General features: G+C 39.7%; 13 protein-coding genes and 4 non-coding genes across 26 annotated transcripts; 7 read left to right on the top strand and 10 right to left on the bottom strand.

The window, feature by feature from the left end:
- Positions 1-8,088: 8,088 nt before the first annotated feature.
- Positions 8,089-10,587, top strand: LOC108598527 (homeobox protein Nkx-6.1). Of its 2 annotated transcripts, none has more exons than XM_017985210.1 (3): positions 8,089-9,112; positions 9,583-9,850; positions 9,971-10,587. In XM_017985210.1, exons 1-3 carry the CDS (start codon positions 8,259-8,261, stop codon positions 10,355-10,357), a joined length of 1,509 nt encoding a protein of 502 aa, XP_017840699.1. In that variant the 5' UTR covers positions 8,089-8,258; the 3' UTR covers positions 10,358-10,587. The 2 variants fall into 2 exon arrangements, with proteins under 2 accessions (XP_017840699.1, XP_017840698.1); XM_017985209.1 differs by having other exon boundaries at positions 9,947-10,587.
- Positions 10,588-28,048: 17,461 nt separating this feature from the next.
- On the top strand, positions 28,049-29,579 carry LOC108599912 (ribonuclease Oy). The gene is made up of 2 exons (XM_017987110.2): positions 28,049-28,175; positions 28,377-29,579. The coding sequence occupies exons 1-2, from the start codon at positions 28,090-28,092 to the stop codon at positions 29,281-29,283; spliced, it is 993 nt and encodes a 330-aa protein (XP_017842599.1). The 5' UTR covers positions 28,049-28,089; the 3' UTR covers positions 29,284-29,579.
- A 199-nt stretch (positions 29,580-29,778) lies between these two features.
- LOC108599909 (UBX domain-containing protein 4) lies at positions 29,779-32,033 on the bottom strand. Its single transcript, XM_017987106.2, has 4 exons — positions 31,834-32,033; positions 31,637-31,771; positions 30,237-31,581; positions 29,779-30,183 (listed from the first exon to the last, which is right to left on the bottom strand). The coding sequence occupies exons 1-4, from the start codon at positions 31,913-31,915 to the stop codon at positions 29,898-29,900; spliced, it is 1,848 nt and encodes a 615-aa protein (XP_017842595.1). The 5' UTR covers positions 31,916-32,033; the 3' UTR covers positions 29,779-29,897.
- Positions 32,034-32,140: 107 nt separating this feature from the next.
- On the bottom strand, positions 32,141-32,667 carry LOC108599915. The gene is made up of 2 exons (XM_017987114.2): positions 32,313-32,667; positions 32,141-32,251 (listed from the first exon to the last, which is right to left on the bottom strand). The coding sequence occupies exons 1-2, from the start codon at positions 32,575-32,577 to the stop codon at positions 32,235-32,237; spliced, it is 282 nt and encodes a 93-aa protein (XP_017842603.1). The 5' UTR covers positions 32,578-32,667; the 3' UTR covers positions 32,141-32,234.
- A 67-nt stretch (positions 32,668-32,734) lies between these two features.
- LOC108599913 (UBX domain-containing protein 1) lies at positions 32,735-33,979 on the top strand. The gene is made up of 3 exons (XM_017987111.2): positions 32,735-32,868; positions 32,934-33,509; positions 33,568-33,979. The coding sequence occupies exons 1-3, from the start codon at positions 32,819-32,821 to the stop codon at positions 33,902-33,904; spliced, it is 963 nt and encodes a 320-aa protein (XP_017842600.1). The 5' UTR covers positions 32,735-32,818; the 3' UTR covers positions 33,905-33,979.
- On the bottom strand, positions 33,933-34,655 carry LOC108599914 (ribonuclease P protein subunit p29). Its single transcript, XM_017987112.2, has one exon. It carries the CDS (start codon positions 34,638-34,640, stop codon positions 34,011-34,013), a length of 630 nt encoding a protein of 209 aa, XP_017842601.1. The 5' UTR covers positions 34,641-34,655; the 3' UTR covers positions 33,933-34,010.
- Positions 34,656-35,254: 599 nt separating this feature from the next.
- LOC108599910 (serine/threonine-protein kinase NLK) lies at positions 35,255-83,894 on the top strand. 3 transcript variants are annotated; one of them, XM_017987108.2, is made up of 8 exons: positions 35,255-35,628; positions 36,285-36,892; positions 75,122-75,251; positions 79,015-79,070; positions 79,918-80,509; positions 80,562-80,763; positions 80,831-80,924; positions 81,498-81,583. In XM_017987108.2, exons 2-8 carry the CDS (start codon positions 36,426-36,428, stop codon positions 81,502-81,504), a joined length of 1,548 nt encoding a protein of 515 aa, XP_017842597.1. In that variant the 5' UTR covers positions 35,255-35,628; positions 36,285-36,425; the 3' UTR covers positions 81,505-81,583. The 3 variants fall into 3 exon arrangements, with proteins under 3 accessions (XP_017842597.1, XP_017842596.1, XP_017842598.1); XM_017987107.2 differs by lacking the exon at positions 81,498-81,583 and adding an exon at positions 83,301-83,894 and having other exon boundaries at positions 35,257-35,628; XM_017987109.2 differs by lacking the exons at positions 35,255-35,628; positions 36,285-36,892; positions 81,498-81,583 and adding exons at positions 57,489-57,761; positions 83,301-83,894.
- Trnaa-agc lies at positions 66,245-66,317 on the bottom strand. Its single transcript has one exon. It is a non-coding gene; the product is annotated as a tRNA-Ala (tRNA).
- A 3,952-nt stretch (positions 83,895-87,846) lies between the features above and the next one.
- LOC108598693 lies at positions 87,847-91,287 on the bottom strand. Of its 3 annotated transcripts, none has more exons than XM_017985415.2 (4): positions 91,215-91,287; positions 90,522-90,732; positions 88,954-89,224; positions 87,847-88,897 (listed from the first exon to the last, which is right to left on the bottom strand). In XM_017985415.2, the coding sequence occupies exons 2-4, from the start codon at positions 90,722-90,724 to the stop codon at positions 88,109-88,111; spliced, it is 1,263 nt and encodes a 420-aa protein (XP_017840904.2). In that variant the 5' UTR covers positions 90,725-90,732; positions 91,215-91,287; the 3' UTR covers positions 87,847-88,108. The 3 variants fall into 3 exon arrangements, with proteins under 3 accessions (XP_017840904.2, XP_017840903.2, XP_017840905.2); XM_017985414.2 differs by having other exon boundaries at positions 91,092-91,278; XM_017985416.2 differs by lacking the exons at positions 90,522-90,732; positions 91,215-91,287 and adding an exon at positions 89,480-89,847.
- A 1,103-nt stretch (positions 91,288-92,390) lies between these two features.
- On the bottom strand, positions 92,391-92,473 carry Trnal-cag. Its single transcript has one exon. It is a non-coding gene; the product is annotated as a tRNA-Leu (tRNA).
- A 3,342-nt stretch (positions 92,474-95,815) lies between these two features.
- On the bottom strand, positions 95,816-95,898 carry Trnal-cag. The gene has a single exon. It is a non-coding gene; the product is annotated as a tRNA-Leu (tRNA).
- A 2,103-nt stretch (positions 95,899-98,001) lies between these two features.
- Positions 98,002-98,084, bottom strand: Trnal-cag. The gene has a single exon. It is a non-coding gene; the product is annotated as a tRNA-Leu (tRNA).
- A 71-nt stretch (positions 98,085-98,155) lies between these two features.
- LOC108600789 lies at positions 98,156-99,202 on the bottom strand. Its single transcript, XM_017988564.2, has one exon. The coding sequence runs from the start codon at positions 99,101-99,103 to the stop codon at positions 98,237-98,239; it is 867 nt and encodes a 288-aa protein (XP_017844053.1). The 5' UTR covers positions 99,104-99,202; the 3' UTR covers positions 98,156-98,236.
- An 8,262-nt stretch (positions 99,203-107,464) lies between these two features.
- Positions 107,465-130,016, top strand: LOC108599775 (sterile alpha and TIR motif-containing protein 1). 4 transcript variants are annotated; one of them, XM_017986823.2, is made up of 10 exons: positions 107,465-107,593; positions 116,812-117,090; positions 120,750-121,036; positions 121,094-121,499; positions 124,121-126,055; positions 126,119-126,298; positions 126,362-126,525; positions 126,745-126,941; positions 127,505-128,444; positions 129,736-130,016. In XM_017986823.2, exons 1-10 carry the CDS (start codon positions 107,480-107,482, stop codon positions 129,740-129,742), a joined length of 4,509 nt encoding a protein of 1,502 aa, XP_017842312.2. In that variant the 5' UTR covers positions 107,465-107,479; the 3' UTR covers positions 129,743-130,016. The 4 variants fall into 4 exon arrangements, with proteins under 4 accessions (XP_017842312.2, XP_017842315.2, XP_017842316.2 ...); XM_017986826.2 differs by lacking the exons at positions 107,465-107,593; positions 116,812-117,090 and adding an exon at positions 119,658-119,679; XM_017986827.2 differs by lacking the exons at positions 107,465-107,593; positions 116,812-117,090 and adding an exon at positions 119,876-119,891.
- LOC108599776 (dyslexia-associated protein KIAA0319-like protein) lies at positions 111,965-115,928 on the bottom strand. The gene is given in 8 exon segments (XM_017986830.2): positions 111,965-112,412; positions 112,474-112,641; positions 112,706-113,225; positions 113,281-113,471; positions 113,534-113,642; positions 113,700-114,989; positions 114,991-115,131; positions 115,185-115,928. Coding segments are annotated over 8 exon segments (3,255 nt in total). The 5' UTR covers positions 115,827-115,928; the 3' UTR covers positions 111,965-112,218.
- A 134-nt stretch (positions 130,017-130,150) lies between the features above and the next one.
- On the top strand, positions 130,151-131,069 carry LOC108600964 (vesicle-associated membrane protein-associated protein A). The gene has a single exon (XM_017988819.2). It carries the CDS (start codon positions 130,253-130,255, stop codon positions 130,937-130,939), a length of 687 nt encoding a protein of 228 aa, XP_017844308.1. The 5' UTR covers positions 130,151-130,252; the 3' UTR covers positions 130,940-131,069.
- A 76-nt stretch (positions 131,070-131,145) lies between these two features.
- On the top strand, positions 131,146-133,981 carry LOC108600963 (centrobin). Of its 2 annotated transcripts, none has more exons than XM_033293672.1 (4): positions 131,146-132,756; positions 132,810-132,971; positions 133,030-133,352; positions 133,417-133,981. In XM_033293672.1, the coding sequence occupies exons 1-4, from the start codon at positions 131,647-131,649 to the stop codon at positions 133,829-133,831; spliced, it is 2,010 nt and encodes a 669-aa protein (XP_033149563.1). In that variant the 5' UTR covers positions 131,146-131,646; the 3' UTR covers positions 133,832-133,981. The 2 variants fall into 2 exon arrangements, with proteins under 2 accessions (XP_033149563.1, XP_017844306.2); XM_017988817.2 differs by having other exon boundaries at positions 133,030-133,368; positions 133,432-133,515.
- Positions 133,982-134,820: the final 839 nt, after the last annotated feature.

The raw sequence follows: 134,820 nt of genomic DNA, 5'->3' as shown, positions 1-134,820 counted from the left end.
CTATTTCCGGGCCAACAAGCTCATTTGGCTTCTGTTTGCTGTTACTCTCTGCTTCAAACCAATGTTTCTGTCTCTTTTTGTCACTGTCACTCCATCTCTATCGCACATATATACACACGATCGGATGTTTGTGTTTGCTGTTTTGTGCTTTTGAATATTTTGTTTACCGTGCATTCATTGCAATCGCAATCACAATCACTTTAAGCGCTTAACTTCAACACTCCTGCCCCGCCATGAGGCATGGGGCTGGGGCTGGGGCTGGGGCTACAAAAACTGCAGCCGCTGTTCGGGCTCATAAATTTGAAGTACAATTGCCTCGCGCGCATTGCTATCGCAATATAAAGAAATCAAATGACAACCAACAACAACAGCAACCATATTTTAAGTAAACATTCAATCTGTTATATATGACATGGCTGAATGCAAGCGAGAGAATCTACTGGGCTACTGGTATTTGTTATAATCATAAACGCAACATTCAACGATCGTTACAGGTCGATAAAGCTGCTCCCCCCACCATCACCAAAGCAACATACTACACTGAGCGAAAAGTTAGCAAATGCCAACGATTGAAATCCAGCAATAAAGTTTGTCTTGCTGCTCATACATACATGTCTTTTCTCTCAGTGCATGTCTGAGGGTTTAATTAGGCACAGTGGTTGGTTGGCTGACTGGCGGCGATAAACTTGACAAATAACATAAATGCTTTTTATTGCGGGTGGTGGACTGATTCACTTGGTTTGGTTTAGTTTTCGATACGCGCTATGCTTACCCCTTTGGCAACTTATGCGAGGGGTGTTTGGGGCGGGGAGGCGTGTGTGTTATTTTAAAGCCTTTATAGACTATATAGACTTACTACTAGTATTACGTTCGACGTTACGTTTCGTTTTATGACACCCACTGGCGTCAATTATAAATATATTTAAGTACAGTTAGCATGCAATTAACCAGTAGCAACGGTAAATGACACTTTAACTGCCAGGCCAGTCAGGGCCAGCAAATCCCCCCGTGATTTGATGACAATAACTAACAATAAGTCAAAACTAATATATATGGGAGGTGCTTTATATAAAAATTACGCCAATTGATAGCTGGTCATATGACAATTAGTTGTAAATTAAGACCCAACTTGGTCAAGTGCAAAAGGCTTTAAGCTAACCAGCCGCAAAAGTGAAACAGCTTTCGCCCCACCCTGTGGGCACTTCAGCTATGCAAATAAGCCAGCATTTAATGATGAGCATTAGCCACTGTTAAGCGGCTACCGTTTTAAGTTAATAAGCCGTACCTTTTGCTTTTTAAGGCGGCAACCAATTGAAATTCGCTTTAATGCGCCTAAATTGATCACTTAGGGCAATTTACGCAAGCTATTGACCGTATTCTGATTTATGAATAGTAAAAGCTAAATGGAATATTCGAATATATAATGAAGCAGCTTTAAATTGATTTTGAAGTCATAATAATCTTCAATTTACTATAAATATCTCATGAGCTATATTTTTGGTTAGCAATTTGATTGATTTATCAAACGCACCACTCATAGCTACTACTCATTGACCCAATCATATATTTACTTCCACTTTCTTATTCTTTATAGCATAATAAAGTCAATAAAAAAAAAGCTATGACCCACCCGGAAGAAAGGCTAAGCACTCTGGACATTGATTGACGTCAAGCTCTAATGAGTTGTTCCCCCCTTAGTAATACGAATAATACAAAGTTATCTTCTATCAGCAATCTATTTATCATTGTTTTTTTGTGCGGCTATAGTAACAACTATAAGTGTAATCAATGTCAAGCAGTGAGCAATGGTGACAACATGTCTATAAGGAAACATAAAATATATAATTTTCGTTATAATTGAATCATGAATGACGGAGCAACAAAAGTCTAAGAAAATGAAGATTACTCAGTCGAAATACAATATTCAATTATTTTCTAGTGACTTTATGTTAAGTCTGGAAAAACACGCTGATAATAATTTCTGGCTGCTAATAATACGTTTCGGCTACGTAATAATATTATTTATAACAGTAGGCAATGTCTTCTATTAAGGCAGCTGATAAATCAACGTTTATGATTGCGCGCGAGTCCTAATAAAAAGCTGTTGATAAATCAAATAATTTTACTTTAACTACTAACCATATACTCAACGCCAGGTATTACCAACAGTTGGCGTGGTTAATCTTGAGATTTGCGTAGCTTGAAGTGCGCATTTCCGTTGCGCTACGGTTTGCTGTGAATCCAAGTCCAAGTCTAGAGCTGGAGCTGCTACTGCTACTGCTGCTACTGCTTCTGTTGCTGCTGCTGCCGCTTGGATCTTTCACCGCAGCCGCGACTTTTGTTTACCCATTAGCGTGCCGGGGCGACTAAAATGTTTGCCGAGCTGTGGTGAGCGGGGCGGGGCGGGACTGGGGGCTGCGCGCTGACTGCTTGAGAGTGTGTACTCAAAATCATTTTCTCTAAGCATTTTTGGCATTTGTTTATCTTTGAATTATTGCAAATGTCGCGCGTAAGTGCGGGAGCCTGTCAACTTTTGGCTTTAAAGCAAATTTTTGGTAACTACGCTGGCGCCAATGCTGTTAGACACGTAAATTCATTGAAATTCCCTTTTAATGGAGATTAATGCGCACATTTTTTTATTTTTATTGTTGTTTTGCTTTCTTGTTGTTCAAGTGGCGCCGTACGCTATTTACTTTGCTAAATGTTTTTCAGCAAAAAGTCAATTGTGCTTATTTATTTAGACATATTTTGCATTGTTTTATAGCAGTGAGCAGCTAATTAGGAACGTGGGAAAATGCTACAAACTGTAGACTGCTGTGGCGTATACTTAATATTTGAGGTAACGATTAAACAAACTGCAGCTGGCATACAAATAATATGCGCAGTTTAATTTAATTTTATAAAACTTAAATTAAATCGTTTGACTTTAAAGCAAATAAAACGATTAAAAAACAAAGAGTTAACTTATGCTTTAGCTCACACATTTATGAGCCGCATCAATCAATTTCAATGCAATTTCAATTAAGAATGGTCTCTGCGATAACGAGCAGACCACAAACCAATCAAATTGACCAAAGGCTAGCCATAAAGCAAGAGACCCAAAGACCCCTTTATGCTGCTTTGCTGTTATCGGCGCCAACGACTACGTTATGTAGTCATAATAAACAATTTTAATATTTTTAATTATGAAAACAAGTTGATTATATAAATTAAATCGCAGGCGTGTGACGATTAGATTACTCGACACTCGAGTGACACTACGACGCTTAAAGTGCAATTTAAAACGGCTTTAAACAAATTCTCTCTAGCCCCTTGTGGCGTCTCTTATCGCCACCAAAAAAGGAAAATTAAATAATATAAAATGGTGGGTAGCACAGCTTGATATGCGCTTTGAATTAATTGAAAATTGATTATTAGCGATTGTCTAAAATAAGCTGATAAGTCCACCTCTCACCACACCAGGTGATTGAGATAAGAAGCTGCGCGCGTTGAGACACTGGACAACAAGACTGGGGAACTTCAAAGGTGACTTAATATCTCAATTAAATTATTATCTTCATGTTATGCTCATTCTATAAAATCTTAACTGAATTTTATATATATTTGTTAATGTTGTTAGGCTCACCTATTGTGTTTATGTTATGCCAAAGTTCATGACACTTCAACTGAAATTAAAGCTTTGATTTGAATTTTATACTTTAATGCTCTTGAGTCCGTTTAATAATTTATTATTAGCGTTCTAGTTTCAGTTCTGTAGCAGAGTGTAATTGTAATTTAATCCATTCATAGAGTACAGGAGTAAAACAGAGCTGAGAGCTCAAACACTAATTGATAAGTGCGCGCTGAGCGCAGATAATAAATTATGAACACACACGGCTTAAAAGACAAATAAAGCCGAAAAAAATGTGATAGCAACTGCTGAGGCGAGTAACCAGCAGAGTGTGTGAGAGAGAGGGAAGGAGCAGCCGAGCCAGGATGCATGGCAAATACGATAGCAAGCAGTCGTCGTTGTCGTCATCATTATCTGTCAATTGAATTTACAAAGTAAATAATTACAAAATGCAGCACAAATACGGGAAAATATATACATGTCTGTATATATAGCTGGCTGGCTGAGTAAGTCGTATCTTAACAAATACGGAATACAAATCAAAATGCGATTTTCAGGCAGCCCAAAAAACAGAGAGAGAGAGAGAGAGAGAGGCAGAGCTATCGCTTATCTGACGCAACGTTTACCTTTGAGCTCGTCTGCAAGTCTTGACGATATATATTTTGGGTTTATTTTTCCTCTTTTTATTATACGTATGTGTGTGTGTGTGTTGTGACTGGCGCTATAAGACACGCAAGAGGTTAAAAAACTTTGACGCAACCAGCAGCAAATGTATCTAAAGCAAATAAACTGCCGTGCAACTGCTACACACACACACACTGATACTCACACACCAGTGCATACATTGGCTTGTTGCATGGGGTACCAGAGACAGCGAATTTGTTTACGCTGCGCGCCTAATGAGGCAACTTTATTTGTGGAACGCAGCAAGACGCGACCACAGGCTCTTCAGTCGCTCTCAGTTGCAAATATAGATAATAGATTGTATATTGAATAGATAGCATATTGATAAAGTAAACATGAGCAGCACAATGCTTAAAGAGAATTACTACATAGAATTGCTATACAAAGTTTAAAAATAAATTTTAGTACATTTACATTAATATTTATATAGCTGAAGGCCTTGGCTATAACAATTTAAAAAAAAAATAAATAATATACTAGCAAACTCTTCAACTGATTTCAAATTAAGTTTATTATATTTTATTAACTGCACAAATCTGTAGATTAGCCTGGCCTGGCATAATTTGTAATCGTTTAGCAATCGCTTAGCTTAACCCTTACCGAACGATTTCCTGCTAGTTAGAGATTAAAGCTTAGCACGTGATGACTTAAGCATTATCTTTGATTTATTAAAGTAAAGCATACAACACAGTGTGTGCAATAAGTATACAACAACAAATACACTGCGCCTATATCTATAATAAACTCATTACTTATATTTTTAATGAATACTCATTTATCAGTTATTAAAAACAGCAACAACAACAACAATAATGCGCAATATGCGTACTTAATAAAAAATTAAAAAACAACAACACACACAACTTAATTATAAAGTTTTATCAATAAAAACGAAGCTGCCAAACAAATACACAAACGTTCAATGGTTCAATTAATGCAGCGTTGGCAAATGAATTAAAATTTTTATGTGTGTTTTGTAGCAATAAAAGAAATTTACGTAATTATCTGCAAAGGAATTAAATTGCTAATTAATCTAGCTTAATTTGTTCCCTAATTTTAGAGAATTGTTGCTCAACTTGAGCAATTGATTTAAACAGTTGATTATAAGCACATTTATCAATGCGACGCGCCTCGCTTGAAATGCAAAAAAGTTACAATTAAAAGGCAAATAAATAATAAATACCAACTGTGTGTGGCGCACAACATAATTAGCCAATATATATGTATAAGTGTATATATATATATATATGTGTATGTTGCAAGGAAATTATTTATTGATAACGTCATTTAATGCCAATTATTTGTACATAAATATTTATTTAATTATCAGTTGCATGTCGCGACTCAATTGTTGTGTGCGGGTGTGGCAGCCACAGCGCTTGGGATGGGGTTGGCTGCCAGGCATGATTAATGACAGTAAGAGAGCGAACTTAATGTTTGACTTTTTCGTTGGCTAAACAATTTAAAATATTCTCAGCCACCCTTAAACTTTAAGCACGGGGTGTCAAAATTTATTGCTTATTAGAGCAGGCGTGCCCCAACTTTGCAGCCACAAAAGCTAACAACATATGCTAAAAATTTTAGAACCCTTCGGGTAAGGGTTGAGCTCAGCTCTAATTGCATATTTACGCAACAATTTCCGCAAAATCAAAACAAAATCAGACAAAGCGCACACAGAGCAACGTAAACCCTTAACTAGCATTAGTTTTTGCCATTGGATTTACGGTCGCTCCATTGTTTGTTATATAATGTAAACTATTTTGCAACAATACTACAACCCATTGGGCTAACTGCACGTGGATGAGTAGATAAATATCGTTTAATGAAACACAAATGGGTATGAGAGCCAGCAGCAATAACAACAATAACAACAACAACAATCAGTTGCAGCTCTGTGCGCTTAATTTCAAACTGAAAATTTGTAGGTTTGGGTTTTTGTTTTTACTGCAACGTGTACGTGGGCCAACGAAAAAGAAAATATACTTTAGCACGTTTCTTGTTAGCCATTGCATAGGAGTTCTCTCTATTGGCCACACATATATGGCAGAGACTTTTGTTAAAGTTCAGTTCTTTTGCTTTGGCTTGTGCTTTGTTTACTTTGGCATAAGGTGAAGAGTTCAAATTAAGGCACAGACACAGCAGCAAACCAAACAACAAAAGCTGCAGCACTAAGAGAGAGAAAAGAAAAGCTAAACAGTTGTATAAGCGTTGTAGGAAATAATAGAAAATAATGTTAGGCAAAAAGTTTAAATACAGTTTAAGAAAAAGTTTGAAATGAAATGTTGAATTGGATTCAAGTAAAATATTTAGCAGTACGAACTAATATTAACACTAGTTAAAACAAATAATGATAAGCAAAACATCCTCACATTTCTAGCCGAAAGCTCCAGTAGCTAAGGCTGCCTCCCCTGAATCATAAGTTTTAACTTTAAACCTACAGTTATATAAATAAATAAAAAGAATCTATAACAAAAAAATATACTAATGACATTTTTATTATTCTTTTATGATTAGAGCTTATACTTTAATGCAGTTGAAGGCTAATAATTGTGATTTTTTTTTCAATATTTAATTTTTATTTCAATATACACTTTGATTTCATCAGCTGACAAATGATTTGTAAGCACATCAAATGACAACAATAAAACTCACATTTGATGGCAAGAGGTAATAAAATAAAACTCAGAGAGAGAGAGAGATATCGAGAGGTTGTATTATAAAAAATGCATTATATGTACATTAGCCATTGAGACAGTGAGAAAACGTTAGCAGAAAAGCAAGCAAGTTATAAAAATCCAATGACAATTTGTGGCAACAATTTGTGAAATCGAAATCGCTTATACGATTATCGCTTATATCATTTATATGACACACACACACAGACAGCGATTTGAGTGGTCATAACCATTGCATATCAATGAGCGTTAAGCTTAACGGTAGTAGTAGCAAGGACATTATCGATTTCGATGTCTGGCTTTTAAAGCGTTCCAAGGTATAGTCCAGCTGTCGCCTTAATTGCTGCACTAATGATGTGTCAAGCGGCTGCTCTTTTAGGCAGAGCACAGCCCAGACACAAGTTGATTATGAAGTTCGCTACTCCTAACGTCAAACAGCAGCTGCTGGCGCTTGCAACTGTCTCAACACTCCATAATGATGGCAATTATAGCTCGTTTTTCCAACAATTTATATGAAATTTTGCCAGGCAACTTGCCTTGACCACGCCCCGCTGCCTCCCACTACCACACACCACACAAATATTTTTATGCTGCTAATACGGACACGCCCCACAACTGTTGCCAGCTCGCTCTAGCAAGCTGCTGTGCCTCCATCTTGAAAGCGAACTGCTGAGCGATCAGCGTGTGTGCAAGCGAGAGAGCGAGAGAGCAAGCGAGCGAGCGAGAGCGCGCGCAAGAAAGAGAGCGTACACTAAAAGGTGCTAACGAGTCTTTGGTGGTGCACAATTAACGCATGCACTGTGAGAAATTGCGTGCAACAATATAATATAGTCATAAAATGTAAAAGCAGTAAATGAGAGTAAACAATAATTATTTAAAATTTAAAATTTAAATAATATAAATGCTAATACTTAAGCAACAAAGTCGCGCTAAGCGCGCAGTGCAGTTGGCCTGCTCTCACTGAGCGAAGCATTGACACACCCACCCCCGAAAACAGCAGCTCGCTTATCAGCGCAGCGAGAGAGAGAGAGCGAGCGAGCTCTTCGCTTTTGGTTGGCAGTGGTTGCAATGCGGCGCTCTCTAGTATATGACGGCGCTGCGCCTGAGCTCGACACACAGTCGTTGATTAGCGCTCGTCGCGTCGAGTTCGCAGTGAAAATTCGTAGACAAGACGTGCGTATGACGTGCCCGCAAACAAAAAATCAAATAAGCGTAAGCGCAGTGCTCAATAGAAAAACAAGTGCAAGTGTAAAACAATTTGTTATAAATAAATAAGCAGTAGACAAAGCATGTCCAGTGCACAGGTGTCGCAGCCACCGCCGCCAACAACGCAGCAGCAGCAGCAACAGCCACACATAGGTCAGCTGCTTATAAGTCACATAGTTAGTCAGCAGCAAAGACTAACGCCAACTGAGGATCAGTGCAGCAATAACTCCAATCAATCTTCCAATCTAACGCCCTCGCCACGCTCCAGCGGCAGTCGCAGTCCCGCCAAAAGTCCCACGCATTCCAACGCCACCACAAGTTCGCCGCAAAGCGTCTACGCGCCACATCACAGTCCAGCGGCAACTCTAGAGCAGCTGCAGCCGCCGCCAGCAGCAGCAGAGCAGCAACAACAACAATTGAACATGCCACTGCTAGTGGCTCCACTGCCTATGGCAGCCACACATCATACTCAACCCACACACATGCCACCGCGTCTCTATGTGGAAAGCAACTTTCCGCCGCATCACGTGCCACATGCAGTTTATCCGCTGCCGCGTCTGCCACTTGCCGCCGTCATGCTGCCCGCCAATGCGCCACCGCCGGCTGCAGCCGCCAATGCAGCAGCAGCACCACCCATCACCGTTGTCAGCTGCTCACCGCCTGCCACACAGCCCGCCCAGAGTCAGCCCAAGAAGTCCTTCTGCATCGATGCGCTGCTCGCCAAGTCGCAGCATCAAACACAAACTGAGCGCCAATCCAGCACGGACTTAATTGTCGATGATCATCGCTTAGCCGCGCTGCATTACGCGCGCGATCAGGCTGAGCTCAATCATGCCTTTGTGGCTGCCTCCAATGCTGCCGCAGCAGCCGCTGCCGCCGGCATGAGCGATCATGAGGCGCGCGAATACGATTCAAGCAGTCCCGACGGCATGTCCAGGTGCGTTTCATAAATTCTAAGCAACAAAGCAGCTGCCGACGGCTTTGACAATTTTTTAAACTAAACAATTATTTATTTTATTCGAAGACAGCTTAGGCCGCTAGAGTTTAAGGCAAATGATTATAGAAAAAAAAATGCACAATTAAACAACAACAGCAATAAATTGAATATATATATATGTATATAGCATAGACAAATAGGCCTTAAAGCAGCTTAGCGAGCCACTCGAACGAACATGGCCGAAAAGCCAAAGCGAAACTCGTTTAAACAGTTTGGTCATGTTGCCTGATTACGTATACGCAGCGTATACGCGGCTAATTTAGCTTGCGGCTCTCGAGTGTGTGAGTGAGCAAAAGCAAACAAATTAAGTTTTGTGCTGTTTTAATTGTTTTGCCAATTGCGCTAAACGTTAATTGCCTCGTATACAGTGTGTGTTGCCTAAAACGAAAACTGTGCGTATTTAATTGCAGATCTGAATCTCCCAGCTCATCGCATCGCTCCAGTCCACCCATAAGTCCTGGCTGCGAGGATCAGCTGCCACAATCTGCGCACCACACACAGCATCTGGGCATGCGCATGTCCGAGCTGCACGATGAGTTCAAGAAGCCCGTGCCGCCACACAGTCCCATACGGCCGCAGGACTTTCCACTCTATGCGGGCGGACATCCGTATCAGCTGCTGGCGCAAGGCGGCTCCGCATTCCACAGACCACTCGATCCCTCCGGCAAGCCCATACCGGTAAGCAATAGCTTAAAGCCAAGCGTAGCTCCTCCATTTATTTTGATATCCTTTTGAGTTGCTATTTTCTACCTCATGCAAATCTTTTATTTATAGAGCCTCCACGATTTTCATTTACAGCTGCCCATGGGTCACAACTTCATGCCCTCCCAGCTGCAGTTTGAGTTCCTGGCGCGCGCCGGCATGTTGCACCATCGCATACCCGAGCTGGCCGCCTATCCGCATCACGCCATTCTGGGCAAGACGCGACGCCCGCGCACCGCGTTCACCTCACAGCAGCTGCTCGAGCTGGAGAAGCAGTTCAAGCAGAACAAATATCTATCGCGTCCCAAGCGCTTCGAGGTCGCCAGCGGTCTCATGTTGTCCGAGACGCAGGTGAAGATTTGGTTTCAGAATCGACGCATGAAATGGAAGCGCTCCAAGAAGGCGCAACAGGAGGCCAAGGAGCGCGCCAAGGCACAACAGCAACAACAACAGACGAGCTCAGCAGCCAGCACAGCAAGTTAATGGCCACACTAAGGATTACAATTGATGTAATGTCAGCCATTTGCTCTAGTCATGCAACGAACAACCGTCCACCTGATGCGACACCCTGTAAGCAGCCACGCCCCCCGCCCTAACTGCGCCACATTCTTCAACCAAATTGCGCCCAATTAGTTTGAACGTTTTTTTCATTTGTTCATTGTTGTTTTAATTCGACAACAACAACAACAACAACACTGTGTGATATATGTAAACAACAAATATAAATTAGCAACAACTACTACAAAACATTTAAAGTATTTTTCAATGTACATATAAATTAAACTTAATATGATTATAAAACAAACATAAATAGTTTATGTTTTAGCTTTAGTTAAGTAATTTCTTATGCAATTTTTCGTGTAAATAATTTGTAACTGTAATTATGTAATTTTATAAATAACAATGTTAGTAAATTTTATGAAATTTCATTACGAAAAATCAATAAATAATAAAGCAAACAAAACTGGTGTGAAAATAAGTGCAAACGTTTTATTTAAAATAAATTTTTTATAGATTCTAATTTATATTACAAGAAGTTAAAGCCTTTATATGAGCAATATCTAATCACAACTAACTAATTTAAACGCGAGCTTATTTATAAGTCATAAAAAAAGTCACACACACCAAACAATCAACAACTTATATATATTTTTTAATTTTTTATTATACACTCAGCGCCATTTTGCTGATAAGCTCAATATCGCTGTAAATAAATCAAAATAGCTGCAGAGATAATCAAGTTAATTGTTTCAACAATAATTATGTCTAAATTTATAATGTCACTTCAGAATTTCAAAATTATTTCGCTAATTAAAATGTAGCAAATTAACAACAAACTGAAAGTTAAAACCCAAAAATCATGATGAGCACACAATTTTCTTTATAACAGGCGCAGCTTATCACAAAGTCTTCGTCTCTGTCTTCAGATAGGCCTAATCGCTCAGCTAAATGGCTAAATAAATGTGACAACATGAAGCGGGAATTATCATTGCCTGTTGTACTTTACTTAGTATAGTTATAACTTTTAAGTAGTAAATGACTTTGGTTAGCAATCAGCGTGAAGTGGCACACGAGTTTATTGTTTAGAGATATTATTTTTATTTTTAATATGCAGCAATTGAACAGATTGGCATAGCAGTTCATTGACTGAAATTCTTATATTAATTAAAATACAATCCAAACTCACACAAAGGATTATGTTGAATAAACTGTAATTAGAATTGCTGCCCTTTCCACTAACTGAAGTAACAAGTCCAGCCACTTTATCACGTAATTTTCAAGTATCTCACAGCGTTTACTCTGAGATAGAGAGCGAGAAACATTCAAGGAACTTTGGTTTTCTGCCACGTTATGCTGTAACTCACCTATTAAAATTCCATGCTGCTGTTGTTGTTGTTGTTTGCTTTTGTTGTTATTATTATTATGCAGCAGTTCTTGTGTTGATTATGCGCCTGATGGGCTAATAAAAATTCATTTGTTGCCTGTCAGACACGTAACGCACTGCGTCAATACCAACCAGACGAACAGACGCCTCAAACCCAACAAAATATTTCTATTTTCTTTGCTTTGCGCACAGTGGTGTGTGAGCGACGAAACAAGCTAAAAAGTTGATATATACTCAAAAGATTTCGCATGTACCATGCGAAAATAGCATTCAAACTAATTTAAATTTAAAAAACTATATTCAATTATAATTCGAATTCAAGAAATGCATTCAATTTAAATTAGAAATCAAAGAATGCATTCAATTCAATTAGTATTAAAATTCAAGTAATGCATTTATTTTAAATTATAAATCAAAGAATGAATTCAATTCAATTGAAATTAGAATTCAAGGAATGCATAAAATTTGTATTAGAAATCAAAGAATAAATTCTAGCATAATCAAAATAAAGCTGCAAATTGAATTGACTAATTTATAATTATTTATTTACAAACTAATATAATAACTAAGCTAGCTACTAAGAATTTATAATTAATATTTAAAATAAAGCTGTTAAGCAAACTGGCAATGAAACTTGCACCACTGTGCAATGACCTGAGTCTGTGTTAGATGCTGCTGCTGCTGATGCTGCGCAGTTTTGTGGCCATTGCCTTGAAGTGGCCCAAAGTGTTCTGAAGTTGAATTGGAACAAAAGGATATGCCTCTGCCTTAGCCTCTGCCGCTCTCTCTCTCTCTCGCTCTGCTTTGCCTCAATTGAATTCATGAGCTATTAGCGGGTAATTTGTAACAATTGCACAGCACATTTGCTATACAGTCAGGGGCGGCGACGCAGTTCTTCAGCAGCACAAAAGGGTGACAAAGTTCAAACCGAACGCCGGTTCGCTCTTATTGTGTTAATGTGTTGCCTGTTTAAATGAGTTCTATAGCGCATCTGTTGCAAATTAAATTTGAGTTATATTTTTCTATAAACAGACAAGCAGACAATCAGTATTACTGCATTTGTATGTGTGTGTGCAGACCCAGTAAATTGGCATTTGAATTGAGGGTCGCGATTTTCCCTTATGACTTGATTGTTGTTTGCTGCTGCTGCTGCTGGTGTTACAATTTGGTTATCCTACCCCTACCCCTACCCAAACTCGTCGTTGATCTTCATGTCAACACAGATGATCACATTTTATGCTTAATTTCTGTTTGCATTTGTGATTTGAGTTTGGCTGCAGCCAAAAATCTATGAAAATTTTCTACGCTTAATATTCTATGCAGCGCCCACACACACACACACACACACATAGCACTTTTGCTGATTTTATTTGTCATATGTTGCATTTTATTATTGTCAAATTTGCATGCTGCCTGCAATGGTGGCAATCGCAATGGCTCGTTAGTCAGTTTCAATTCGTTTCATCTAATGGCTGTTTGCTCAGCTTTTGTTAGCAGGGGGGTGGTGGGATGGGTGGCTGATAGGTATGATAAATTGTGCTATTGATATTGCAATTTATGTGCGCAATTGCAATTTTAATTGCCAAAAATTTGGCATAAACAGAGTCTTGTTTATGTGCTGTAAATTACATGTGATTGAGTCAGCAAGTGATTTAAAATTTATTTAAATATTATTTCACAAATAAGCATATTTATTAAATTTTGAGATAAAAACTCATAGCAAAAGCTATAGAAATAGCTAGTTTTTGATCTAGCTGACTATGGTCTATAATATTCTGATTTATCAAAATAGAAATTTGCTTCAGCTAACAATCAAATTAATTTTTAAACTAATTCAACCCCATGCTTATTGAACATTTATATTTATTTAAACATGATTTCAAATATGCATATTTAACAAATTTATAGCTTAAAACTCATAGCAAAGCCTATAGAAATAGCTAGATTTTGATCATAGCCTATAAAGTTCTGATTTATCAACGTAACAAAGAAATTTGTTTGTATGCTGCTGCAATTAACAATCAAATTAACTTTTAAACTAATTTAAATGAAATTATTCAACCCCATGCCCAGTTAACATTTATATAGCTCGCCAATTAGTGCATTGAGACCTACTATTAACAATAACAATAACACATATTGCTTGCTGGCTAAATGCCATAACAAATTTTCCACATTTGTTTACACAATCCATCTGCCTAAATTTTCCTTTGTCTCCAACACATGTTCGCAAGCGTCGCAATCAATCCATCAATAAAAGCAGCAAAGCCGTGCGTGCCAGCAAAGTAAACACAACACACAGAAAAATCTATAGAGAGACGCTTGAGCGAGCAAAAATTTGTCAAATGATTTCGATTTAATCGTCAGGAAATTTTGCAATCAAAATTCAGCATTTATGCCCAACGCTGCTAATTGCCAAGAGCGCTAAGCGCATTAGCCAAGGGGAGAGAGAGAGAGAGAGAGCGCACTGGCAAATTGTCACCATATGCGTCAACACGCAATAATTCACCAGAAAAAGTAATCCAAACAATTGACCAAACGACCAGAAAAGCGCTCTAATGTTGGGGGTGTGTCTAGAGTGAGTAGAGCAAGTGCCTAAAGTCAGTTGAAACCCCCTCGAGGCAATGCAACACCCTCAGCCCGCAGTCCTCAGCCCTCACCCTTAGCCTCACACTCAGAGCGCCCTCAGGCGCGGCTCGCACTGTGTGTGCTCTTTGCTGCTTTTGGTGCTAATTGAATTCATTGCCGTTGATCAAGTGCTGCCAAACAACAACAACAACAACAAATCATCCCCAGAGGCTAATGATACGCACCAGCGAGCTAACTGACTTCCAACTCCGACTACGACTCTTTTCCACTGACTTTGCTGCAAGAAGTGCATGGCCAAAAGGAATTGCCTGCAATTTGCCACTGGCTAATGTTGGGCTGTTCATCTTCCACTCTCTGTGCGCGTTAAATGAAATTAGGAAACCTTATGTTGAGTTAATTAGCAATTTTAACGACAATGCGCGTGTGAGGGTAAAACTGTTGGCAGTTAGTGTATTGCCAATTATTACAATAGCAGCAGCTTAAAGTAAAAGTGAAAAGATCATAAAGCAGCCTAAGATATTTATTTAATATCTACTATGCACAGTCGACGGTTTAGCAGTTTATATAATTATTTATTTACGATAAAAGAAAAGGATTACAACAAATATTTCAAATTAAATTTAAATAATTTTAAAATTATGCTTAGATTTGATAAACTTATATATAAAATTAATATTTAGCAACAGTTTATTCAAACTCTAAAAACAGCAGCGATCGATTTCTTCTACTGCAACTTCAGAGGTAATCAATCAACCTTAACAATCATTTGTCCTTCTACTCCTCATATAACCAACAAGTTAGCTTTATATTATAAACTAGCACTTCATCCTATACTATACAATCTGTGATGTCCGTAAACTACATATTCATGCCAAAAATCGTATAAATTTGCTGGCTTAAGTGATGGTTCTCAATTCATACTCTTGTCTTGTGACGTCATGGTATCTCAGATATTAGTCTGCCTTTGATCTTATATATTATTTTGAAGACTCTTATCGTGATAGTTGCTTTCACTTGAGATATAAGCCAAATATGCATTCAACACGATCTAACATCAGATTAGAACTATAATGACATATGTCGCTTGAATGAGTATGTATTTCTACATAGCTCATGGTTTTGTTTGGCTTTCACATCGTTACTTTACTATAGCGAAGTTGCAGCTTCCGGCTGATGCTAGATTTCAGTGCTCTATCGTTTATAGCATGTTAGCAGAACGAGGTATTTGGTCTTATCTTCATCTGTCATACAAATGTTTGAGTATCTATCTAATGCTCTTATAGTGGTGTAGGCACAGTATTATACGGATTATAACTCTTTGTATTGCGCAGTAAGAAATTCGTAGGAAAGATGTGATCCTAATATATGAGCGAGCAGCTGAGCATTTCTGATAGAGGGTAGATGCATAAATCACCTCTAAATCGCATACGTCTAGGGTACGGAGGCACAGTGTAAATACCCAAAATCCAAACAATAATATTTCCCATAGTGAGTGCCGCATATTTAGGCGTACAAGACATCTAAACGATATTTGATAATTGAATTAGAAGCTTAACCTATCGATAGCATCTTATATACATGAGCATGGAGCTTGTGCTCGTAGGCTAGATCTTGAACGAGTTTTGGAACGAGCTAAGGGTGAGCTGCGGTGCAGCAGTTTCACGCTTTGACATTATCATTTTAACAGTCGTCTTTAGCTGGGTAGGTGCTAAATGCATCGTATAGCGATCCAGAACGTGTATAGCGGACTAACTGACATCAAAAGTGTCGACAGAACGTATAACTAAAGCTATTATTACGCTGTTTGTGTGGCGCTATATGTAACCCCGACATCAACTCGCTGGCGTTAACGATTTGCGATGGTCAAGCGATATAGGTCAGCACTTCACAGACTATGCTCGTGGCGTACTGATATAGACTCATTTAATTTACCACCACACTTAGTCAGCTCAAATCTGCGCTCTACTGAGAACTTCCGCAAACACGCCATGCCTTAATTAAGCCAATATACCTAACTTGGGTACCTCAAAGCGCCAGCAAACTGGTTTTGGCCAAAAACCGCAGCAGCGTGTGCGTCAAATTGAATTTATTTTATTGCCACTAATTGGCTGAAATACCTGAGGGCGCTTTCGCTTACTTTAGCCTCACTCAGGCGTTTCGTAAGTGTGAATAAATTTGTATGTTGAGCAGCAGATTATGTTGTGGCTGGGCAGACTTTGTTACAGGCTAGCAAAAGTTTGCTTAAATAAATAAAACAAAACTACAAATAAAGCAGCGCTTTAAAAATAGCTCAAGCTGCATTCGTTTTAAAACCAAAATCTTATAAATAAATCTGCACATATTACAGCTCACATAAAAGAAAAATCACTTACAGTTTTTTATACACACTCAGTTCATATGATAATGTGCTATAAAAGATGATAATGTGTAAAATCCTTTGGCCAGATTTGCAAAAAATTTAGCAGCAAAAAACGGGCGAAAGTCAAATGTAAATGGAAATAGCAACAAACAGTAGAAGAACAGCCATTAACATATTAAAGCAATAAAAGAAATGGCAGCAGCAGACAAAAAGGGGCCAAGTCAAAAATGCCTCACTCCAGCGCTTTGTAGTCAATTGTATTGGTCTACACCCTGCCCATTGGCACACCCCAATGTTTAGCTGCAAAGTGGCATTTACCCTCGACTTGCCACGACTTGAACCTGCTTTTTGGTGGTGGCAAACAAACGCACTTGTCTCTCTGCCATCATCATCAGCAGCAGCAGCAGCAACATCAGCAGCGTCGCCATCAGCAGCAGCAGCAGCAGCCACAGCCGCAGCAGCAGACTTTGGCTCCATTTGCTGCTCAGTTACAGTTCACCCACCACCCACTCCATCACCCACGACAAGTCTCGAGCATCGTTTGCTGCTGCTGCTGCTGCTGTTGATGATAATCATACTAAATGCTGCCATTTGCCATTTGTGAGGTTTCGCCACTTGCCCTATAGCATTGTAGTCTCAATATATACATATATATGTGGCTGTCTGTCTGTCTGTCTGTGTGTGTGTGTGTGTGAAGGCGTGCTCGTGGTGGTTTTGGCAAGCAAATTGTGAAAAGTTCGCCTGGCAAGTACTTCTAAGCTTTGTGTAAACACCCACTAAAATCAATTTGCTGGATTTTCTACCACCAGAAAATTGGTATTTTACGGGTTGAGAGTCACAGTGGGTACTTTGGCTTCAATTGCAGTTGATATTAGACCAAGATGGTTATGAAATGGCAAATTAGTGAAACATTTATTGGAGCAAGAAGTGCTGATTATAATACTGAGAATAATAATAATTATATAGAGTATTTAGAATATATTTTAAAGGATTATTTAAGCATTTTGGAATGGAACTTGTCATTTTGATATTTGTATTGAGTATTTAAAATATATTTTATAGGATTATTTATACATTTTGGAATGGAACATGCCATTTTGATAATTGTATTGAGTACTTAGCACATATTTTAAGTAGCTAAGATTATTTATACATTTTCAGCAACTAAAGCTTAAACAGTTAGCTCACATAGCAAACTTATGATATGTGACTAAAACACTCTTAGCGCTTAACTTGCGCATTAAATAAAATACCAACTTCGAACTTTTATGGGGCAATAACTAATGCTGAACATACTTTAGCCCTACACCTACTCACTGCCCACCCTCTACGCTGTAGTTATATAATCTCACATAATGTTGCTGCAATTTGTATGGTGGCAGGCAGCAAACTTTTTATTTGAATTCCCAACAAAACCTTTTTTTGTGCTGCAAAACTTTCTTTGGCTCTTACTTTTTTACTATCTATGCTCTTCGTCGTCCTATGCTGTGCACATTCGTGTGTATGCTCTCTGCTCCCTTTACTTAATCTTGGTCTAATAAATGGCCTGCCTTGTCTCGTAAATCACTTAACAATTTGCAAAAATTTTCTAACGTTACGTATACGTAAAGTGCAAATCGTGCTAAGGTTGCTTGATTTTGGATTTTAACATGTGTACGCATAAGTGGCCCTAAATCGCATTCGTATGGTCTATGTACGTGGGGTGTTGCTGCCTGTTTTTTATGTGTGACCTGCTGTTTGATTTATTTATTGTTGGTTTATGCGTGATCTTGCCTCGAATTAGCATTTATCATTCCAAAACAGAAATCGCAGCACACAACAAAACAAACGAAACAAGTGCAATGTAATTTTTCAAACAGTTTACAATGTGATTGATGAGCAGTATGCAAATCAATTGGGGGACTTCAACTTTGGGCGCTACAATTAGCGCACAATAAATTTGATATAATTATGCGCAGTACAGATAAACAGCTAATCCAACAGACAGTAGCCTAATTAGCTGCCCCAAGCTGCTGCCTCAATTGGTGTTGCGTTAATTTGTGACACTAATCGCGTGCAAATGGCGTTGCCTATAGCATTTTGTAGGCTCTGCATATAAAATAGATAAACACAAGCATGGGCTACAAGCTATGAGCAGGGATAACAGTTAAAACCAAATAGCATATTAAAGAAAATTAAATTGAGTGCAATATTAAAAAGCTACTAATTAGCTTACCCCTGCCAAACGACGCCACTGGCGCATAGTTTTCATTAAGTATTTCCCACAAATTGATTAATGCATGCTTATAATAATATTAATACTTTGAGCACAATAATTTCATTTAATTTGTTTATTTATCTAGGCTAAAGTTTATGGCTTAGCCAATGCAATAAACACATTTGCTTGGGGGGCTAATGAAGCGGCGATAAGCGACTACCGAAACGCATCATAAAGATAGAAAGCATAGACGTGCTGTTAGTACTTGGGAGTTGGCAAGAGAGCGGTAGAGAGTTCAGTAGCTATTTGAAAAATAAAAATTGTTTTGGGAGTGCAAGATTTATGAGGGAATTGCGCATATCAGACAGCTTAATTGAAAGCAAAGCGTATAATTTTCAATCAACGTGAGTACAACAAAAATATATAGATAAGGCATATAAATGGCTGTATGTGTGTGTGGGTGTGTGGGTGTATGCATAACGGTAGTCAGTTGACTGTTGAAAACCATTGATTGCCATTTATTTGAATGTTTGCCAAGAGATGCCAGCCAGCCAGCCAACGATGATGATGATGATGATAACGTAGCCGAGGCAAGGCACGGCACGGATATATTTCTATTGATTTTAAAATTATGCGGCACAAACAAGCAACGTTGTTGTTGTTGTTGTTCATTTCGTTGTTGCTACTGTTTGGAGACTCTGACTCTGTTGCAAGAGAGGGACGTGACCGAGCGTTTGCGACTTGCCAACATGTTGACTCTGTTTAGATTTTCAATTAAATTTGTTGACAGTCACAGAGTCGCTCTCCCTCCCTCTCGATACGTATACGTAATATAAATTGATTATTTTCAATTTATTTAAGCGCAACGATAGCATTTAATTAAAAACTCATCTGTGCAATTGGGCGTCGCTTCTAGCATCAGTTGTCGCGCGTTTGCGTCTGCTGTTGTGTTGTTGTTGTTGTTGTTGTTGTTGTTGCCACAAACACGACTCATTACAGCTCAAGTACCAGCGCAACTGCAACGTTTAACGGCCAGGCACTGATAAGCTGGCCCCGGCATAGACTCACTGCCACGCCCACACGCCCACACGGGGCCCCACTAACACCTTACACTTATCAAGCATTTAACATCTGTTTCTAATTGAAAATGCAGCTACTGTCAGCCATTAGTGTCAATATTTGTAATAGACACAACGAGACAAAACTCGAGCCTAGCCCCAGCGTCCAGTTGTTTGCACTCCCGCTCTCTCTCTCTCTCTCTCTCTCTCTCCTATTCTCAGTCTCAGTTAAATGTGAGATAAAAAAAATCCACAGAGGCAACGCTGTCAAGCTATTGACTTTTTCATATTTCTTAATGATGACATTTTAATTATTAGTAAAGTGCTTTCAACTACTGATAAGATATCACAATTGGATATTTATGACTGCGTGTTCGAGTTTTGGTGCGAAGTTCAAGTTGCTGCCTGCCTATTTGTACTTGATTGATATATTGAGGGAAGTGCTTAGCTACAAATTATCGCAGCAGTTGCTGCTGCTTATAATCTGCATAAAGTTTAGAAAATAAAACAAATGGGATACTATCTAGCAAAATGAGACTGATTGACAACTAGCTACAGCCCAAAATGTATTTGTGGGCACTGATAACACAAGAAAATACTTGCGTTGTTTGAATATTTGTCAACTTGAGTATAGAACTCCTAAGCAAACGTCAAATTTGAAGATTTATTATTGCAACACTTGTGCAAACATGTGAAATACAAGCAACGTGTGTGTGTGTCAAGAGTGTTTATGCCCCAAGGAGCACATGACTCAAGCAAAGAAAAGAAAGACGCACCCTGCAGTCAAATTTTTCGTAACCACAACAAAAGACAAACAAATGCAAAAAACGCAAACGATTGTCATATTTCAGACAAGTTTGGGCTGAGATTATGATTTGTTTTACTTGGCGCTTAACGAGCGCATGATACAATGATGGGCAAGGCCTCTCCTAGTGTAAACACGCGCGCTCTTAAGTATGCTAAGCATGCAAGCTGCTTGTGTATGTGTGTGTGTGTTTGAGTCATTTGAGTGACGACAGACAACAAATTCTTAGAGATTTGTCAGCATTTGTTTGGTAAGAAAAAGTTGAGAGCAAATTATAAGCAAAGATTTTTCAGTTGCTTATGTTACGCATATGTGACAATTGCCGTTATATGCTTAAAAACTCAAGTTTTATTGACGAGCAAACAACTTGAAAAGAAGCTCAGCGCAGAGTGTGACATCATATAAACAAATTGCGTAAGTATTTGTAGCTAAAGCAGCGCTGACATTGATTTGACATGATGCTAAACACCCGTCCCTCCCCTACGCCACAGCCACTAGAAATTTAGGGCCCTTTTATGTGAGAAGCCCTTTTGGGCATAACAAATTTGTTTGTTTTGTTTCTGTCTCAATCAACCCTTAAGACAAATTTCTTAACCCTTTAGTAAATTGATATGACAAATCCGTAGCCAGAAAGCTAAGCCAAGCTAAGAAAAAACAAATTTTGTTTAATGAAGTGAAAAATTGCAAAATAACCAAAAATTAAATGTAAGCCTTAGCCTGCCTTAGTTGTTATTGTTGTTCGGGCTTGGGCCATTTGTTAGTCTGTTGCCATGCATAACCAATTTTTTGGCTACAAAATAAAAATTGTGTAAACAAAAATGGTCAATTTACAGTCGACTGGATTTTGTGGCTACACCAAAATTTTCTTTTGCCAGCAGCAGCAGCTCTAAGGCAAACTGCCCCCCCCTGAAGAACAAGTGGGTGTGGCAGCAGCAGCAGCAGCAAAACAACATTTTTGTGCAGTTTACGTAAATTGGGTGTGTCTTTTATTATTATTTTTAGTAATTTCAGTTGAGTGGGGGCAGGCTATAGAACAAAGATAAATGGCTGGCAAATAAAAAAGTAAACACACATACTATAACAACGCACAATAGTAGGCAATACTTTTTGTAGTAAATGCTTGACTAGCTAAATAAGACTCGAGTTACAAGCTTATAAATTAACTTTAGCCTTTTGTCATTTCAATTCTAAAACTATATATTGTAAGTTATGATTAGCAACTCATTGCATTATAAATCCAATTCCCCATTGCCTAATTAACTGCACTGCTAAGTGGTGAACTAACAAATATTTGCTTTTCATTTAAGCAACTGCAAGACATTGATAGCATGTGAAATTGATTTTGTGCATTTGCAATTTGTCAGCAGTCCTCTCAACAGGTTACTTAAGCGCAACTCAGACTACAGCCTAAATCGCCTGCAGTTGCAATTTATTGTTTACACAATAGACTCCACAGCCAGCCACAAAATACTCGAGGCTATGGTCACGTGCTTTAAGCAAATATGCAAGCAGACAGCAGCACTTGGAGCACTTGGCAATTAGAATTATGAAGTGCCCAAGCCCCAACTCTGCATTTTGGGTGATTAAAGGATAACAATTGCAGTGACGTTGACGGACTCACAAGTAAGCTGTGTGGGGCTCGTAGCAAGTGCGAAAAGTCAATGCTGACTTTGTTTAGCTAAGGCAAACAATTTGGGGCCGCATTGCTATGATCTTAGCATCCAAGAGTCGCAAATTCAAGTCGTGCATGCAACTTGAGAGAGCCCAAAACAAACTTTCAACTTTGCGTATATGCCATGCATATATATTGTATGATATTTGCCGAAAATTTTGCATTTCGACAACAATGCCAAATGATTTGCATATGAAGTTTAACGAAGCGAAGACTTTGCAACAATCAAATTGTTACACACTTGAGATTCTAATAACTTTAGGCACAACTAAAATTAAATCAAATACGTGCGGGCATTGAAAATTATACAAAGCTTGCAACTTACGGCTTGAATTATTAACAGAAAATTTCTAATTGAATTTTTTATAGTCAATTTAATATGTAATACATTACTACTCATCACATTTGTGCTACTGAAACATAAACTAAAATTTTGATATTTTTGCAAGCACGCAGTGCGCACATTTGTCTCATTGCTTGTATTTATTGATGTGTAATAAACCAATTGCATTTGTTTTGAATATATAAATAGTCATAAAAAACAACATAGACAGCAACAACAACAACAAGCGATAAAGCGAGCGCTTACGCCATTTTTTGCTAGCGCGTTCAGCTTTTGTTTGATTTTTTTTGTTTTTTTGGTTTAGGGATATATTTTTTTGCTACTATACGTGCGTAGCATACTAATTTGGACTAAATGGATACAAGTTATATATACGCAGTCATATATATGCACTAAATACATATGTATATATATGTTTGTGGTTGGGCAAAACGTTTGATTGCACAAACAAAAAGTGTTGAAAATGTTATTTTTCCACATGACGCATTTACGCACCAAAAAAAATGTTTTTATGTGCTACGCACACATACACGCGCTTATGTATAAAATAAGCCACAAATGTAGCTATAAACTTGCCTAGATAAACATTTACAAAAACATAAAAATCCGTGCAGAGTACAACAATAGTATAGGCTATAGGCATAGATAAAAGCAGAGACTGAACGCTTTGATTTTATTGTATTTTGTTGCTCTCGACGCTCTACGTTTTGTTTTTCGACTGTAAAATCAATCAGCAATAAAAATAGGCTGTAACTTTGCGCTAAAGTGTGACAACAATTGCCAGGATAATGGCAAGAGTGCCCCAAAATTAAGGCAATTAGTACAGCGTTACAATATAAACAAAGGAAAGGAAAGGAAGCAGGCAGCCCAAAATGCTTTTGAAATAAAGAATAAGACACAAGCAAAGCTTAGATACACTACAAATTTTAAGCAAACGCAGTTACACACAATTATATAAATTATATTATTAAGCCATACGCAGACTTATTAAATTTATATGTATTTTTAATGCCACATAAAGTCTGTTGACTCGTAGTGAGTGTATACGAAAATATTGCGCACGTAAATGAAAGAAAACGACAAAAAGCCGCTTCATTAATGTCCACAGCAGCAGCAAAAGTCGCTTTGGGGCCGAGTTGGTTTGTTGGTGTGAGGCGCAGCTTCATGGGAAAGGATCAGTACGTGCTATGGAGACAGGCACTTTGTCATTTAACATTTGGCAAACGTATTAAAACACCCCATCATTGCCTTAATTAAGAGCCATAAAAGCACATTTACTTATTGTAACGACACTAGAGTCGCTCCAACGAGCGAGAGCCGCATAAATGTTCAACTGTGTGTGTGTCTGTGTGTGTGTGTGCGCACATCTTTGTACTTATTTATGCCCGTAAGCAGCCAGTTGAGCTCTCAGGCGCTTCTACACTCTCCAATCGCACGTCGCCCTCTTGAAATAAACCATTTGTTCTGCTTAATTCATGGCTAAAGTTGGAATTAAGTGAATTTTGGCGTTCATAAACTGGTGCATTTTTCCCATAGTGCGGCCCCTCATTTGCTCTCTCTCTCTCTCTCTATATCTTTCTCGTTCGTTTGCGTTTGTGTGTGTTTTAGTAGTTAAGCTGCCCTAGACAGTGTGGATAATTGGCAGCGTCTACTAATGTTGCGCTAATAAGATACATTTGTGGCCAAATAAATACTAGACTCTATAAATTGAATTTATCGATTGTATCGATTGCACATTAAGCTTAAAAACTATCGCTATAAATGATGTATAGATATAAATGCATTAGCTTCATATCTTAAAGCTTATTCTATTTGACTTTCTTTAAATTTCACTACATTTGGCAACTTCTTGTTCTGCAAGTTGCCAACTAATTGCTCCCAACTAGTTTTAGTTGCACAAATAAACGTAAAAAAAAGAGTTTTCCAACGACCTTTTCACATTTGTAGTTGAGATTCAATGTTGTGTCTCTTTTGGCCACTTTACATGCCATCAGCCAAAAACTAAATGCCACCAAACTGTTGACCAACTCAAATGTACTAGATAGTTGTATATATATACGTATGTATGCCGAAGAGGGAGCTCGAGGAATTGCCTCTTAATTAGTTCCACTTAGAAAATAAACTGCAGTAATTAAAAGACAGCAACTACAGTTGCATGCTAAAAAACTTTTATACATAGCATATATACGTAACTGTAAATGTGTGTGTGTGTGTGTGCATGTGGAGTGAGCATTTTAATTTCAACGCTAGAATTCTAATTAACAAACAAATCCTGCAAAATACAGCAGCAGCTAATGCCCCTAGAGAGCGTTAGAAAGAGAAAGAGAGCAGCAGCGTTGACAGCAAAAAGTATGCTACATAAAAAGTTTAAGGGATGCGGCACAGGGAAGGGAGTCTAGCAAAAAGAGCGAAAAAGGCAAAATGCTGTGAGCCATGATCTCCCAATTTAATATTATAATTGCTACAATTATCATTCTCATGCCATTTACACAGCAATTGCACGAAAAGCGACGTCGACAAGAGCGACGTCGTTCAAGCCAAAGCGTAACATAAGAAAAAAATAAAGCACAACAACAACAACAAAGTACGCAGGCAGCACGTCAACTGACTGGCTGAGAAGTACTTTATTTTTTTTTCTTTGTTTTTTATACTGGAGAGAGCCAGCAGCTATGTAGCGTAAATTAAGGCAATTACCGGCTAGGCAGCTGCCTAGCTTGCAGTATTTGTATTTGTATCTGTGCTCTATATACTCATGTGAACTAATGCTGACTCCACCCACAGAGAGAAGAGCGCGCAAATGAATGAGAGAGCGCATACCAAGCAGCCGCACTTAGTGTAAGTGTGAGCGTGAGCGCGTGTCCTATATGTGCGGGTGTGTGTGTGTGTGTGTGAGTGCGAGAGCACATAACGCATGCGCTGCTTTGGCTGTCGACAGCGCTGCCGATGCTGCTGCTACTGAATCTACAGCATCATGGCGTCGCTCTGGGCTTTGTAGCTAAATGCTGATGGCGTTGATTATACGCTTAACGCGAAAGCGAAAATGGTCGCTTTTTTCTAGAATTAATGACTAAACTTTTCACTTTTTATGCTTTTCTTTTTCATGATTATATGCGTTAAATAATGATTATTTTTCTTAATTTGAGTAATAAAAAATGGCAGCTATATTAGCTTTATTACATATTTTTTATTAAAATTTATTGCACAGAAAGTCTCGCCTATGTTCTTTATTATAATATATATCCAAATAGTTCAAACTTTAACTAATTTCATGTTGCATAATGTTGCAGAATTATATTACATCTTAATTTAACGGATGGATTCGAATAAGACAACATTTTACCAGTTTGAAACCAGCAAAACTCTTATTAAGCTTTAAACTTTTAAAATAAACTTCAACACTCAATCTAAGCAAAGCCTGCATCTTAGAATGGGAACTACAAATCATGATTTGATGACAAAATGTTTGCAGCTGTTATTATGTTAAATTAATTTGTCATCAAACAAAACCGAAAGCCTAACAAATCTGCATAACTAAAAGCAACCCCCAGTTGTGAGCTTCTGCCCGCTGTTTCATTTGTTGTTGTATTTGTTGTCAAAAATCATGTATGTACTTTAGTTGGAAAGTCAGGCAAACATGACAAAATAATCACAAATGTTATGATAAAACCCTATGACACAATGGGATATGTGGTATGGGTATGGATCTGCGATAACGTATTGGTGCCATGTAAATGAGTTTTATCGGCTAATTGAATATGATAAAAAGGTGAAAATTGTTGGCACTAAGTGCGAAGCTAACAGGCGCAGCTGTTATGGATGTTAAAAAGCCCGAACAAGCTATTTCATCATTAATAATTTCTGTTTGGATCAACAGTATTAATAGTACAAAGTACAGTTAAGCGAAAATCAATTGGTGTTGTATTAATTTTCGGTAGCTAAAATATGTCGCTGTTCTTGTTAAGCGTCTTGTCAATAGTCATGTTGTTGTTATTGCTGGAACTTTCAACAGAAGTCGTTTAGTGTTTGGTTATATGTCATGTTTTTATTTCCACAGATAAAAATAGCGCAATTGTGACAGGGGCCCCAGGCAACAAAATGTGTGTAATTATCGTTGTCACTAATTAAAGTGCCACCGAGCGTGGGCGCGTTCTGAATTCTTGCTGACTAAACGATTGCATCGTATCTGTTGGCTGCAGCTAATATGGGATCATTGCCATTGGATTTTGTGCTGGCCAAAGTCGAGTCAGACTAGCTGGCTGTTATTTCACCAAAATCGGGTCTACGTGCAATCAGTAAAAAACAATTTGGTAGCAATCCAATTAGGCAGCCAGCTATTGCGATAATGCCGCATTATCAAAATCAAGCATTGGTTTATTTCTTTAAAGCCTCATAAAGTAGGTAATTGCTATTTTAAAAATATCTCAATCGGCTCAATTGCTCACTAGCTTGGTATTCGCAGCATGTCAGCTAAAATATTTTAAATATAGCGCCAAGCTATAATATTATACGATAGCTATCGATTGTTTCTGACATGCAGATAATAAAGGTCTATCGCCAAATGGCCCACTGGCCGCTGGCGTCAAATATAATATTTTTGTTATTAACGAAATTTGCGTTTTTTTTTAATGCTAGCTACGACATTTATGCAATGGAACAACAATATTGACCATTAATGTGCATATTTGCATTATATTTTATATAATTATTCTTGTTTAAGTGTAAAAAGACCACTTACCGTTACTTTTCATGCAATGGCTGCCGGCAAACACAAAACGAAACAAAACGCGGTTATTATAGAATCTACGCGTTATTTAACATTAGCATATACTACTTTTGTGCACTTTTATACACTTTTTGTAGCAAAACACTTACTGGAATTAAAAAATAATATTACTAATGCTCTAATTCGTAAAATTCTAATTTTCTCGCGCGCGCCACTCACAAGATCAGCTGTTGTCTTCGATACTATTATTACCGATGCTTGCAGCATCGATTATGCGCATATTGAGTACATTTGTCAATTTAAGCGATATTTTCATGTTGCATCGGCTAGTATCGATAACGCCATACAGCTGTTAAGATTTCTCAGCAGCGCAATAACAAATATATAAAAAGAAGTTTAGCAAAATAAATTTTACTCGCTTGGCAAACGCAGATAACGTAAAAGTATTAAAAAAATCTAAAACTGCTTATAAACAACGAATTTATTAAAAATGCGTCATACGCAGCAATTTTAAATCATTTTTTTTGCATACGCGACGTTATTTTTAAAGCAACAATAACAACAAAGCAACTTTTACTAACACTATGCAAAAACAACAACAATATAATTTTATTTGGACGCTATTGTTATGCTGTCTTGTGGCGATAAACGGCAGAGAATTAAGAGAAGGGTAAGTGGAATATTCGAGGTGCTTGCAATTTGCTGCGTAGGCGTATATGTGAGAGTGAGTGAGAAAGAAGGAGGGAGAAAGCGAGTGCAAGCAACAAATTTTGACTAAGCAAGGAATCGATAAGCCGCTATTGCAAGTTCAAGGTTGCATACGAGCCTTTTCAACGGAATTATTCACAGCTGATTTACTTTTTCTTTGCAGCGAAAATTATGCAGAACTAACGGATAACAACAACAATATATCGGCTGACTCAAACTCAGCGGAGCAGCCACTACGAAAACCCAGCGCTGCAGATTTTTCTGACGAAGATGAGGATGAGGACTATGGCTTAAACATGACTGTCTGGAACGACAACAGCTGGGATGTGCTGGTCTTCACACAACAATGGCCCGTGACCACCTGCTATCACTGGAGGGAGCAAGATCCAACACATGATTGCACGCTGCCACAGAAAAAGGAATTCTGGACTATACACGGTGTGTGGCCCACAAAAGTGGGACACTTTGGACCCAACTTTTGCAACAACTCGGCGAAGTTCGATGAGCACCAGCTGCAGACAATATTGGACAGCTTGAACACATACTGGCCGGATCTGGAGGGCGCCAGCTCACAGGATTGGCTGTGGAAACATGAATGGCTGAAGCATGGCACCTGCGCTTCGCTGCTGGATGCACTCAACGGTGAACTCAAGTATTTCGGGCAAGGTCTTAAGTGGCGCGAGGAATATACCATAGCTAATATACTGGATGCGGCTGGCATACATCCGGACTCCAATAATTCAGTTGTTACTATTAACCAGGCGCTGGTGCGTGGTCTTGGCAAAAATCCCTCCATACACTGTCTCTTCGATGGCAAGCATGATATTAGTTATCTCGCCGAGATTCGCCTGTGCTTCAACAAGTCGCTGGAACTCATCAATTGCGATGGCATCAATCGTGACGTTATGGCCGTTCATTTCCAAGACGGTACAGTCAATACCAATTGTCATATCAGCAGTCCGGTGCATTATCCCAGCGTCTTGCCGCCGCTGCTGCGCAAGCAACCTTGGAAGTTTCCCGTTGTGGATTTCTATAAGCTCCTGCAGTTTCTCATGTGGTTTACATTTTGAGCACACTTTCCAAGCTTATTTATATGATACTCTTATCAAATTAGACACACACACACGATTTGTTACAAAACTGTACTTTGCTTTGAGGCTACACATAATACTGCAAGCATATCAATTGTAATACGAGCAACGATTTACTGGATCACGCAACTATATATTATACATATATACACATCGTATATGTACAAACCTATACATACATATGGGGGCTCTCTTTGTCAACCTTTGTTATAATATAGCCTATTATATTACCTAAGAAATTAAACCCTTGTTTTTATTAAGTATTTTTGCAGCCTTTCAATAAATGGTATTATTTTCTATGATTAATAATTATTCACTCAGCTAGTGGAATGTAAAATTTAAATGATTAACAAGTTTTGACTCTGAGGATTTGATTCCAATGAAAAGTTGGAATAATTTGAAATGCCTGCTGCTTAACAAGCAATTTATACAACTCTTCAATGAAAATTCATTTATATATTGCTGAATTTTTAATTTTTTTCTTCTATATATATAGTTAATAATTTAAGGCTGTCCCATAATTCATAACGATTATTTTTATGTGTCTGTGCCTGTTTAAGGTTTAAGCAAAAGGAATTTTAACTAAAATATGATTATTGCTGCTGCGTAGAGTTGCCATTGTAAGTGGCTTTGTCGTCCTTTTTATCCGGCTGAGTGTCTGCCAGGCGGCGTATGTTTGACTCACCGAAGCGAAAGCGGGCCGAACGTGAAGTGCCCCGTTGTGACTGAGAGCTTGTCTCATTTTGTCCCTGCGCAGACTGATCCACAGGTGTACTGCTCTCTGCAGTGGGCGAAGCATCTGGTGCTTGCTGTTGCTGGGGTAAACCCGGAGCAGGAGCTGGTCGCAGAACGAACATGTCCATATTGCGACGAGCCGAACTATAAATGAAAATAGATTAAATTCTGTTCTGACTATCCGTAGAAAAACTTACGCATCCGTTTGCACTAGAACCGTGTCGCCACCGCCGTTAGCGCGTCCTCCGTTTCTATTCCAGCTAACGTTGTTGACCATTTGCGTGAAGCGCTCCCGCAGGCGCTGCAATCCCATCTTGTTCAGATAGTCAAAGGCCACAGCAACCGGTGTGAGCAGGGCCCAGAACATGCTGGTCAACATGGTCATCAAATTGCCTCCGGTGCGCACCACACGATTGATTTGCTCACGCTTCAATACCAATATAACAGCATTTGGCACCAATTGCAGTTCATTAAGAGACTTTTCCTCATCTTCGGTGCTAAACTCACGACGTGGATAACTTGTAGCCAGCGTAAACTCTCGAATGTTGCTGCCCGCCAATAGCTCCTGACGCACATAAACGCGCACGCTGGACAAGGCAGCGCTAGCAGCAAAAGCCTTAGTGCGATTAAGTCCACCAGGTAAACGTATCTGCAAGCGTGTCTCATCCGCCGAGCTGGATGTCGAATCTGTATCTGCTAAAGCCGCGGCGCCGCCGGCTGTGCTTGTGCTGCCCAGGGTATTAATGCTCTGTATCTCTGAGCTCAGCGAAATGCGGTTTGCATGCTCAGCGCGATCTGCAGCGATTTGTGCTCGTATGCGTTCACGTTCCTCCTGCTCCTGCTGACGCTCGCGTTTTATGCGGTCCTGCAGATTTTTAAGCTCCTGCTCTCTAGCCAGCGCTTGCTGGGTTTGGGCCTCACGTGCCTCGCGTCGGCGGCGCAACTCATTCTCCTGTTCACGTCGCTGCTCCTCTTCTTCGCGCTCCTTCTTTCGCTGTTCAATAAGCCGTTGTACCTCCTGCATTTGCTGGACTTCACTTTGTGGCTCTTGCGTCAAGCTTACAGGCGTAGGATTCTGCACCAAGTTTACAGCTGCGGGCAACAGCGTGGCTGTGGCATTCTGTAGTATGGTTGATGTTGCGGAACGTCGCTCAGCAGCAGCACCCGAGACAGCTGGGCTGATAGGCTCCACATGCTCAGGCTCTATCTCAATTGGGCCTAACTCTTGCTCTGGCGCTGTTTCAGCTGCTGGTTGCTGTTGCTCCTCTTGCTTTTTCTCAGGTTTTGGTATCTGCTGCTCTTGCTCCTGGTCACTATCCTCCGCACCGGCGCCTCCAATGCTGCGTGTCGTAGTCGCCAACTCCTCTCGATGCTCCACGCTAGTGCTAGCCTCTGAATCTTCGCTTCGCTTGCCGGCCAGCAGCAGCACCTTGTCAATTTTTGCTACCAGCTCATCCACGCAGGCTACTATACCCGTTGCTATTTCCAGCGGAGTGCCTGATTTGCCTATGAAGAATATTGATGGCACTGGCACTACCTTGTCTACAATAATAAACAATGAGACAGCTTTATTTTCCCTACGCTGCATTTTACCTACAGAGTGCTATGAACTGCGAGTATGTGGGACTGTCACCCTGTATTTTGACGGCCACAAAGTCCGTAGTGGATAATTTACTGTGCACACGTTCATCGCCCAGAAATCTACTTAGCTTGGTCGACATCTCGTCCTGACCTGAATGTGATGTGTAGTTTAGATATGTATGTAATTTAATTTTTCAATAAATTTTCTTTTACCTTCGATGTAGACCACGAAGATTGCATCTTTGGCTTTCGATTCGGCTACGGCTTCTGCTATGTTGCCTGCGTGCCAATTCATGTTTTGTAGCTGCCTGGAATGTTGTTATTAAGCGGAATTATTACGGTTAATTTTGGGTGAAAATTTATTAACACAAATATTTCGCTTTCTGTCAGCTCTAGCGATGGCAGCTTTTGTGTTGACAAATAAATCGGTGCTGTTATCGTTTGAACATGTTTTTACTAATCGGTTGAGCTTTCAAATTGACTTAAAAAAAAGCCAACAGTATTTTTATTTATATTAAATTAATACAATGCGTATATGTATATATGTGTATACATAAATGTTGTTTTTATATTTATAGATGGTTAGTGATGCTTATGATTTATTTTAGTGAGTGTTAGTCGGAAGATTCGCCTGCAATGATTCAAGTACACATTAAAAAATGATATAAGCATTTTATACTCCACAGACTTACCATCGCTGAAATCGGAGTAAACTACGGAGCTTGCTGGTGTTACGGACAACTCACTGCGTGCCACATTCGGCAAACGTGCAACACGCACACAGCAACGCTTCTGTTTGGAGTTGACTGAAAACTCTGGAAATTGTTGGCTCTTCATCCGTTCCAAATTCACACGACACTTGCGCATCGTCACACGCTCCAAATCAGCTTGTGGTCGTATATATGGGTGGCGTGGTATCTTTACCACTATCTTTTTAATCTTAACTGGTGTCGGCATCCTTTAAACTCCAGAAAACTATATTACGTTCAAAATGCAATGTGCGTTTGCTATGCAGCTGCTTAGTGATGTAAGAAAACAATATATAATCGGTGCAATTGACATACTGTCATCCAAGAAACTTATCGAAAGCGAAGCTATCGTGCTTTGTTTTTGTCTGTCATTAAGAAAAGTAAAAATATTTGCGAAAATTTTGGAAATTTTTAATTTTAACACTTAACGTAAGATATAAACAGTAGACATGAGCGATGTACAGACGCTAATGGACATGGGCTTCCCGCGGGAGCGCGTGTAAGTAATTTATTTATAAATACATGCGCCGGCTTTTTTAACCAAGTTCTTTCCTGCCATTGCAGTGAATATGCTTTGCAGATAACAAGCAATAATGGGGTTGAAATGGCCATGGAATGGCTGCTGGCCCATGTAGATGAAGAGATACCACCTGCAGCTGCTGCCGCGCCTGCTGCTGGTTCACCACCAGCTACAGCTGCCTCCACTGATGAACCAGCAACAAGCAGCAGTGACGCTGTCGTGGCCAAGTCTCTAAAATGCGATGAGTGCGGCAAGGTGCTCAAGGATCAAACAGAAGTCGAATACCATGCGGCCAAGACGGGTCACAGCAAGTTCTCCGAATCCACAGAGGAGAAGAAGCCACTTACTGAAGAGGAGAAGAAGGCACAGCTGGCGCTGATTGAGGAGAAGCTCAAGCAAAAGCGTATAGAGCGCGAAGAGCGTGAAAAAGTGGAATCTTTGGAACGTGAACGTAATCGCATACGCTCTGGCAAGGATATGACAGAGGCTCGGCGCCGCATGGAGGATGTTGAAATGAAAAAGATTCTAGATCAGCGGAAGCGTGAAAAGGATGAAGAGAAAGCGGCTCGAGATCGCGTGCGCGCTCAGATTGAGGCTGACAAAGCTGCCCGCAAAGCCAGGTAAGAATTGGAGTTTCTTAGCCAACTTCTTGAACCAATATTTTATTGAATGCCACAGGGAACAGCCGGCGGCTTCAGCAGAGCCAATGCCGTCAGTTAGCTCCACTACGGCTAGCTCACCTTCAGGTGTGAAGTCGCCGCCGCGGGATTATACAGAGACACGCATTCAGGTGCGCCTGCAGGATGGCTCTACGCTTGCTTCTGAATTTAATGTGAAGGAACCGCTTTCAGCTGTGCGTGTGTTCATACAAGTGAAGACCGGCATTGAGACACCTTTTGCCTTGATGACCACATTTCCACGCAAGCTCTTTGCCGATGAGGACTATGAGAAGCCGCTAGAGGTGCTAGGCCTAGTGCCCTCAGCTGTCATTATTATGACAAAGCCTACCGCATAAGCTTGCACACTAAAAACTCAAACATTTATATAACCTTCACTTATTTATAATAAACGTGGCCCTGCATAGGGGGCTTTAAATCTAAATTTACATATTCATTTTGAAACTACATAAAAGGCTCGACAAAGCTTTTAATTTTCTTCACACTTCGCTCTGCTGGACGCATGTTGAGATGCTGCCCGAATATTGTAAACTCCATGTTGCCAACGTGCATACTAAAGACACACTCACTCTTGGGCACTGTGCGTATGCGATGATCCTCGCCCAGCAGCTTCAGCACATTCTTTGTGTCCATGACGCAAATGCCAGCAAGTCCTATAAGTGTAGGGCACTTGGATTGCAGTACACGCAGCTTGGCACCATGTAAATCAATTTTGACCAGCTGACGACTAAATTCCTCATATCTTTGTTCATGCAACTGTGGCACTTGGTCTCCCGGCTGCAGCTCCAGGTGCTCACGTATATAGCCACGCCAGAGTTTATGCAAGGGCAGCGCCTGTTCGTAACGCATTTGGCGTGTGGGCAGCGTATTTAAACCCAGTGCGGCGTACTCCTTACGGGTTAATGTTGCGGATTTGTGGGCGCGCTTTTTGCGGCTAAGCTGCTTTTTGCTTTTGTTTCCATGTAGCATGGTTATGTGATCGCTTATGATGTTCACATTGCAGCGATGATGTGGCACCACCAGATCTGTGAGATATTCCTTTAAGGATTCTGTGGCACGATCACTGTTAGCCATGCTTTAATTTGTTTACAACGTAAAGAGTTGTAGCTTAATCGACAGATTCGGAATTTACCAACACCAATTGCATATATCGTTAGGCAATCATACTGAATGACAGCTAGTGGAGGAATTATCGATTGGCCAGCCCTGAAGGGATAAGAGTGCATTTGTCATCACTGGCTGCAGCTACACGTCTCTCTCGGATTCTTTAATTTCTCTCATTCTCTTGTTGTTTCCGTCATTCTCCGCTCATTCTTGTTTTTGTTGTCGAAGCGTGCGGACGTCGCGGCGGTTTGTCGCGGTCTCGTTTTTAATGTTGGCATAAAAATCGGCAAAACTGAATAAAACTTAACAGTAAAATTTGGTGTGCACAGTCTTTAAAATTCAACTGCAAGAGCTATTTTCGGTTCTCACTTACAATCGGCCAATAATACGGTAACTTAATTGTATGGCGCGTGTTTTAGCGTAGAAAGAGAAATATTTAATGCTTAATACATGTGTGTGTCTAAAGCTGTTTGTGGTGTGTGACAACAAGAAAATTGCAAAATAAATCAAAGCTTACTACACAAGCAGAGCAACAACAAATGCAACGAAAATATAGAAATAATAAATAAAATATTCAATTGATTGGCCGTTGCGTATGCCTTTTTGTCTATAAATCTTTAATAACTGTGTCTCGTTCGCTCGTTCTCTCTTTCTCTCTTACGAGTTGCTCTTTTGTAAATGTGTGCGTTTTAAATAAATGTGTGCGCTAATAAACCACAAAAAGCAACAAAAGCGACAACAAATTCATGAGACTTTGCTGCATTTTCAGTTGATGTCGCCGTTCACTGTTCTCGTCGCGTTTTTAGTTTAGCTGCCCAATTTTTATTTGTATTAGTGTGTGTGTCTTCTCCCACGCCGCCACACACACGCACACGCAACGGAACTCAAAACTACAAACACACACACACATAAATACTACATATGCTCTGTGCTCTTCATTTATAGTGCATTTGTTAAGGTAAGCCAATGCTGCACATTTTCTACATTTCAATGCGTTTCTCTTTTTCTTTTATTTATTACATTTTGTATGTGGCTTTGCATTGTTTGCTTTGGCGCCGACGTCGCCGACGACGCTGCCGCTAGCGCGCTTGCTGTAAAAAGTGTCAAGTGCGCGTCGTTGCTGTTAACGCTACAAAAACCAAGAGAGCGTAAGCGCTCGCGCTCTCTCTTAGCAAAGCATGTGCTGCTGCTGCTGGGCAACAAACAAGAAAAGACAGAAAATCTTACTTAACATTTTGCATGCTTTATTATAAAACTATAAACAAAGCATGTAAAACTGCATAGTATGGGCATAAATTTCCTCTTCTCTGTGCCCTGTGCTTTGTCTTTCTAACTCGCTCTCTCTGCAGGCACTAGCATTGACTCCCTCGCCAACTTACGCATACACATACATGCGCACTCTCTTACATTGCTTACACGGACGCGCCCCGGCCGCAGCTAACGGCACTATATTTCTTTTTATTTGCTTTTGCGCTTGTTAGACAACCAAAAAAAAAAAACTAAAAAAGAATTGCGCTTAAATTTTTGTCAATGCTTTTGGTTTCAATTTCGTCTAGCATTGTAATTTATTACTCATTTTAATTCTACGCTCTCTCTCTCTAACTCTCTTTGCAGTTGCAATACAACATGAACAGCAATTTAAAATAAATTTATATAAAATATAAAGTCAGTAATTAAAAAAAACACTGCTTAATGTGTAAAACATACACAACAACACGCAAATAAATAATAAATCAACAAATGGCTAACTATTGAATGGCGGCCATCATTGGCCCCAAGCGGCATCCATTGAGCAACCAGCACCACCATCTCTTCCATCCAACCACCAACAGCAACAAATCGACCACCACCACCACCAACACCAAGGCCAAGCAACAGCTTTGCAGCAATCAACAAACGCCAGCTAATTCCCAGCATCAGGATACAAAGGCAATCGACGCTGCTGCTGCTGCCTCAACCAACTGCAATTTAAAGCAAAAGCAAAATCATAGCAGTAGCTCTAGCTCTGGTGGCAGCTGCTGCACTCAAAATTCTTTAACTGCTGCAACGCGTAGTTCAATGAGCGTATCGATGTCACTGGTACAGGGTGGTGCTGCCGGTGGTGCGCCACAGGGCGCCAGCGCAATATTAGCCGCAGCGGCTCCATACTATCAGCCGCCAGCTGTTCCACAGGATGTGCAACCGGATCGTCCAATTGGCTATGGTGCATTCGGAGTTGTATGGTAAGTGCAAGACGTTTTTTTTATAAAGACCAATTCATCTAAGTTTTTATGAAACATGCAGTTATGATTATAACTAACATACACACATACATATACATACATACATGTATTTGTTTCGCTTGTAGTAGGCTTTCTATAGTTGAATGTAACGGTGGGGTTCAATGCCTTTGCCTGGCGGCGACCTTTTCGCTGTGTAAAGTACACACACACACACACATGCACACACACACAGAGGCAGCCAAGCATATGCATCGTCCAACTCCTGTTTTGGTTGCTTCTCTTTTACCCCCTTTTGTGTGGTCTGTCAACATTCAAACCCGTGGTGTTGTCGCCGTCGCCGTTGCCGTCAACGTCATCGTCCTTAGTTCACATTCGTCGTTCGCTTTGCCTTTTGCATTTTTTCTAATAATAACGGGGCAGGGTGGATTTAGCTCTATCAAAATTCCTCCCCTTGCCCCCCGCCAATTTGTTTTTGTTCTGTAAGTTTGATTTCGAAATTTATTTTTGAATTTTACAAAAAAATTTACATTAATTGTTGCTAAACGAGTTTTGCGAATTGCATGTAACGGTCGTCTAATGAAATTTGGCAACGTTGCCAGCAACGGGAAATATTTTCATTCACGTGTAAAACGGCATTTCCGGCGGCTAAAAAGTTGGGGCAAGGGCGGTATAAAATCCAGCCAAACCAAACAAAAAAATAAAAAAAACTGGCACACGCTATGTTGCCGACAAAAGCAGCGCAAGAAGTTGAAGTACGCACAAGGAAGTTGCAACGCCAACAAAAAGCCCTAGGAAAAACAAAAAAGAGAAACAAATAAACAGAAGATGCCGGTAAGCTTGGCTTACTGGCCATAGAGATGGTTTGATGGTTTCTATTGGCAGTCATCAAGTCTTATACTGCAAGTCTTATACTTGTTAATAAGCAAGTTGGTAGTATTTGTGCTTTTGGTGCTGGGAATGCAATCAAGCGTTAAATTTAAGTGCCAAATGTCGAACTAGTTCGGCTGACCAGCCACCAGTCCGCCGGCTTCTCTATCTCTAGGCCAGTTTTGTTTATGGCCCATGTGCTGTGCCGTTGCTTTCTGTAATTGGAGGCAGGTGAGTTTTTATTATTTATAATGTGGCAGGAAGTTAAGAGCCGTGGCTCGCTGGGCTCTTTGTTTTAACAATATGAAGTTTGGCAATTGCTATTGCAGCAGTTAAATTCACTTGAGCTGAAATTCGGCAACACTGCCCACACAACCTTGACGTAGGACTTTATGAAATATGTCAACAGCGCTTCAAAATCAAATCTTTAACAATAATTAACTAAACACATTTTCCACGAATTGGGAAAATCATTTTGGGCACCTCAGCAACAGATTAACCAATTAATTTAAAGCAAAATTTCTACGAATTTCTTTCACTGCATTTGGCCAAGACAAACAGAAGAAATAGGAAAAAACAGAAACAGACTCAAACTTAGAATAGGCAGCAGAGAAGTAAAGAAGGAGGAGTAGTGCATATTGGATACAGTTCGAGGTCCAGCAACAGCGCATCTAAAGAAACGTGAAACGACAAAGGAGCGAGAGAGAGAAAGAAACCTTAAGAGCCGCAACAGATGACCAAACATCTTGGTCTTACTTTTTTCGAAAAACTACCTGCAACTGGTTTTTGCTCAGACGGCGCAGAGACGACAAGTTCTCCACAGACAGGGACTGAGAGAAAGAGAAAGAGACAGAGACGCAGACGAAGGTGAGAGATGATGTTGAAACCTTTTGCCTGCCTGCCTGGCCTGCCTGCATATAAAACTCGCTTCCTGCTGCACGACTCTGTGGCCTGAACCCTGGAACTGAGACCGAGACTGAGACTGAGACAGCGACTGGAGTTGAAGTTGAAGCCTCGCAGCCTCTCTGGGCCTTGGGTACTGCAAGGTGTCGTCGAAGTCGTTCTGCTGCTTCTTCTTCTCTTATTGCTGTTGTTGTTGTTGTTGTTGCTGTTCTGTGGTTATCTTGACTCAGGCCTAGGCTATTGCTGTTATTTATTTAACTTCTTTTGCGCTAGGCTTTTTGATCTGGCGCAAATCCTTGGCTAATCTTACGAGTCCATTGGCCTGCACTGGGCTGGACTGGACTGCAGGCCTTTGTGGCAAGCCCGCATGACTATTGGCATTGAGCATTGGCTGACATGCAATGCGGATTTTGAATTTGAATACGCGTTCGCTCTCTCTCTGACTCTCTTGGGCTGCTGCATTACCAAAGCAAACAAAAAAGCAAATGCAGCAAAACACTCAACACACATTAGAAGAACTGCCGGGACTACAACATGTAGTTTTATTTTAACATCCACTAGTCGACTTTTGTTCCTGCTGCTGCTGTTGTTGTTGTGATTCGTTGTTGTTGCTACATTTTGGCAGACGAAACAGCTGCTGGTCTCGCTGCTGATGCTGGTGGTTGTTCAGCCTTCAAGCGAGCCTTTTTTTTTGAATGCTCCAGACGCAGACAGACAAGCGGTTCGCTTGCAGGATATTGCTACAGTGAAAGCTCGTTATAAAACGATAAACGCGTATAATTGAAAATAATTCTCGCCACAATTGCATTTGGGTTTGCATTTGGTGTAATATTTTAAAAATTATTATCATTGCTTTTCGTCACAATGAGTAACCACTGTGCTGACTTGAGTATGCCCGCATATGTTTTGGTCGCTTGCCCTTTTGCCCTACGCGTAAAGTAAAACTTCCCTGTATACAGAAAATATATGCACTCAAATTTTATATACCCTGCAGTCATCCCCTGACAAAAATTTCTGTTGAACTCTTCGCATCACTTCACTTTTCAATGTTTTTTTTTTCAGCATTTTCCGAATCTGTTTCTCTCTCCCTTCACACTCTGTCTGTCTCTGTGTGTGTGTGTGTATTGACTTTGAAAGTGTTTGAATAATTATCTTAGTTTTTCATTGCATTCCTTGCTTGCTCGTTCTCTCTGCTTCAATTTTATGCAATTCCTTTTTATTACAAGCATTGATTGCTTTACAGCAAGCGTCATAACTGCTTTATAAGTTTGAGTTTTTTCAATTTAAGCAATTTTCAAAAATTCAGCACATTGCAAAACCCTAAAAGGGTTGAAATTTGATTAGTTTTTATTGAATTTCTGCTGCTGCTCTTTGATAAATGTTAGCAAAGTTGCTAAGAATATGCTGCAGTTGATTAGTGAAGTGTGGCAACAGCGCACGTTTAAAAACTGCTTTTGGGCACTAGCGTTGCATAGCCAGCTCAAGTGTCTTTGCTTAGGTAACGCCCAAATGTCTCTGCATCGTTTACTATAAACATATACACATGTATATGGTCCTGATCCTAGTTGTGTAAGCCGCTGGTACCGAAACAATTTTTGCTTTGTTATTTTCTTTTGTTTTTTTGGTCAAACATTTTCGGAACATGTTGCCAAAGAATTACGCACGCAGTTTTATCTACAGCTTCATTGCGTTCTCGCAGCTCACACACACACACACATAGATATATGTGTGTGTGAGTCACTTGCTCTAGCTTAGTTCACTTGAATTGCGTTTGCGGGTTCAAGTGAAGCGCAAATGTATCTTTGAGGTTTATATTTTGTCTGTGTGTGTGTGTGTGTTGCCCCCTCGCTATGGCTTAAGGTATCATGTAACAGTCACAGTTGCTCTTCGTGTGTGTGTGTGTGTGTGTGTTTGTGTGCGTTGCGTGCCTGTGTGCAACATGAAATAATTTTCACTTGCGGCATGCCTTCCAAGTTAGCTCGCTCGCTCTCTCTCGCTCTCGCTCTGACTGAAAATGAAAAATAATAGTCAACAAAGTGGCAGCAGCAACGAAAAAGAGCTTTTGTTCACATGCCCCCGCTGCTGCTGCTGCTGCTGCTGCTGCTGCATGCCACGCTTGCCACACGCATTGCTCCCTTTGGCAGTAAAACCAATTCGACTACAGCCAAAATGCATTTACACCAACAGCAGGTAGCAGCGCATAGGTGTGCGTGCGTGTGTCTGTGTGTGTGTGCCAAATAAATCATCGTCTATGTTGCACATACAACGCAATGCAACGCTCTTTGCCACGACGGCTCGTAAACTACATTGGAAAATTCTAAAAACAAAAGCAACAAGCAGCAAAAGTAGCAGCAACTGCAGCAGTCGAGGAAAAACTGAAATAGACAATTTGTTAAAGGTGCTGGGCTTGGGCTGCGGGCGCGCGGTGCATGCAGCAACACTTACGACAGCTTGGACAGTTGAACTGGCAGCCAGCGGGCAACTAACTTGAACCCAGAAACTTAATGAAGCCACTGCCCCAACAAAAAAAACTTAACTAGCTAAACAACTGCTAGAGCGAGAGCAAGAGAGAGAGAGAGCTAAAAATTAATTAAGCTTGGCGTCAGGCACTAAAATATTGAAATAAATTTGTAGGCGACAAGCTGCAACGTTTTGTCAATATCGATTGCGGCATGCAGCATGTTGCACATCAATCCAAAGCGATTAACGTTTAGCAGTGAGAGGCCATCAAGACAATTGTTAATTAACACTAGCAGAGCTGCACAAATTGCGGTTGCAAATTGGTTGCCTCAAAATCAAAGCCCCACGTACCAAGCCGCATGCAAAATTTGTGGCAAAAGGGTGGCAATGTTGTCAAAACGCTGCGCCACAATAGATGCCAGATAGGGAGAGCCAAACCATTTACAGTTGCAGCAGCAGCAGATGAAGCTTGGCTCATTTGACGTTGCATTTTTAACCCTCATTTAGCATACAACACACTGAGGCTGTAGCTCAAGCCGCAGACAATGGTTGCTGCTGCTGCTGCTGCAGCTGCAACTTGAACATCAACTTCAAAAGCAGCAACAGCAGCAGCAGCAGCAACAACAACAACAATAAGTACAAGTATTAAACGCTCGCACGATTTTCTCGTTGCGGCTGACTGACTTGTGCCGCGTCGTGCCAGCGGCTTGCAACCAACAACAGCACCAACAACAACAACAACTTGTGCTAAATATAAGAAGAGTCGCTTGCTCTGTGAATGGAAAAGCCTTCAAGCAGTGTCTGCTGCAGCATCTGCTGACAGCTACAGCTGAAGCTGCTGCATGTCCCCAAAAAAGTTAAAAAAAAGAAGCAAGCAGCAACAGGATGATGAAGCTGCAACGCTTAATTAGCACGCTTCAAGCATATTTTTGTTGCCTATAAATAGCTGGTTGCTATGAAAGCCAGCGCAGTTTAGTCACTAGCGCACAGCAGACTGAAGTTTGGCAACAGCGCGCACACTCAAATGCACTTCAGACTGCTTTATAGACTGCAGCGCAACAATGCGACAATTGCACAGACATACGAACGCACACTTAACTCTAATGCTTAACATATTTTCTTTAGCCGCAATCAAATTGCCAAGCAGCGCAATCAAAATTTAGCCGCATTGCCCGATTAAAATGCCAGCTCCAGGTAGTTGAATGTCACAGCAACGTCTGAGCTAGAGTCAGTGTCTAGCTGCAGCATCATCATCATTATCATCATCATCATCATCATTGTCTGTGCTGCTAAACGCTTTTGACATTTCAATTAAAATTCTACAGTTGCTCACTCTCTTTCTCTTTCTCTTTCGCTTGCTCTTGCTATTTCATTGTTAAATGTTTGCCAAATGTTGCATTGGCGCCAGTTTGCTAATTAGACAGTTTGCTTAATTGTGGCGCGGCACTTGTCACTGCCTTTTTTAATTCAGTTGCAATTGCCAATTACGCAGATGCATGCGCCACGCCTCTAATATAGCATATATTAAGTATACGTATATGTTGCATGCAACAATTATGATTGCTGCTTATCTGTAGAACTGACTGCAGCAATGCTAATGTCTTTTGACAAATGAGCAGCAACATGCCACAAGCGCATGCACTGCAAGAAATAAGTAAGCAATAAATAATTAATTTGCATACGCTATAAATAACAAAATATTTAAATAAATCATTTAATTTATTATTTTATTGTCAAAAGACATGCCACAAGCGCATGCACTTCAAGAAATAGTCAAGCATATTTAAAAATTAATTGGCATAGGATATAAATAAGAAAAAATAAAATAAATAAAGAAAGAATTTCAAAATCACTAAATTCAAATCTTTTATATACAAATTTCTTGCAGTGCATTGCTGCCACAGTTGCAAGCCATTTGAGGTGTCGCTTGCATTTTAAGCCGCTGACATGCGTCTCTCTAGCCAGCGAGACAGAGCGACAGGCAGCTCAGTCTGCTTAATCACTCGCTGCTCTTCCGCTCTAGCATTTGGCCACACCCCAATATAACCAACTGACTACTACTGCCGCAGCTACTGCGCTCTATCTTTTGTATTTGACATGCTGCTGCATTTTTTTGCATGCACATGTTTAAAAATAATTTTGTGCATATTTCTTTTTTGCATTTGGAGACTGAGACTGAGTCAGGCAGGCAGCAACAGCTTCTCGCTGTCAATTGTCATTATTGATGCATGATCTTGATTTCCGCAGCAGCAGCAGCAGCATATATAACAAATATGACAAAAGGCTCATGTGTGTGTGGCACCTGCAGCCCACACAACGTGCCACCCCCACCCCTTGGCGCAGCTTGTAAGCCTTTGTACGTCTGCGTTGCCTTGACGCCAGCAACAAAATGCGTCAGAGCCGCAGATTTGCATTGAGTCACATGTGCGAGAGCATTGATGCTTGTATAACAATGTGTGTGTGCCTGTGCCTGTGCCTGTGTGTGTGTGTGTGTTGCACGTTGTTGCCAATTTCCAATAAACTTTTGACAACAATTGTTATGCTCCTCGTGCCTGCCTTGTAGCCAGTTCCTTACAAATAAGTTTACATATTGTTGCTGTCGCTGTCGACTCAGCGCTGTGTGATTTAATTAAAAGCCATATTGTAAGCTTTAAACGCTTAAAAATGTTGCATGTTTAATTAAAAATGTTTCTTTTTAAATGTAAGTCATCAGACAATAAAGAGTCATGAGCTAAGCGAATTGATTTAAACACAGCTGTTAAAACAGTTGCAAATGCAATTATGCAGCTTGTAGTAGTTGCTTAATATTGTTGAAAATCTGTAGAGCAGGTGCAAACTATTTTGCAGCAGGTAGTCAAAAGATAAGAGAGTTAAAAGAGAGAGAGCGAGCTCAAATTACAAGCAGCTCTCACAGTTAATAAGGGTAAGGATACCAATACAATGGCACTGAGATCAAGCTGATCCTTATAACAGGATACAGCACAAACTCAAGTGCACTTGCAGCTGCAGACTCTGCTGCTATTGATTTTGTCACAGATCGTAGCCTTATATAGAAAATAAACAGCGCTGTTCATTAGGCTGGGGCATGTTTTATTTTTTTTTGTTGTAGGCTGGGGCAGCTGCTTGTAGTGGGGGCCGTTGACCCTGTAGGGGTAACAAATATATGCGAAACAAGGATGCGCATGAATGTTAATATTGTTAGCAGGGCGTGCGGTGGGGGGGCGTGTCGAGCTGCGACGAGTCGAGTAGTCAATTTATTAACGAATTTTTCAACGCAGACGAACGCGCAGCGCAAAGCGCAGCTTAAGGCAAAAGACAAGCTACACATTGTTGTTGTTGTTGTTGTTCTTATTGTTGTTGTAGCTGGCACGCATGCGCAGCAGCAGCAGCAGCAACGTTCATTGCACCCAAAATGAAAAAAAATAAACAGCACAAAAAAGAAGAATGAAATTTTCGTTGAGTCTGTTGTTGTTGTTGTTTTTTTTACGATGCTCTGACGTCTCAGAACCGGATGGTCTGGGGCCTACAATGCTGCAATGGGGAAGTGGTGGGGCGGGGCGGCAGGTTGGCAGCATAGGGAGGTCGTCAAACGCTGACCGTTGCAGCTTATGGCCATTGCGAGGCGTTCGTTGTGCACATTTATTTATTTTCTTCTTTTTTTTTTTGTAAACAGCAACTTGTTGTTGTCGCAGTTGTTTTTTTGCTGTTGCCTTGCGGGAGCTCTCCAACCTATCCCAAGTTGAGTTTTGACACGCATCAGGCAATGCGCATATATATAGTTATATGTGTGTGTGTGTGTGTGTGTGCCCAACCCCAGGCGAGCGCAGTTTAAATATTTTTAATTGAACTTTTGCCTGCAGTTAGCAAAAGCAACAAGACAAAAACATTGTAGCAAATCGCAAGGTGTAACTGTATGTGTGTGTGTGTGTGTGTGTGGGTGGTATGCCTGCGTTTATTGATTAGATATTTATCACAATAAACACATGCCTCAAGTGTCTGTTGCACAAGCGCTCACTCCACCACCCCTCCCCCCAGCCTAAGCTTAACATACAAAATAATTAGCTTGTTAGATGAATCAGCAGACATTGCGCTAATTACGCGTGTCAAAGCTAATGCTGTCTATGTATGGCCCGATTATTAACGCTGCTTGGCTACATTATGCAAATTATGCCCAAAGGAGCGACACAATTGATATTAGCCAAGTATGTGGCCAAGTCAAGTTTGAGTGTAGCAACGAATTTGTACAAAAGAATTTCCCACACATAATTGTTTAACTACTTATATAATATATATTTTATTTAAGTCAAGTCACTAATAATTTTGTATTTTCTTTTCTATTTGCAGGTAAGTTGATTTTATTACGCCCACAATTCAAACGCAATGTTGTAATTAGGAACTAAGTAAGTTACGTTAATTATGCATGACTAATTAATGTGTGTGTGTGTGTGTGTGTGCGTCAATCAATGAAACAAACAAAACATGAGAGCGCAGTCTAAAAACAATAATAATGCACTAAGTTTTCAATAAAAAAAATGCGTCATAAAATAAATGTACACAGCCACATGTGTGTGTGTGTGTGTGTGTGTGTGTTGCAGCGGCGTGTTGTAAGTGACAAGCGAGGGCGCTTTTATTTTTTATATTATAGTTGAAAAGTTAATATACAACAACGAAATCCACACGTATGGAATGCATGTGCAGTAAAAATAGCAAACAATGAGAAGAGCAGAGCGTGAGAGAGAGAGAGGGATGAAGAGAGTGAGACACACGCTGCCAACGAGAAATCAATAAAGAAAGTAATTTGAAACGTGGCGGCAAACGACGACAACGTGCTCTCCCCTAGAATTCTTCGCTCTCTCTCTCTCTATCGCTGTCTCGCAGCTCGAGCGTCGTCCAGTTCATGTCCAGGCCAAAAGGCAATTTATCTAATGGTAATATTGTATGTGGGCTATAAAACAATATTGGCAAAAGGCGCGACTGCGAAGCGTGTGAGGGGGGGTAGAGGCGTGGCATAACTATTTTTAGGCGTGGCTAGCTTGGCTTGCAACGTCATCATGTCTGGAATTTTCACAGCTGTGGCAAGCACTTGGCGCTATCTCTTCCTCTCGCTTTGGGTGTTGCATGTAATTAAAAATATAAAATGCAAAAGCTGCGCTTACATCAGCCGCAAAATTGTGGGTCAACGCTGGGGTTTAACTATATTTTATTTTGTGTGTGTGTGTGTGAATTTTATGTTAAGTTTTATAGTTTTCGTTGCTCAATCTGTTTGCAGTTAATTCCAATAAAAAGTATATAACTAAAGCTATAAAACTTTCAGCAGCTAAGCTGCTTACGCCCCCCCTCTAACGTCGCCGCCTCTGTGTGTTCTTTGTTTTTATATTTGCTAAAATTAAAAGCAGCTTCGTCATTGATTTGTCAGCACGATCAGTGCCCTCCCCCCTACGTTTTTGCCCTCCCACATTTCTCTCTCGACATGCAAGCGGCTTTTAAAATCTTTGTTGCTTACTTTAGCGTTGACTTTTCTCATCTGTCTGTCTGTCTGTCTGATGCTTGGTATATTTATACAGCTGTTAATTGTATACCTCCCCTCACTCCTCTCTCTCTCTCTCTCTCTCTCTCTCTCACTCTGTCGCGCTCTTGCTGCCTTTGCTCCCTCTTTGTTTGCATTAGCCCTGACCTCCGCTACTTTTACTTGCGCCACGTTTTAAATATTTCCACACACACACACATACACATTTCTATATCTATATATCTATCAACTGAGCTGCCATATGTTTCCAGTTGGTTTCATATGCAAAGTTCTTTGACCTATAGTTGAAAATTATTAAAGTGTGTGCGCTGTTTGTTAATTTAATGCTCAGCTAATCGATATATGCTTATCGATATATAAAAAATTTAGCTTAACAATTTGTTATGCATAAATTGCTTAACAATTTAAAATTTATTTAAAGCTAAAGCATAAGCTCTAACGTTTGCTGCTTCTTTGCGCCTGAAATTTTCACAATTTTTCCGCAGCAATTTTCAACTTTGTTGTCTAGCGCGTGGGCGTGTCGACTGCAGTTGAAATCTTGCGCTGCTCTGTTTTTTATGCAGTCGTCGTCCTTTTATTGTCTTTGCCCATTGCTAAGAGACTTGAATGCTCTCTGGCCGCATAATGAAACTTTTCACCCAATTTGCAACGTCAGTGCCGCAGCTCATTTCGTTTTCAATTCCACAGCTGCAAATACCCAGTAAATGTTGTTGAAATGTAAATGGGATCGAATGGACAAGACAGCAAATCAAAATCAAATAACTGACTTAAGCAAAAATCGCTTGTGCAACATTTTAAGTGTAGAGATTTTAGTTTTGATATTTTTACAGCACATTTGTTAGTTGAGCTTGCGCATAAGTTTTGTTGGCTGCAGAACTTTTGACTTGGCCAAAAGTAAAATATAACAAAAAAATACTTTTGGCTGCGCTGCGCGCATTTCAATCAAGATTATATACTCGCTATATATACACATACACATATATATATATACAACTAGCTTGTTTTTGGCCTCGTTATCGACCATAAAGTAGGCGTTTGGGCGTGCCATTTTGTAAGCTATTGTTTGAAATATAAAAAAAAAAAAGAACTCTCATCATGAAAACTCATTAAACAAAGTACACACTTCAACACCAAAGCTGCAGCTAAAGCTAAAGGCAAACTTGCGCTTGTGAGCTCATACTTATGGCATATACTGTTAAAATAGCAGCAAGTATTTTTTCTAGCACTCGACTTTGGCATTGTTTTGCACTTGTGCGCAACACCTCTTGGAATTTTATATTATTCAGTTGTTGTTGTTATTATGACTAAGCGCATAAGTACTAAATGAAATTTCCATGCGTAGTATAATTAAACAATAAGCGCTGCACTTGCGCGGCTTTAATTGCAAAGCACACACACACACACACACGCACGCATAAAGTAGCAAAAAGTGTAGCATACTTTTCTGTGCGCGCACAGAAACTTTTTGCTGTAGCTGCTCCCTTCGCCAATTAGATGCCTCCGCATTTGCTAGACAACAAAAATAAAATACATTCTGTTTAAAGCAATGTTTTGTTTTGTTTTGTTTTGCTTGCCACCACGCCCACACATAAAAATTATGCACATAAATTTAGCTGGCAAAGTCGTAAAGTTCTCTGCTACTTATTTCTATTTTTTTTTTGCTTTGACTTTGTTGTGCTTTGTCTACAAATAAATTACTTAAACTTTGTGCCAAAATGTTAACTTTTGCTGCTGCTGTTTTTCATTTTAAAATTTATCAAATAGTAAAAGCAAATGTTGATCATATGTAAATTAGTTGAAAGAGTTGCTCAAATTTGCGGCAGATTGCAAGTTGAGCTTTTGATAAACTTTAGTTGCGCAATTTAAACGCAAACCAAAGCATTTGCATAAACTTTTAAATGCCCACTTGACTATAAATATTTGAATAGTAAATAAAGTGCGCATTTCTAACATTTTTCTAAAGGCTGCTGCTGCTTCAATTGCCACGCCCCTTGCCACAGGCGCAATCGCCTGTACCCCAGCAAGTTGATTAAGATCATAATCGTTAAAATTACTTGAGCGCAACTATTTTACGAGCAAATTACTATTTTTATTACTTATGCAGGCCAAGACGCCAAGTTCAGTGCCTTTCAAATTATGTATACATATACTTATGTATATAACTGTATATATATACATAGTTTGTATATAAGTTTAGTTGGCTCTGAGCTTTTATAGCGCTGCAGTTGTCTGAAATTTATGCTACTCAAGTAGTTTGCTAGCAGTGAGTGGGCGTGGCAGGTGGCGCAAAGCGGAAGCGGAGCTGATGACAAACAGCGACAGTTTCCTTATTGCCCGTTTTGCTTTTCATTTAATTTAAAGCGCACTGCTGAGCTGAGCAATGAAAATCGAGTTGAAAATTGAATTCACTAGAATTTATATAACTCTACAGCCAAATGAATAAAATTCAGACACTGGGGCATTGAAATATAAAATTATTATGCAAACAGCTTATGCATTGAAGGCTGCGCTGCTTGTTAACAATGACAGCTGTAGCTTGATTTTGTTTCAAAATTTAAACCGCTTATAAACTAGGCAACCGTCGCTTTTTATCTGTGAGCGTATCACATGGCGTATGCGTAACATAAAATTAGCTACAAACTAAAATGCGCGTCATTCAGCCAAAAGCACGTGTCTGTTGTCAACGGGTGGGGGCGTGGCAGGGGTCGCATAAAGGACAAGCGCTGCTTAGTTGTTGTTTGTACACACACACACACACACATGTATATACATAGGTGTAGCTATGCTTGGGCTTGGGTTTGGGTCCTTGAGGTAGGCGCAATCTTCTGCGCCCATGCACGAAAAATTTAACCGCTTATAACACCCTCGACTACGCTTACCAATTGCTACAGTAAACACACACACACACATACATAGCGAGTTTGAGTAGATTTTCATGTAACTGTGTGTGTGTGTGTTGGCTCAAATTCCCGGGCACAGACAGCCAAGCACAGCTTCATGGCTCCAGCTGCTACACCCCCACCCACCTCTCATTCTCTATCTCGCTCTCTCTTTCTCTCTCTCTCTCTCGCTAGCTCAATCACAACCTTGACTGTGTGCCCAGTTTAACGCCCAGCCACCCAACGATTTCCTTGCGGGCTTTCGCACAAAATTTTCCAAGTTTTCTGCTAACGCTTTTCCTTTTTTTTTTGTGCGCTCTGCGGCGATTTCTTTCGTTATTGTATTACTTTTTGTTCTGTGCTCTATTGTACGTGTCTTTGTTTTGCTTCGCTTTTGGCTTTGGCGTGGATTTTTCTTACGCATTTTTTGTATTTGCGTGATGAATTTTTTTTATTTTAATCTGGCGCAGCTGATCAGCGTTAAATTTGTGTATTACAATTTTTTATTTCTGTAATTTTATGAAATTAAAACGCCGCGCCGAGTTCATTTGCCTCATAAATTTTCATATAATTAACGCTGCATAACTATAATTAAAATAAATCAAATTAGTTTATCAACTTTCGCCTGCGTCGCTGGCAGTTCAATCAGCCAGTTCAAGCAACTTGGCCAGCAGCCTTGACAGCCACACCCACTTACCACACGCCCTCGCTGTTCTATGCAGGCTTTTAGCATATTTTGTAAACGCTGCTTGAAATTGAAACGGAATCCCACTGTGAGCAGTGGGAGAGAGAGAGAAAGGGCCATAGCTTGACTCTTCAAATAAAAATCAGTTATGTCAGTCTGGCAGTTCATCAGTTTGTCACTTTTGCTATGCAATGTTTACTCTTTTTATTTTCTGGTCTAGCAAGTAGAAAAAAAAATACCGCAGAGAGTTGGAAAAATATCATTGCAGCAACTCCCACTCCCACTGCCACCCCCTTTGTTGCTCTTGTTAGCAAAGTGTGTGCATAAATTTCAACACAAACCGCTCTCTCTTTCTCTCACTCCCTCTCGCTCTCTGCTTGACATTTGTTTGACAGTATCATTGTTGTTTTTGCTTTTTGACTTTGCCTGCCTTGGGAAAAATGCGTTTTTGTTCTTCTATTATTTTTGTTTGTTTGCTTCAGTTGCGTTTTTTATTGAATTGCGTTTTGGTTAGCATTTTTATTTTTTTTTTTGCACACTTGAGAGCATTTTAAGGTTTTGCAGTTGAGTTTAAAACTGTTTTAGAAGCCTGCAGAGATTTTTAAGCTTTTTTGGCTGTTAGGGGTTAAACTTGTTTGGCTCAAATACAGCTCAGCAACAGTTTATTAACATTTAATATAAAATACTAAACAATTCTCTATTTTTCTTTTATTTGCAGGTAAGTGTCTGCCCAACTACAAAAGTCGCGTTAGCATGGCAAAGTGCGTTGTACTAAGAACAAAGATAAAACTTAATGCTAGACAAAGAAATTTAAATAAAAACCGCACACAATGCGTCATGGATCGTTGCCGCGACGCAAAGATCGTAAGTTAAAGTTGAACAGACTCCCGAGTTTACTAAACTAACATTTTATTATAATTATACATAAAGTATAGAATAGTCAACTACCAAAAACAATTAATTGGTGCGGCATATTTTGCTGTCGTTGACTTTTACGCGCTGCTGGAGCCAACAGCAACAACAACAACAACAACTGGCAGCAACTTTAGCCTAGACGCAACTCGTTGGACTAAAGTTTTTATCTATGCAAAAATTGTATATGAAAATTCGCTTGTTCTTTTGCATCCGTTGTAAAATTTATATTTTGTAATTACAAATGCAAAATGTTAATGTGAACTTTTGCGCCACCACCCACCCACTGCCCCCCCTTTGAAGCTTAACGCTCTAATGCCTTGTGGCGATTGCAGTTTGGCTAGAGCTTTGCATTTGCACTTGAACTAACAGTAAAGCGAGTTGTATGTACTCTACGCTTACTGTATTATAATTAATAAAAATTGTTATTGTTATTATTATTGCAATAAGCTAAATTTAATTAGCGCGCACTGGTCATTTTAATTGCGCGCGTCTAGAGTCGCTGAGTTCAACTGTAGTTCAATGAACTTAACTGCTATTGTCTTGACTCTTAGACTGTTTACAAGTGTATGTATGTGTGTGTGTGTGTGTGTGTGTGCGTGTTAGGGCTAAGTTTGTTGTTGCCACTTGGCGTATACTTAACAATTGCGTATACGAAGGCTATAAAAAGTGTTGCCGCTAGCTCGATAAACTAATATAGTTAAAAAAAATGTTATATATTTTAAAATTTTACACAAGCATAAGCGTAGTTTTTTTTTGTGGATGCAATAAGCAGCGTTGCAAGCGTTGCATGTGTTGTGCAACGTTTTGTTGTTGCCTTTTGTTGTTGTTTTTTATAGCTTTTTGAAAGCGAAATTGCAGCACAAGTTTTGCAGCTGTTGACAACAAACGTGTGCAGGCAATAGAAAATTATGTTTATGTTAATAGGCAGCAGTTAGAGGGGGGAGAGGAGCTGCGGCGTGCTGATGATTCAGCGACCAAACAATGCGCACAAGTTTGATACTGACCCAAGCAGCTGTCATTAGATTTTCAATTTTTTATTTGGCATTGTTTGAGTTTTGTGGTTTTTTTTTTTCGAGGCTTGGCAAGTCAATAAATAAGCTTTCAATTGAGTTGTGGCGCAGCCCTGTGCTCTGAGCCCTTCAAATCAATCAACGCCTTTGGGGGCTACTAAGCCGCTAATTTGTTAACCCCCCCAACCCCTACCCGCTGCAGTTTGCCTGATTAATTGTATGGCTTTGCAGCCAAAAGAATTTGTTGCTGTTGTTGTTGTCAACGCTCAAGAGTTGGACAGCTTGGAGCAACAGCGATAGCTTTGCCAGTTGTCTTGAAGTGGGTTAGTGGCACAAGCAGCAGCAGCAGCAACGTGACTGCGACTGCGACGTCGACGTCAACGCTGCTGCATTTGTTGCATGTAATTTATTTACATTTGTGCGCTCGCTTTTTGTTGCTTTGTCTAACATTGCTGCAGCTGCAATGAGCTAAACAAAAAGTAAAAAAATAAATAACTGTAGGCAAATATATATTGTTGTTGAATTTGACATTTTGTCATTTTTGTTATTAGATACACTTAAGTAAAAAATAAAGCTATGAACTTTAGTTTTGTTCATTTTAAAGAGTATCTGCTAGTTTATAACACTTTGCTTTTAATTTGCTCAAGGCCATATTTGCTTTTGCTTTTGACGCGTTCTATGCTCAGTTTGTTGGCTTTATGCTTTGTTATAATTAGCTAATATTTATTGCATTTGTCATGTTCGACCAACTGCAATTTCCAAACATTTTCCATTCAGCGTTTGCCAATTCAGATTTTTAGTTTACTTGAAGGTGTTACCAACCTGTGCTTGTTCTTTTTGCTGCTATTTGTTGTTATTGTTGCTTAGGTGCGGCTTTTGCTTGTTTTTGTTTTTCCAATTTTTTGGGTGCGCGTTTGTCAAAAGACCTTGTGACTAAACTAAGTTTGCGTTAATTAATGCTGCAAAAAATACATTTACTGTTTATGCAATTTGTTCTTGCTGCGGATATGCATTAGCTTTTTTTTATTTATGGCCAAAATTTGCATAAAATTGTAGTTAACACCTCAAGAAAATGAATGGACATATTAGCGCCCAAAATGTTGTCATAGATTTTTAGTCTTCAATTTAATGCAAACTTTGAACTGCATATTTTGACTTTAAGCTGCAGCAACTTAAACAATTTTAAAGTTAGTTCTGCTTGTGTTTTGAGTCGTTTTGCTGCTTTTGTTTGTTTTATCTGCTTGCAATAAAAAGTAATACAAACAAACAGTAAATAAAAAGTACTAAGCAAAAACAAAACGCACTCAGCCAGCCCAGCGGGCGTAATGAGAAAAACAAAAACAAAGTGTAGAGCTAGCAAAGAAGAAGAACAACAAGAAAAAGCCGCTGAGCAGCCAAATACGCAAAGCAACTTAATTTTGAAGAAGAAAACAACAAAAAAAAAAGAAAAGATTGAATTGAATTGAATGCTTTGACTGTTTGTCTGTCTGCAAAATGCACTAACTGTATACAAATACATATATATGCATGTGTGTGTGTGTGTGTGTAAACAAGCGCCTCCATAGCTTGCTGGCTGCTATTTTTCTTATGCGCTTGCAAGTTTTCTACACTTTTCTTTATTTTTTTCTCTGCTGCTTTACTTATAATTTTTCCAACTTTTGACCCAGTTTCAGTGCCAGCCGCGCCAGCAGCTAGTTGAGAGTCTCTTGAGAGAGTTTATTGTTGCTCTTTTTGCAATACTATCAGCATAGAGGGCTTTTCTTAAAGCTAAAACAGCAGCAGATTCATATAGAAATTATTGCTTACTCTAAATATAATGAAAACTGCCATTAACAATTATAAATTGTTTCTTTTTTGGGATGAGTTCTGTTACTTTACATGCTGCACTTAACATAGCACTGTAGTTAACAGTCTGCTAAAGAGCAGCTAAAACAGCAGCAGATCCATATAGAAATTATTGCTTACTATAAACATAATGAAAACTGTTCTTCAATATATAAATTGTTAGGTTTTTATGCTGTATAATATAAAATAATAAAATCTCTATAGCTCTGCCAAAAGTTAAATAACAGCAGCAACAAAAAAATCAACTTTTAATTTAACTTGCTTGCTTTAAGTTCTTGTCATGTTAATTTACATGCTGCACTTAACATAGCACTGTTGTTAACAGTCTGCTAAAAGCATTTCCCTACTCTCGTTTATTTTATGACGTTCGTTGGCACGTGCCGCCAAACAAATCAAAGCAACAGCAACAGCAAAATATAATTTAAAGTAAAAAACTTGTCAAACAAAAGAGTTTTATTTATTTATTATTTTTTTCGCTCTCTCGCTGTTATCTGAGTGAGGACAGAAATCTATTTCAGCGACAGGCACGTCATAGCTCGTTGCATGCAGCAAAAAATAAACTAAACCCAAACTATTCAATGCGCACAAAAGACTCAGAGACTGAGCCATAATGGAACTGGCTTGAATAGAGCGCAGCTAGGCGGGCCAATAATGTAAAATCGCATAACACTTCAAAACTGTCAAATGCGAAGCAACAAATTCCCCAGACCACTAGTAGAGAAAAAAAAAAAACACAAGCTCTCCAAACCCTTGCAGACAAAAGAGAGCGAGAGCGAGTGAGACATTGTGAGAATGAGAATTGAATGCAGTGTGTGGCATTGGCAGTGGCAGCTTTGGGGCCAAATAGGAAAATCACTTGATATAATGACACTTGTCGTCATCCCGCCCCCTTTGCCGCCTGCCCGCTTCAGTTTGTCGTCATCAGCGACATGGCGATGGCGCATTGCGTGTAAAATAAAAACCGCAGACAACAGTTGAAGCTACACTGCAAGAAAAAAGCACAACAAATATTATTTAAAATATTTAAGCGAGCTTCATTTATTTCAACTCTTTCTCTTTAATTTATCGCAGTGTATTATTGTAACTAAATCTAAACAAAGCTAACGCTGATAATGAAATTCATTCCTCGGTCCAGCTTCGCTAGCAAATTAAATAAAAATTCCAAATGAAAATCATTTGCCTGCCGCTGGGGCAGCGCCATCAATTTTAACTGCTAATTGAAAGCGCAGACAGTCACAAAATATATATTATAATGATTATGCTTCATTTTATAAACATTGTTAGAATAACTAAAGTTAAGTCTGCTTAATATGCGACCTCTGACCCGCAGGGCAGCTATTAATGCTACAAGGATGCGCCCCCAAGCTCACTGAGTGTGCAAAACCAGTTTGTGTAAAAAATTATTAATTGCTAATTGATTTTTCTAAGTTATTTATGCTTTAATAAACTGTCAAAGGACAAACAGCCAAAGCAAAACGTTTTCATGGCTTTGTCTGAACTTTTGCTGCCCTTTAAGTTGCTTGAGTTCTACGGCAATATACAAAAGTTGTTTTTTACAAAGGGCCGCTATAATTAGCCCCCCCCTACAATAGCCATGATCAGTGCAATGTGAACTAAGCCAAGTTGAAAGCGCTGCAGGGCGCTAAAGCATAAAAAAAAATATGACAAGTTGTAGCTTAATGATGGCCAAATGGCAAAAAAATTAAGTGAGCGCTAAGGGTCTAATGGCTATAAGTTGTAGCTTTTATATACAGAAAAAAATAAAAGTAAGTGTATATATAAAATTTAAAAGTATATATACAAATTAGTTGAAATATGTATTGCAAAATTTAAAGTTACAACTTGCAGATTAAATTTAAGCTATGCGGTCTATTTATTTTAGCTAAAATATTAATGGCAAACTAAGTTTATTTGCTTATAGCTTAACAATAAGCAAATTATAAAGTTATGCATTGTTGTTGGTCCAGCGCTGATTCATTCATAACTAACAATTGCATTAGCCTTAGCCATTGCCCTCGCAGCATTGGCAGCTGATTAGAGTCGTTCAGGCAACGGGGCTCAAACTCAATTGCTGTTTGCAACATATTTATCAGCAATCTAGAGAGAGAGGGAGGCAGAGAGAGGCACAGAGCTAAGCAGTTGCTGCTTGGCTGCACAATTACCCTACAAACCTCAACAGCAACACACAGCTGATTGTCTTTCATAATCGCTGCGCTGGCTCTGACTCTGACGCTGGCTCTGACTCTGGGTGTGTCCTAAGTTGGTTGCAGCGCTGACTGTGCCAGCAACCAAAGTTGCTTGGCTTGGCTTGGCTTGGCTGACAGCAGCTGCGCTAAAGTTCAAGTGTTGTTTGCACTACGCAATTTATTTATATTTTTTTAGCTGTGCAGGTGTGCAATGCGTTTTGTTGTTGTTATTGTAGCTGCTTCCGTTTCGCTGCTTGTCATAATTATTTGCACTTTACATCAGCAGCAGCAGCAGCAGCTAACGTCTGCATGTGTCCACAATCTTGGTCTTGGTCTCCCTTTGGCTTGGTCCGAATGCGAGCTCATTATTATTGTCTGCCCAGCGTCTCTCTCTCTCTCTCGCTCTGTCGTTTTTTTTGTGGTCAGCTCCTGTTCAGAGTCTAAATTGTAAGAAACTTAAGAGTTTGCTCAAGCAAGTCTATTATATTGCCAATCATATTGTACATTCCGCAAAAATTAATGTTTAAGCATAAAATATTCATATTAAATTATGCTGCGGGTTTTATGTCTGCGGCTTTCACGGCACTCAAATTACGTTCTCACTCCCAACTGCTTGGGATTTATTTTTATTTTTTTGGTAGCTTAACATAGTTCCCAGCTTAAAGTTATTTTAATTGCTTCCTGCACTAGTTTTTATGCCTGCTAAGGATGTTTGCTTGGTTAAGCTTAAAGTCAAAATCAATTTTAATATTGCTTTAGTTTAAATAATGTGCGTTGCGCCCATTTAAATATATGTGCACTAACTTGGCTTGTAATCAATAAGAAAACTTGGCATTGCCTTTTTTAGTTTGCCCTTTGGTTTTGTAATGACAAATCGCTTAATTAAAATGCGCAAACGCCCCAATAAATACGCAAGTGAGTGTGGCATGCAACACAAGCAAGTTGCAAGTCATCGCTCAACGCTGCTCGCTAATAATTGTCTATAATTTTAGTTAATTTATTGCAAATGCTTTCAGCAACATTGCAGCATGTTGCTGCAACATATTGTTGTTGCTGCCTCGACTCTGTTGCCGTGCGTGTAATCGAAACCGAATTATTGATTTCCTGCGCATTTCATGAGCTTCAAAAGCGAAGAGCAACAGCAACATACAAACGTCTCCCCCCCCCTTGAGCTGCATTTAGTACATTTGCTGAACTGGTTCTCAGTTCTCAATACCAAGTTGTTGTTGCTGCTGCTGCTGCTTTTTTTTTACTTAGTGTTTAGTCTGGTTTTGTTTCACTTTTCTCAGTAGTTATTACTATTTCACATATGCTGGTTGCTGGTTGCTGGTTGCTGTTGCTGTTGTTGTTGTGTTGCCAGCGAAGACGCTCAGAGTAGCCTAAGCTGGCTGCTCTTTCATTTCGAGACATGGAAGTTTAAACTAAATTCATTGAACTTTCGCATGAAAATGCTCTCAAGGTTATCAACTTTGTCCGGTTGCTGCTGCTGCTGCTGCTGCTGATCGTGAGCAACAACAATTGACGACGTCTGACGCGTTCTCTATGGAGAGTCGCTATTGTGTGTTTATATATTATGTGTACATTCAACCTGTGTAAGAACATTACGCTTATGTCATTGTTTATTATGAAACTAAATAATAAAAGTAGTTTAAATTTATATAGAAATTGATTATTGAGCTGCTTTTGCACGCATATTGAGCATACGCCCCATAATTTTCAAAATTTGCTGGCAGTCTGTTGAAATTTATGGCGGTCTTGCAACATTTATCAAACTTTCTGTAGCCAAGACGTATAAATATTATTTATATATATTAAATGAACACAACTATTTGTCTAGTTTTGAATCAAAGTACAGTACAGACAGTAAAGACAACGTGTTGTATTTGTTAAGCAAACTTTTTGCTGTTAAACAGCATAATTACATGGCTCACACACACACGCACACACACAGCAGTAGTTGCAACTGCAGTAAGTTGAAAACAGGTAGACAGACGTACCCCGAGGGTCGTTGCAAGTCTATTGCGTGTCAGTTGCAGTTGCAACTTGAAATTGACTGACTGACTGACGCTCTACCTGAACTGCCCGACCGACTGTGTGTTAATTTTCCTCTCACTCTCTACTTCACATGCTAGACACGTTAAAAGAAAAGCAGCAATACACACACACACACACACACACACTCGTGTCGTCTTCCTGTGCACTCAACATATGTAAATTAGCTCAAGCCCAAAAGTTTTTAACACTTGCACAAGTCTCGGCACTTGACTGATATATCGTTGTTAACAAAAAACAAAACAAAACGAAGACACACACACACACACACATATAGAGATACAGCTACAGATTTTAGTTTGACTGTTGACATAGCACGTTTTGATTTTTAGTGCCCGATAAGATTCTCGAGAAAATTTAAGTTTATCAAAGCATTTAAACGAAATCAGAAATCAGTTTGTGCGCCTTTTGTTTTTGTTTATTGTTAAGCGCTGCTTATAAATTATGCATAGCTAAGCTATTAGGCTATGATTTATGTGAGAGTGAAAGTTGGTGGCGAGAACTGTAAACAAGTTTTGATTGGAGCTGCTAATTGGCTTGCAGACTTTGACTTTAGCTTATTGCAAATTGCGCAGCTTTCCTTCGTTTCCTGCAGCTGCAAGGCAAAAGGCAAGTTGTCAATTAAGTTGCAGCGCTTAAGGTTCTAATTGTGGCTTGTCACTGTCCTTGGCGGCGCAGCAGCCTCTAACTGTGTGTTGACTTCCGTTTCCGTTTTAGCAATTTTAATTTTATATTAAATTCAAGCTTAGCTAAGCGTAGCGACAAGTGCTGCAACGGAAATGCATATAATTATAGATATTACGCATACGTCTCGTTAGCCACAAGGCGCAGCCAGTGCCCTTGGCCACGCACAGCAACAACAACAACAACAACAAGCAAAAACAGGAAAAGGCGTCGTAAGCAAACTTACACATGCCAAGAGGCGTGTCTAGAAACCTTGCATAGAACAAAATACCAGTTTCCTACTCATTTATTTAACTATTTATTTATTTTTGCATTTCAACGTTTGTTGCTTAGATTCTCCGGCAGATTTAGCCCGCAGCGCTGCAGCTTGTTAGGCCGCGCTACACTTCATCTAACAATTTGGTTAGTGTCTGCTCTAACGGCAACAAAGATACGCGATTTTTACGTTTTGTTTGCCAACTGCAATTGCAAACAGTTATAATTACATGGCTCACTTGGGCTTAAGAGAAAGACAGAGAGCAAGAGACTCAGACTAGGCGCATAACCTCATCAAAACTAATCAGCAATCAGCGGAATTAACAACAGGCAGACAAACAAACAATCAAGCCAAGTTTTTGATGTTGCTGCTGCTGATGATGATGGGGGCAGTTCACCTTTGTAATGAATTTCAATTGAAAAGAAAATGTTGCTTGGGGGTCAAGAGTGCAATAAAAAAGAGTGACTATGTGCTGAAGAGAAAGAGAGTGGAACATAATTGAGCTTTAAAAGAAACTATTAACCAAAAAAAAGCTGTAAGCCGCACTATGAGCCACAATTTTAAATTGATTTAAGTTAAAACAGTTGACTAAATTTGCCCTTTTTCAATCAATTGCAAACTGTTTAAAAATCAGAAAATTTATTGCCAAGTTCATTTCGATAAGACTATGCAGTATATACTACATATATAGTGTATATAGGTCGACTTTTCGTAATGATGTTCGACAACAAAAAATTGATGACTAATTAGTTGGCCAATTGAAAATGCAGTTAAAAATGATGCGGGGCCGCTTTTTGGCTGTTTTGCTGGCCTCGATTGCAATTAATCATGACATGGCTGGGAGTCTGGGGGTCTCTGACTGTGGCTAGTAGAAAGACTCGCCCACAATTACAGCTACATATCGTAAAAGCAAAGAAGAAGCAGCAGCTAAAGAATCGCTTTTTATCGATTTCGATGACGACAAGCCGAAGAGAGACAGTGGAGGGGGCAACTGAAGTGAGGACATAAAAGTTGATTTGTAAATGCATTTTGTTTGTACGCTGCCACTTAGCCATGTTTAATTAATGAATGAAATACCATGTAGCTCCCTCTCTCTCACACACACACACATTTTTTTTGTTTCTTTCTGTCAATTGCGTGAAATTCCTCTCTTTGCAACTATTTTGAATTCTACACTAACGTTCACTTATTTTTGTTGTTACCGCTTTTCTTGTTTATCGACAACAGGTTTTGACGTTATTGAACAAATGTGGCATAAATATCTATAAAATACCATAAATTATGAGTACACTTGTCAGCCAAGTATAGTTTTGGCCAAAAACAAGCGCCGACATAAGATATAACAAGCAGTGATATGAGCCCCAACGTTGCACTCTAGTCATTTTAATAGTTATTTATGATACACGCTAGAGAGTTGGATTGGTGTACGTGTTTATATTTTAAAATACCCTGTAAATGAATTTGCATTGAGATCGGCCATAATTATAAATAAACCTTAGAGAAAACAGTTTTAAAATTGCTTAGGAAGCTTCTTGAGTCTGTAAACTCAACAGACTGCACTCAAAGCTTAACAGATTGCATCATAAACTTAACAGACTGTACCCTAAACTTAACAGACTTGTAGACTTATAAGACTGGACTTTAAAACTTAACAGACTGAAGTGTAAACTAAACAGACTGATCTCTAAACTTAACAGACTGCACTCTAAACTAAACAAAATGCACTCTAAACTAACAGACTGGACTCTAAACTTAACAGACTTGCCTCTAAACTGAACAGATTGGAGTTTAAACAGAATTAACCTTAAGCTTAACAGACTGGAATCTAAACTTAACAGACTACACTCTTATCTTAACAGACTGCACTCTAAACTTAACAGACTGGAGTCTACATTTAACTGATTGGAGTCTTAACTTAACATACATGACCCTTAGCTTAACAGACTGAACTCTAAGCTTAACATACTGCGCTCTAAGCTTAACAGACTGCACTCTAAACTTAACAGACTGCACTTTAAACTTAACAGATCGTCTGTAAATTATATTTACAAGCTTAAGGTATCTCTAACTCGATCATTTAACTTTCATTTGCCATCCTAGTTGCTTCACAATTATTGCCTAGTGTGCATGTTATAAAAACTTTAAGATTAATTAAAACTGAAAACTGATTTTTCATTATTCTTTTATTTTCTCTATTTGCAGGTAAGCGAATTACAAACTGATTTATTTATGGCCGCGCTATGCAGCTTAAAGCCGCAAAGCTTTCAACTGGTTAAGCCGATGGATATATGCATATAGTATTTCAACATACTGCAGGTTTGCTATGGCAGCCAATAATAATTTAATTTAATGGGTCGCCAAGCTAAACACTCTACAATTTTTTGTTTTGGGTAGCATTTTGTTTATCTTATCAACGTTTCGTTTATTTGTCCAACACAAACTCAAGTGACTAATTTTGGTTTAGTGTTCTCTCTCGCTCTCGCAGCCACTGTTAAGTGCAATGAACTTTGAATGTTTGTCGCCTTATCTATAAAAACAATAAACACTATATAGACAAAGCTGGAAATCTTGCAAGGGTCAACAGTCAAGCTTGAGCTTGAAACTCCCACAAATATAAAAATACAAACACATTGGGAAATGAAACGACTTTAAAGGCTTTAAAGATAGAGCGAGCGCGCAGTTAAGTGCATAAGGTTAATTAGTTAATAAAATTTCCTCAGCGCTAATTTAGTTTAAAAGTTTTTGTTGTTGCTTGAAATGTTTTTTATGTTAAGGTTCGAAACATTGTGCAACTTGACAATGAATTTATAATTAGCGTGCATCAAAATAGAAAATTAAAAAGAAAAACACGCATCAAAGGCACAGCGAGTGTGTAAGATACTTGCAACAAATGAATATGCAACCTTGACAAAGGCAAAGCAGCAAATAGAAAAAAATATCAAAGGCAAACTACAACAAAGCCTGAACATGTTGGGTGGGCTTTGATCTTATGCAAGCCAATGCTCTATGCAAACTTGCAACTGAGCGTAGCTTGAGCTCTAACACTGCGTATACTTAACGTATTTCGCTCAGTGCAACATCTTGTTGACAACGTGACATCAACAGCAACAATTGCTGCAGCTACAGCGCATCATAAGCTGCTGGCACAGCCATGACACGAAAGCGACTACAGTATGTGCCATAGTTGTTGTCATACCTACACAAGTATTTATGTAGTTGCTTCTTATACGTGCGCATGTATTTGTTTATTTTTTTTTTTGTATTTTTTTGGCTTGCTGCTTGACATAGACAAGCTGCAAGTGCAGGCAATTGGAACGCTGAGCTTGTGGCATGCCACAAACAGACGTTGACGACAACAGCAGACAGCTAGGGATAGAAATGAGCACGAGGCAATTGAAACTGGCACAATTATTTCAACTTTTTAATGAATTTTATATAACATAAATCTATACATAACCTCAACATAGCTGCATGTCATTGACTTTGCTCATAAATTATGGCCCACTGTGGCAATAAGGAAAAGTCGCCAGGCAGCGACTATTTTTAAGCATAAAACATAAAAACAAATTTATGTGTTCCCAACTCAGCATTGCTTATTGATAGAATTTATATGTTTGTCTTGTCTTGTCTTGGACTTTGATTTTCCGTTAAATTTCCTCACAGCTCGCTCAGTCTGCATTTTATGGCACTTGACGACGTTTTTTTGATTGTCAACTTTTATGTGATTTTTTATTTTTAATGCAGCGTAGCCAAACACACAAAATAAAAATAAAATTTCACATATATGTATGTAGGTTAGGGTCGATAGCAACGCCCACACGCAAAGATTTTGAACTTGCCACGCAATGTACAGTAAAAACTAAAAATAGTATACAACATTTAAAAAACATAAAGACAATAAATGTCTTTAGTGTATTTTGATTTAGTTCTTATTGTAACATTCTTACACTTGACACAATTTCACGAGCATATAGTAAAAATAATATAATTGATTGTCTGCGAGCAGCACTGATAGCAGTTGAATGATTGAGGGAGGGGACACTGAGAGGGGCAACGCTTTGTGAGGCGTGTGAAGCTCGCATAAAATTAAAATTAGGAACACGAACATTGACAGGGCGCTTCGTTGTTTCAATCGATGCGATCGACGAGCGACCACATGGCGCGACGACGACGACGTCGACGTCAACGTTAGGGAGCGCAAGCAAGAGAGCGAAGCAGCAGAGAACTTGGGCAAGGTCATTAAACCACACAAAAGCAACTACGAAAAAAAAAATGACGACAACGACGACCACGACGTTGACTGCGACTGCGACGCTGTAGCTTTAATCGTTTGCGTCGTCATCAGCAGCAGCAGCGCCTGGCTTTGCTTGCTCAGCTGTTTGACTGCGCTGCGCTGCTCTGCTCTGCCCATGACGTGCTTTAGTACATTTTATTAAAACTGCTGTTGTTGTTGTTGCATTTGTTTTGCTTTTGTATTTCCGCCTGCATTGCAATGCAACTGGAAATTATATAAAAAATCAGTGCATGTTTTTTTTTCCCACACACACACATGTGAAAAACCTCGAGCCACACGCCCACTAAATACAGCAGCCTTCCGCTTTAGTCACTGATTTGCATTTGATTTAGCTTAGCGGCGTTTAATTTATGCAAAGTTCAAAAACATGTTTTGTTTACTTAAATATATGCATATTGCTGTATATTGCGCTCTCTTTCGTTTATTTATTTGCTGTTGAAATTCCTTTATGGCTTCACTCTTGCTTTGGTCGCTTTTTGTTGTGACACTTCTTTGTGTGTGTGTGTGTGTGTGATGTTTTGGTTTCTATTGCTTTAAAAATGTTTATTAAGCTATTTAATATACATAATTTCTTATTAGATTTAATGAGCTTTAAGCCACAAGTATCCATAAGATACTTTTATATAGTCTGAACTCATATTGTGCACAGGTGTTGACTGCTATACAAAAATGTCAACAATTTTAGCGCTTAGCTGAGTTCTGCTAATTAATTAGGCAGCAGCTTGGGGCTTGGGGCAAGTCTTAGTGGTGTGGGCCAAAAGCCGCAGCTTGTGGCTAACAAACGCAGCTTAAGGCAAGCCCCAGAATGTGTGTTGCTTAGATAATATGACTCCAGCTAGAGAGAGAGAGAGGGAACTTGAGTTTGAATTTTGACAGCAGCCCACAAAAATGCGGTGAGCTCAACAATTTTGTAATATGAGCAAAACTGGGAGAGAGAAATGAGAGCAACACTTGTTTAAAGTTGCGCTACAGCTGTCAATTATTTATTGTCACATTTGTTAGCAAATTTATGTTATTAATGTAAATTCTATGCCCACTAACTTAAGTTTTACCCACGCTTAATTTAAACCAATTTGTTTACTGATTTTAAAGTCTTCATTAAATATTTAAATGCGAGCAAAACTGCTACGAGTTTCAAACCTAAATTATTTGATATTTTGATGAGACTTCAGCTGCTATGATAAAGACGCGCATAGGCTTAATGACAATGTCAAAAATTGACAATAAACTAAATGAAATCAAAGAACAGGCTTAAATAATATTTGTGCATAGTAATTAATGCCAACGATAAACGTCAAAAGATTATGGCAACAATAAAAATGCAACAGAGAGCAAGCAAATTAAAAGTTTGAAGTAGACAGACAAATACACTTACTCGAACTATAAACAGTTATTAATTTAATATTTATATAAATAATACTAACAGGAATATTTTATTTAGAACAAGTATAATTTGCTTTTCATTGAATGATATTGCCATGCGACTCTTACAGATAATGAGACAAAAAGGCAGATGCATGCAACGAGTCATGAATTGCATGTGTGCCTATGTATGTGTGTGTTGCCAAAAAAATAAAAAAACATAAACGTGGCGCCTGGCTGGCTATGAAAAAAAGCAAAACGCTTGCATAACAAACAATTTAAAGCTGCAAGCATTTTGTTGTGAGCATTAATTAAAGCAAGCAAAACGTAAAAAACATAAAAGCAGTGTACAGAAATAAATATAAAATACAACATAAAGCCCTGAGGCTCAGCAGGAAGTGGGGAATAGGAAGCGCCATGACATTGATTAAAAATAACTTGGCATAAAGTACGCAAAGACAGTAAACGAATTACGTTTGACGGACTTACCTGCTGCTGCTGTCATCAGCGAGGGAGACTTAAACAATTTAATTTGGTTAGAAAATTAAATCGCATGCCCCTTAGAATTCAATTAAATAACAAAATATAAACCTAAATTTAAAGTTATTTGCGTGTTTGGCTAAACTTATTGAGCGCCGCTCGCCAAGGCGTACAAACAATAAACACGCTTATAAAAATATTATTTTTACGCATGGCATTTTTTAAAATATTTGCTTGCCTTGCCCAGCAGGCAATTTTAGTCAAATAAAATATATAAACAATGAGCATGAGCATTCAAAACAAGCAGCCGCCAGCCAATATAAATTTATAATAATTTGCAGCATTAAATTGCAAATACACAAATTGAGCATGAAATTTGGTTTTTTGATGAAACTGAAAACTGGAAATTGCATATTTTCTGACTGTGGCAAGGTTTTTGTTGCTTAATGATTAAGCAGCTGTTGCTCATCATCAGTTTTAGTTGTTGTAACTGCTGCCGTTGCATTCAATCATCAATCAAAATTTTGTGCTGTGCGTGCGAAGGCAACCAAAGGCGCTTTAATGATGCAGCAACAACAACTGAAAAATAAAAGCAGCAAAAAGCAAACGAAATGTGCAACTGCAATTGCAAACTACAGCAAATTGCTTGGCCTAAGGCAGCCAAGGGGCAAATGCTGGGCAGGGGAGGCACTGACAATGTTGTCCCTGGCCCCAGCTATAGCCTTTTTTGCTTTTCTGTGGTCATTGCTGCTGCACTTTGACTAATCCATCAGCAAATGAGGCGAACGCATTGCCAACGGGGGCAAAAGCAAAAAAATCGAGCATGACCTCTGCAGCGTTTCAGCTTTTTGCTTGCTGCATTTTCAACTGCTGAAAGTTCTTTACAAAAGCAAAAATATTAATTAATATATTTTGCAAAAAAAGCAGCAAAAGATTATTTTACAAGTTGGAGATGCGGGGCATCGATCCCCGTACCTCTCACATGCTAAGCGAGCGCTCTACCATCTGAGCTACATCCCCTTGTGTGTGCAGCGCTGTTAAAAGTGAAAGACTTATGTTAAGCTCACATGTTATGTTAGTTGCGCGCTTAACAGCGATCAGTGCATAGAGTTAACATAAACTGTGAGCAGCTATAAATAAACGAAGAGCGCGCGTGGCAATGTAAACTTGACAGTGTGCGCGCTCTCACTCTCACTTCTATTAACTGTGTGTGTCACTTATAATTGGCGCATGTAATTTACACACACACAAGCATAATTTGATATGAGTGTGTATTGGTGTAGTGCGCTTGACAATTACAGCTAATTAGCAGCGCTGTTAGAGTTGATTAAATAGCGCAAGAGTTTCAAAGAGAGAGTGAGAGCACACACACACACACAAACATGCAGCTATTATAATATCAGTTGAGCTTGCAAATTAGGTCACAAAACTCTCGTAGTCGTCGGCAGCGTCGCTTGCCTCTCTGATAATTATGATGACATGCTGATGAACGTGTTTTGTTGCCTCTGCCTCTGCCTATGACAGCAGCTGGCATTTACTTTCAATATATAGCTATATACTATATGCATATGCGTGTGTGCCTGGCAATTGGGTCAGGCGGCAGCATCCTGTGACGTCAAGCTGTGGCCACAAAGTCCTTTGAGTCTGCAGCAGCAGCAGCAGCAGCTAATCAAGCTAAATTTCAAAAGCGTTAACCGCCAACAGCTGTTGATACCGCTTGGCAATCGATTGCAACAGCTGCTTATGCAGGCCACTGAAATATTTTCAGCTTCATTAGCAGCTTGCTTGCCCTTTTTCTTTTTCTTTCGGCCTTTGTGGCTAGCATAATTTATGGCTGGCTAACTTTTATGCCGAAAAACACTTTGGCCTACATACTTGGCGAATGCGTAATGTCATTAAATAATGCCCAGCCACATGCAGATATAAGTAGAAGTGGAGAGCGCGACAGCGTCACGTGATTAATCGGATTACTAATCAATACAAATGTCACTCACGCGTTTGACATTTGAGATTTGTGGCCCAGCTGCATATTACGCATACGCAGCGTAGCAGTAGCCGCCATTGTCAATTAACTGTACAAACGTTAAATAAGCAGCGCATTTAGTGAAGTGCTGTGGAATTTTGTACATTGTTAACTCAACATTTATATTTTTAGCTACACTTTTGTGTTGTGATTTCCTATTTGCATCTAACTTGTGGGCGTGTTAATTAACGTTGTGTGTGTGTGTTGCGTGTTGCCCCCAAAAAGTAAATAAGGTCGCAAAGGCTGCTAAATAGTCAGCGCCGCGGAAACGCGTTGCCATTTCCGTTTTGATTACAACAAAAAAAAATAAAAAGAAAAAGAAATTCGAACGTAGCTTGGTAATTTACATTTATTTAACTTCTGGCGGGAAATTGTTGAGCAGGCGTGAAAAGCACAGGCGAGGCAAATAAATTGAAAATGACTGCAGTTTGACTACGTCACGCGTAGCACAAATGGGCACAGGTCACAGGTCAAGGGATCAACACACACAAACTCACATGCGTTTTTGCAATTACAATTTGTTTTATTCTTGGCATTTTTATTTGAGGGGGCCGCACACGTTATCACTCGTTGTAAATCTGCATAATTGGCACTAAAAACAAGCTTAACAAAAGTCTAATATATGCACACACACACGCACACACACATGCACACATAAAAACCGCTAAAAATTGCTCATTATTCTCACAGCTGTTTGCTAATTTCTTTAGCACGACATACGCAAAATTTCGTAACAATTTGCATTGCGATCTATTAGCTTGCGAATTAGTGGCCAAGAGTTTTATATATTTTGGCTAATTTAAGATGGCTCATATAATATTTGATTTATGCAGCGCCTAACAACTTCAACCAGAAATTAACTTAACCAACTTTTAAGTGCTGCTAAGTCTTACAACTATATAAGCATTATTGTTGCCGCAAGTTTATTTTACAACTCTCTCAGCTGGAAATCTGAAATCAATGTTGAAAAACACACACACGCTGTCTTATTTTAAAATTCAACATGAAAAAACTTACACGAATCTATTTAAATCTGCGCATATTTTAAACAGCAAAAGCAACATGCGCTTGACTTTTATGCATTAGTTATAATGACATAAATGTCAGCAATAAAGAAAATTCGTATAAAGCAGTAGCTAAGTTTATAACTGTTTCAAAATGCAATAAAATTGTTTGTAATAGTTTAGACTTTGCTTTATGTACAAATATAAATATTTTGTTGCAGCTATAGCTTTGTATTTATATAAATTTCTTACATTTTGTTGATAAATTACGCACTTAGCATAAACTATTTGAAATGTTAGCCCAGTTAAAAGGTTAACGTGACTGCTGTAGCGGCCACAAGCGTTTGCCTGACATACATTTATCATGTCTTGGCCGCGAGGCTGTCATAAATAAGCAGCTACACTCATGGCCATATTAATAATTGAGGGCGTCTAAAGGATTGGCCTCCAGGCAACGCACACACAGCTGTGTGGCCCGTCTGCCTACGCATTTTGGGCGTGGCTGATTAACAAATGCAATTACTGTTGTGGCGAAAAGCAAATGTTATAAACAAAAGGCAGCTTAAAGCATTTGCAAATGATATTTAAGGCTAAGCGCTGTACAGCATTGCGTATGCGTATTATTCGATGTGATTTAGCTGCTCAAAAGTCGACTACGTATTTACTTTTTATTTAATTCAATTCCTGCCACGCGCGCGCTGCTTTGTCCTTGACTCGAGACTAAACGTTTAGTTATTGTCACTTGCGCGTTTGATAAATAACTTTGCATCTTTTACATTTAAATGCGTTAGCTGCTTTTTTATTTAATCAGTTTGTCGTTTAGCGCTTTTTCTTTACAACGCCAACGCGCTTTTCCTTTTTTCTTCACTCGCTTTTGACATTTTTAATGAGCGCACCTTGAACTTTGGCTTGCCAAAAGCTGAAGCTGCATAAAATATATAAACGCTTAAATGACTGTAGCATTTACCGTTATGTGACTGGCATTAACAAAAGAGTGCGCAGCCTATAGGCGCATCTTTATTTTATAAAATTTAATACAAACTGTAACTCAATATAAAGTTTGTGAAGCGCAACAATCAACAAATGAACAAAAGTTTAGCTGTATGCTTATAATAAATGTATAATTAAGGCATAATTAATTTAAAAAGCAACCCAAGTTACCTTTTCATACAGAGATTATTAAGCATCTAATACAAGTTGTTGCTTTGTTTGGGCCCCAATGTGCAAAATGTAAGCTGATGACGCTCTTAAGTGCGTGTGGGTGTGTGTGTGTGCGTGTGTGGGCATAGGCGTGGCTATTTTTGGCATCATTGTCGTAGTTGGCGCACGTTGGGCGCCAGCAGCTTGATTTTGACGCCCACTGCTCTTGCGGCGGCCGCGTTCAAGGCCAGCATCATTTATAACAGCAGCAACAGCAGCAGCAAGCAGCAAAAGTTTTTCATGTCAAATGCATGAATAGAGAGAGAGAAAGAAAGGGCAAGAGCAGCATAAAGAGAGCGAGAGATTGCCATGTGTAGCGTTGCTTTTTGTTGTCTGTTTCAGTAACTGATTTGCTTTTGAGGTTTTTTGTTTATTTTCGTTTGCTCTGGTAATTTTCCATTATATAACTTTTGCTGCTTGGCTGTTGCATTTGCGTCACACACACACAAGCTGCGCACACGTGTGTATATGTCACAATCAATCAGCTTAACACACTCACATAGCTGAAAATGATAAAGCCGCCACCCTGACGCCGCTTAAAATTATTATAATTGCTTATGAATTTGAAAATTAAAGCGGCGTATGAATTTTACAAACAAAATTAAACTTAGCTAGAACTCTTGACTAACTCTTTTTATTTTCCGCTCTCTTATTTGTAGGTAAGCCGCTTTTGAAAACTTGTTAATGCAGCAACAAGACTTATGGGCTAAGTACACTTGAGCAAAATTGTTTTATAATTTAAGAATTTATTTCGTATGCGTTGTGAATTGAATTTCTGCTTTTATTTGCTAAGAAATTTCTTTGTTCGAAAGCAAAGCAAACATTTGCATTGCCTACTTCTTGGAGCTTTTGAAGTATTTCAGGCTGCTGTCATTTATTATGCTTTCTTTTGTTGGTCGCTCCCTCTCTCTCTCTCTCTCTTGTATAAATTTATGTCAATTGCGCTTTAAACAATTAAAGTGTGTACACAAATAGGCAAATGCCGTCTCATTCATGCTGACACAGCACAAAAAGTAGCAACCACCGCTTTAAATATTTCATGTAATGCCTTTGCAATTTGCAGGCTCTTGTCATTTTTCATTTTGCATTTCGGCCCGCCGACGACGCCTGCTCTTGACGGCTAAAGTGAGAAATTAAAGTGAAATATTGTGGCACACAATGTCTTTATCGTTATTGTTATCAGGGCCAATGTTTATGCCATAATTTGCGCAAATTCGTTGAGATTTTAGCTATGGAACAAATTTGGAGAGCAGTTAAAAACATAAAATTAGTAATGTCTGTATAATGATGAATGTAGCTCAGTTCAACTAAGCGCATGTGTTGTCGTGGCGTCTTGTCTGTGTGAGTGCACTAGGCAGGCTTGGAAACGCTCGAACGTATGCAATCAAAATGTTTTAATGATTTTTAGTTTTTCTACTTTTCATTTTGGTCACGAAAGTCTAATGACTGCTTAACACACAACTAACACTATGCATATGCTGTACGTAATTGACAGCTGGTCCTTACTCAGAAAAAGCTATGAATGATGTAAAGGGGTATTTAATGTATATACCTTGCTAAAATTCTAAATTGCATAAATTTATTTCTTGCTCGTTTGTCGTCGCCCGCCCAACACATGCCACGCCCACGCCGCTCTCTGAGCTGCAGGCCATTTGTAAAATTGATTACGCGCATAAATTGAAGCAGACGAGAGCGACGAAGCAGCGCACGACATCAAAATTTAGCCACAGGCTAAATTTCGGACAGTGTGCGGGTTGGGGGGGGATATTTTTTCTACAGGCTTGATAAACAATATTTTTTTTAGCATGTTTTAAATTTACGTTACTAAATTGAATTGTATTTTAATTGTAACTTACTGCAGCCTCTAGCCCCAAGCCTGGTTGTTTGTCAATTAACAACAGCGAAATGTTGCAATTAATGTGGCGTATTGTGTGCGCGTGTGTGTGTGTGTGTGTGTGTGTAAATACACGCACATGTGGTGGCTGAAATGCGTGTTCGGTCTGGTCGAGCATATTAGAGAGCGAGCTCCCGCTGGTATTGCCATTGCCTTAATTATAACAGTTGGCAATGCTTGGAAAACATGCGAATTAGACGCCATTGCGAGCAACAAGCGCAGCACTAAATACCAAGAGTGGGAGTTGGCACATTAAAGTGAAGCAGCCAAGAATATTCAATGCACAACCCACGTGGGTCCAAGAAGAAGAGGCAATACCCACAAGACTAGTCAACTAGGTTATAAAACCTAGTTATTCTTATATACTAATATAGTATTATTTTATTATTAGTATTACTATAGTATAGTTTAGTAAAATATATTTTTAGGTAAAGTTGCCACATAGGTAAATTTAACAGCAACACACACATAAATAAATTGGTTTTTATAATTTAATAAAAAAAAAATAAATAAAGGCAATTACATTTCATTACTTTTAGTTGCCAGAAAAGAATTTTTAAATATTTTATTGATTTATTTTTTGCATGCTCTTTCATTTGAAATTTGTGTGCTTAGCTAACTTACTTTTTTACTTATTCCTTTAAGTTGATAGTTATAATTAAATGGCTATTTATTTATACTCGTTTTATCAACATATTTGTCTTGCAAAGGTTACTAACTATTATTCTTATAAATGTATTATTATTATAAATTGGAATTTTATAATTTTATATGCACAACTCTATTTTCATATTGATTTATTCACACTTGTTTTTTGCTGTGTATCAACGAACAAACTGCAATTCAAATTACAAACGCAGTCACTCTCCCCTCCTCTCGCTCTATGCACACTCATGTCATATGTACGCAATTTGATTTGCTGCGGCAATTGGCAATCAACAATCAACACATGTACTAAACTAAAATTACAACCAATAGTGCAATTAGCCAAACGTACGCGCTTAAACAGTTTGTTAAATTTTGTGAGCAGGCAGCATATTGTGTGTAAGAAATAACGCGTCAAAAGCGACAGCGAAAAGTTCAATGAACCAGGCCCAAGCAAGCAGGAGCTGCAGCTAAAAAGGAGCTAAAATATTTGGGCTGGCGCTGGGGCTGGGGCTGGTCGGAAATTAAGGCAGCAAAAGCAGACGAACAAGTTAAGGCCCGCAGGCCGCAAATGCTCACTCAGTCGCTTATTTTTTTCGTTAACTTTACTTTGCTTATTTTTGATGAAGCAGTTTCGAGTTTGAGTTGGAGTTGGAGTTTGAGGTGATGAGTTATGCGTAAAGCATGTGCAAAAATGTCAGAGGAAATCAAATGAGATTAACGCAGCAGCAACAGTTACAAGCCCTCACTCAAAAAAAGGTCGCTGCTTATAAAAAATATAAATGCCAGCTGGGACAGGCAGTTGCTCTTACTAACTGAAGTTGTCTGCGCTGTCTATCGCTCACTCTTCTTAGCAATTTAACTTTTCAATTCTTTTTGTCTCTTGTTATCACGTGCCAATGGCTTCCCAGCTGCAACAATTTTCGATTATGCAAGCGTAGTGAGTTTTACTTCGCTCTCGAATTTGTTACAATTTTCATTGCGCAAATTGTGGGCAAAGTATTGCTGCTAATTATCATTTAGTTATGGCACTTTTGTTACCCTCTACTCCCCCTCCACGCATTTCAAGCTGCGCTCTGCCGGCACGCACATGATAAATGATTTTCCATTAACTGCCATTGAAAACGAACTCTGAAAAAAGAAAAAAGCAAAACGCCAAAGGGAAACATCACAAGGATAGCGAGTGAGCTCGCTCACATGCTGTGCGTTGTATGTGAGTGCTGCTTGCATTTGTCATCCATCATCAACGATGGCGGCATCTTCTAGTCTCCCCTCCCCCCTACTACATTTTGTGCTCTTTGCTTTGATGCTATCAACAACGCAGTTGAATTATTTGTCCAAGTTTTTCTCGCTCAGTTTTCCGTTTTGCTTTAAACCAAATTTCAACTGAAATGCATTCAGTTAATAAAGCATATCAAATTCTTATACACTTTATTATAAATGTAAGGGTGTCAGCAAGTTGTGCAATTGAGTTTAAGTTCTTCATATTGTTTGCTGCGCTGCTCTTACACAAAAGTGTATCAATAAGTTGGTAGTTCTCTTGCTGCTTCTTCTTGTTTTGTGTGGTAATGTGATGCCCTAAAAAGAACACAAAGCACATTTAAGACGGCGACCAAATGACCCATGTTTGATTTTATTTTTTTCATCAATTTGATAGATGACCATAAAATATTAATGTGCATTGCATATGTGTGTGTGTGTGTGTGTGAGTTGACTTTGACATCAAGGTCTTATGTAGAAAGTTTTAAAGCTAAAGCTGATTTGTAATACGAGAAGCTTAGAGATAAATTAAGATGCTAGAACAAATAGTTATTCAGAAATTGTGTTAAGATTATTACAAAAAATAATTTAAAATTTTATACAAAAATTATTTAAGATTGTGTAGATTTGATAAACTTATAGATTGGGAGTGTTAAACATCAGAAATTGTGTTAAGATTATTAATAAGTAAACTAAACTGTTGGATTAATTTATTTATTTAGTTAATGTCAACTTATGGATTACAAAAAATAATTTAAAATTTTATACAAAAATTATTTAAAATTGTGTAGATTTGATAAACTTATAGATTGGGAGTGTTAAACAATTCATTGAACTATAGACAGATTAAAGTTCTTTTTGCAGACAGACAACACCCCACTGAGCATATTTACAGTTATGCACAGTTGGATTTGCTGCTGCTTTTAGCATAATCAACTCATTATCATTAACTGCGTTGTCGTCGTCGTCGCAGGCCGCCATTAGACATGCAAATCGCCTAGATGTATGCTACTAAAACTATATACACTTCATCAAGCGTACGCTGACTCATCTGGGCAGCAACAACAACAGATTTATATAGAAAATCTTGCAGTAATTTGCCATAATTTCGACGCTTTACTTTGTGCCTCGCAAGATTTACGACGAGCCAACAATTCAAAAACGATAGTAAAGCGTCTCTCTGGCAAAGGATGCTGCGTAATATTTTGTTTTTCTTTTACTTGGATTAAAAGCAAGCATAAACAAAATATGTACAAAAACACAAAGAGAGACTCGAGAGTAAGAGAAAATGTCTTGAGTGAGAGAATGAGTCAGACAGACGGCGACAAAGACGTCGTCGCCCTGTTTTTGTGCTTTATATTATTTTGCGCTGTTGTTGTTGTTGTTGTTTTTCTTTTTGGCTTGTTAGCCAGACATTTGCACTTTTTGGGGAGCCAACCCCCATGGCCCAGCGCCGAGGGCATCATAAAAATCTAGAGCTAGAGCTAAGAGCAGCGCTCACATTTTGTTGTAGTTGCTGCTCAGCACGAAGTGACGCCACGCACTTTGTGGCTTTGTTGTGTGTCCTCGACTCCAGTTTGACCTTTTGAGCAAAGCAGAGAAACAGCAAGAGAACTTGCAATGTTTATCAATTGACAATGGGGCTGAGACAATGCGCTGTAGCCTCAACTCATGTTGCTATTAGTTAGGCCTAAGTCTGTGCTGCGGTTCATTGAACTTGCGCCAGACTTTTGTTTGCAACCCTGCGTCTGTTTATATTTGTTACTAAAATCTACTATTACTGCTTATTTATTTACAGGGCTGTTACAGATCCGCGCGACGGGCGGCGTGTGGCATTAAAAAAGCTGCCAAATGTGTTCCAATCTTTGGTCTCATCGAAGCGCGTCTTTCGCGAACTCAAAATGTTGTGCTTCTTCAAGCATGAAAACGTAAGTAGAATGCACTTTAAATAGCAATAAAGTAAGTTAAACAAATTAAATTAAATTACAATTCGATTAAGAGCGCAAGAGCGAGACAGAGAGCTGCAGCACTTGCGCCTTTGGCTATGCAAATATTACGCATACGCAGCCTGCGCTGAGCTGTGCTGTATAACTTATATTAAAATAAATTTATTATTTTATGCATATTTGCCTTTTAAAGCGGCAAGTATTACACATACATTTTTTATTTTAATTATTTTTGCATTGCTGTCGCTTTTTTATGCTCAAGAGCTGCTGCTGCTGCTGTGTAAATATTTTTACATGGATTATTGCCTTACGGGCTCAATTGCACAGCACTTCAATGCTTGAGTGTCAATTTATAAGTATGCTGTTGAATTACGGCATTTAATTAAATGTAAAATTTATTTGCATGCAAATTTATTTCAAAACTGTAACTGACTCATTGTCTTTGAGTTTTGGCTGTAGCTGCAATCAGTCAAAAGTGTAATTAACTCATTCATATGCAAGCGAGTTGCACAGATTTGTGATATATATATATATATTTATACAAATATATGCTTAGCTACACCCACAGCGAGTGCTGTCAGTTAAGTTGTCAGTCGCCCAGTGCACTCCCCGCGCTCCTTGTCATGCTAAATTTATGACAAACAAATTTTATGCACATAAAAAAAACTAACAGCAACTGTGTTCAGCAGTTTGTTGCATGCAAATTTGTTAGCAACACAAAAAAAAAGACACTTGAGCAACAAAAGGCCAATGGACAGGCCACAAAAGGCCACAAAGAGTAAATAAAATAAATTATTAATAAAAACGCTACGCAGCGCTCAGCAGCTGCATTGTTGCTTATTATTTTTATGGCATATCAATTTATTCACGTGCAATAGCAAAACTGTTGACTATATGTTTGACATTTAGCAAAAGTTTAAGTGCAAAATGTCAACGTTGTTACAATTATTAAAGCCAAATATTTTTGTTACTCACATGTGACTTAAATGTCAGCCAAGATCTGCTACGTGGGTTTAGCTTCCTTATGTTAGGCTTGCCCATATGACAATAGACGCAATCATCATTGCAGCCCTCGCCTAATATGCAAATCTTTATTAAATATGCAAAATGCTTTATGGAAATGGAAAAAGAGGCGCAACTTTATATGTTTCAATTCCTTTTTCATTTCCGACCAGCCGCAAAGCTGCAAACAAGTGCAATCAAGCCCAAAATGTGGCGCTTTAGTCTAGCAGAGTGAGACAGACAGACGCGCAGACAGACCGAGAGAGAGAGAGAGAGAGCGAGTTGGAGGTGTGAGCCACAGCTGTGGGTATTAAGCTCATGTGGGTGTAAGCGCTGCTGCTGCTTTTATTAGCTCAATGTGTACGTGTTTATCTTTAAAGCGAAGCTATATATAATAATTTTCAATAATGCGCGCGACTCAACTTTAAAGCGTGCGTTTAGTCTAAAAATAAATGCGCTCACTTACATCATTTTATTTAATACAGCCAGCAAAATAGCAGCTAGCTTTATTTTTTTTTTTTTTATTATTTTTGTTTTATTTTTTTTTTATTATTTTTTTATTTATTTTTTTTTTATTATTACTTAATTAATGCTTTAATTATAGCAGAAAGCATTAAAAAGTGCAGTTTTTGTTTAGTTTAAAGCATTTGCTGTAGCAAGCAGCTTTTGTGCTTCAAATTTGTTGTAGCAAGCAGCTTTTGTCTTTAGGCTTAGACTGCGCGCAGCAGCTTTAAAATCATTGCCAGACAGCCTGTCAGCGTTTAGCTGCTTAACAATGCATAGCCCAAAGCACACACACACACACATGTACGCACACACACACACACACACACGCACACATACAATGTAAACACTCCTTGGCAATCGTTTCAATTGCTTTTACATTATTTGGCGCAAAGCATACGAAAAAATATTCAACTGTAGACATTTTAACAAATCGCTGCAAAATGCTTTGCGCTATTATATGTATGATTATTGTTGTTGTTGTTGTTGTTGTTATTGCTGCTCTTTATTGTTGCTTATTTCAATTGCGAAGCTGCGCGCAGCATTTTGCTTGCAACACGTACGTGGCGCACATATCAAAAGCATTGCTCACATGCAGCCAACTCACTGCACTCCACACACCGCTCCGCTCTCCCTCTCGCTTTGAATTTGGGCGCATCTCAAGTAAATGATTGAGTTTTGAAAAGTTGGCATGCAAATTTCGTTGCAATTGAAATGTCAATTTCATTTTGCATATGCTGCGTGTAAATCAAATCGATTTCAAAGAAATTGACAGACAGACAGACAGTTGAAACAGTTGACAAATTATTATCAAGCAGATCCCACGGCCGTGTTTAGCTTGAAAAGTTTTACAAACACAACTTGTTGTTGTTCTTAAGCAGCTGTTACAATTATTTAGCAAGAATTTGATGTTTTATCTTGAAACACTTTTGCTTTGCTCTACAAATTGAAATTCACTTGAACAAGTTACAAACCACAAATGCTGCTGCCCCACTCAACATGTTGCTGTTGCTGTTGTGGCAAGCTCTTGTTGTTAGCTAAATAAAATTAAGCTTAACTTTAGCACTTTTGTATTATCTGAAGCCAAAGTGCTAAGCTTCAAGGACTGCATAAATTATAATTTTATGAGCAAAATGTTAATTAGCAGCAGCACGTGTGAGTTGCTTGCTACATATATAAGCAACTAAGCTATGCGCTGCCAGTTTGTGCAACGAGTTGCGGCAAACGTCGCTGAAATATTCACAGAACTCTGGAAGTCAAAGCTGCTGCTGCAACAAAAAACCTTCAAGCGACTTGCGCAGACTTTGCGAAAAGAAAAAAAAACAAAACAAAGCTGAAATACCTTTAGCCACTTAAGCGAGTCAGCTTAGCGGCTTGGCGGCACTTTTGCCACAATGTGTGTTGCACAAAGGCAGACGCAGTTCCAAGACAATAATCCAATGCAACAGCAACAGCAGCAACATTGTTGTCGTCACAGATTGTGCAACAATTTTGGTAGCAGCTACTGTTGCCGCACGCATTGCCACATAACAAACACAACAAACAATATGCAGCTTGTATAATTTTGTTGTTTATGTAGTGTAGTGTGTGTTTTTATATAAAGATTTGTCTTGTTTTTAAATATGATTGCAGACTGCGCTTCTTTGTTTGTCTGTCTACAGCAGTTTTGACCGCAAGCTATAAAAAATATATGTGTATATATATAAATCAGTGCTTGTCTGCAGCTTTTGAGATTTTTCAACGGCTTAGACTGTTGTTGTTGCTGTTGTTGTTGCCTTCTGTCTGCTGCTGTCCATCAACTGGACTGGACTGCATAGCATTTAAGTTCGTTCTTTCGCTGCAGCAAACAGTGGCGTGTTTTGTATCTGGCTGCCAGCATCAGCTCAACAATTGCTCTGGCTCTGACTCTGGCTCTGGCTCTAAAACTTTGTGGCATTTGTAGTTTGAGTTTGCGGCAAGAACGACACTTAACATGCAACCTAAATGGCAGCCACATTTTGATGCGCTGGCTGCTGCTGCTGCTGCTGCTTGATTTTTATTTCGATTTTTATTGCAAGTGCATAATTTATGTACTTTACAGCTTTAAATTGCAATTGTTGTTGTTGCTATTTGTTGTAGGTGGTGCGTTGCAGATTTATGCGCATGCTGAAAAATTGCTTTAGAGCTACTCTCGACACTTGTCTCGACATTTCTTTATTAACTGTTTTCTAAATTTCCTTTTTTGCTTCTTTACTTGCAGGTGCTGTCGGCTTTGGATATACTGCAGCCACCACACTTGGACTTCTTTCAAGAAATGTAAGTAACTCAAGTAACAGTCTTAGAGACGTTAAAGATTTAAAGGTTGATTTGCTATAAGATGCAGCCTTAGCAGATTCAAGAATGGAATAGAAATTTTCATAGTTTGAGTATCTTAAATTGCAACTAAACAATTTTATATTGAAGTCAAGTTTCAGCGCAAGCTTAGCCAAGATTTCTTCTTCTTTTCTTTTGCTCTGCGTAATTCCATCTCGATAAGTTTTCAACTTATCGCTTTTCTTCATGTGTGTTCATACATTATTTCGATATATGTTGCATTACAATAATTTTGAGCACATCTCTGATGTAAAAGATTCAAATCATTAATGAATTTAATTCATCTTGCATTAAAATATTTTTGAATGCATTAATTCTTTCGCAATCTGAATTAAAATTACGCGCAGCATCATTCCTTAAAGAAATTAATTTCGAAAATTGAAATTATTTCTTTTTTTAAATTTTAATTGAATATTTTTTTATGTTTCCTGCTTATTTTACTTGTTACTCTATTCCTTGGAATTTTAATTCCCAATGGCTCAATGCCGCATAAACAAACATTTATGCAATTTACTAAATTCAATTAAAAACTAAGCGAAATTACAAACTTTTTTTCGTCGCATTTGAGCAAAACAATAATTATAATTTTAGTCTGGCCGCCTCTTAGCGCCAAAAATCTATTTGCAGTCGCTGCAAAAGTTATGCCCCCAAGGCAAAAAGTGTGTGTAACAAGTTAATTAAAAAAGTTGCAAACCAATTGAAAAGTTTACACCAGCATATACATATAGCTACCATATAGATGCTCGATTTGTTTAACCGCTCTAACTTTCTTTTGTACCCACTAATTTAGCTATGTGATAACGGAGCTGCTGCAATCGGATCTGCATAAGATTATCGTCTCGCCACAACATTTGTCGGCAGATCACATCAAAGTATTTCTATATCAGATACTGCGCGGCTTGAAGTATCTGCATTCGGCCAGGATATTGCATCGGGACATAAAGCCGGGCAATCTGCTGGTCAACTCCAATTGCGTGCTCAAGATATGCGATTTTGGACTGGCACGCGTCGAGGAGCCCGATCAGGCCAAGCACATGACCCAGGAGGTCGTCACCCAGTACTATCGTGCACCGGAGATTCTGATGGGCGCACGCCACTATTCATCCGCCGTGGATGTGTGGTCGGTGGGCTGCATCTTTGGCGAGCTGCTGGGACGTCGCATACTGTTCCAGGCGCAGAATCCGGTGCAGCAGCTGGAGCTGATCACCGAGCTGCTGGGCACACCCACCATGGAGGACATGCGTCATGCCTGCGAAGGCGCGCGCACTCACATGCTGAGGCGTGCACCCAAGCCGCCCTCGTTCTCGGTTCTCTACACGCTCAGCTCGCATGCCACACACGAGGCAGTGCATCTGCTTTGCCAGATGCTGGTCTTCGATCCAGTAAGTCGACAAATCGATCGATTGTTATAGATGCTAATTTGCTTCTGTTTAGGACAAGCGCATTTCGGTTACAGATGCTTTGGCGCATCCTTATCTGGACGAGGGACGTCTGCGCTATCACTCATGCATGTGCAAATGCTGCTTCACTACCTCGGCCGGCATGCGCCAGTATACGGCGGACTTTGAGCCCTCCGCCGGGCAGCCCTTCGATGATCTCTGGGAGCGCAAGCTGACCTCAGTGCAACAAGTCAAGGGTTAGTAGCACCACATTCAATTTAAAATCTCCCGAATCTCCCCTTTAAACTCCCATTTGTTCCACAGAGGAAATGCACAAGTTTATTGCCGAGCAGCTGCAGACGGGCCGCGTGCCGCTTTGCATTAATCCACAGAGTGCGGCATTCAAAAGCTTTGCCAGGTGAGTTTGTTTGTTTGCATCAAGATTTCCATCAAGAGCGCTGCACGTTGCGAAGCTGAAAGCGAATTTCTATACAGAGCGAATTCTCGAAACTATTCAAACAATTCTGTTAACTTGTTTTCATTTTCGAATTTTACTAAAACTTCCAAGTAGCGTCTCTGCAAAATGTTCTTGAGTAGCAGGCTAATGGAGCTTCCAGCTGAAAAGTCTCTGCAGAGCTAACTATATAATTTGTAGATCGGTACAGCTTTTCTATATATTCTTTTGAATTGAGAATGCAAGACTTACATTAGACTCGATCTCTGTGCAGTCCCAACACCAAACACATTCTATATCTATGAAACTCTAAACACACATGTATCTGTATCTTTCTGTTATTGTATCTGTTAAAAAAACTTCACTCTGTCTACCTATGCAACAAAACTCTATAAGATTTGTTTGAAAATTATTACAATTTGTTAATTTGTTTTGTTTTCATTTTATTATAATTATATTATTTCTGTTGGATATATCCAATGTATTAATCTTGAATATATATAAATTTAATTATTATATATTTATTGCGTTGTTAAGCCAATGAGAATGAGAATATCTACTACTACTACCACTACTACTACTACCACAACTTGCACTGCTGCTCCTGTCGCTGCTGCTGCTGCTGCTGCTACTGCTGCTGCTGCTGCTCTGCCGCCGCCTCTGCTGCTGCTGCTGCTGCGCCGCCGTCGTTGCTGCATTAAACTAGGCGCGTTATAAAAACGATAAACTGTTAAGAACACACTGTAAAAGGCAGAGAGAGAAAGAGAGAGAGAGAGAGTGTGAGAGAGAGAAGCCTCTAACGATATATATCGATAGTATCGATCTCTTTGTGGGGGCCTCGGCAGCAGCAATTACTCTTCTCTTGAACTTAGGTCTGTTGATAAAGCTAAAGACAAAATATTTATTTGCTACAAATAAAAACAAAAACTATAATTTAATCAATTTAGTTTATGATTTAACACTTATGTTTTTCATCACAATGCAAATGTGTATAAAACTTAAAAATAATAAGAAAACTTACTTAATTATGAATATATTTTTAACTCATTCCATATATACTTACATATATATATATATAAACTTTTGTTAACTCTCTTTGTTTACTTAATTAATTTGTTTAATGTAATGGGTACTTGTGTGTACATAAATGTTTCTAAAAAAAAGTAAAACCCAAAAGTTGCAAAATGTCAGGCGAACTGGTCGTCGAACTCGAAATTAAGCAAAGCTAAACAAAGCAACAAACAAATGTTTAAACAATTGAATGACAACAACTACAGCCATTTTCATTGACATTTAAAGCAAATCATAATCATGCATTTCAATTTTATAATAATTAATACCACCTGCTATGTTTATATGTTTTGCAACCTCATATTCATATTCATATTCATATGTATATTATATTCATTGTGAAATGCACACAAACATATGTCATATATACAGACCCTAATCATAGTAGACATAACCTCATTTATGTTCTTGACAAGCTGAGAGTTCGCATTTGAAATGAGTTGCAATTTTCGAGTGAAAGCTGAGCTTAGGCTATTCACTCAGCTTGTCAATATTTTTGCCATTAGGACTTCACCTGAATATTGTAAGCCCCTCATTAAGCAGCGCACTCCTCGACACCCCCGAATACACCCCATGTACATATCAAAGCATTAATGTTAAGTCCGTAACCCCAACTGGTATAAATGACAAACTCCATGCCAGCCTCCACTTTATTCATGCCACACACACACACACACACACAAGAAAAAAAATATATGTATAAATAAATCAATAATAATCTTGCTACCCATAGCTTGTACCACCCTACTGATAAAAGCAACAACAACACTGCCAGCAACAACAACAACAACAAACAGCAAAATTTAAAAACCAAAAATAAATTTACAAATTTATCAAAAATTCAGTGCAGTTGAGCAGCAGTGACAATGTCAAAAGTAGTTAAAAATTATGAATTAATAATTAATTAATTAATTTCTATATATGTAACTCATTAATATGTCTATATAATTTTTTTGTTTGTTGTCTAACCAACAACTACATGCAACTGAGACTAAAGTGTAGTTCTTATAATTTTGTATTTCGATTCTTAATTTACACATATACACACACATACATATAAACAGTAATAATTTTGTTTGTTTTTTGTTGTGCTTAAAATGCTTCTTCTTCCACTTGACTATGGTTAAGGCTGAACTTTGTACATACGAGTTATACTATATAAATTTAGTTTAGTTTATTAGCTGGCATGTGCGCTTACCGATATCGAGATAATTTAATGTGCAACAAATGTTAACTAATTGTGTAAACTCTTTTTTTTCGGCCACACAGCTCGACTGTGGCGCATCCCTCGGAGCTGCCACCATCGCCTCATCAGTGGGAATGACGGCAAAATGAGGCGATTGCTGCCTAAAATATAAAAAAGCAAAACACAAGTGAGCAGAAAGAAAAGCAAGTGGAACTTTAATGTTTGATTTGAGTTCTAAGCAAACTTGAACTTGAACAACTGACAACGGCCACACACCAAACAGCAGCAGCAACTGCGACAACTACAACTACAACCAGCCAGCAGCAACAACAACGGACAACAACAAAAACATAAACAAAAGCCTAGTTTAAGTTAAAGCGCATAAACATTTGGGCGCCCCAAATTTGTTGCAAAGTTCAAGCATTCCACCACCGATAACAAAACAACTTTTAAACATAACATTAATAATTAAATAGACACACACACACACACATACACAAACTGTAACGTAACTCAATTGAAACTAGTCTAAACAACAATTAAAGTTTAAACAAATACACAGACGGTACGGCAAATGGAAAATACGCATCAAATTTTGTAAGCGTAAATTTAAACTTGGCAACTAAATATTTGTTAGTATAAAACAAAAACAAAAAAAAAACAATTTTCGTGTAGCATGACAAAATTTATGTTTAAGCTTAACCAACAAAAACAAAAAACAAATACTAAAACTTTATATTAAATAAATATATGTAACTAAATATTTAAACATGTAAATGAAATGCAAACTACATAAGCGCATTCAATATGGCCACAGAAAAACAAAACTCACTAATAATATATTTATAAAATTTATGTCAAAATTACACACACACACACATACACGAATGTAAATTAATTTTGCAAACTCTAGCTAAAGCTTTTATTTCTAAAAACGAAAAATGTAATTTCACAAACATTTTTGCGCTTCAATTTTGAAACTGGTTTCCAATACTAAATATAAACTATATATATACTATATAAACACGCTTGTGTGTGTAACTATTATAAACAATAGAAATCTATTTCAAAATTAGTTAAAAAAAAACATTGTTTAAACGTGGACTGATTAATAATCATATATAAACTAAATAATTTTCGTATGTGTTCGTTTAGTTAGCACACAGACACACACACACACACATACATAGTGTATTAGCAAAGTAACTGTAAATTGCATATATAAGTTGCTTTAAGAGTGGACGACGCACTGCCCTAACCCAGTGAATTGTGCACAGGTGCTGCCACATGTGGCATGCCACACACACACACCACAACATTTAGAAATCTTTATAGCAACCCATAATGCGAAAATGTCGCTTCATGCATAGAAGATTATCCAGAACTGTCTTAGCTTACATCTTAATATGTAATATAGTTTAATTAATTTGACTAAAGGAAATTTCATTGATTTACTTAGCGACAAAATGCTCATGCCAACTAAATGCTATAAACACACACACACACACACACACAAAATTATAGCACTTTCGATATATATACCGTACTATATATATATATATGTTTAAGACTGAGTTTTCTGCTTTCATTTCCTTAGCGAAAAAATATAAATATTTGCAATAATTTGTAAAAAGCAAAACAATTCAATTTCGATTAATTTTTAAAGCTTAACTGATGTGCAAGTGCATTAATCGATACACACATGTGCTGTAAATCGAAAATGCTTGTATTTATCGACTCGAAATTTGTTGTAGGCATTTTATGTTTAAGCTTTAAACTTTGCTGCTTCTTCTTTTTATGCATGTAGTTTTTAATTAATACACTTAACTTACATATATATAAAAATATATATAGAAGCATAAACTTATCGAAAAAAACACAAAACACAAATATGAATGCAAACTTTCACGGAGATCTCATAGCGAAAACAACAAAATATATGCGAAAATATATATAAAATTTTATATAAAGTTTGACAAGTAACTATAACTATTTTGCAAATCTTTAAGTTAGCATTTTTTCATTTGTTAAGAAACATACGCATATACTGTAGTCTACAGTCTTTGTGCAAGTCTCTTATATATTTCCAATAAATTCGCAATAATATAACATGCAAACCACATGTACATACACACACACACACACACAATTTCATACATATATATATACATACATACCCCACCAATACATACATGCATAAGATATTATGTGTGTGCATAGTAAACACTTGTAACTCATAATTAGCGCTTAGAAATTTCATTTTAGTTTACTCTCGATTAATGCAAATAATATACAACAAAATATTATGCTGAAGTATACGCAACTTCTGTAAATTTTATGCACAACATAACGCTGCAAAGTTCCCTCAATTTTAAGATGGGCTTGATAAAAAAATCTTTATAAGTTCAACGACAACAAAAATTATTGTAATTGTTTTATGTTAAGTTAAATGTAAAAGCTGCATTAGTATTTTTGCTTAAAATCCCCAAATGTATGTGGAGCAGTACTCTATAAACAATATATACTGTAGTTATATATACATTTAATATGTGTGCTAATTGTAGTAGCAACTTATTATGCATAAATTTAATCGTAAACATATTTTCAATACGGCTGCAGCGAAGTGAAAAAAGCAACAACAACAACAACCAACATAAGAATTTGTGTAAAACTGTTTGTATAGAAAAACAAAAAAAAGAACAAAAAAAAAACAAAGCATAAACGCCAATTTATTGTTTTATTTCCATTTTGATTTAACAACTATTATAAACTATATACGAATATACTATATAGAAATGGGCCCGTCAAGTGAACCACAAAACCCAATGCATTTGCTAATTAGAATTTAATAGCTATAAATGTTCAATATGCATTTTGATTTACGATTTGAATTGTGTGTCAAGTAACTAAAATCTTAACCAATATTAAGCACTATATAATGAATATAAATCTATATATGGTATACAGTTGCGAAATATGAATGTATGGACAATAGGCGGCAGCTTAGAAATTAAACATAAACAAAAAGGTAAAAATTCTTAACACTATACCTACATATATGTGTGTGTACTTGAATATAAATATATGTGAAGCATTTTGTAGGCAGCTGTTAAAAATTTCTTCGATATGTAAGCAAACAGAAGAAATTGAAATGAGAACAGAAAATATTAAAGACGTTTTCTTCATAGAAAGAAAAAATTGCGCTCAGGTTATAAAAAATTCTAATGATAAATGATAAAACTTAATTCAATAACATACATAAATGTTTAACAAAAAGGCTGTTTGTAGAAATTGTAACACAGTTTTTTAAATCCCCCTCCAAACGAAAAGACAAAAAAAATATGATAAAACGTATAGAATACAGACAAACAAACAAACAACAAGAACAACACACACACATACAGTACTCAAAGCTTTCTCTTGTTGTTGTAAATGTTCGTAGAGTAACACGCTATAAAAGCTTTTGAAAGCACAACCCTAAGTTAAGGTATTGCGATCCTCAGATTCATGCATTGTATGTAGTGTGTAGTATGCTTAACCCAATTAACTAGCAAGGTGTAAATAAATATACAATTATACTGAATACTATAAAATATATACACACAACTATATTATATATATGTATTAATAGTTTAAAAGAAAACAGAAAACTTTGTGATTGCTTCTCATTGATGATATTTAAAGTCAAATGTAAGCCAATGTCTGTATTTTTCTTGTCGATGAACCTAATCCTAAAGCCTAAAATGTAGACACAACTTATACTTAGAATGCTGTCTTGATTCGGAAATAATTGAAGTAAAGCGAAAAAACGTTGCATACTTGCAGGCTGTTGCATGCAGCAGCAAATGCGCGCAAATGTATGCTACGCAAATGTTAAAACATGCGAACTCTCATAAATATATAAAATGGCCAAAATAAGTGAAATCTTTTCTATGTAGCGCCCCCTCTCTGCCTCCAATATTATGTATGTATATCTAAATGTAACCCCACGTAGTTGAGTCGCGAGTCAATGTTGTAAAAAGTTTACACGTTTAGTGTACAAAGCACACACACACAAGCTATAGAAACCATATAAGAATCTTTCCATTCTCATGTAGCAGCTCCTCTCACCGATCTAGCACCGGCCACAGAGCTAACTAAATGTAATTCCTTAAACAAATATATTATTTTTTTTTTGTAAATTAAACAGCCAACTGTTTAATTGTATATATGTAATTATAATATAACTAAAGATACTCACCCCACATTTGAATGTTAACAATGAATTCAGCTGAAGCAAAGGAAGATTGTATTATAAAAGATTTAAAAATGAGAACAACACTTTTCCAGCAATTACCACATAAACTTAGAATACCCGTATTACCATATAATACACACTAATACCTATTGTATTAACTAAACAAACCCATTAGACTTACTAACTATGATTATAACGTGAAAATGAAAACAAAACAAAACAACAATGATAATGAACATGAAAATGATAAAACAGTAAGAATTGCTTTCAAACTAAATAAAAGTTCTTTGGAATTACAATGCAAAAACAAAAGATATACGCAACAAGTTTTGATTTCTATAAAAGGAGATTCGAAGTTTCCCTAAGAAGAAGTACACATGCTTATTCAGTTCTTGGCTTAGCAGCTCATGTATTCAGTGCTTATAATAATTCCATTTCAGTTTGCAATGCATTTATGGCTACAAAATATATATAAAAGTGAGACTCAAAGATCAACTTTTATCAAATTTTGTCTTACATAGCTAAATTGTAAGTTTAAATTGTTCTTGGCACCAGCTCAGCGGTGTTTACTACAAAAATATTTGTTTTGTATGCGTTTTTGTGTTCTCAGTCTTAAACAACGAATTTGAAATGTTTGTGTGTGTTTGTTAATGTTTAGTCCTTATTGCCATAAATGCTGTAGCTCTTCTCCACGAATATTTGTATGGAACGCTTGACGTTCTGCTTGTGCGGCTCGGGCAGCTGCTCCAGCTTGGGCAGTATCTTCATGAGAAAGCGAAAATCAGGCGACAAATTAATGTTGGTCTCAGTCTCCAGTGTGGGGGGCGTCACTGACTCCTTGACGCCGCCAAGTTGGTGCTGCTGCTCCACGGGCATAACCGATACGCTGGCGGGGAGCGTAAAGTTCGTGCTCTGCTCCAGTTTGATAAAGTTTGTGGGATTCTTCTTGGGCGGCAGCGTTATGGGCGTTTTCTGCAGCGCAGTGGGCGTGGGTGTGGGCTTAGGCGGAATTTGCTTGGACTCTTGTTTGGCCTTGGCCAGTTCCTTGTCCTGTATGCAGCTAAGCAGCTCGGGCAGAAACTTCTCCAAATGCTGCGTTAGATTCGCCTGCGGCTTGTCTGTCACAATCATCAGCTTCTTGGTGGCCACCTTGTCCTGCTCCTGCTCGACCACAACAATCATTTTGCGTTTCTTTTGTGCAGTCTGTTTCTCATCCGATTTTTCGGTTATTAAATATAGTTTGCGCTTCTTGGCCAGACCATTGCTGGCGTTGTTGTGGCCATCCACCAACGTGGCCAGTGGCAAGCTTGCCTCATAGTCCGAGCTAATGGACTGCACATCGCTCGATGAGCCAGAGGAGCAAATTGAGTGGGAACGTTGTGGCACTGGCGCTAAGCTCGTTAGCAACTTTTCGCGCTTGCCCAGCTGCTGGCCCGTGGAGCTCTGAGGAAAGTACTTTGTTTATTATTTATACATTGCATTATTTAGTGCTTACCTACCTCAACCAACTCTATGGTGGTGGTGCTGTCTGCCATGGGCTTGATTGTGGCTGCAACTGTTGCTGTTGTTGTTGCTGCTGCTGCTGCGCCTGGTGTTGTGGTTGTTGCTATGTTGACCTTGGCTGCACGCAGTGGTGTGGTCTTGAAACGCGTCTTGGCCATTTCCTTGCGCTGGCTAAAATGCCTGAAGCAGATGCGCAGCTTTTTTACACCGCCCAGTTGCTGCACACGTTGCTCGCTTACGCCAAAATGTTGCAGCCAATAGTTGCAGCTGTCAAGTTAAAAAAAAAAATGCACATAATAAGCAAGTGTAGTATGCACTTATGTATGCATGTGTGTGTTTCTGTCTGCGTCTGTGTCTGTGTGACAAGCTTAGCTTGTATGTATTGTAACGAAAGCTCGCTGCTCTGTTGTTGCGCTGAGGGCAAGAACAAATTACAACAATAACAGTTACGCTCTCACAGCAGCATGCTGCACATTTTGTTTTTTTTTTTCATTTCTATTTTGTTTTGTATTTTGTACGCACCAAGAATTATTTTATTCGCGTGCTTGCTCTCTACGTTGCGATCAGCTCGAAAGTTCTTTGTTTACTGTTGCATTACAAGTTTTATTCTTTAGCTACAACACTGACACATCAACACACACACACACACACACACACACACAAACGAATGCACGCTGGCCGCCAAAACATTGTCTCTGTAGCTTTTATGCTTGCCTCTTTCAGTGCGCGCGCCTCTCTCTTGCTCTCGCTCTCGCTCTCTCCATGGTGCTTTCGCTCTCGGAGAGCGGAAGTGCTGTGCCGGCCGCCCACTCCACTCATGCAGTACCATTTATAGAAGTTGTTGTCTTTTCAATTCAGACGCAGACAACGCAATGCAATTGAGCTGCATACAAAATTTATAAAGCTATGCCAAAAATATGAAATAATATTTGACTATATAAATGCAGTTCTTTAGTGGAAGCCAAACAATAATTAAAATAGTTGACTCTGCGCATATTTTGCTAATAAACTTCACTCTTACCGCTGCTGATTTAAAACATTTTTGCAACAAAAAACTTCACGGCCAACAGAGCGCGCATCGTAAGAGCAACAGCAAAAAGAGAGTTAAAAATAAACTCATTGGGGGGAAAATGCGCTCTCTGCGTGTCTGTGTGTGTTTGTGTGTGTGCGCTGCAGCTTCTTTGCTCATAAATTGCATAGAAGCGCATTTGCTGTTGTTGTTTTGGTTCGTTTTTGTTTTTGCCCTGGCATTGAAATTTTTCTATGAAGTTCTGATGCGGGCGCGTACTGAGAGTTCAACAACCTTTGACTTGACAAGAGGAGTCAAAGCGCAAAAGCTTTGACTAGCTTGAAAAATAAAGCTACATATGTATGTGTGTGTGTGTGCGAATATATCATGTGAATATGTTTGTACATATGTATGCAAAAGAGAATTTCTGATGCGCAGCAAGCTTTTGGAAAAGAAGGCTTGTGCTGCTAAACTGGTTTTCATATAAAATATGTATGTATTTATGTATTGCATGCAATTGTATATATAGATCGTTAATATAGAAATTAGACCTACCGATTGATATCGTGTATGGGAAAGCGACGCAACTCCTCAGCGCTTGCCTCACAGCCCATGAGGCAAATGCGCTTTGATGTGCTGCTGCTGCTTGGCTGTTGTTCTTCCTCCTCCTCCTCCTCATCCTCTGCTTCTTCTTTAAGACTTCTGATATTAGCAGCGGGGTGCAGCGACATGGCTTTGCAAATGCGTAGACTGCTCATTTTGATAGCTAGCGCCGGAAAATGAGTGTGCGAATTAATTTGTGTAAATTATAAAGTTTGCTTTTGTATTTGAACTATTTACACAACTATTTAGCGCTGGAGCATGAACCCGCAGGCATATCACAACGGAACGTAATACAAGTTAAAAGCTTTTTTATATTCTTGCGCTCTTTCTCTTTAGCTTTGCAGCTTTGGCTGCATTTGCTTGTTGAAATGAGCAGAGCTTTTGTCCCATTGTACAATTAAAAGACGCACATATGTACATAAGTGTATATAAGAAGAAAAAGCTATTTTGCACTGTTTTTTGCAAAAACTAATGCTGCCTTTATCTAAATTTAATAAAATTACAAATGAGAAGTCTACAAACCTTTTGTGGCATCTGCTTGGGTTGAATAACCTTTTCAACTAGTGAGTTTTAGCCTGGCACGATTGGCCTGCTCTTTAATTTTTCTACTCGTTTAGTCTCTTGCACACTTTGTAATCTGCTTACGTTGTTTTCTTTTCTAATTAACTGTACTTGTTGACGTTGTTGTTTACGTTCTGTCCAAGCTACGTCATGGTATCTCAAAGACTGCCAAAAGTTTCGCCTGCTAACGCTTTTAATGCTCTTTGCAAAGCTCTTCGCAACGCTTGTTGCTTGTAAGCTTGGATTCGCTTTCTCGCTCACCATATTCGCGGAGCTTTCTTCTCATAACTCTCTGGCGTTGAGAGAGAGAGAGAGAGAGCGAGCGCGCGCAAATTTTTATACGAATATTGAGGGTGGTCTATTAAAAGTCGCGAGATCGTAATTCGACTTGTTTGAAAGCTGCTGCCTGAGCTTTTAAAAAGCTTTCGTTGACATTTTGCGTATAAGTAACAACATGACTTATCATAAATTGTGCGTGCATTTGTCAAATAAATTTTAGTATTAGGATTTAATTAAAAGTGCTAAAAGCATTGCATAAATAATATTTTAAGCAACGCAGGTGCAGCAACAACTACAACAGTCGCTTAAGTAAATTTGTTGTAAGCACATTTAATTTGCTTTTTAAGAGCCAATCAATTGCCAACAGTTGAATGCCATAAATTTCAATAGTTGACAATGTGCTGTGCACTGTAAAAAAAGGCGTCAACTTGTCACATAATTCATATTTTTTCATCAGCAAGTTGTCAATTTAAATTTAAATTGTGTAAACAAATACGTTCTAAACAGTCAGTCAGTCAATTGTTACAAGCCTGCCCATAACCCGCCTTAATGTTTTATGCCTTGGCTTGAATTGTTTAAAATCGCTTAAGTTTTTATTAGCACTAATTGTTGTTTTATACTCCCAAAGCAGTAGAAATTGAGCCACACAACATTTTGTTTGAATGAATTGCAATCTATAGCTGCGACTGTTCGACTGTCTGCTCTGTTCTGTCCGTCTGTCTGTCTGTGCGCCATTGACGGCGTCGATGGCGATGCCAGGCCAATGATAATAGTCATCAGTTGTCTGCAGTATTGGCTTGTGGGTGTGTGTGTGGTCTCTCTCGTTTATTATTAACTGAATGAAGGCAATACAGTTGCTAGATTATGACAGATTAGAATATTGACAATTAGGCGCTCATAAAATTGATTTACATGTAATTTAAAGTGTGTTTGCTCTGCAATTAAAATGATAATCGCATAAAAAAAATTAAAAAAAGTTCTTGTCAGAAGTGGGATTCGAACCCACGCCTACAGAGTAGACTGCGACCTGAACGCAGCGCCTTAGACCACTCGGCCATCCTGACTGTTGAGCAGCGGCGGTCAAAGCACCGAAAGCAAACAAATCGAATCAACTGAAAGCTAAAAGTTGATCGTGTTGTTGTTTTTGATTTGTTGTTGATACTAATTACATATGTTACGTATGCCTGTAATTGTTATTGGCCAATCATATAGTTAACGTTAACACTTTGAACTTGCTGTGCTGCCTACGCGCTGCTGTTGATGAAAAATGAACTGTGTAGCGCCTAAAGGCAAAGACAAATTGCAGTCGTCGCGTCACGCCAAAAGGTGTGCGCCACCAACAACAGCAACAGCAACAACATCAGCAGCAGCAATTGCTAATAACAATTGCATTTGCAATGAAAATTGAAAAACAAAAAGTTTAAAATGAAATGAGGTCAACGTCATATATCAAATGGTTTGGTAAATGTCACTTTTTATATATTTAAATATATTTATTATGCAAACAACAAACGCCACCCACTGTAAGCACTTGTTGCTGTTGTTGTTGTTGTTGCTGTTGTTGTTGCATTTATGCAAAATAATTAAGTTATAGCCAGAGCTTTAACTGGACAGCGGCCAAGCTCTTTAACTGGGGGCCAATGCAATGGCTGTTGACATTTCACACGCAGCAGCAACAGCTGCAAGCAACAGTTGTTGATGTTGTTGCTGTTGTTGCTGTTAGGCAGCAGCAATAGTTGCTGGTTGCCGTTGGTCGCACGCACTTTCAATGCATTTCAATTAGCTTAACTCTGCTCCACTTTGGCCTCGCCGCAGTTTCAAGTTGTGCGCTTGCAATTTTTATAGCTTGATTGTAGACATTTGATAGGCATTTATATATGTTAATCAGCTGGCTGACCTGACAGCTATAGTTAATTAAACTTTACACATAATTCACATGTTCGATTTGCCTGCCGACAGCTCAGCTGGTTGCCCTCTCTCTCGCCCTCTCTCGCTCTTGAACGCTCTCTCACTTGGCAACGTTTTAGATTCATTGTGATTAATGATTGGTCTGCCGTAGTACGTAGGTTCGAAGACAACTGACCCATTTTCACATGCATTTGTCTCATTGTCTAATAAAAAGGCACTCGAAATAAAATTAGCAAATTGCCACGTATGTCAATCAAAAGTCATCAATCAAAATTTATGCTACTGTCAGCTTGGCGCAATTTCAAAATAAATAAAAAAAAGCATAAACATAAATCGTTTGTTTGGCTGCAGTTTTTGTGTGACTCCAATTGATACAAAACTGTGCTGTCACAGTGGGTGCAGCCAACGCCGGGGGGCGGCTTGTATATTAACATAACAATGGCTATGTGGGTTAAATGACAATAGTTAAAGTTAACATAACTCATTTCTCAATAAATTTTCCACAACTCGACAGACTTTCATGCAGCTTAACACTTTTACAACATCTTATGTAGTTTTGACAAGCATTGTGCCTAGTGCTTGGCGCTTCTGTGCAGTTTGACAGCCATTGTGCTGCGCTTAAGCGCGAGTTTCTAAGCACAGCAGTCAATGCACTCTTTCAAGTTCGCATATTATTTTCAAATCAAGACAATTGAAATATATTTGGCTCTCAATTTGCTTGGCCATTATGTTGTTTTGTTGATTTGTTGTTCTGAGCAGAAATGTCGCGACATTTTATGCCAAATTTGTACAAAGTTAATTAACAGGTTTCTTTACGCGTTGCCTTCTTGCTTTGGCTCAAGACACACACACACACACACAGATATATGTATGTATATGATTATGGGGGCGTATATGTACATACGTAATGTCTCAGCAAAGAGCTCGCCAAAACACAAAGAAAGCGCACCGAAATGAATTTCAAAACATGTTTAAGCGCTTGTTTTTACAGCTTGCTTAATAGAAATTTAATTAGCCATGCAGTTTTAAATACACACACACACACACCAATACGCATGCATAAAGATTATTTTTTCGCTGCTCTTGGCAGCAGTTGTTATTGTTGCTGTACTTGATTTGTCGCTGCACGTGCAGCGCGGAGCTTGACAATACGAGAGCGCACACTCAGCTGTAACTGTGAGAGCGAGAGCGCGAGAGTGCCGCTGCCCACGCAAAATATAACAACAAAGCTGTTTTGGCGCTCACGCTCACTTGCGCACGTTTGACTTGTTGCTCTCACTCAGTTGTGCGCTTGTCTGATCTTCATGCAATGCTCTGACGTCACAAACTGCTTGCGTATATAAATGTTAGCTGCTGCTACGTCATGCGCTAAACGAAAAGAGCAGCGGAGCGCGTAGTTACCTTCTCTTTGTGATTTGAGCATGTCGGAGACCAAACGAAAAGAAGAAAACGAAATGAGCATTTACCGTTTAGCTGCAGTCAATAACAAAAGTTTCAGCGCGTCGGTTTGGAAAATTACAGCGGCCGCGAGATACTTCTAGTGTAAATTAATATTTAAGTTAAGTGTTTCGTTCGTCCTTATCGTGTTGTTGTTAATAATAATCCCGCAATATATGTGTGTCATATGCGTGTAGTGCAATTAAAAAAATATAAAAGTGTTTACTGCTGGGCCTATGCAGTTGTTGCCTCTTGGCTTGCTATGCAATTACGAAATCTTGCGTTCAAAATTTTATGTGTATGTTCCATGTATCTATAAATACAATAAACGCCAAAAAAGAACAACAAAAATTGTTGTATCGCGTACGCGCTGCGGTCAAAAGGAAAGAAAAAACATCAACAGCCAAAAAACAAGCAAAGTGAACTGACGAACTGAGTGACGGGTTGATTGACTCGCAGGAATTTGAAACCAAAAGACGTCAGCAAAGATCTTTACAAGCAAAGCAAACCATATGCGCCGCATCTTTCCACATCTCTCCAGCATTCCAGCCGCCTGCGCCTCCGCCTCCACCATCGCTTCCGTTTGGCCTTATCTGCCGCAAATGATGCTGAGAGAACCGGACAGTGCTAGGCCCTGCGTCGCGCATGAGTTGCGCTTTCTGTAAGTTGCATGTGCCCCAAAGTCATTAAATAATCACGAATATAACCAAATGAAAAGCAAAGTGAATAATGGGATTGCCTCTCCGATAAGTTAAGCCATTTCAGCTAAATCAAAGACGCAATTGAGGCAAATTATCAATTAATTATTGGCAGCAGCTTGCCCAGCGACTGCTGTTTACCATCAGTCCAGCAATCAGATCAGAGCAGACTCCCACACAAAAGGCAGATAGCTGTTTTGAAAACATAATAAACCGGAAAAGCAGATGTTCGATGTTCATTTTATTTTATACAAAAACAAATTAGTATTTGTTTATACTTGCTTTGTCTGCGCGACTTGATTTAGTTAATGTTTTACTTTCAAATGAAACAAAAGTATAGGGGAAAGTATAAAAAAAAAGTCTTGTCAGAAGTGGGATTCGAACCCACGCCTACAGAGTAGACTGCGACCTGAACGCAGCGCCTTAGACCACTCGGCCATCCTGACTTGGTGGTGCCGCTGAATCAAAGTATATTAGGAACTTAGCATAGGTGCTGTTAACACACTGTTAAATTTAACAGCAAATGTTAGGTTGCCTACGTTTGAAATACCATTTAGAATTAATGCATTTTTATGAGTAAAAACAATGTGTTTTTTCATTATTAGTTGTATGACATTTAGTTATACACGGAACGGACAATTAAATAAATAAAAATTGCTTGCAGTTCGCTAACATTGTTGAGCAAATAATTTAAATGCAATTATTAGAACAAATTAAACTGATTCGATCTGCTGTTTGCGGCAGCACAAACAATGCCGACAATCTGAAAAGTACAGACTTATATATATATATATATATATGTATGCAAGTCTGTAGATAAATCTTATCGGCGCTGTTATGGGCTGGGCACAACAACAAGCCCCAGAGCACAGATTAGTCATAAATGAGCTTCAAGCTGATTTAGGCGTAAAGAAAAAAGCTTGTGATTTCCCCTTCCCTTCATCGGCACCGCGGCGGCGCTTACAACCTGTAAACAAAATATCTAAAGAGGTCAGCCCGCATTCTTGAACCCCAGCGAGTGAGTGAGAAGAAAACACGCTTAATAATGCGGCCAATGGGCGTGGCCAAAGCTCTCACAATCCTCGCTCATTAAAGAGTGGGGGGCGGCTGCCCTTTGTTGTTGTTAAATAAGTTTGTGAATTTATGTGGGACTTGCATTCAAAATCTTAATGAGTTTCTCAACACTCGCGGACATTTTCAAATTTGATTTATGAGCAAAAAACTTAACTTTTCATCTTTTGTGCTGCTTGTCTTTAAATTTTCTGTCACATTTGCATAAATGAAAATTGGAACGCTTTCAGTTTCGTTTCGCTTGTAGACAATCAATGCACTTGTAGTTGTTACTTAAGAATAGAAGCTCTTTGTTTCCGAATAAACTCAATAGGCAACGCGTTTTGACTTTACGCCGACAACTATTTTATTTGCAAACTATTTATAAACACATATATATATTCCGCATTTTCCGTTTGAGTTTTTGCATGCGCATTTTGGTTTTAATTATTTGTTTATCTAAGAGGAAAAAACCAAATGGCCCGAAATGTTTTGACATGCCGCAAAAATGTTTTCCACCCATTGCCATTGAACTTTTGCATCCCCAGCGTTTGTTATCAATCTAATACATACTACTACTCACCCATGTATATGTGTGGTTTCAAGTGGAGTCAGTTCATGTCTCACCACTTAGTTGTAACGACACTCGCTACTCGAATAAATATATTTTAATTTTTTCAATGTTACACAAAGTTGCAAGCACTAGAAAATATTAATCGCTTGTCTTTATTTGTTTACTTAACAAAATGTTAAAGTTCACAGCTGACACAATTATTATTATTAAATTAATGAAAATTACAAATGTACGCTTTAATTTTTGTGCTTTGCTTTGTTTATAATTAAAAGCAAAAGCAATTGCAACTGATCGGTTGACACAATTGAATTTCGAATTCCAGGGCAGGGGCTCAATGTCACTACTGTTAGGTCAGTAACGTTTTTTTTTTTTGATAACTGCATAAACAACTGATTCAACATAATTCTAAATCAAAGCATTTGTCGTACAAGGTCTGTGCACTTTGTTATTATAACTTATTTATTTATTGTTTATCAGCAAATGTTTTCCATTTATCAACAAAAAAAAAAAAAAGAAAACAAAAGTAATGCGCGATAAATATAGCAACAGGTTAGAGCTCGTGCCTTTTATGCTACGTAAAGTTAAAAGATTGCAGTTCTCAAAGTATCTTATGTCTTTATACAAAATATTTTTAACGATAAATCACTTAAAACATAAGCTTTGCTGTAACACTAAAAGTAATTCCCTTTTGTGGCATATTTAATGCATTTTAATGCCACACACACACACACACACACGAGCATATAAAGATAAGATTTGTGTGTTGTTTATTATTTATTTAATGGCAAATATTTGTCAGACGACGCTGTAATATTGCAAAAATTAACAAGCTGGGCGTTTGGCAATTTGATTTTTTATTACAGTCATATATATGAAGCAGGCTAATTAACTTTTATGACTAGAAAAAAAATAAAAAAAAAAGTCTTGTCAGAAGTGGGATTCGAACCCACGCCTACAGAGTAGACTGCGACCTGAACGCAGCGCCTTAGACCACTCGGCCATCCTGACTGTAGTGTGAGTGCTGTCTAAACAGCTAAAAACTGAAAGATCGCTACGCTGCTTTGTTTACACATTTACCAAAAAACTATAAATAGTTTCACATAAAATTTTATTTAGCCATACGCCTGCGCACTCATTGTTCTGGGCTTAAAATCTCCGAGTTAATAAGCATAAATAATGATGAGTGCGCGCAGTAGATTGAAGAGAAACATGCGTGAGAGATCGCGATTTTCGTAGGATTTCATGTGGCTAAGCACAATGTGCTCAAAGTTGAGCACACGCTCCATGGTGCAGAGCCTTAGATTGATCTCGAAGCGCACATCCAGCAGATCTCTGGCAATGACATAGAAATCATCGATAAACTGCTTCAGGACTGCATGCTCCTTCTCCTTGGCCAGCGCGCGATGCTTGCTGAACATAGGGCGAATGATGGAGAGGCCAATGTTTTCCAGCATTATGTCCGACCAGGCCTGCTGCACGTACGGATTGTGCAGGTTGGAGTCGCGCAGCTTTAGCGGATCGCGTATGATGTGGAAAGCATTGAACAGACTAATATTCTTGCCCGCGTCGGAGATCATGGCCATGACTTTATTGGTGACATCGTTGTCGCGGCAGAGCACGAATCTAACGGTATATTTGGTCAACTGCGGTATTTCGTATATCAATATGTTGGCCAATATCTCAAGTATAAACGCCTCCACGCTCTCCATTCTGGCATCCTCATGTATGCTCAGATAGAGAACGTAATGAAACGGATGCGAGATACCGCATAGACAAAATATCAGCGCGCTATATTTGTCATTCATTTTGAACTCATCGAAGGTCAAGAAGCATTCATTCTCCAGCGGCTCCTCGCTGGCGCGATCCTCCAGCGACGACGTGCGCTTCAGATACTTGTGCAGCAAATGTTTCTCCGCCAGCGGCTCCTCCAGATAATGTTGAAAGCAGCGCGTCTGATCCGCCTCGGTTAGCTCCTCGAAGCTCCTAAGCAGGCTTATCTGCAGATTAGTTTCCTGCTCCGTGCTCATGACTCCAACCAGTGCTCGCTCTCGCAATGTCGTCCTAACGAATAAAACTAAATTAACTTTATAGAATTTTAAAAATAAAACAGCGCATTATAAGCAGCGCCTGCTAGTCGATTCAATTTTAATAATATTATGGCTGGCTGTTCACGTAATGAACTTGACCCAAACCAAAAATCAAATTTCATGCGACGTTCAATCATTTATCAACTGGCCAATTGATACGCCCCGTCAATAACCATAATTGCTAAATTGTGCCCAAGTAATCTCAGTGATTAATGTTGCGCGTTTATTTATTTATTTTCTGTATTTACTTTTGCATTTTGCATTTGCATAATTGCAATTTATTGTAAATCCGTGTGCAAATATGCTAGAAATTTAAGTAAAGCGCATTTGCCGCCTGCCACTTGCCACTTGCCACTGGAGGTCAACGGCTTTTCACAAATCTCAGTTGCTGTGGCTTTGGCTGTGGCTTTATGCAAAGTTTTTCAAAAGGAATTGCCAACTCATTAAAAAACATACGCAGCTGAGCTGGGAAATTGTTGCTGCCATGTCAGTGTCAGAAGTGACAATTGCATTTGACACTTGACCCATCAGCTGTGCATTGCTTGACATTCAATCATTCAATCAATCAGTGCACTGAATGCTGCGCTAATTGATTGTCAGGCAGTAGATGTTGTATTGTAATTGAATGCAGAGCTGCACGTAAAGTTTAATAACTAAATCAAGCTGCTAATTTGTAATTTCCAACTGGTTCAGTCTGCAGTGTCAATCTATAGCGCGTGCTCCTCCTTAGCAGTTCAAGGTTAAGCGAACTAGAATTCTAAGTAAAGCCGTAAGCTTTATTAGCTGTAATTAAAACTAAAATGGTTTTATATTTATTTGATTGTCTCCGCCGCTCGCTATAGTATGTGTTTATATATATATTGCAGATAAAACACGACATTTAATGGCAGCCTGAACTGGACTATTATGGCAGCTCCCACGCAAGTCACGAAAATTGAGCAACCGAAGCTACGTAATTTCTCAGTGCCACAAATTGAGACGCGGTCAGCAGCCGACCACGTAAAGCTCTCAAGTTCAAAGCGTAGACGGTAATCAAAACAATAAAAACGCAACAGCAACAATAAGCAACAATAAAAACAAAAAAAGTGTAAGAAATAAACATAAATTAAAACGTGCTAAGCAACAGAAAAAAAAGAGCAAGCGAGGCTTAAAAGGTGTTGGCTGCAACGAGTGCGTTGGTTGCTGCCACTGCAACAGTGAAGCAGCAGCAGCAAAGAGTCACGAGAAAAGTGGGTCAGGGTACGACGCTGCAGCAAACACGTAGCACATTGAGCACAAAAAAGTGGAAATTTCTGCCCGTCTGCTGTTTTTTTTATAAACGTTTTTTATTGTGTATTTTTATACTTGTTTTGTTTATGCAATTATGCAACGTTGCGCTGCTGCTGAATGAAAAATAAGTTTAAACAAAAGCGAGCACGCTTTCATTGATAAATACAAAAGAAAATACGCATACGCCGCATGCGCCAGCGCAACTCAAACAAAACATGAACTCACCACAGCTGGTGAATACAGCGCAGCACAACAAAAGCAACAACAACACAACTATGAGTGGTGAGAAATTAAACGCAAATAAATTTGCGCCTGCACGTAGGCTAGCCGCAAGGCAAACGCTGCGTCTGGCCATACCCAAGCCGCAGTCGCAGTCGCAGCCACAGGCTGAGTCGCCGCAGCAGCAGCAACAACAACAACTCTATCGTCATTCGCCATCGCAGCTACCGCCAGCGCCGCTGCTGAAGCGCAGCTCAGTCGCTGCTGCGTCGCCTTCGACGCTAAAGTCTGCTTCGCCTTTGGACTCACACAAGCTGCCAAATGTTACGCCCAGCAGCAATGCAGCGCCGCTCTTATACAACGGCTCTGCCGGCAGCGGCAGCGGCGCCAGCTTTCTAGCCGTACGCAAGCCAAGCCTAACGCTCAACTCTTCGGACATACGCAACAACAACGATTTGTTTGCCTTTGCCAAGGACATGTCGCCTGCATTGGATCTCAACGGTGAGTGCGCAACATTTACTCTTACGCTCTCTCTCTTACTTACTCTCTTAAACAGATCATGCAGCTTACACTCACTCGCCCATATTTTCGGATATTTCGCCAGCCAACAGCAATGGCTCGCCCACGCATCATCAGCAGCTGGGCAGACTCTTCAGCCTCAGTCCCTCCAATATGCGAAGTTACAACAATGTAAGTAAACAATATATAAATTATTAATTATAAATGCTATTTTTAAACTCTGTCGCAATGCCAATTGTAGTTTATGCAAATTCTATTACACTTAAAGTTCTGCGCTCACTTGGCTTAACACGCGACTGTGATAAGCTCAAGCAGCAAAGAGAGCGAGAGCGAGAGTGAGAGTGAGAGCGCGGCAGAGAGAGTAATTATGACTGTGTTAGAAAGGCAAGCGTAGCCGTCAGCCTAATTAATAAATTATATTTAAGAGCGAGGGAGCGCGCGCAAGAGAGAAGCTTAAGGGGAGCGTCGCATAAAAAACGAGTCGTCAAATAAATTTCAAACACAGACACACACGCATAACTTTGCATAACGTATATTTAGAAAGATGTTATAGCCATATTGTATATGAATAATCGGCACTGTGATTGCGATTGCCTCGTCATAAGAATTCTCATTTGTTTGCTTGGCGCTCTACACTTTAGTCTGATTGATTTTGTAAACACAAGAGAGATCAACAATGATTTGAAGATTCAACTGATTAAATGCTGTCTGTCAATGGCTTCGACACTTGACTATGAATCAGTTATATATAATTTATAGTACATAATTTATAGATTAAACACGCGTCTGAGATGCATTGAGATAATGCAAGACAACGCGTCGTTTCAATTAAATGAAAACATGACCTATTTCATAGAAAGTCTGTGGGGGGAACTTTGAGCTTTTACTTATAAAGATCTGACACTTGTTTATATTTTTATGTGTGGAATGGAATTTTTAGGCAGAAACTCAAATGACTTAAATTTAGTTTAGCTGATAAAACAAAAAATGCAATTTTATACGCGTGTACTAATTTATAGATAAATTTATTTAAAGAACGTGATGTAGCGTAGCCAAAAGTCCCCAATGCCGAAGCTAATTAGATACCTTACACATTTTTTCGTGTTTTGTTTTTGTTTTCTGTTTTTTTTTTTGTGTTTACTATTTGACAAGCTCTTCAAAGCAAAGAAGGTGAGCGTGTCCGTGTTCGTGGAGGATTTGTGTATTGTGGTGTGTGTGTGTGTGTGTGTGTGGTTGTAGCTGTGTAGCTGTCAGCTTGTATGTGTAGCAAGAGCCGTTTTTATATTAATTTGCTTGCTGGCTAGCTTTAGCTATGTCTCTATATAGCTTTAACGTTAGCTTTAGGTGTTGAGATATGACTTTTGAGGTAGACGAATGGCAAGTGGCAGAGAAAATCGATTAGTACGCCGAACAAATGTGCGAGGTGGCCCAAAGGAACTGACGAAATACAGACGACGACGACGACGACGCCAAAGGTTTTGTTTTGTTTTTTACATTTATTTTGGACACCGCAAAGCAAACACACAAATAAACAAACCACATAGTTAGTTGAGCTATAGAGAGAGAGAGAGGGCGAGAGAGAGAACACACACACACTTATGTATGAAAGCTACTTTATAAACTCGCAAGCGTTTTTTTTTTCAAAAGAATTCCGTTTTCAGTATTTGCTGAATTGAGATGCGCGCCGGTTGTTGCTCGAGAGCTTTCGTTTCAATTAACAGTTTTGTTTAATTATTAATTTTTATAACAACATTTGCATACTAAAGTCGAAGTACAAGTGAATTGTGTTTTGTATTGTGGCCGAGCATGTGGTTAAGACTCTGAATAATATGGGCAATCGTTTGAGTAGTTTATGGTGCAAAAAGACAACAGCAAACAATCCAAATCAGGACAAGACACAGCGGCGAAAGTCAGCTGCGAATTCAGCTGCCACTGGTGGTGGCTTCGGTGGCAGTTCACGCTTTGGCAGCGCGCGTCGTTTATCTTTAACGAGCTGTGTCTCCAAAGATAAGAAGGCGGCAGCAACTAAAGCACTCAATAAGGATAAGGATACGAGTGTCGCAACTATAGAGCAGCAGTATCAGCAGTTGACACGCCCACAAACTTTGCCACGCACCAAGGCAGAGACTGATATGAAGCTAAACGCTCAAGCGCCCATTGTCAAGGTGAGTGGGGGGCAGGGGTGGGAGTTAAGTTGCTGCTATGCTGTTTTATTTCAATCTTGATTCGCTATGCGCAACTTGAATTCAATTAAGCTGCTAGCACGACTAGCGAATACACTTTGAAATTATAGCAAACGCTTTAAAATTAGTAAAAGTTAAAGCTTCAAGAGTAAAATAGTTTATGTTTGATTTGCTCATACCCTAGCTAATGCCCACAGCGCATCATAATAACAATAACAATTATGTCATTTGCATTTGTTTGTAGTTTTTTGTTGTTTTTACTTTGTTATGCTTTTTTCTGATTTCATTTGTTTGGCTGAATCGCAGTCGCATGCTTGACTTGTGACGTAGTACTATAGCTTAGGTTCAGGGACAGTTATTTTTGTTGATAAGGTCGCTCAGTTTCGGTTACCAGTTGGGCTTGCGCTTTGAAATTGAAATTGAGCAGGTGTTTAGTGTAAAAAGATTGAAATGATTGATAAAGTAACGCCATTGAAATGGGATTAAACAAAAAGCAGTTAAGCTGTATGTTAACAACTAAAAGCTGAATGCTATTGTAATAGATTGTTATGCAGAATAGTCTCGCTGGAAATTTCCATAAGCTGCTAGCGCAGAATTCTTCTCTCATATTATTAATCCCAGGCACTCGCCTAGTCGATTAATCAAACAGAGAGTGCAACATTCTTATCGAGAAATAACTACGCGTAACATTTATGGTATTTTCTATGACCCAAATTACAATAAACATAAATAAATCAAGCGCCGAGCTGCATGGAAATCAATTACGCATGAAAATTCAATTGAATTTATTCTTGCTTTGGGGCAGGGCCTTTAAAGCCAGACTCTGAAAATTGACGCCCAGTCGACTGGAGCTGTTAGACACATGTGTGTGTGTGTGTGGCAAGTATCTTTAGGATGAGTCAGCGCAGCAAATACCTTGCGATCGGCTCCCCAGGCCTTGATTTGTGACTTGATATAGAGCCCCGACTCGCTCAAGATGACTCAGCCACAATAATTTAATGCATGAGCTGAAGTTAGGCGAAAGTCCCAGCCATAGATTCGCCGGGAAAGTGCATGAATCATCCAAGGAGTTGCCTGGGCATGTGCTGCAGATCATTGATTGACCCTCACAAATTGGGCACTTAAAGCTCTGAGCATTCCCATTGAAGACTGCAATTGGTCTTAGGGTATGAACTTGTTCTATTACGCACGCCCACAGTTTTGGCCCACTTGTCTTGATTTGTCTTAAATGCTGCTAATCACTTAACGAAATATTTTCTTGTGCTGACACATTTGTGAGTAAGTCGACCCAATTTGCAGTTCGAGGAAGCAACGAGAGCGAAAGTAGCAGAATATGATAAATTGACTTGTTGGCTGATGGATTTATATATGGATTTATATTAAGTATACGTATATTTCAAACAAGCTTCCTATAAGTTAATTAAACGCATTCGCTATGCTTTTAATTGACCTTCTGCTAGTCTTTGGCTGCTGCTTGCAGTTCAACCAACTTCTGTAGCTTACAGATACATTTGTATCTGTAGCTGCGTGTGTGTCTGTCTGTCTGTGTGTGTGGGTGGCGCCAACAGCTGCGGTTGGTTCATGGCAGCGCTCTGCTTATATTTTGTTGTAATTAGCGCGCAGCAGACGCATAAACAATTTTGTATTTTGTATTTTTCGTAAACTTTGCCGTTTGCCTACTTTAGAATTTCCTGGAAGCATTAAAAGAATTTTCAGACAACAATTTTGCGCACATGGTTGTTTAGTAAACATTAAAATAAAAGCACAAAAACACAAGGAAAATGTTAAAGAAAGCAATTAAGAAATAAAATGGAAAATGCTTTGCACGTGTCAATTTTCCATTTGTTTTGATCAATCGCAAATCATTCGCCAGATTTGCCAGTCAGCAGCATTATCGCTATTTTTTCGTTTGTTTATTTACACAACGTAAATAAAAACACAATGGCAAAAAACACGGTGTAAAATCAAAGTTTAAATAATAAAACAAATGCAGTTAATTCTGCTGAATTTGATGAGTATATATTTTGATAGCATCGAATTACATTTCGATTTATTTATATCAAAAAGTTTGCTAACTCTAAAAATAGCACAAATCTTAATTTTTAATGTACTTTGCCTTAGACTTAAGCAACTTTAGCTTGTTTACTTAATAATATAGAAAATTGCAGTGCAAATCATAACTACATCATTATGGAATGACGAGTAAAAAATTATATAAAACAGTCAAGTCGAACTTTCAAGCACACTTTGAATTAGAAAATATTTATTTATATTAATATTTATTTAATTAATATGATAGCCAACGTTGTCTGTTTTTAAACTATGACATTAAATTGCTTAATCAAAGTTAGTTTGTCTAATTATCAAGCACTCAATTGTTCTCTTAAGTGCGAAGTACCCTTTAGTAGAGTAAAAACAACAAAACGCTGATCATGTTTACATTCGTATGTGTGTATGAGTCTGTGTGCTTGCAAGTGCGTATGTGTGCGTCTGTTTTTCCCCCAAGTCCAATTGCATTGAAGCAAAAATAAAAGCGCCAAAAAAGTCAAGCAAGCAAACAAAAACAACAACGCAAGCAACAGAGCCAAGAGAGAGAGAGAAAAAGAGAGTGGGAGCATGTTACAATAGTATAAGGTAGCGGTTTGCGCTCTTGGGTTCCTACTTGCTGCTTGCTCGCTCGCGCTGTTTTCGTTTGGTATACGGTGCGAGCGAGAGCGAACGAAACACTTAAAACGAAGAGCGGCAGCATGCGAACGAATCTGGGCTGGGGAGCGCGCAATCAATCGTACCTAAGATCAGTGCGTGTAGTTGTAGGCGTCTTCTTCGCTGCGCTCTCGCTCTCGTTCTCTCGTTGTCGCTCGCGCGCAGCTTGAGCTCAGCAAGTTGACTTTGATTTTTTTACGCTTGACTGTTACAGTCTTGTGTCGAACACTCAACGGTCAAGTACAGCGAGCGCTTCGAAGACAAAACGGCAACGCGTTTAGATCAAGATCAAAGTATTAAATATATTATTATATGTATGTGTTGTTTTGCATGTGCGCGTGTGTCTATTGATATACGTATAAAATCAAATCAGCAGCGTTTAAATAATATTGTGCAACTCGAAATAAATCACAAAGAAATTTGTGTGTGTGTGTGTGTGTGCGTTTCAAGTGCGTAAAGCATCGGCAAATTCCTCAATGAAAATGTGCCGCATAAATTAAATCAAATAAATAACGAAATAAAAGCACACACAAACATATACAAATATAAATATAAATATATACAAAGCGTGCTAGACGTTGCGGCTGTGACGTGCCGATCTAGCAAATATATAACAATTATATTTATACTTTTATTGTATTTCTAAAATATTGCGTGCTGTTGTTGGTTGTGCGTCACAATTTGCTAGAAATTTAGAAAGGCTAAAAGCTTGAGCAAATATATTTACATAATATTTATTTGTTTAAACCAGTTCAAGAGCTGAGCAGACAATGTGGACAGTGACTAACCCAAAGACACAGATGAGAAGCGCATATAGAGGCGTTTTAGCCAACGGTTAACGCCTTTTCAAGCAGCGGAAATTCATTAGCCAACTTAAAAAAACAACAACAAATTTAAGTTGCAAGCAGCGACAAATGCAAACGGAAGTTAGCAACAAAACGCAACACGTGGGCCGCACACAAACGTGGGCTCAACCTGTTGAACTTGTCAGCAAAAGAGAGAGAGAGAGAGGGAGAGAATTGTATCTTTTATGCATTTGTTGCTGCGTATCTTCTAGATACATTTTTGTCAAACGAAAGAAAAACAAAACCAGTTGGACGGCTTACGCATTGGGCCAACACTGAAACTTGTCATTGTTTCGCTGCTGGCTCTTTGCAGCCTTTCATACACTCGCTGCCTTAACGGTTATTGCTTTCTTAATTATACAATATATATTTGTTTACAATATGCAGCTATGTTTTGTTATTTCAACAGCGCACAATAACAATTTCAACAAAAACACAATGTTAACGAATAAATGCACATTGCCAAAACAAAGTGAATGAGCAACAATTAAAGTATTTGCATACAAAAACACAAAAGTTTTAAAACCCATATAAACAGACAGTGGTGTAGTGTAGTGTAGTGTCCAATATATTGTAGCATGGTGGTAACAACAACACGCAGTCCACTGCTGACGCAGCCAAAGAGTGCAACAAGTGGCAGCAACACGGCGGCAATGCGCTCACGTTTAATATTTCCACGCCAGCATTATCAGGTAAATTCTTTATAACTTTCTAGCTCAGCAAACAATCAATCTATGTACTTACAACTAAATTGAGTTACGTAGCGTTCGTTAACCCTACAAATGACCAAGAGACTGAGACCAGACGACGCCGAGACTCGAAACGAAACGACCTGACGCCTGCTTATCCCTTAAAACAATTTACAGTCTTCAGCTGAGACACACTTGAAATTATACAATACACTGTTGTTTATAGCTTGTTCTCTTGTTTTATTGTAAGCCTCGCTATGAGTTGACCTTTGGCCCAAGCAGCAGACGCTATAAGTCATAATTTATTGCTTTGCTAATGTGCAAGACATTCTGCCTATATCCTGTTGTTCAGTTACAAATAATGGCAAACATTGCTAAAGATTCAGCTGTTCGCAAATTTCTTTATAAAATCTATATAAATCGACAAACTTATTTGTTTATAATCAATTTGCTAGCATCAGATATGTACATATGTTGTTTACGCTGAAGAAATGCGTCAACTGCAACCACAATGCTTGAGATACTTTTTAGCTGCTGCTATATATACATATGTATATAGTATGTGTATTTATAAGTACTTCCCTCTTCAAAGCAGCCCAAATTGAGATATAGAACTGCGCGCGTTGTCTGATTTAAGCAGCTGCCAATTTGCACTCTCGACCTGACCCAAGACTAAGAGCGAGAGCGATAGAGAGCGCGCCAGAGAGCCACTTAGGGGGCTTGCGAATCGATCGTAATTTTTGTTTTCCCACTTTGAACGACTGCGACGCCTTTGTCTATATAAATCCACATACTGGGTACATAATTTGATTTCCAGAACGTGCCCGGCGCCGTTTGCGTCAATTGGAGAAATCTACACACATACATATGCATGTTTATATACACATATATGTGTGTATATTTATTGCTGCGAACTGTTTGTAGACAATGCAAAACTTTCGTCAGCATCCAGCCCAAGTTACAGAAAATTAAAGATTAGGCATGTGGCGCTATCATTAACCTGTCGTTTAGCTATAATTTATGAATGAATTCAATTATGATAAAGCCCAAACTGGCCTGCAATGTAAAAACCGGCCCAAGCCACATATTTAAGACTCGTTCCAGCCAAATGCAATTTAAAATTGCATTTAAACTGCAACGGTTGGCTGACAAGCTCAAAATTTCATAATACAAACTAAAGAGCGCGCCAGAGCGAGAGCGAGTTTGCAAAGAGAGTGCGCAACAAGTTGAGCATTTACTAGTGTTGGAAAATCGCCTGCACACAGCGCAACAGCTGTTAGCTGACTGTTAATGTGCTGTTGTCAGGACTGCTGTTATTAAAAACGCGCGCGACCGTCTAACTAAACGCACGCGTTTTCAAATTTCTTAAACATAAATATAAATTTATGTCTAAATGTGTGTGTGATTGATTTTAGCTGTGCATGCCAAACTGTAGTGTAATTGTTTGTGTTTGTTATTGTTGTGAAATGTGCGCACTGTCTTAACACAAAGACTATAAATAATTGGCAAAAAGGTAAATACAATAAACTGCGCGCGGCTTCTAGAAAGAAACCAAAGCCAAAACAAAAAGCAATTTAAAATGAAAAATGAAATGAAAGAAAAGTCATAAAAAGCCTGTTGTTGTTTATGTTAGGCGTTGTTTTTATTTGCTGCGCTACAGGATTTAGTATTTAAAGTTTAGTTCTATTGAACTTTGAAATGATTTTCATGCACAATTGGCATTAAATTTATTTACTATTTGCCACTTTTACCTTTTGCTCTCGCAAATTAGTTGCTCTTTGTGTTCCTGCCTCTCTCTCTATTCGCCACTCTTCCTCCCTTCCGCTATGGGCAGCCAGCTGGCAGTGCGCCCAGTCAATGAATAAACCGGTTTTTATTGTAATTTCGAATGAAACAAAAAAGTATTTAGTTTTTTGTTGTGCAAAAATCACACGCATAGCAACTGTGTTTAATGTTTGTTGGTTTTGGCCAGGGAAGAAGTGAAAAGCATGGTGGGGGGTAAGAGCAGTGCTAGTTATTTATGGCTTATCTATTCACTACGCTTATCAGCAGCACCTTGTCAAAAGCTAGAAACAACACAAATAGTTTGCATTTGTTGCTGCACCCTTTAAGGTTGTTAACAACAAATTGAAGCCAATTGGTCTAAAGAGCAAAGCAAAAGGGTTTGTAAGTGTTTTGTCACTTGACTTTTGAGCGCTACTGTTACTATTATTTACAAATAATGTTAGTTATGACATCGCACTAGCTAGTATTTCCGCTCTATCTTCCAAGCCAATAATTTAACTGGCGTTAGACATTTTTCAAATGCAAATTATCGCTTTAATTGCATATTAGACAGTAGCAAGCATCGTAGATTGCTCATACGACCCGTTGCACAGTTGGTCCAAGGTCAATGCCATTGTCGACTTCGAGCAAACACACAGCTGGCAATCGTCTTGGCCAATTAGAGAAAGCCAAGAGCCCCATGTGTCTCATTAGCCAGAGATTAATATTAAATGCACTCGCAAATTTGACGTTGCAAACTATAAAATGTTGCCAAATTAATTACAATATATATTAAATTGTGCAGCTAGCGTTACAATTGTATTGTTTGTGTACCACTGTACCCTTTACCTGTGGCAACCCACACACACTCATATGTGGTGAATCTCTCGAATATTCCGATTCCCAAGCGCAGCCTACGCAGGTGACGTAAATATCACCAGCAGCTCAATAGAACAATTAACTAGCTCTGTGTCTAAACGGAATAACCGCATTATTTGTTATACGCTGCGAGGGAGTGTGAGATCTATAGATCACACACACACACACACACACTGTGCACTTTACAATCCCTAATTAAACAATAATAAAACGCAAATAAAACATTCGAAAACATTTTATGGCTCGGTCGCTATCACTAAAACAAAATTTATTGTCACGAATACATTAAAAATCACTCAAGCGTTCTTCTTGTCTCGTGTGCCATTTTCTTCTGTTTTGAATAAATGTTTTTATTGCTGTTGTTGTCGTTTCTAATTATTTATATTTGTTGAGCTTTTGTGCAAAAATGCCAACCCGCTTGCCCCCTCCCGTTACCGCTGGCTACAGCATTCTTTAAACTCTCATAAAAAAGCATATACAATTTAATTTATGCATTACGTTGTCTGTTTTGTTTTTGGGCGCACGTTTTTTGATATTTTTAAATTATATAATATCATTCACAATGGCCACGATAAGTGCAGATTGTAGAACAAAAGCCTTGAACTACTTATTATAATTTCTAAATTGAATTCAAATAATTTTAATTTATGAAGTTTTTATACAGAAATTTAGTGTGCACTTAAGCTTGGCTTTTATCATAATCATTAATTTTCCCATAAGCTTTATAAAGATACAAAATTTATGCAAATGAGCTTAACTTCAAGCGACAGCAAATTAGTCAGACTCTTAGCTGATTTGTTAAACAACAAATGAGACCAGTAGCTTTAAAAGCTGTAAACTGTCAACAGAGCTGAGCATACAAATTAGTCAAATATACATATATATATATAAGATCATAAGATGCGCAAGGCAAACAAACAATTCTTGGAAATTGTGCACAGAAATTCTTTATTTATAAGTCGCACGAATTAATTGAGGAGAGAGCAGAGGAAGGTAGAGCAGCAGCTACGCCTGGCAGTCAAAACAAACAATTAAATATACAAAGAAGAGCGAAAAATCTATAAGAATATATTAAGTTTAAACAAAGAATGTCACGTGTGCTTGTGTGAGGGGTGAAAAGTTCAAGAAACTTTTCATTAGCCCCGAGCGACGAAATGGTCGCGCCCAGGTTAAAGTTAAACAGGTGGGTGTTTTTTTTTTATGGACGCGACGAGGATGAGCAAATCGCGTGTCGACTCATAAAAATCAAGCCACGCCCCTTAGCAGCTGTGTGTGTGTATTGTTCCTTTTTTGAAAATGGAGCACACGTGGCAAATACAAGTTAAGCTACCGTTGGCTACTACGAAATTTTGGCTAAAATCAATAAAGCGAGAGCGAACAATATGAATCACGACCAGAGCTTGGCTTACAAGGCAAAAATTCATTTGCAAAGATTTTTAGCAGGAATTGCTCTTGACACCAAAAACGTTGCAAGAGCCAGCGTAGGCGCCAAGCAGTTTGTCCACAAATCCGCCTACGCGTGCATTCAAGTTGTCCAGTAAATGTCAAACCTGCAGCTTGCAGTTCTACAAGCATTGCGACAGTTTGAGCGGCATTAACGCTAAATTCGAAACGTTGTTTTGTGTTGTTTAAGCAATTACAATTGTAATTTATTACATTGATTGTGAACATTATACTATATACAGTTATAAAAATAACACAAAGTTAATAATACTTAAACATAACGTTTGCATAAAAACATAGAATTAAAAAATCAAAGTTTTTGTTGTGTGCGCGCGTATCACAATAAAAGGAACATACATGCTATATAAAATATATATCGCTTAAAAATAATAAACATAGGGGCGCGGCAAGTATAAAATTTGCAAAGTTTAGTTTAGTTTGTATACATAAATAGACAATACACAAATGCATGTATATATATCACACAGACACACACATGCACACAGACTAATTGTAAGTTCGACTTGGGGGTTATTCTTTATTTAGGCTTTGATCTTGCGTCCCAGCTTAGTCACAGCATACTTATGGCCATCACGCATCGAGGACGATGATGAGCCAGCTCCAGTGCCAGCGCCAGTACGGGACTTGTGCTTGCCTATGCCGTTGCTCTTCGAGCGCGTTTCGAAGAGAACATCCGAATCCGTTTCCGATTCGGTAAGCGAGGTATTGCGCGAATCTAGACAAAGAGTGAGAGAGCATAAGTGAGTTGTTTATAGTACAGAGTGCTAGCGACTTACAGTTGGCAGCTTCTTCATCTTGCGCGCCTATGAGCGCATACTTTTGCACCTTCTGTCGCAGTCGCGGCTTTTTGCTTTGACGACAGGCGCAGGCAATGCCCCAAAATAGACCCGAGAGCATCAGACAGCCAGCGATGACAAATACAAATACATAGAGTATGGACCAGTCTGCATAGAGAGAGTGCAAATAGCATTACAAATTATTTGGGAGTTAGTTTATGTTGCTGCCTACCACAATTGGCTTCATCGCTGCCCCAAAAATAACCCAACGAGGGCATCCAGAACGCCTCGCAAATGCAGGCTCTGCTCGCCGGGTTACAGTTGCCATGTCCCGAGCAATTGTTTTGGCAAACTGTTGTGCGAATGTCCACAAAGAGTGCGCCCAGTATGGAGGCATCCTTTTGCTGCTTGCTGCGCAGCAAGCGCTCCACATGCAAACCGTTCACTGGCTTTGATTGTCCGCTCGCCTGCACATAGAACACCAGCACAGGTGCCGCTGTATGCAGCTCGTACTTGAGCTCACGTATCTGTATCTTGTTCTCATCGCCCAGCAGCAGCTGCAGCTTCTGCACTATAGAGTCCACTTCGCTTTGCGTCAGCACTGAGATGCCCATGGGCAGCGTCACTTGCAGCAGATACGGCAGCAAAGGATCAGCATGCACATTGATGCTCACCGTATCCGTGCTGCTGAGTCCCTGCTCATCGCTGACCGTCAGCTTAAAGACATAACGTCCCTGCACCACATTGCTTAGCTGGAAAATGAGAACAAAGTGAGAGATGAGCATGCTGAGCTAATGTTTCACTTACAATCATTATGGGCTGCTTGTCTGTATGGCCAATAACGCTGCCTGCTGCCAAACTGCTCTCCTCACGCGTCCACGAGTAGTTGACCACAGCAAGATCATCCCAGGACTGCGAACCATTCAGATATATAGCCGTGACTGGCAACGTGATGGTGCGATCTCCACCAGCGTTAGCTATAGGCGCTGCATTGCGTTCTGAGGAAAGGGCAACAACTACAGTTGTAAAAAGATTCTACTACAATTGCTGCTCTTCTCACCTTGCACAATCTTCACCCAAGTGCTGTCCACTGCAGTGTTGTTGTTCTCATCGGCCACGGTTAGTTGAAACTCGTACAGACCCAAGGTGAGACTTGTAGCATTTGCCAGCTGTAAAATAAGATGCATTTTAATATTCAATTCTATGGTTGAGTGTGGCAAACTAACCGAACTGTTTGCCTTCAGTATAACCGCCTGATTGGGTCCAGCCAGCTGCTTCCATAGATAGCTCTTTATGCCAATATCATCCTTCGACTCGGAGCCGTTGAGCAGCGCCCAATTGAGCGGCAAGCTGCTTGTTGCATTGGCGCCCGCCTTGGCCACGGGCGGCGAGTTGCTCGGCGGCTTGACAAACACATGCACCTTGGCCGTGCTGGACTGGCCGCTGCCATCGGTTACCTTCAGCACAAACGTGTACATGCCCTCCTCCAAATTGGACAGCTGCACATAGGGCGTGCGCGTATTTTGCATATCCACTGCTTTGGCCTCGTCGCTAGCGTCTTTGGTCCACTCCCAAGCAACGATCTCATGATCGTCCGAGCTGGCAGTGCCATTGAGCGTGACATTGTTGTTGGGCAAATAGAGTATGACAGCATCTCCCGCATTAGCCACTGGCGCATAGTCCGTTTCCTTTAGCACACTGATCATGGCCGTGGTGGAGTTGGTCACATTGTTGGAGTCGGTTACGGTTAGCTTGAAGGTGTAGTTGCCTGGTGAGGTGAGATCGAGCTGCAGTGTGTTCACCTCCGGCAGCTGCGGCTGATAGCCAATGGGTCCGGAGATAACTTCCCAGTGCCAGTTAATGATCTTGTCATCATCCGTGCTAGTGCTGCCATCCAGCACCGCATTCGATGTGGGCTGTCGTATAATTTGTTCCCGTGGCGTGATGATCACCTGCGGCGACTGATTGATGCGTCTTTCTGGCAGCACCGTCACATTGGCCGTTGCCTCACCAAAGGTGCCATTATCACCTGTCACTGTGACTTTAAATGTGTACAGACCCTCGGACAGATTGGATAGCTTCACTTTGGATTTGCTTTGATCGGATATGGTGCCATTCATGGGTCCCTTGGGCTGCGATATAAGCGTCCACAGATACTTGTACTTGGTGTTGCTTGTCTGCTCATCGGGCACTGTGAAAGCGGCGAGCGTAACCTCCTGCTCTGGCAACTGCACATCTTTGGACATTACCGACACCACAATCTCCTTGCGTGCTTCGCTTTTTGCCGCTGTTACTGCACTTGACAGCAGTTGCTCCGTTATATGCTCACTGGCGGCGGCCACTTGGCTATCTCCTGGTACGGCTGCCTCATTGCTACTGTAGTAGCTGCTGTAGGGCACTGCGGTCATGACGCACTGCCGCCGCTTGTTGCGCACAAATCCGTGCTTGCAATTGCAAATGCCTGTGACTGCATTGGACTGCAGCGGCACGCACTGCTCCTGCTGCTGCGGACAGGGGTGTGTCCAGATCACAGGCCACCAGCTCAGCGCCGGCGTAGTAGCTCAGCTCTTCATCGTTCTCATCGGTGGGTTGCATCAACAGCTGCTTCATGCGTTTCTCCTGCATTGGAAACTCGTCATCCTCGTACACATTGCTCTCCTGCTCAAAGACAACTTTAGTTTAGCCCTATAGGGTGTACATGGAGTACTTACCTGAAACTGTAGCCGACGTGGCTGCTTCCAGAAGTTTAGCGCACTCTGCGCCGCCAGCTCGGGATCATAGGGCAGAATCTCGTCATTTTGCTTCGCTGCCGCTGAAGCTTTGAGTAACTGCGGCCAGCTGACAGTGCCATCGCCTACAGGATTAACCAGCACCATTTGCACCTTTTCACTCTCTCGCTCTCTGGGCAGCTGTTTGGGCAGACAAGCTTCGTTGGTTTCGCAGCGTATGTGGTAACATTTGCGCTTAAACACCAAGACCACATTGCAGCCGCTGCTCTGATTGCCACGTTGCGACTTCTCACAGCACGACTCCAGGCAGCTCCACAAATACGTCTCCTCGTCCATCACCTGACCCGCCTCAGTAACCTCTGCCTTGTACTCCTCAAACACACCTGCCTGCTGCTCGTCGCGCGGCGTGGCATTTACAAAAATATGCCGCAACATGCGTCCACACACGGGCAGCTGTTTACCTGAAGTTTGTTGTTCTTGCTTTGCCGTCGCTGCCAGCAGCGCATTTTGCGTTGTTGTCGCCTCGCCGCCCGTGCCAGCCCCAGCGCCTGCTAGAGCTTCCAGAGTGGCTGACGCCATACAAAGCCAGAAAAGCAAAGAACGCATTGCACTTATCCCAACCATCTTGCAGCTTAAGCACTTGGCTATGAGCAATATGCGTAAAGCGGTTATTTTGTTTTTCTATAACTTTTTTTCTTAACGCTAAAACAATAAGTACTTTTTCAACATTTTATTCTTCTGCTAATGGATGACAGTGTGCGCTTAGCGCGCTTAACAGCTGGACTTACAGCTTATCGATAACAGTGCTGTAAAAGACGCTTGGCCTGATAGAGACGTTAGGTTTGAAAAGCTTTGCAGGCGAAGCTTTCACTGCGTTTCGTTTGTTAACTTCTTTTGCAGACAGTTGGCGCGATTTGATAGCGTGTAAATGGCGTGTTTTATTGTTTCACTGTAAGTCGCATTTGCATATATCAAACTTTATACAATCTTATGAAATTATTATTGATTTGAGCGCAACTAAGGCGCGCCTACACACACACAGACAGCTGCCCATACTTTAAATATAAATTTAATCACAACAAAAGTTGTTTGATAATTTATGCAAACATAAATCAACTAATGTGTATGACTGTTGAATTATTGAGTTTTAGTGCTTTATCTTAAAGCTCAATGCATTCAAATAGTATAAAAATTGATTATGGTTCTAGGCGTTGCGGCGCCTGCAGTTTGCAAGCGACTGTAAATACGTGTAGTTTGAAAAGCGCTGGCAATTGAAGCGTGCTTGAATTAATTCAATTATATTGCTCAGAACTACTTATGTATGTTTATAAATTGCAAATAAATCTTAAGCAGACAGACAGACAATAAAATTGATAATTGTTGAATTATAATTATGCCAGCAAGAATATGCAAATCATTGGTCACAATTTTTGTTGTGTTAGTCATAAGCGAATGCCATAAAAAAACGTTAAAGTAAATGCTTCTGTATATTTACGTCTCTGTGCCTTAAAAGAAAGTAGAGTCTACTGTGATATGCCCATAAAAGGCAACGCTCATATTCAAAACAAAGCTTTATAACTAATTTGTTGCTATTTCTCTATCTTAATAGATGACAGACTTCTCGGATAGTTCACAGGGCGCTGTGCTAAGTCCAGCCAGCTCGTTGATTGAAAGTTTTAACAAGAAGAGCAATGGTTCTTCCAGTGCCTTGGCCAGCTCTGCATCGGCCACGCCAACTTTGAATGGCAATGGCAACAGTTTGGCGGGTCCGTTAAGTGCGGGCAGCACCACTGTGGCCGGCTTAGGCGGCAGACAGATTAATACCAGCTCTAGTTCATGCAGTAGTCTTAAGGAAACCTCACATCAATCCACGTCCACATCCCAGCAGGTGAGTTAGTCATATTAAATTATACAAAAGAGTGCGCGAGAGTAGAGGAATTTATGACTTGTTAGCTGATAAACCTGGCATAATGCGTCTATTTTTAAATAATTACTTAAAGAATTTGTTGGCGTCTGCTCAGGGCTAACTGATAAGTCGCCTGCTTTTGACCAACTTTACAAAAGGTTAACTGTTGAGTGCGCACTCATTGATTAGATTAACAATAAACAATTTATTGTTAGGCGTCGCAGCGGCTGCTGCTTCCAGCTGTTGCTCTATAACAAATTGTATACAGTGCGTATACTCGATATATTTTATACAGCATATGCGCAAGCCTGTTGAGCAAAGCTATAAAATTGATTAGCCCGTAACCAGTTTTATTTATAAACAAAACGTGCCGCCGCCTGAGCGCATAATTGTTATTTAAACATTTTATTTGCAAACGGCAAAATTTTCACGTAGATAACAAGCGGCTCACACAGCCTGCTGACAGCTATTTTGCATTATATACTATATAGCTGACTATATAGCTGTGTGTTTCGCTTTTTATGCCCCCCCTCCACTCAGAGCTGTAATGAGCTCTTTCCTGCATTGATAAGCAGGTTTGTTTTTGTTATTCCAAATGAATGCCAAAAAGTAAAAGCAATTACTAAATGCTACAGTTAGTTTTTCTTATAAACAAACTGAACCGCAACATACTTTAAATTGTCAATTTTTTATATATTGTGACTCATTTGCCGGCGCGCGTTTTGCCTTTTGACAACGCTCGCGAACTCACGTCAAAGTTTTCGTGACGTCACGAGTGGCGATTGGCCGGCCCCATGCGTAATCTTTAGCTATGAATGCTATTCCTGATGCTTTCTTCAACAGTACACAGTTCATTGCGACAACATTTTGTGTTATCAACAAGCACTGACCATGCAAAATTCATTCACAGAAACAAATATATATACATATATACACTTATATGTGCGATCTGTCATGCTTGACAATTTGAAAATTCACAGAAACAGCAAAGACTTGTGCTGATTTCTTTTCGCAGAAAAGTTTAGAATATTGTTATTAATAGCTTAGATTAACGCAATTGCAATTATTACAATTTGATTGTGCAAACAAAACACAAAATGACGCACATTTAAATATGGCAAATGTTGATATATCCAAAGCAATAAGTTATTGTTGGCACATAGTTTATAAATCATGCAGTTAACTATATGGACTGCTGTAAACATAAAGATAAAGCCTTTTGCTATAGCTATGCAAATTATAAAAGTCAATTGTTTTTCATTAGTACATAAATTAACAACTTATTATAAATAAATGCACAGATGTGTGTGTGTGTGTGTGGAGTTAAAACAATTGTAAATATAAATACAGCAGCTAAAACAAAGTCGAAGATTCAACCAAGTTATGAATATTGTAAAGTTTTTAAAGCTACCAATAGACTCTAAAGATCTTTTAATGAACACAGGGTATAATAAATCTATAAAAATATCACAGCCAGAAAACAAAGCACGCTTTTGGCACTTGCCGCTTTCCTTGCCCTTCCCGCTGCCCCTAAAGCGAAGCAAGTAAACAGCTTGCGAATTGAAAACACAAACAAGCTCGCACCGGTCGATCATTATGAATAGAAGAATATATATGTTTATACTATGTATAAACATTTATAGCAACAGCTTAGAGCACTGAGCGCGTTAATTATTAGAAATGAGCTGCGGTTAGAGAGAAACGTGAGTTGGAATTGTTGAATTATGCAAATGCCTAAAACAAATTCAATACAAATACATATATGCGACGCCTTCATCTACTTACACACACACACACACACACACACATGTATGTTTGTCTGTATTTGTTTATTTGTAAGCAACAATTTACCATTTCGTTTCCTAGAATTCGCAGCGACCGCAGCTCACGTCAACGCCAACACTGACTGGGGGGCTGCGCTCGCTAGCCATCTCGCTCGCACCCACGCTTAGCGACAATGATCACTTTAAAATGACAAACAAACAGCTGCTTTTGCTGCTGGCGTTGACAGCGACGTCGACGTCGACGCAAACAGCATTGAAAGCTCTCAAGCTTGGCGACTGCTAGAAGTGCCGCTCATTTTACTTTAGTTAACGAAACGAACGAGCAGCGAGCGTAGCGCGCAAAATAGAACAAAGCAATTTGTTGTTAAAATCAAAACGAAATAAATCTTCATGTTGAATTTGTGCAGCAAGCGTTCAGCGACTCATATAAAAATATTAATTACCTAACCAACTAATTTAACAATTAAACTAATTAATAAACGATTTACGAACGAAAACGCGCAAAAGTTCAAAGCGAATTTACTAGAAACTTTTGCCGAATCTAACGAACACTTCAAACGAACTCCTCTCTGTCTTATCAGTATTTCACTTCTATTTTTTGTTGTATTCCGGTATAAAAAACAAAAAATAACGAACAACGATTAGTTGCTGCTGTGTTTTGTTCTTGATTTGAAATTATTCAATGCTCAGCGTTTGTGTTGAAAGCGTGCGAATCTAATACAAACAAATATTATTTAATGAAAATACAAATCAAACAGCGCGAAGCAAACACACAAAAGCGACGACGGTAAAAAAAAAATAACAAACACATTAAATAATTTTATATGCATAAATCTGTGTGCAAACTTTAAATAAATATATAGCGTATATACTTGTCTGTCAGTGAGTGCGAGAGATAAGCGTGCAAATTTCTGCATATGTGTACGGTGGCGTATACGTAATATGAAATCTGTTGAAAATTGAAAAATTCCAATATTTTTATTGTGCACACTTACTGAGGTTAGTGCCAACAGTAAGAAATATATAATATTGATAAATTAGTAAATGACGCAGTGCTTAGCAAAGTTTAAAAATTATGCCCATATCTAATCTATTGACTTCATATGTCCAAGCCTGCAAAATGAGAGAACGTTGTAGACTTGGCACTTTGTCGATAAGTCGCTGCTATATACACATGCCATATTTATATTGTTTAATTTTTAAGTTGCGTACTAAGAACTGCGGCTTTGGACGCCCCCGCACATCTTGAGGTGCTCGAGAGTACACGAGGCACAAAAGCGAATATGAAATCTGTCCAAAATTAGAATTGATTCGTAATGGTAGCAAAGCAACAAATAATGAGAAATACAAAAGTGTTTTGCTCTTTCACAAAGTATTTGTATTTTTATATTTATTTTTGTTGTATTCAAAGATTTGAACATAGTGCTGATCTATAGCAACTAAATCATGTTGAGCGACAGGCTCTTGGGCATTATAATTTTAACTTCAATAGCTAACTGTGCCAAGCTCTGTGACTAATGCGCTGCAGCAGCTGTAGATAGCAACAATATACTATATATATCTGCTCAACTCGACTGCGCTGCTGTATCTTGCTATAGATATAGACAGATGGAATGCCTTATGACAATCTTATCTTTAACTGTCAAGCATTTGCTGTTTGCCAAGGCATAAAGCCATCTATCAGCACTAAAAACCACAAGCAGCAAGTCTAAAAAATATTCTGCCAAATTGGCTTGCAATTAATTTATAAAGGCGGCAAACATTGCCTAAGCCGCAAAGCAAACAATGCGCACATGAAAGTGAATACACTTTGATATGATAGAATGTTATGTCTGATATATTTCTAATCGATTGCAGGTTGTCAACAGCAGCAGTGGCAGCAGCAGCACAACGACGCGTGTGGAAAAGAAATCACAGCGTCTGCACCACATCACATCCTCCTCATCCACATCCACAACGCAAGCAAGCGAAATGAAAGCGGCCGCTGTTAAGCGCGATCTCACTGATATTAAAATGTCCATGTCGGAAATTGAGCGTCTCACTGGCGCGAGCACAGCGCCCACAACGCGACAATATCCCTCCATTGATGACCTCAAAACAATGCACCATGGTGACCACAGCACCATAACGCAGCTAAAAAACAAGTAAGTTGAACTTGGTTTAAGAATAAATGAGTTTTCAGCTAATGTTTGACTTTGCAGAATACGCGCTTCGTTTGAGAATCTGGTGGATGGTGATACGGACAGCAGTTGTCATGGCATTGTCACCACGCCGGATGGCGACGACGACTGCACACACAATCACTTTGGCAGCGGCCTGGAGCTAACACATCCTGCTGCAGCGCAGCTGAGCGCCAGCGCTGGACTCAGCGGCTCGAATAAAACCATCGACACCATCAAGTTTGAGGAGAAACGCTCCAAGTCTGTGGCCACCACCAAAGTGGTGGCCGATGGCTTCAGCTCCGAGCAGGCCACGCACAATTCGGCAGAGATGAAGCGTCTCCAAGCGGGTGATATTGATTACAAAGAGGCTAAGGCTGCGTCAGCGGTGCGCAATCGCCTGGAGGTGGATGGCGTCAAGACCGAGGAGAATGCCGCAGTGCTGCAGGTGAGTGGAAGCAAGGGAGGGAGAGTTTGAATTATAAGTATAAGCTCAGCCTGCTTTTAAATTTATAAGTAATGTTATCTTACGCAGAAAATTCCCCACTAATTACTTATAGTATAAAGTAAATTTCGCAACAGCTTATTAAATCTGCGCTTGAATTGGCTCAGAGCTTTTCAAAGCTCTAGCTGAATGAATCAGCAAGGTCTGATAAGCCAGCCACTGACTGGGGTGCGACTAACCCCAATCCCTCGTAACGTAGTCAGTCCGTCCTAACGGCTATCAAGTTGACTAACAACAACTCTCGGCGTCGGCGTCGGCGGCACTCCTTTTAGTTTCAGTTCGAGCTGCGAGTCCGTTGCGTGCATGTCAAAGTCGCATAAGTGTTAATGCTCTGCACAAATGTTAAAACTCGAGTGAAAGTGCTCTAAATATTCTTCAGCGTTAGATATATTGATTTTCTTATGCCTTGACGGCGCCCAAAAGTCGGCAACAGTCTGCTGTCGCTCTACGGCATTGCGTATACGTAATATGCTGTTGTACAAATGTGCGCTCCACTGGAGCCCACAACTAGTGCGAGACTTTAGCAAAGGACACACGCCCCCCAGCCGCCGATCCATGTTGAGAAGAATTCAGGTATTTGAATTGAATTGCGACACCTTTTGTATGGGGAATGCCCCCAGAGTAACCAGGGGCAACCAACTGCACCATTTGTTATTGTCATAGTGGCTTATCTAATCAATTCGTGCATATATAATGTCGGCATAGTCTAGTTAAACACATTGCTTATTAGCATAAATTATTTTATGGCCTCTTGATTATCAAAGCCGCGTCCGCAACGCAAATAATTTATAAAATTTGATTAATCAGAAAAAGTTGCAAATGCAAAGGGTTAAATTTCCCTAAGCACGTTTCATTCAAAAATGCTACAAATTATTTCTGAGAAAACGTCAAGCAAACTCTTTGTTTTCTTTTCTATATTTCACTTAAATATAAAATAAAGCGACGCGGCGTGTTTAGTGCTCAGTATCAAAGCAGCGATCGTCGCGAGCGTTACGCTATTTTTATAATCGGCGCAAATATATAAAATATATATACGGAATACATGCATATATATATATATATATATATATATGTTGCATACATTTGTCAATCGTTAGCAAATATGTAAAGAAAATTGGCAACTAACAACGACTTCCTAATTAGAGAGAGAGCCAACTCAGCTCGGCAGACAACTGACAAATAATAAGAGCATTATATTGAATATATATACAAGTGTTAAAGTACGCCCAAGTAGAACAAATTTAGAACTTGACCTTCGGGTGTATAACACTTGTCAGTTCGTTCAGCGACAACGGAACGAACGAAACGATACGGAACGAATCGGCGGATCGGCGGACAAATTTCGGAATTTTATAAATATTTTCATGATGAAATTCTAAACACACACAGCTAAGCAAAAGTGTGCAGAGAGTGTGTGTGAATAATAAAATTAACTTAAGCTTGACGAAACTAAACAATGGGCTATCGACTGCGAATTAATGTGAGCTTGCAACTAAAACTTCATTAAGTGTCTGTATGTTGCATTCATTTATTTGTTTAAATTGAACAAATTTAAGTGTCAGCCAACAAATTATAATGTATATAGTACACCCAGCCACCCACTCATGTCTATAGCGAAAGCGCAACGTCAGCCAACTTGTGCGCTATTCGTATGTAAATGAAAACAAAAATATAGAATCCAATTTAAATTCTTGTACTATATAAAAAAAACAACGAATTGCTCGTTCATCGCCACAGTCAGTGTATAAATTTAAACATGTCCAGTCAGCAACAGCAGCAGCAGCAGCAACAACAACACAACCGCAACCCTTATTGGGTGAGTACCCGTTTCCGCTCGCTGCGCATTTCTCACGCGTCAAGTGGCTGCCAAATATGATATCTCCGCCACCTGCGGCCAGCGCACCTGTTGGTCGCTTTAGTCCCAAGTCGCCATCCACTGTCGCCGCCGCCACAGCCCATTCAAGTGGTGGAGCGGCACTGCGTGTCTGTCCGCTGCCAGAATGTCTGGCAGCTCAGCCGCCTCATCCTCCTCTTCCTCCTCCTCGTCGTCGTCGTCTTCGTCTTCTTCGTCAGCAGCTGCCAGCGCTAGCTCCCACACAAGAGTACGTAAAAGTTCTAATCCAAATTTGCAGTCTGCCCTCAGCTGCCGCCCAATGTCGCCACCACCCAACAACACAGCAACACCCACAACAACAACAACCAACAACAACAATCACTTGAAACATGTGCGCGAAATACCCATAGAGGTAGAACAGAACCAGGTATAACCAGGGGGCGCCAATATTGATAATGGCCAGCTTAGAAACTGCTTTGCATGCTGGCTAATCCCAAAGCTAAGCTTAGCTTAAATGAATCGAAACAATTATAAGCAAACATTTTATTAATAGAACTTGCTATAGGTACCAAACTAACAGTTTGTAGCTTAATACAGAGATACTTACAACTGTATGAGCGTCAATTCCATGAGCTGTGAGTCCCGCTCGAAGCTCACAACACTTGCATTTTGTTTGTAGTTCTACGCTCTTTGTTAACTACCACTCACTGTTATTGTACGCATTTTGCAGGAGGCGCTCTCGCTGCGAACCGGCGACAGAACACAGCAGGCGAGCAATAAGGTGGCCGCCGCCAGTATTAAGGTGCAGAGCGATAACTTCTCGGCGGACAAGCAGGCGATATCGCAGTCACAGCAATCACAGACGGTGACCTCCAATGGAATCATCAGCCAGGAGAAGCACGTGTCGTCGGCATCGCAGGCGAAATACTCGATGACACACAATGGCGTCTCCAGCACGGGCAGCAGCATGATCTCCTCGTCCTCGCAGATGTCCGCCTCGGCCAGCGGCAATGGCCAGCAGCTGATCAAGCTGAAGGAGCTCAAGCTGGACGATCTCAAGTCCCTGACAGCGGGCAGTGGGCAGCAGGAGATCGAGCAGGCCATCAACAAGTATTCGAACGTGCTGACCTCGTTTGTGAGCACGCTCCAGGACGACGACAGCAGCAGTCTGGTGGCCAGCGGCGGCGAAAAGAAGTCGCACTATCTGCAGAAGATCAACGAGGTCATCCGGCGTGCCTGGGCAGTGCCCACGCATGGCCACGAGCTGGGCTACTCGCTGTGCAATTCGTTGCGTCAGAGCGGTGGCCTCGATCTCCTCATGAAGAACTGCGTGCAACACAACATGGATCTGCAGTTCAGCTCGGCCCAGCTGCTGGAGCAGTGCCTGACCACAGAGAATCGCTCGCATGTGGTGGACAATGGGCTGGACAAGGTGGTCAACGTGGCCTGCGTCTGCACCAAGGAGTCCAATATGGAGCACTCGCGAGTGGGCACCGGCATACTGGAGCATCTCTTCAAGCATTCCGAGGGCACCTGCTCCGATGTGATACGGCTGGGTGGCCTCGACGCTTTGCTCTTCAAGTGCCGCACCAGCGACGTGGAGACGCTGCGTCATTGCGCCAGCGCGCTGGTGAATCTATCGCTCTACGGCGGTGCCGAGAATCAGGAGGAGATGATTGTGCGCAAGGTGCCCATGTGGCTGTTCCCGCTGGCCTTTCACAACGACGACAACATCAAGTACTATGCCTGCCTGGCCATAGCCGTGCTCGTGGCCAACAAGGAGATCGAAGCCGAGGTGCTGAAGTCGGGCTGCCTGGATCTGGTTGAGCCGTTTGTGACCACGCACGATCCCTACGAGTTTGCCAAATCGAATCTGGCGCATGCGCATGGCCAGAGCAAGCACTGGCTGGAGCGGCTGGTGCCCGTGCTGAGCTCCAATCGCGAGGAGGCGCGCAATCTAGCCGCCTTTCATTTCTGCATGGAGGCGGGCATCAAGCGCAAGCAGGGCAACACGGACATCTTCCATGAGATTGGGGCCATCGAGGCGCTCAAAACAGTGGCCAGCTGCCCCAATGCCATTGCGTCCAAGTTTGCAGCGCAGGCGCTGCGTCTCATAGGCGAAACGGTGCCCCACAAGCTGTCGCAGCAGGTGCCGCTGTGGTCCGTCGAGGATGTGCAGGAGTGGGTGAAACAGATTGGCTTCCACAGCTTCCTGCACCAGTTCGAGGAATCGCAGGTGGACGGCGATCTGCTGCTGAAACTCAATCAGGAAAACCTGCGCGATGACATTGGCATTCGGAATGGCATTCTTCTCAAGCGCTTCGAGCGTGAACTGCAATCTCTCAAACGCATGGCGGACTACTCCTCCAAGGACACGGCCAAGATGCATCAGTTTCTCGCCGAGATTGGCACCGACTACTGCACCTACACCTATGCCATGCTCAATGCTGGCATTGACAAATACACGCTGCCCCACGTCAACGAGGACATGCTGACCATCGACTGTGGCATCAAGAACGCGATTCATCGTCTGCGCATTCTCAACTCGGTGAAGAATCTGGAGAATTCGCTGCCCAGCTCCTCCGAAGAGAACATGGCCAAGACTCTGGACGTGTTTGTTAGCTACAGGCGCTCCAATGGCTCCCAGCTGGCCAGTCTGCTCAAGGTAACGTCAAGGTCACGCCGCACTCGTCTCTGCTGCACTAACTTGCTCTTTCTTCTCTTCCAGGTTCACTTGCAGCTGCGCGGCTTCTCCGTGTTCATAGATGTGGAGCGCTTGGAAGCGGGCAAATTCGACAATGGCCTCCTGAACAGTATTCGTCAGGCAAAGAACTTTGTCTTAGTATTAACGCCCGAGGCGCTGCATCGCTGCATCAACGATGAGGAGTGCAAAGACTGGGTGCATCGCGTAAGTTGTGATAATCTCTCATACATACTATGAAAATGAACTCATTGATATCCATTTGATTAGGAGATTGTGGCTGCATTGAATTCGAATTGCAACATAATTCCGATTATGGATCAGCAGTTTGTCTGGCCGGAGAACCTGCCCGAGGACATGTCCGGAGTGGCGCACTTCAATGGCGTTAGCTGGATTCACGATTACCAGGATGCGTGCATCGATAAGCTCGAAAGGTATATTAACGGCGCATTTAGAGCGAAATGGATGATGAGTCCCTAGTAGTGGTGAACTTTGTAGTCCCAGCCCCCAGCTAGAAACCAAAAATAAGAATTTATTTATAATTTGCAATTTATTCAGTATTAACAATCAACTTCCCCCCCTTCGATTTTTCTCACCCCTTTCTCTTTCTCGCTCTCCCCCCAACTCTCTCTCGCGCAATCAACAATTGGCAGATTTTTGCGCGGCGAAAAGAATGTCGATCGCATTGCAGCGATGGCGCCTGGTACTCCCGGCGTTGTATCGTACCAAAGAATGCATAGCAACGATTCCGACTATCAGCAGAATGGTGGTGGCGGCGCAGGCAGTGGCGGCGGCTGTGGTGCAGCCAGTGTGGTGGATGGCCTCATAACGGCCAATGGCAGCGGACAAGGTGGGCCAACGAGTACAACCTCGACTACTACAAATCCAAATTTAAATCTAAATTCAAACTCAAACTCAAATCAAAGTCAAACTACAAATTCGACTGCGAATGCAAATTCGAACTCGAATGCGAATTCAAATCAAGCTCAGCTGCAGCGTAGATTAGGTCATCATCGAGAGCACTGAGCACAGCCTCTCGAATAAACATAAGTCTAACTAAAATTGTCTCTCTTAACAGCGAGAGCGCGCGCGCTTTCTCTATCTCTCTCTCATTCTGAATACTTAACTTTAAGCTCAATTCTCTGTCGCTCTCGAACTGAGAGCGTGCAAAACTCAAAGCTGCTGCTAAGTCTCTCGCTCGCTCTCTTTATCTCGCTCTGGCGAGAGCTCACACACACACTCACCTCTCTTTCACACCACATCACACACACACACACACACCTAACTTTACTCTAAATTTAAACTGCAAACTCGAAACAATTAATGATTAATTTAATTCTGACAACAACAACAACAACGAAATCAAAATGCAACGCGAAAAAAACTCAACTCAACTCACACACACACACGCAGCTAATCACCAGGCAAATAGATACCGGCAATCCCCTTCTCCAGGCCGCCAGCGTGGCAGCAATGGCATCGTCGGCTACAGACGCCTGCCCAATCCGCGCTCCAACTTTCTGCCGCCCTATCGCACCCAGCAGCCCTCGCTGCGCGGCTCCGGCTCGGCTTCCATGCAGAATATGACGCCGCTGGCTTATCTGCCGCCACGACGCAGCTCGGCGGCGGGACTGGGACACAACGCCAGCGTGGCCAATGGTTATCGCTCGCACAGCGTCGACGGACTGCTCGATCAGGCAGCTGCGGAGGCGGCTGCAGCCAGCGAGGATAGCTTGAGCACGCCGGAGCAGCGCATTGCTGCCGCTGCGGCAGTTGTGACGGCGGGCAGCACAGCTCTGACCAATGCCAGCTCCAGCTGCACACTGCAGCCAGAGGATGGCGATATGGATGAGCTGGATATGGAGGCGGCACCAGTGGTGGCGGTGACGCGGCGGGACAAACAGCAACTGGCGAATGTGCAGCAGCATCGCAAGTCACGTAGTCTGGATCACATACTCTCCAAGCAAGTGCTGGCCGAGCTGATGCTCCAGCCCAGCGAACCCACCGACGAAACACAGAGCATGCAAAATCTGGCGATACCGCCGACGCCGCAGCCACAGCGACGTGACGCCCTCTACAATCGCCAGAGTCCCGAGGGTGTCAGCTCTACGGAAAGTGAGCGTGAGGATGCGCAGTCTGTCAAATCCAAGTCGCAGTCTGTGTCGCCGTCGCCGTCGCCGTCGTCGTCGCCATCGCCGCATGGCAATCAGCAGCGAGCAGCGGCGCATGTGCATCGAGGCAGCAGCTTGTGCAGCAACAAGACATCGAACTCATCGCTGGGATCGAACAATAGTGCCAACAATAAGACGATATTCAATCGAACTATGAAGAAAATGCGCTCGCTGATGAAAAAGTAAGCACAAATTATTGCAATTGCAATTGCAATTTGCAAACTGCAAGCAACTGAGACAAAAATGCAGCGACAACTCGCTACTTCTGCTCGTTACTCGCTAATTTCTTTCTAACATCATTCGCTAACAAAAACAAAACCCGTATTCGCGTATACAAAACGTTACTTTCCAGTTAAAAACGCATTTGTTCTCTAACGTGTCTCATCACAATTTAACTCGTTCACTCACTATCTATTTAGTACTCTCTACATTGTTAACGAACCAAACATGCGCATCTATCTCTATCATTCTACATATACACACTATCTCTCTCTCTCTCTCTCTCTCTCTTTCACTATCTCTCACACACACTGTTTGTGCTGTCTCTCTCTCTCTCTCGATCTTTGTGGTTATGGGTAATTCGGTCGCTATAGCTCTACCTCTATCTGTCGTAGCTCGTTCCAACTCGTTAAGCTTAGCATCCACTAAAATATGCCTGCGTTGCCCCCGTTGAAAAACAAACCAACCATTCTCACTCTCCAAAAAGAAAAGGGTATAAAAATCACAATCTATTTGCCTTGTGATTAGTTGTTGTTGATTTTTTTTCTGACAAAACGAATTTATATTGCAAGCTAATTTATTTAAAGTTAAAGAAACAATTGCATATAAAGCATAGTTTATATGACTTATTTAGAGCACACAAAGCAATGAAACAAAAATACAATACAATACCACACACACTTTAAATGATATATTTATTACCATTAACTTTAATATTTATTCTGCAAAATTGTAAATTTTCTTCAGACGCAATTTTCTTTTATTATAACCGTCCGTAAAATGAAAACTTTACCAACGCAAATAAGTGTCTTAAAACGCAAATATTTAAGTGATATTTAAATTAAACTAAACAATATACAAAAAAAAGTAATCAAATATCATTTAGCAACTATACGTACTACTTGCTGTATAATATTATAATTTTAGCAAATGAGTCTTAAGGCATATTTTTATTGATTTTGCAATATATTTATGTATAAATAATCTTTAAACTAGACTTAAATAAAATGTGACTTAATAAAACGAATTGTGTATTATTGCCCCCCTGCTTTATCAATCATACCTATCATAATATGCATGTTCCATTCTATATGTTTGTTTGTTTTGTTATGTTTGTCTCATGGTATGTGTTTGTCTAATATAATTTATTGTTTAATGCTAATGCTGCTAATTAATTGACTTTTCTCTTCTTGTTATATTTTTGGAATACTTTTTCTCGCCTCTTTTCTTTTCTCTTTCAATTTTATTTTGTAGACCATGAAAGCGCAATATGTTGTACTTGTTGTTATTGTTGTGCCCTCGCCCACTGCCTCTGTCAAAAATCCGATTCGAATTCAACAAACTCTTCTTCATGACCTCCTCCCACACACCACGATATTGACAAGCAGCTAATACTTATGTATATACATAAACGAAGGTATCCATGCATACTCCTCCGCAAGGTGATTGATGTCCAAGTGTTTCAACATTCATTGTTATTTATTACAAAACTTAAACATGCACAACGAATAAATATTCAAAATCGAAAAAACAGACTGTGTCAAAAATATGTTGTACATTTTAATAATAGAAACGTATATACATTATTTAGTATTTATATAATCTAAGTAGCTTTTGTTTTTCATGCTAAGAGCATTTACTTGACGCGTCTTAGTTGATGACATTGTTTCATTTCGTTCGTATATACTTTCCAAAAACCTTTCAAAAAGAAAATCTGGAAAAAAAAATAATTGTAAATACCTTAACAAGTTGAAATACACAGTATATCAAAATGGGCAGATCGTTTGAACCAAAACAAATGCTAGTTGTTGATCCCCCATCAGAAATCGTATTTGAGGGACCCTTCAATCGCGCAGTGTGCAAGAAAGTTATGGTTTTTAATCCGTGCAATTATCGAGTTGCATTTAAATTGAAGACGACCACGCCGCGTTTGTTTTTTGTCCGTCCCAATGTGGGGCTTATCAAACCCAACGAAAGTTTCACCATAGATATATTCATGCATCCACTTGTTTCCAACTCGAGTGCGCTGCGCAGCAATCATAAGTTTCTAATGCAGGCGGTAGAGGCGAACGATTTTGTGCCGGACTTACACTCCTTCTGGAGATCAATCAATCCAGCATCTATCTGGGACACAAAGATCAAAGTCAAATTGATTGAAGGCAAGACTGATGTTCAGCAGACTGGCTCGGATCAAGAGCATGGCAATGGAGAGCACCAAGATACAGACGTTAACGATCCATTGGGACTACTTCTTAAGCAGGTTAACACTTTGGAGGAGGAAAAACAATCCCTATTGAAACAGGTAGAAACTTTAGATAAAGAAAACGAAGAGAATAAGCAAACGACTATTAAGCTTCAGCGGATGAAAGGACCAGGATTTGGATACTTTGTTGGATTTCTTTTAATGGTGGCATTGGCGTTTGTCGCTGGCGGCTTTTTGGCCACGAACTACACTTAAAAATACACTTGTTGGGGACATTGCACAATACATGACGTATAACACATTGGACTTAAACATACACATTGGCAAATAGAAATTTAAATGTTAATTAAAATAAATAAATCTGACAACTAGAATATAAGACGAATTCAAACAACGGTTACAATTAAAATTAGTGCGTGCCCTTGCAGTCGATTTTTTACAGAACATGTGCTGGATGACACTTGATTTCATATTTTACACATCACTAATTGATAAATTGACATGTGTCATCCACAACAAACAGTAGCAGAAAAACAACAGCGTCAATTTGTCGTATTTTTTCAATATTACTTAAAATTACTACAAAAAAGTGTTTAATTATTTATTGATGTTAATCATAATCTTTAGTTGAGGGTCCAGCTAATACAAATGAAATATTAATGCAACACTTGAGTGAAATATGTGAAAAGCCTGGGCGAAACCGGGAATCAAGCGGCATCTTTGGCGAGCGAAAAATGCAAACTCACGAGCACTAAATAAATGCTGCATTTAATATAAACAAGCTATATATAATATACAAGTAATACTCGGAAAAAAGGACTACCAGACAAATATCAAATACCAATACGACAAGTCTGTGTGCGTGTGTGTGCAACCATGACAACAAGAGTTTGGTGTTAGCTTGCAGTATTATTTTTCACAATACGCGATTTAAATATGCTGAAATGCAAGTTGAATGAGTAATGAGTGACACCGACACGGACGACACTGATCTGCTGCTCTTAATACCGCCGAATTACTACTCGACGAATACGGATGCTAAAAAAATGAACCACCACGAAGATGCAATGGCCATGCCCCCGCCTCCGCTGCCAACGACAGCTGCGTACCGGTTTCTGCAGCCAAGTAAAAAGACGGAGCTTAATCACATCAACGCGCGCTTGCAGAATATAGAACTGGAGCGCTTTGAAGCACCTTCTGACCTATCCACCATCTCTTCGAGTACAGTGCGTTCAACACTGGGAAACAAGGACCAACGGGCGCTGTTGGGCTTGGTTCACTCGACACCTAAGAACTCAGCTGTACCACCACGTGACCATCGACCGGAGGCGAATATATTACATGAGATTGACAACTACTTGGACAATAATCATGCGTGGTCGGGGCAACAGCATCACAGTGATGACCATTTGCGTATGCGTGGTTACTCAGTTATGGCCCAAGAGTCGCAGCAGGGTGCTAGCTCATTGCCAAGCATACGACTGGGCTCATCAGTTTCGGCTATGCAGGATAACAAGCTCATCAGCCTCAGCGAACTCTGGGGTAAGAGTAATATGGCGGGAACGGTTATAGCGGCGGCATTGCCAGCCAACCAAACCGTACTAAAGGAGGAGCAACTGAGGCGTCAACATTTGGAGAAAATTATACAAACACTGCAGGCTCAGCTCTTAGAATATCAACAGCGCATATCAGTAGCTCTAGAGGTGGATCGGTCCAAGGATGCTGCGCTGCATCAGGCTGCGGAAAGCACAAAGGCACTGAACTTTGAGGTACAACAACTACGTGATACAGTTCACCAACTGAATACTGAACGCAGTGAAAGTCAGGACAAGCAAGATGCACTTCAGTATGAGCTAGCACAAGCCGTAAGCCTTACCACCAAGTTCCAGGAGAAGACTGAAATATTAGAGGCTGAGCTTAAGCAGCACAAACAGCAAGCAAGCGAAACGTTACAACAGCAAGAGCAGTTGCAACTGCAGTTGGCGGCTACCAAACGAAACGAGGAGCTAACTTATGTGGAGCTGAACAAGCTGCGCGACAGGTTTGCCAAGATGGATTATCAGCAGGAGAAGGTAGGACTATAGTTGGTCGTGAGACTTGAACGCTAATATATTTATTTATTTAGCTAAACACACGCATCGAAGAGCTGGAAAAGGATAAATCGACGCTGCAGCAGCAGAAGGAAATGCTACAGGAGTATCATCAAAAGCAAAAAGCACGTGCTGACAATCTAGAATCTCAACGCAGATCACTTCAAGAAGCCCTGAGTAATCTTACTGATATCGAGGTATACGGCCAGTGGTCTCTTACGCAAGAACAGCTTAATTACCTTTTCCCTTTTGCAGACAAATCTAAAAAAGAAGCTTGATGTACAACAAAAATCTCTAAAGCAACAGTATCAACAACAAATGGAAAACGTGGTGGCCAAAAAACTGCAAGAGTTTCAAGGTCAACTGGATAAGTTGGAGGAGCAACTAAAGGCTGAGGCACGAGAACGTGAGCGACTTATTGCAGAACGTGCCGTCAAGCAGCTTGAAATGATTAACGAGAAGAACAACCAGGAGTTGAATCTCATACTGGAGAAGCACAACGAGGAAGTGGAGTTGTACCGCTTACAGTTGGCGAATGCTTCAAAAAAAATAGACGAGCTGGAACTCAAACTCGCCTGACTATAAGACCAAGCGGGTATAAATTAATGGAATATTCCTTTTTCCAAATTAAATTTAAACGGTTTTATTTATTTGCAGCGCTGATATTGCCGAGCAGCTGCATGGCGTAATGGAGGCTCAGTGGCAACAGGCTCTGGCAATACTCACCTCACCGAATCAAGCGCAGCAGCAGGCCAGCAGCGACACGGACGGTGGAGCGTCACCGGAGCTTAACAATGCCCGACACTATCCGGATACACCCAAGACGAGTAAAACCCAACGAAGCAACAGCACTGAAAAGAACAATTTGGATGTAGTTGACAAAAAAGACCCCCCCTCGCCCATGGATAAGCTAGCTGCCTATATTGAACTTCTACTCAGCAAATCGCCTAGTGACTTCGACAAGCTCGACCAGATTTTGGCAATGAGCTCCAAACCAAACTCCAAGCCAAATAAGCGCAGCTCTGCGAACAACAAACACCCACCATGGAAATCCTGATGCCTACTCTAGCTGCATTAAGCGTTATAAATAGTCTGATTGATAATATTAAATTTGTATAGATTATATTTTTGTACTATACTTTACGTACGATAAAAATACGTATGACTAGCACTAGCACCGTCGATCTATGAAAGACAAGTACAATGAAAAACCTTTTTAAATTTGTAAATAATCTGATTTATTTGAGAAATACTTAAGGCACTAAACTATCAATAGTTTGTGTACACAGTAAAGTGGTTATTACTTTCAAGTCCTTTGCAGGACCAGGTCAAATATGCCGAGCCATTCTTATTCAAATGACCAAGCGCATGGGCATCGATTTTGTACAGCAGACGGCAGAAAGTCAACGTCGTCCGGGCTCCGAGCTCGTGCTGTTGTAGTCGCTGCCTTTAGATTACGTGTTGTTATTGGAATTTAAGAGCGGAAATTTTCCAGGCCCTTATTGTGTGTACTTCTAGTTGTAGTTGTTGTTGTAGTAGTTATTGTTGTTGTAGTTGTATTGTAGTTTTTGTTGTTGTTGTAGTTGTAGACGCTGCCTTTAGTGTACGTGTTGTTATTGGTATGGTAGAGCGGAAATTTTCCACGCCTGGTTGCAAAATATGCCTAAAAATAACAAACGCCACTGTATCTCAGAAACTGCAAGGACGATCCGGATGTCCTTTGACAGGAAGATAGGCCTTTTAAAAAGGAATCGTTTGACTTGGATCTCGTCCTGATCCTGGCAAGGATTAGCGAGTTATGGCCTATTTTCTGTATACAAAAAATGCTGTTTTTCTCAGCTTCTGTAAGGACTTTCGTCCTTTTAATGGTATATTCTTGAAAGCTCTCAAGGAGCACTACGTGGACACCAAAGGACATCCATATAGTCCTTGTAGTTTCCGAGCAATCGATCGATTTGTGTTTTCTGACCGATTTTTGGGCCCTACCCCTTCAATTTTTTTTTGTTTATCCTGGATGTGTTGTTGTAGTAGTTATTGTAGAAGCAG

This window comes from Drosophila busckii, chromosome 3L (assembly GCF_011750605.1).
Source record: "Drosophila busckii strain San Diego stock center, stock number 13000-0081.31 chromosome 3L, ASM1175060v1, whole genome shotgun sequence".
NCBI classification, from domain to species: domain Eukaryota; kingdom Metazoa; phylum Arthropoda; class Insecta; order Diptera; family Drosophilidae; genus Drosophila; species Drosophila busckii.
The sequence above is the reverse complement of the archived record's forward strand: the minus strand, read 5'-3'. Positions and strand labels throughout refer to the sequence as shown.

Coding starts and splice junctions, on each gene's coding strand:
- LOC108599914 (XM_017987112.2), bottom strand. CDS start 34,640: ATGGCTAACAGTGATCGTGCCACAGAATCCTTAAAGGAATATCTCACA.
- LOC108600789 (XM_017988564.2), bottom strand. CDS start 99,103: ATGAGCACGGAGCAGGAAACTAATCTGCAGATAAGCCTGCTTAGGAGC.
- LOC108598693 (XM_017985415.2), bottom strand. CDS start 90,724: ATGAGCAGTCTACGCATTTGCAAAGCCATGTCGCTGCACCCCGCTGCT. Junction 89,225..90,521: donor CCCATACACGATATCAATCG/GTAGGTCTAATT, acceptor TTAACTTGACAG/CTGCAACTATTGGCTGCAAC. Junction 88,898..88,953: donor CCACCATAGAGTTGGTTGAG/GTAGGTAAGCAC, acceptor TACTTTCCTCAG/AGCTCCACGGGCCAGCAGCT.
- LOC108599909 (XM_017987106.2), bottom strand. CDS start 31,915: ATGAATTGGCACGCAGGCAACATAGCAGAAGCCGTAGCCGAATCGAAA. Junction 31,772..31,833: donor CTTCGTGGTCTACATCGAAG/GTAAAAGAAAAT, acceptor CATCACATTCAG/GTCAGGACGAGATGTCGACC. Junction 31,582..31,636: donor CTCGCAGTTCATAGCACTCT/GTAGGTAAAATG, acceptor TTATTATTGTAG/ACAAGGTAGTGCCAGTGCCA.
- LOC108599775 (XM_017986823.2), top strand. CDS start 107,480: ATGGTGGTAACAACAACACGCAGTCCACTGCTGACGCAGCCAAAGAGT. Junction 126,056..126,118: donor AGCTGGCCAGTCTGCTCAAG/GTAACGTCAAGG, acceptor CTTCTCTTCCAG/GTTCACTTGCAGCTGCGCGG. Junction 126,942..127,504: donor GGCCAATGGCAGCGGACAAG/GTGGGCCAACGA, acceptor ACACACACGCAG/CTAATCACCAGGCAAATAGA.
- LOC108600964 (XM_017988819.2), top strand. CDS start 130,253: ATGGGCAGATCGTTTGAACCAAAACAAATGCTAGTTGTTGATCCCCCA.
- LOC108599915 (XM_017987114.2), bottom strand. CDS start 32,577: ATGCCGACACCAGTTAAGATTAAAAAGATAGTGGTAAAGATACCACGC.
- LOC108598527 (XM_017985209.1), top strand. CDS start 8,259: ATGTCCAGTGCACAGGTGTCGCAGCCACCGCCGCCAACAACGCAGCAG. Junction 9,113..9,582: donor AGTCCCGACGGCATGTCCAG/GTGCGTTTCATA, acceptor ATTTAATTGCAG/ATCTGAATCTCCCAGCTCAT. Junction 9,851..9,946: donor CCTCCGGCAAGCCCATACCG/GTAAGCAATAGC, acceptor TTTTATTTATAG/AGCCTCCACGATTTTCATTT.
- LOC108600963 (XM_033293672.1), top strand. CDS start 131,647: ATGAGTGACACCGACACGGACGACACTGATCTGCTGCTCTTAATACCG. Junction 132,757..132,809: donor TGGATTATCAGCAGGAGAAG/GTAGGACTATAG, acceptor TTATTTATTTAG/CTAAACACACGCATCGAAGA. Junction 133,353..133,416: donor CTGGAACTCAAACTCGCCTG/ACTATAAGACCA, acceptor AATTTAAACGGT/TTTATTTATTTGCAGCGCTG.
- LOC108599912 (XM_017987110.2), top strand. CDS start 28,090: ATGCAAAAACAACAACAATATAATTTTATTTGGACGCTATTGTTATGC. Junction 28,176..28,376: donor GGCAGAGAATTAAGAGAAGG/GTAAGTGGAATA, acceptor TTTTCTTTGCAG/CGAAAATTATGCAGAACTAA.
- LOC108599910 (XM_017987107.2), top strand. CDS start 36,426: ATGGCGGCCATCATTGGCCCCAAGCGGCATCCATTGAGCAACCAGCAC. Junction 79,071..79,917: donor TTGGACTTCTTTCAAGAAAT/GTAAGTAACTCA, acceptor CCACTAATTTAG/CTATGTGATAACGGAGCTGC. Junction 80,764..80,830: donor CTCAGTGCAACAAGTCAAGG/GTTAGTAGCACC, acceptor TTTGTTCCACAG/AGGAAATGCACAAGTTTATT.
- LOC108599913 (XM_017987111.2), top strand. CDS start 32,819: ATGAGCGATGTACAGACGCTAATGGACATGGGCTTCCCGCGGGAGCGC. Junction 32,869..32,933: donor GGCTTCCCGCGGGAGCGCGT/GTAAGTAATTTA, acceptor CTGCCATTGCAG/TGAATATGCTTTGCAGATAA. Junction 33,510..33,567: donor AAAGCTGCCCGCAAAGCCAG/GTAAGAATTGGA, acceptor TGAATGCCACAG/GGAACAGCCGGCGGCTTCAG.